Source organism: Rhinolophus sinicus, chromosome 17, assembly GCF_057876585.1.
Source record: "Rhinolophus sinicus isolate RSI-liver-muscle chromosome 17, RSI-T2T, whole genome shotgun sequence".
Lineage (NCBI taxonomy): Eukaryota > Metazoa > Chordata > Mammalia > Chiroptera > Rhinolophidae > Rhinolophus > Rhinolophus sinicus.
The window spans coordinates 163,886,236-164,030,414 of NC_142517.1; the positions used below are offsets into that span (position 1 = coordinate 163,886,236).

At 35.3% G+C, this 144,179-nt stretch overlaps 1 protein-coding gene and 1 pseudogene across 4 annotated transcripts; one reads left to right on the forward strand and one right to left on the reverse strand.

Annotated features, from left to right (window-relative positions):
- Positions 1-23,241: 23,241 nt before the first annotated feature.
- LNPK (lunapark, ER junction formation factor) lies at positions 23,242-101,157 on the reverse strand. 4 transcript variants are annotated; one of them, XM_074338307.2, is made up of 14 exons: positions 92,850-93,007; positions 87,587-87,675; positions 86,001-86,042; positions 85,033-85,220; positions 76,204-76,262; positions 69,001-69,041; positions 63,207-63,290; positions 63,073-63,124; positions 49,314-49,526; positions 33,644-33,749; positions 32,347-32,417; positions 31,299-31,469; positions 29,671-29,753; positions 23,242-24,281 (listed from the first exon to the last, which is right to left on the reverse strand). In XM_074338307.2, exons 2-14 carry the CDS (start codon positions 87,611-87,613, stop codon positions 24,273-24,275), a joined length of 1,146 nt encoding a protein of 381 aa, XP_074194408.1. In that variant the 5' UTR covers positions 87,614-87,675; positions 92,850-93,007; the 3' UTR covers positions 23,242-24,272. The 4 variants fall into 4 exon arrangements, with proteins under 4 accessions (XP_074194408.1, XP_088650617.1, XP_074194402.1 ...); XM_088794491.1 differs by lacking the exons at positions 29,671-29,753; positions 92,850-93,007 and adding an exon at positions 101,045-101,157; XM_074338301.2 differs by lacking the exon at positions 29,671-29,753 and having other exon boundaries at positions 92,850-93,006.
- A 32,258-nt stretch (positions 101,158-133,415) lies between these two features.
- On the forward strand, positions 133,416-134,119 carry LOC109451233 (small ribosomal subunit protein eS4-like; annotated as a pseudogene).
- Positions 134,120-144,179: the final 10,060 nt, after the last annotated feature.

Below are 144,179 nucleotides of genomic sequence, written 5' to 3' on the forward strand. Positions count from 1 at the left end.
GTCAAAAAGGTCCTGACTAACACAAACATAAAGAATTAATGCACAGAAAAATACTCAAAAAACTTTTATAAAACAACCTGCAAGCAAGGGCTGCTGTATCACAAGTTAAAGTAGCACTTAAGTGTACACAGAAAGAGTTTGATCAGGGAATCCTTTCCTGAAGGCAATGATCCACAGCCAGCAACCCAGTTAATGTTGCCAAGTGGTTCAGTTGCAGCCACCGTTCCTGAGACCATCCCGCTTCTCTGATCCCAGAAATTGTAGGGCTAGGTGCTCCTACGGGCTTTAAACCACGGCAGCTCCAACAGTTTCCTGAGTTCTTAAAGAATTTGGAAGAGATGCGTTTCTAAGTCAAAATGGTACACAAGAGCTGACTCCACAGCAAAGCAAATGATTTTTAAACAAATATGCCAGAGTCTAAAGCCAAAATGTGTGCCTTTTCCTTCAAAGCCATCAGCCTAGGACTGTGTACTTGGTCTGTGAGGCTGCCATTTTGGGATGGTTTTCACAGCTTACCACCTATGCCTCTGAATATTCTCAATGGTACCAACCTTTATGACTGGAGACAAGCCTTGACTTTTGGAACAAACCAAAATATTTGGAGCCAAGTTTGTTGATTAAAGTGAGTAATCAAGCTTAGAAAACCACTTGGTGTCAGAAATAACATTTGACTATAAATATGGAGATAGATTTTTCTTTCATTATTTGCAAACTGCCTCTGACAGGTGATTTTGCTCATTTATGTACCGTTATAACTTTATAATATAGTTTACCTGCAAGGTAAACATTTTAAATCTTATTTATATCATTTATCTCATCAGATTCATAAATGAGGAGAAGGAAAACCTCTTCTACTGAAGTCTAAGATCTCAAAATAAGGGCAAGAGATGTGCCACCAAAACTATCTGAATGTATGATGTCAACTTGTTTAAAAAATAAAAAAATTTTTTAAAAGATTACTTTGGATATTACAGAATCTTCCATTCTAACCTCAACAATATTGCATTACCTGGACTATCATCTAGCCCAAGGGGGACATTTATTACATTGAGGAATGAGATGTGACACTATCCAGAAAGTCTTTACTCGAAATGTAATCGTTTTCTCTTTTAAAAACATAGCAGTTAAAAGATAAACAATGTTTTTCATTTTTGTCCTTTTATAAAGTTTTCTTCCTCTATAAGTTATTCTTTCACCCACCCCATGAGGCCAGTGAGTCTAGTGAGGACTCTTTCAGGGCCCAGGAGACAAGTATGTTGGAGGATTCTCTTCACTTTTTCAGAAATGTTACCACTATAGAACACTTCCAAAATTTTCTCTTTTACATATTTTCTGTCAAGTTACAGAACACAAGGGTTACAACGCAATCTCTCACGTTTTCCAGAAAATAAATACATCTAATTTGGAAACTCTTACCTCAGCAAGATTGTGCAAATATTATGTGTACCCATTATTTCTTAAAGAAAGAAAGAAAACCCCAGAAAATCTTTTTAAAATGTCATTTCAAATGATACAAATAGAAATGTGACATGCCTGGCATGTGCCTGTCCGTTTTACTTGTACTGTTTCACTGTTTCATATTCTGAGCAAACAGAGAGGCTATTTTCCCCCAAGGGTTCAGGAGGGCATACAATTTCATTTCTTCAGAAAATTGTTTCTCAAGATTTCAATCTTCTTAGCTGAAGATGACAAAACATAATATCAGAAACACTTATGCTTTTTATCTACTATATTTTCAAAGCATAAATAAAAGCTCAGTATGCATTTAAGACAGGTAGATCCAAACTTAGGGGGAAATCACATACATATTGCAAAATAGTTTTATAATGTAAAAACATTTTAATTTTAAATGCTTAAAAGAAGATCAATATATAAAGGAAGGCCTTTAAAAATATTTTGCATTGTCACTCTTATTATACTAGGTAGCATTCAATTTTCTGAATCTTGGGGTTAATGAGACAAATAATAAAAAATTAAATTGGATTTTTAGAAAAAGGGATTCAAATGGGCAGCACTCAGCTAAAGCTTCTTTTTTCTATTTCTCCGCACAGTGGTGAGCACTATTTTGGTTTTCAACCTCATTACACATCTATTCATAAAGCATGGTATGAAAACTTTAAACCTCAAATGTTTTAAGAATAAAACAAATCGTGCATCTATGAAAAGATCAGCATAATGGCTTTTCTGTAGCCTGCCTAGCGCACGTCTCAACTGGTCTCACACAGCATTAGCTGAGCAATTCCTATTAGCATTAAGATGCTCTTAAGTTTCTACTGTCCTATCATTTAAGCAATAATTTGAGGATCAATTTAATTTCATGGGAATTTCACTATTCCAGTCTGGCTTTGTGGCTTTGTGACATAGAGAAATTTAGTTGTCGAGACATTTAAGGTTTCAAGGTCTTTTGTGGAGTAATTAAACACATACGCAAATGTACACACCCACCATACACACGTCATTAAACTAATGTCCTGGATAAAACCAGGTACAAAATAATGTCGCTTCTGAGGTACGGCTACTCATCAGCCTTCCATCCTCCTTCTCTCAGTTTCCAGCTTCTTTGCAGACACCACAGCAAATAGGTCATCCAGCAAAATATCAGGGTTGGTCCCTTAAGAGATTTAAGAGACACTTAAAGAATACTTGAGTCCCTGTGCCATTCTGGTTGCTGTCTTAGGTTAAGGCATTGCTTCTAGAAGGTCTCTGGTAAGACACTGATTTCTGATCTGGGAGAGTTAACAGAAACTCATTAGCAGAGTTCCTTACATGTAGTAGGTGTTCAATATATGCTTATTGAATTGAAATAGTACCCATGAGATCACATCCACGTAATCTGCCCATTAGTAATGAGCAGCTGCATCAGTGGACAGAACAAGAGTCTTGCGTGCTGGGGGGGGGGGGGGGGGAGGAGAAGGGAGAGAGGGTGCAGAGGAGAAAGGAGCAGAAAATAAAAATCCCACCGGAAAATTCAGAATTCTTATGTAACTGAGAAAGGTTTACAACGAAGCTTCATTGTGTCCTGAGCAAACTATACTCTTGACACCAAGAATGATTTCTAGTGGTTGCACGAATGTTCAGAGAAGTCGCCATTACAAGCTTAGGCCGCATTTTATATGTTCTCACTCCCTGGAATTAGGAGAGGCCTAAGGAATAAGAACGTTATTACACTAAGACTAATAGGTTATTACACTTCTGAACTTTGATGTCAATAAACCTACAACAATCTCAGCAAGTGTCCTGGCTGATCGTGGAACCTCTTAGTATTTTGCTCTTTATAGATAATCCTGCTCCAAGGTTAGTTTAGCTTCCTCGGACAAGCCCTGAAAATGTACAGTTATAACAGCCACATAACATGCATTCAGAAAATGAACCACAGGCTCTTTCTTCTGCTATAAGCGATATATGTGTTTCAAAAAATACTTGCATTCTGCAAAATCACAGCATTTACAGGAAAAATAGAGTTAGAAGCAGATCACCCAAAACTTAAGCAATTTCGTAACAAAAAGAATAATAAAAATAGTCTCACAGGTTTTTTTTTAAGTTAACATCCTGATTAAAATAAAAAAAAACTACTGTAAACACAGGAATTTTTACCTTGAAAAAAAGATGTATATTTTACCATAATAAAAAAGCAGAGAGAGAAACATAGAAGATAGGTTGATGAAAGAGATAAAATGAAGGATTGAGGCTGCTAATTTGTAGAGACAAGAGCGAAACACCCAAAGATGAGAGAGAACCACACTCAAGCACTTCCAAGACAAAGCACATGGCCAAACTGTTCACATTACGGTCTTTTCTTTAACTTAATTCGAGTGTATGTTCTGTGGTCTATGTGCCACAGCTTGCTGCATTCAGCTATTGTTTGGAAATGCAAAGCATTCATGATCTGAGAGAAATCATGTATGACCAACATGACTTCCAAGTCATACTGGCCTCATTCTCCTATTTACCAGTTGCATAAGAGCTAATTCATGTTATGAAAACTTACTAGAGACTTTACTGGAAAAGTTATTGCCCAAATATTGACGTGGTATTTTTGAGAAAATAGAAGACATCTGAGTATCCTATGTGTATTACTCCTTTCACAATTTAGAGGCAGAAACCTGAACAAAATAACCTCCACAATCCATCTAGCTCTTCCATTTTAGGAATATTCAATTCTGGGGGCTCAAGAGCAATTTAATTTTTTAATGATTTGTAAATGACAATAGCTGTAGATGATATAGATATAGATAGCAATGAACATTGGTACTAACAGGTGGTAGACCATTGCCCAGTACCTCACATAGAAGAGGAAGTTTTCATAAAGAGGCAATGATTTTGAAATTCTAACAGTCAAACAAGAGGACAGCTAATCAAGTCATCCATCAGGGGATACCATGCCTTTGGGAAACAAGTGCCCAAGGTCTATCAGGGTTTGTGATCCAGGAAGAATCTCTTCCTTTACAGCCCTTTGAAGACATACTCATAGTAGTTAACATTTTCCACCCTTTGGGAGTGTCCAATTAATGAATGGCCAAGAGGCTGTGTTTACCCTATTGCTTTTCACCAAAAGAATTTATTCAGGCCTCTTTCTTTTAAGCCCTTCTTGATGCTAAGCAGCTGGCCCTTTTAATCTGTTAGATTCAGCACAAAATATGAAACACAAAATAAAGTCAGTGGTTGACTTCCATAACTGCCTTTTGTTTTACCTTGTCGGCCCCCTCGTGCCCTATTTGAATAGCACTGTATCTCCTTCACATTCCATTCTTAATGAGGTTATTTACCTTGCATACCCAATGAGACTGTACCTTATAAAATAAATTCTTTTCTCTGATATATGTCTGAGAGGGCAGCCTATTCAACTATTAAAAGGATTAACCTTTTAACTGAGAGTGGTCTTAAAGCTGGACACAATTTTCATGCTGAGCTTTCAATTACTTAAAGATGTCACCATAGCATACAGAGGTGTTTACATTTACATATACTAGTACATCAGCCTTGATAGCTACTCACTAACTTTGTAAAAATGGCTAAGTAAAGAAAGCTTATTTGTTACTACATGTGTATTGCTCTTGCTTATGTATGTTAATGAAATACAGGTGTGCTAATAATGCAACCTGGGAAGTAAATAATATCATTTTTAATGCATTAGTATTGCTAACAATTATGTGTGCTAACGAAATATATGGAGGTACAATCCATACAGACCCTTCAAATGTCATTTTTGCCAATAATTGTTCTTTTCTCCAATGTTTTACCATAAGTGATAACACTAACGACTTTAATTGCATCTTCTTATATTGTCATCCCAGGTGGGAAATAGCAACAAACAGAGAAAGGGCCAAAAGTCTAGACACAGAAAATGGATGAGGAAGAAGCAAATGGCATGGACAATCTACCATTTGGTCAATAAATTTGGCTTTACCTCATCAATGAGGTGGTGATGGAGCTGAGGGGGAAGGTGGCTGGTGGGTGGAGGTTAGGGAAAATAGGAAACTTTTTTTTCATGTACTTATTTAGGCTTCTATAGGTCAAATGCTTATATTGTATTTGAAGGTAATATGAAAAAGAATTTTCATAAATCTTTTTTCTTCCAAACTCCAGTTGACTTTTGTATTATGGCACATCTCACTCTTAGATTCTCAGGCACATTATTACCTAGTCTGCTTGATTAAATGTTGCACTGACCTAAAAAGGATCTGTTTATAGTGGTATCCAAGGCACTGGAGAGCAGCTCTCTTAAGTCAAAACAATTTGGTCTCTATGCTCAGGAGAGGAGTAACTGAAAAGAGAATCTCCTCTTGGACACAAACCATCTTGTCCATCTCCTTTGCAGAAATCCCGGGAAAATTTAGCCTATTTACTAATGTTCCAGGCTCACAGATTATTTCTAGAGAATTCAAATATTTATTGACAACCTGCCAACTGCTAGGTAATGGGAATACGGCGAGGAGCACAACATTCAGAAATTCCTGGCAACATGGATTACTTTCTACTAGAGGCAGGGGTGCAATAAACAAAGATGCAAATATATACAGTATGCTAGATGGTAATAACATTGCTATTGAATGTTGGTGATAATAGAGAAGCTTTAGACAATTTTAATGGAGGACAAAAAGCAGGACAGAAAAGTGGAGGGATATTTTAAGGAGGGTGTTGTTAGGACAAGAAAGCAACTTGATATTTGAATAAAGAACTGTTGAAGCGACTGGAAGCAATAGGCTAGTCCACTTCCTCATCACTCTCCTGGGAGGGCCTGATCTCAGAGCCCTAAACTACTTCCTTACCTGCCTTACCAAACATCTGGCAATAATGTTTGACAGCAAAACGTGTTAGTCGAAGTTTATAGAAAGCATACTCTTTGTGAATAGAACCATCACAACACTGAGTTACATACAATAAATGGGAGTCATGAAAACTACACGGAAAAGCCATAAGGACTAAGGAAAAGGTTGATGTCCACCCCACGTTCAATGGGATGACATGCAAAGTACTGGTCATGTCTGGGTGATGCAAATGCTGGGTGAGCACAAGATGACCACAGAGGAAGGATGTGAGAGGACGGGAGGAGAGAAGGGCCAGACTAGGTAGCTGACTGGTATGGGATCCTCTGACTGAGGGTAAGTAGAGAAAGGCAGCTGGTCACCCATGCCTGAACCTCTAGGTAAAGCCTAAGGAGACTGGAGTGGTAGACAGCGGCATTCCATACCCTTCCCAGCCTGGCATCAATAGAAAACCTAGAGGCACAAGGAAAACCCAAACGGAGCTTGCTTTATTCCATTCAAGAATCTCAAATTTCAGAGAAGATAAGCATCTATATCAGGGGCACAGTATCCTGCTAAGAAACAATTCAATTCTGCAAACATGGAGAACGTACTGTTTGCCACGCACTGTTCTAAGTGGAGAGGTGAGGGTATCTGGGACAGTCCCTCAGTGAATGCACAGTCCAGGGAGAAGTCTGTATCTTTCATATAAACCAGACTAACAAGTGTTCAGAAAAATATTTTGATAGACAAGAAATATTCATTACTTTTCAGCGCTTTCACTGAAAATCTCATTGGAAAGACAATTTTTAAAATGGCACAGAGTGAAAGAATTTAGAAGGTGATTCTAGAAATTCACTCAACATCAAGAATAGAAGTATAATTTATGTGATGTTTTCACAAATCAACTCAACTCTGCATGGTATCCCAGAAGAGACATCGCCAACAGTGGAAGTGGAAAGAATGCACACTGCTCCTTCTGAGTCAGAGGAGAAGCAAGCAAGCGGTATGATATTCTTTTTCAGCTTCTAAAATAATAGTTAGCATATCCAATAGTGTTTCACAACATTAGGGCAACCTAAGGAATAGTCGTCTTACTAAAGGGATTCTTCAAAATATTCTTCAGAATATTGAACAAAAACATTACAATGGAACATTTTTATGGACATTTTACTCATTTAAAGTATATAAGGTAAAGAGAGTGTGGCTAGTAAAGAGCCAGCTTTAGCAAACGGGTAAGATTGGAGGCGGTGTGGTACAGGGAACCATGTATGGATCGACCTAGGTTCAAGTCCTGCCTTTGTCACTTACCAGCTGTGTGGTCTTAGATAAGTTAGTGAATTTATATGAACTTCAGATTCCTCGTCTAGAGGATGGAGATGAAAATTATCGATTTCAAAGAATCCTTCTAAGGATCAAATGACACTGTGCGTATGAGATCTCTTAGAGCAGGTCGGCTATATGCTAAGCATTCGGTTAATCATGATTCCCTGGTAGGAACCCAGTCCACCAGAGTGGCCCCTGGCACTGCAGTACAAAATTAAACATTTAAAATAACTACCCCAAAAGCAAATATTTCTATAAAATCTTACATATACTATAAATGTACCTATTTAATCTTCTAACTCATGAAATTCCTTTTCCTCTCTATTATCACAAATTATCAGTTTGGGAAGCTTGAATCAGATTTTTCTATAATTGCTATCACAAGACAATTGTGGACCACATTACACTCTGATGCATCACTGTATGCTGTATTGTGATTATTTCTTATCAGAAATAATTGTGATTAAATGCTTATCAGAAGCCAGATTTAAGAAATTAGTTGAACATCAAACAAGAAGCAGTCTCAATCTGAACTTAGTTGTGAGATTTCCAAAGAAATATATTAAGGGAAGATCAAAGATTATGGTGCCATTTTGTGTATAACAAAGCAACTACTTATTAGAAGACAAAACCTTTGATTCATTCTTCTTAAAGGAATTAATGAACTGTGTATGTCTGTATATGTGCTTATAAAGGGCAGCAGAGAACATATATAAATGTGTGGGGGGACTTTCATACCATTCTACAAGACGAGAGCACTTTATTTAAGCTGCAGAAAGAAAAAAACTAAGCTTCTCACATTCCTTCCTAAGTTTTAAGTTCATATCATTCATAAAGCATTCATTTTTCTTCTTTATTCCACAGTAGGAGAGGTCTCTATGTTTTTACTGCTCAGATACTCACTTTTTCCTCTTCATTTTGAAGTTGAACTTAGTCAACTTTTCCCAAGACTTTGCAAATGTGAAAATATTTTGAATTTGGGAATAACTGAAGTAGTAACTTGAATTTAGAAATATTTATGTAATATGGTGATTTGTTATAGATCATTATTCTACATTTTAAATTTTTTCCTTTAAAAATGAGTATTGCTACAAGTAAAACACAATCTTGACATTCAAATTTGGAAAATATAGGGTAAGAGGTAAAGAAAAAAAGTAACCCATATTCTACAACCCAAATATAATTAGTTAAAGTTTGCTGTATTTCTTTTGTTTTTTAATCTAATTGGCCTTATTAAGCAATTCACGAATCAGACAGCAACCCATCTAGCAAGCTTTTGCTTGACCAGAAAATTCCACACTGGTTGATTGAGATTACATTTCTGGGAGAGGTTAAAATAGCAATCAGGTCAGGTATTAATTCTAGGTTTGGTATTGTGGGCTTTAGCACAAGTGACACCATTTGGGGCCTGTGGTTTCCTCTTTAACACTACCACTCTCTGTCTGTCCCAGCCCTGCAGACCTTCTTTCAGTTGTGAAAACCCCCAGGGCCCTAAGCACAGGGAGTCCCTTCTATCTGGACCATCCAGCCCCTCCACCTTTGCTATTTGGCTCATTCATTCATCCATGATTTAATCATTCAACAAATACTTATTGAGTGCATACTGTGTGCCAGGCACTGCTTAAATTAGCACTAAATAAAGTTAAATTCCTGTTCTCATGGAGCTTGCATTTTAGTGGAGAAAACAGAAAAAATAACTGAACAAGTAAGTAACTAAAAACACAATGTCAGGAGTTGAAATTGCTATGACAACAAATAAAGCAGGGTAAAGGACTTGTGAGAGAAGAGGGCACGATTGGAAGAGTGCCCAAAGAAGCTCACTCTGGAGAGGTTGATACCTGAGCAGAGCACTAAAGTGAGTGAATGCGCCATGCAGGTAAACGGTGAAGAACATCCCAGGGAGACAGAGCAGCAAGTGAAATACATTGAAGAAACCTACAGGGGTTGCTTGAGGCCCTGCCAGGAAGCCAGTGTGACTGAAATGGAGTGGGTAAAGGGAGGCGTGACAGAAAATGAGAGCAGAGAGGTAGCCGGGGCAGGTCATGTAGGGCTTTACAGACTGTGGTAAGGAATCTGGTTTTAATTTACGTGTGATGTGGAAGCATAGAAGGGTTTTGAGCAACAGGAAAATGACCCATTGTGAAAGGATTCCTCTGGCTGCTGCTGGAGAAGAGGGTATAAAAGAGAGAATGAAAACAGGTCAGTTAGGAGGCGGCTGCAGTGGTCCAGGCAAGAGACAGTTGGTGACCTGGGCTACAGCAGCTGTGTTGGAGGTCAAGGGATTGGAGATATGTCGTCAGAAGGTACAGTCAGCAGGATTCGCTGATGGATTGCATGTGTGAGAGACAAGAGTAGGACGACAGCTTTTGCCCTGATGGACCTGACTTCTCAGCTCTAAGACTCTTCCTTATGGAAGGCCTTCTCTGTCATCCAGACTAGGTGAGGTCTCCTGTAGAGAGGGGGGGTGTTACCTGTCCTACATTTTCATAATAGAAAACTGTATCCTGTACATTCCTGTCTTTGTTAGCACTGCGTTTTTGTGAGCCACACAAGTACTGTTTGGGGTATGGTAACAGAATCTGCCAGGATCCAGAGACTCTAGTCCGCTCTGGTCTATTTTTTTCCCACATAAACGAATACTCACACATGGCCAAAAAGCACACCAGGAAGATGCTATTATTAGCTCCATTTGACTCATGAGGAAACTGAGGCTCAAAAAAGGTTAAATAACCTGTCGAAGGTCACAGCGCTAGAAGAGAAGGAGCTGGGATTCAAACACTAAGAGACAGAGCGCTCAGAGGTGAGGAGTCAGTTAAAGGATAAATAGGAGGAGAGGATAGGACAAGTTCCTAAGTACACCACTCTAGCTATTCTTTTTTTTTTTAATTTAGGCATAAATTTGTAATTTGTTTTGTTGTTGGTTTACAATAGAGGAATTTCCTTAAGGAGCAGGTGAACTAGGACAGCACAACTCAGGTAATTTCAAAACCAGAACAAGCAAAGCAATCCTGAGAAACCATTTTTTAGCTAATAAAGTAGTAAAATTGAGAACGGAACTCCCAAAACCACCACTAGCGCTGCTGAAATGGTTGGAAAACTATTTTCTGCCTCTTGGCTAGAGGCCAGTATTTTCAATTCACACAATTGGCCAGTTTGTAATTATACTCTTGTGATGATCTGATTAACGTCACTCCTCTACTAGACGGGCAGCGATATGAGGGCAGAGTCTGTGTCCATTTTGCTCATATTATGCCTCTAGAGCCCAGCTCACAGCCTAGCACCAGCAGATACTCAGTTTGTAACTGTTGCATAAGTGGATGTTGCTGTTGCCATGATTAACTTTTTGGAAAGCAATGAGGCAATAAATAGTAAGACCTATAAAATATAAGATTATTTGAATAGTAATCTCCTGTGGGAAAATATACAACAAAAGAAAAAAAGGAAGACATGAAGATACCCATGTCCACATTATCTGTGAAGGTAAACAAATAGCTAGTCAATGGATTCTACGCATATGGATGGTAATCGTCAAAACAAAACAAAAAAGCATGTTCTCAAATTCAGTCATGTGAGTAGGCAGAAAGGAAACTGACATTTTTTGTTGGTGAGACTAAACCCTAGAACTGGTACTCATTAGCAGATTCTGGGCTCTGGGCCCTCCCTTGACTACACCAGAAGTTGGAGCCTATTCTGGGCTTCTGCCCTACAGCTTGTTGTCGGTGGTCAGCCCAGAAATGCTCAGCAAACACCCACCGAACAGGATGTCACTTTTATGTTCTTCCAATCTTCAGTGATTGGTCTCCAGTACTTACCATTTTCATTTACTATCCAATCAGTTAGGAGGTCCTATCAACAGAACATTGTTTCATCCATCCAATAAACATTTGGTCAGGGCCTACTGTGTGCCAGGTATTCTGCTAAATGCTGGGTAAGAGAAATGAACTAAACAGACAGTCTTCTGTCCTATAAGTTATGTGTTAGTAGAAGAGACAAGACTGCTAACAAATAAATAATGTCAGGTCACCCTGCCTGTCACCCTACTGCAAAAGTCTTCAGATTTCTTCCTTGTCCAACCCAGCCTGGCTGCTAGTTGTATTTTAAAATGCAAATCAGAGCTCACGTGTCCTGAATACTACACTGACTAGGCTACTCAGGACATTGTTTAAATGTCTTACTATGTGCACGAAGCCTTCAGGATGGCCCTCACTTACCTCTCCAGCGTCATCTCCAGGCACCCACACCCCCTGCACACAGAGACCTTTTCATGACTTCCACCTTTCTTCCACCCGAATGTTCCCCATCCACAAACACCTGATGAAAAATGTGAAAGGATTAAGAGCACAAATTGGCAGTTACAAAATAGTCACAGGGATGTAAAATAGAGCATAGGGAATTATAATCAACTATATTGTAATAACTGTGTATGGTGTCAGGTGGGTACTAGACTTATAGAGGGATCACTTCATCAGTTACATAAATGTCTAACCACTATGCTGTACACCTGAAACTAATATAATATTGAATATCAAATCTAATTGAAAAAAAATTTTAAATAAATAAAAACAAAACAGAAAAATATTAGTTAAAAACAAACAAACAAACAAAACACTTGAGTGCCTACATGGCCCACCACGGCCAGGCTCAGGGCCATCAGGACAGCTTTCTACTATCCGGTAGCCACCTCCAGCTCCTAGAAGGTACAGCAGCCCTTTATGTAGACAGGGACGATCGCTCCTTCATCTCTCTGCCAAAGGCCGCACATCCAAGAAACATTTGTGGAGTGAATGTTAAGAGTTACGACAGGCATTCTGAAAAGGACGCTAAGAACCTGGGAGGTCTGCACTTCCGGTCAGCACCTCGGTTGGCACCCAGAGGAAGAGAGAATTGGTGCCTCCTCCTGCGGCCGCTCTAGGAAGAGGGCTCTATGGCCCGGAGGACCTGGAGAGATGCGAGCACAAATTTGTTGTATTTCTTTCCAGTCTCTCTATATACATACATATACACGGTTGTGTCCTTGCATGTGAGACCAGACATAAATATACTATATAACCTTATATCCACTTGTCTCTTATTAATCCATGAGAATTTTCTCACATTATTAAAAATACTTTTAAAACATTTAAATGCATCATTTAAACACTCCAACATTCCTAAAAATCTGGATCACCTATTTTTTTTTCACTATCATAAATAATTACGGGATGAAGTTCATTTTACAGTACAACAGGTTTAGACCTACAAAGCAAGTGTAAAAACTCAATCTGAAGATATATTATGAAAGAGAAATGGAAGAGGAGATATTAGGGAAAGGAGTGAGACCAGGCACCCAAGCCCTCAGCACGCATTTGCCTGAGTATGAGGGGGAACTCATTACCACTTGACAGCTGCTCCGTGGTCTGTAAACAGTTAAGGGTTCAAACCTCTTCCCAGTGACCAGATGTTCATGGCTTCAGGTGGTACAGAGCAGTTAGTAATTGACTCACCAGTTTGACAACAACAGTTCGTGTGAGAGAAGCTACAGGAGGCAAGCAGGACCCCACACAGCGCACCTCCCTCAGACACAGTTTGGTTTAGGAATACAACTGTGTAAGTATCCATTGATAAAATATATAAGCCCAAAGAAATAAAGACTTAAAGAAAACCTAAAATAAAATTAATGCATTACCGTGATAGAATGCAGTGAAACAGCTTTTAAGTTTTTTTCTCTTATCGAGGTGCTTTAGATTTCTTATACTAAAAACCAAGAGAGAGAAACATAGGAAGGTGTTAATGAAAAAAAACAACACGAATTTTATGACATCACTGCATGAGCAGGAGGTTAATGGGGGTGATAGGGACAATTACAAAACAAACAGGGAGTGGTGGTGGAATGTAATATTTATAATATCAAAATTCAGTAAAATACCTTGTAATTCCTTATAATACAACCATCTTATTTTTAAAATTCAGCTTCACTAACTTGACAAGTTTTAAGCAATTCTCATGTGTAAAAGTGATCATTGATAAACCTATCAGCAGCTAAAAACACGCAAGACCCACATACTGAACTATAGTTTCATTTTTATACTAATTTTGCCACTGGGGTAGCATTGCTGCTTTGTGCCTGGCATATAGCTTCTGCCCATGGGGATAATTTGAAGGGTTCTTTAATGCCACAGAAAAGGTACTTGAGATTCAATTGATTTTTTTTTACATCATTAATCCAAATATTACAGTAATGTTAAGTAATATCTTTGGTAGCTATTCTCCTAGAAGAGAGCTACAGCATTCCTGCTCTACTGACTCATGGTCCCTTTGAAAATTAGATGACAGCTATGTATTCTCTTCCTGGAAAAATGTGCAGGCACACATACAAAATTCTGCCCGAAATTTCCAGAGGCCTTTGGACTCCCTAAATCCCTGTTAATAACCTCTATACCAGAAAAAGGAGAATTGATAGAGAAATAGTAAACTGGCTGACTGCGAGGTGTAGAGGGAGATAAAGGAAAGCTGAAAAGTAGAAAAGGAAGTTTCACGTTCTGGGCCAGACTTGGCCTAGACTCGCCCCATTCTTTTTTTTTTTTTTTTTTTTTTTTTTTTTATCTTTATTAAATTTATTGGGGTGACATTGGATAAATTATGTAGTTTTTAAGTGTACAATTCTCTAATACATCATCTATATATTTCATTGTGTGTTCTTCACCCAGAGTCCGGTTTCCCTCCATCACCATATATTTGCCCCCTTTTACCCTCAGCTACCGCCCTCCCCCTTACCCTCTGGTAACCACTAAACCACTATGTCTATGAGTTTTTGTTTTGTTCATTTGTTGCTTTTAGTTTTATATACCACATATCTTCAATAGATGATTGGATAAAGATGTGGTACATATATACAGTGGAATATTACTCGGCCATAAGAAAAGATAGTATACTGCCATTTGCAACAACATGGATGGATCTTGAGATTATCAAGCTAAGTGAAATAAGTTAGACAGAAAAAGTCAAGAACCATATGACTCTCCCTATTCTTTACTTTTCATAAAAGCTCAGTGCACTACAGACTATTTTTCTATACTCAGGAAACTAAGGTTCAGAGAGGTTATGGAACTTTTCCACAAGGTCATACTGCTGGAAAGTGGCAGAGTCAAAATGCAAACCTGGTCTCCTGACTTTGTAAGTCCAATGCACATTTCAGTTAGCACTTACTACGTCAGCTTACTACTTTTTCACCTTGGGACTTTTCAAGATTGACTGAACTATTAGACTAAATGCATCTACTAGACTATGAATTCCCTGAGAGTGGGGTCCATGTCTCATTCATTTTATAGCCTGGCACATAGAAGGTACTGATTAAAGGAGAGGTGAATGTATGAATGAACACACTGGCTCAGCACTCCCATAGACAGTGGCAGAAACTATGTGCAGCTGTGCATTGCCACAATATAAAGATCCTGTCATCACTAAACATTCCTTTAGATGACCACTGGGTAAACACTTCAATAGATTTTAAAACACTTTTTGTACAGAAACAGTATTTAATCCTTTTGAAAAATAACCTATTCCTAAAACACGAAGTAGTTTTATAACAATCTGCCTAATAATACCAGGTCAACAACTAACATCTGTCGGTGGTGAACTACTGGAGCTCATGAAAACGAAACTCATGTTGAAAATAATTGCATAAATTAGGACTTTTTCTAAAGATGCTTAATTTTACAAATTTCATAATAAGAACTTAAACACATTTTTTTGGTTTTTGTAATAATTGCTTTGAAGATGAAAACTAAAGCACCCTTTCAATGTAGTAAAGGTAATTGCTGCATTTACTGCTCATGTCATGTTGATGTATGACTACGTATCAAAGGTCATCCTTCTGCACTCATACATTATCAAATTTGAAAGCACAATATTTGATTCTCACCAACCTTTAAACTGCCCACAATGTGTGTGAAAAATAGATAGAGTTCTACCTTAGGTTAAAAAAATGAATGAACCCGTGTTTCGGAAGCAGAAGGGTCAAGAAGCCAGTGGCAAGGTTAGATGTCAGCACTATGAATCTCATACTGTCATCGCTTATCAACGAGGTCTAGTACAATGATCACAAGGTAAAATTGCTGTACTAATGAAGACAAAGGTCTAAAAAATTAGATAGCACAGCCCCTCTGACAGAGGGCAGTACCTTGTGGACAATAATGCAGAAATAAGGGCATAAATCACTCTTTAGAGACAATAAAACCTATAATGCACAAATTGAATTGTTTACATGTCTATTGGTGGCACTGTTAAAAACAGAAGTGTCCACGGCCATATCTCTTGTTACTCATCTGGAATGCAGCCCCAAAGTCAGCCGCGTTATTAGAAAGCAAGTTGTCTGCCTCCCACCTCTCCTCTTCCAACTCCAAAGCACACAGCACTCCTGTCCTGACACACAATTTAGTCATCTCATGCCATCCTGACCTAAAAGAAGTGCTGGACATTCAGGCTTGCTTCAAACTATTGCGTACAATTGTTTTCTGGGGGAATAAATTGGTCTTATCAGAATCTACTAAAACCTGAACAGAAGCTGCTCTAGGCTGGGGATCGGGGGCAGGTGGGCAGACGGGAGGACAGCAGGAAAGAGAAAATCCCCACTCTTCAGTAATGAGTGTTGTCCTTAAATAAAATACCATTTAATGTCATTAAGCCCAATTATAGGAGAATGTTTTAATGAAGAGAAACATGAAAAAAGAATCCAGGGCTTCAAAATCCCAAAGAATATATGTGCTGAAAACAATCCACCCAAAGCATGTTTCAAGCATATAAATTTTATTTGATTGTACTCATTTTAAATTATTTTTTTAAATCACACCATCCTATTCTGAAAATTCATGTATTCTTTGGCTATGTGAACACTCATAATTGAGAATACAAGTTCATTCTAAAATATGATTCCTTTTTGTTCCTAGGAAAAAGATTTTTTTTACAAAGCATACTACTATAATTCAACAAAATGTGTCAACTCTTGGCAGGTAGGCAAAGCCTTTAGAATTCTTGTTATAGATAGTAAGGCACAAGTAGCATGTTTCATTTTTAGGGAAAAAAAGATTAAGTGACTACAATTCATAAAATATACCACACCAGTGCAAGTTTTAATTATACTTGCCATGTACAGTATATATTGCCTTTTAATGGTTTCTTGAGGCAAGTACTCAACTTTAAGATCTGAATTCCTATGGTCTGTATACTGAAAGAAGACATATTGTTAAATTATATTGTGTGTGTGTGTGTGTGTGTGTGTGTGTGTGTGTGTATCCAGTCTTCACCAGACACAGTGTCAAAAAAGCAACTTCATCCAGAAAAGTCCTAACTTATCAGTTATAACATTAAATAAGTCAGAAATGAGATAATGAATAAAAATAAACATAAAAACAAAAAGGTATTTTTAAATATCCCATTCCATAGGTACGTAAAATATGGGATCGGGGGTGGGGGAGATAGGGGTCTTCAATATCCCTATCTTGAAGGAGTTTGTTAAACAGACTCAAATTACTTTATATACGATTTAGAAACCTCACCCAAATAATGGATTCATGTGAATTAGGGAAGAGCTCCTCCCCTGTAATCCCATCCTAGTACATTTGCTCTTAGGTAATCTCTAGTTCAGTTCATAGTTATTGAGGATGTATGTCAGGCACTAAGAACACAAAAACAAAGGACTCCTCCCTACCCTCAACGTGCTCACCGTTCCCCTATTCTCGTATCTTGAGCTAGTTCTTCTCACTTTCTACTTTATTTGTAGGAGTTTCAGATAGAACCAGCACACCAACCACCTGTTGATGCTAACCAAGACAGGTCTAACAATTACATGAATCCACTCTCTAAACATACATGTAGCAGACACCATGCCAGGTTTTAATTTCGCTCTAATTTATGTTGTTTTGTTTGAGGAGAGCAAGAGAGAGAAAATAAAAATTAAGAAACATGGTCTGTCTTCTGTGTTTTCCATCAAATGAAGGAGGCTGACAATAAACAGGTCAGGAGACTACAAGTCACATGTAGTGTGTAAAGTATAAAGGGGTCAAAAAGCAAGTAACCGCTTAGGAAAGCTGAGAAAGATGTCACTCAGAAGACTACATACAAAGCTGGGTCTTAAAGAAATGAGTTTTACAAGAGTAGCATCATATATGATCAGAGCAGGGCATCTCTTAGAAATATGTAATACTCATCTGTGGATAGAGCACACGGGAGAGTGGTGGGAGAGAAGTCTGGAAAAGTAATTTAAATTTTAAAGAGCATACTTACAAACCACCTAAGGAGTCGGCCATACACAAATGAGCCTTAGAATATTTTTTAAATTTTGTGTTTGAGAAAGCTCCAACAGCAATGTGGATAATAGATAATAAAATAAACAAAAAGACAAAGGAATCCATTGGAATTTGCCTAAATTACAAGGTACAAGTTATCTAGCCCTTTCCCTACTAAATAATTCAAGTAATTAGATAATTTGCAAAATTCCCCACACTATAAAATCTGCACTAAGACTACAGCAATTTTTCCCATTCTGTGTGTGTGCACGTGCGTGTATACTACCTATTCAACAGATAATTTATTGTGTCTTCAATATGTCAGACACCAGGAATGTAATAATGAACAAACACAGATATGGCCCTGCCTTCAAGGAGTTCATAATCTGGTGTGGAAGATAATATTATGACAGAATTCCAAGGGGACCGTGTGTGAGTGGAGAGTCTGACAAGTGTTAGGCTAAGGGAAGACTGCCCTGATGAAGTAACACTTGAGTTATCACAAAAATAATGAGAAACTCAAAAGAGCAGTAGTCTATTTCTTTCAGCTACCAAAAGAGAGGGCTCACAGCAAAAAAGACAAAGACTTAAAGATTCCATTTACAAGATCCATAAATTAAGTGGTCTTGAGGAATTCATTTAATCCCTGCTTGATAGGATTCCATCTCTTCACACAGTTGTGAGAACTGTTAAGAGAATGTATGCAAAAAGTCCCTAGAGCACAGTGCTTGACCAAGAGTAGGTATTCAAAAAATGTTCATTTAATTCCTCACTTTCTTCACCCTTCAAAATCAGACTAAGAGAGAAATATTTATTTTCACAAAAATAAATTATTTCTCCCAGTTTTCCTAATCAAGTGCCAGGGATCTGGTAAAAGTCTTTGGCAGCTAAAAATTTGGCCTATTCTCATATAATCCTGGAATAAGAACTTAAAACAACTAATTTATGAGGGAGATTTTGGAGAACACTTTTTAATCTTCTCAGAGTGCTTCCAACATCTATCAATTTTGCTGCCAAAGAAAAAAGGAAGGTATAAATATTTTTTTTAAAAAAAGAAAAAAACCTGGAGAAAAATGCATAAAGCGGAAAATCTAGTTTTTAAAAATGTCATATAGAACTATATAATGTAGTTCTATATAATACACAACTATAAAAGTGGATAGTGTTTTCTTCTCCTAAAGCCCATGAGTAGGATAAATTAAACCACATATAACAAGACCTCTGAAGAGACAGAATGGAAAAATTAAATGGCATCTTAATTTCACACAAAGGCAAACTGATAAAGGGCAATTGCAAGGACACTTACTATCCAGTAAATGCAACAATTTCTAAAAAGCATTTTTAAATAGTATTAAAGAATAAAATGTAGATCAGTTTCTGAAGAGGAGAAAAATTAGGCTGAGACAATAGTTTATAGATTGATACAATCTAACAAGGTTTTAATTCTATAATCATTTTTTGTTTATATTCTAATAAATGTACTTTTCTATATTTATGTGACTAAATTCAGAGCCTGAATATATTTACTTACTAACTAAGTAAATATATTTAGATCTAATAATTTTGAAACTACTCAAATTACAAACTATAAGATTTGGCAGATCGATTCACAACCATATCTATCTTACTTCATCTTTACATAATTACTTGCATTATTTTTAAGAGCTCTTTGGAACTTCATGAAGTATATCTAAATCTCTTCTATAAATTTTATAATGAAAGTTATACTAGATAATAACTTATTGTATTATTTTCTTCCATTTTTGCAAAGCAACTGTTCTCCATGATTGTTTCCTTAAATTATCCCCTTTCTTTGACCCTTCAACTAACTGATTTGCCCACAATCCAACGGGTAATATTGTTAAGTAATATGATAAGAAAAAAGTTTTTAGGAGAGTAAGTAGTTGGTATCAACCAGAAATAGAAGAAAATGTGTTACATTTTTAAAGTAATCTTAAACTCTAACACCAATATTGATTAGCAGTGTAAAATTGATGGTGCGAAATAAAGCATCCTGCATTAAGAGTTGAGGTCTGAGTTCTGGTTTAGCTGAGATGCTGGCTATCCCTATGACCTTGTGTAAGTCATTTAGCTTTTCTGACACTCTGCATACAATATTTAATGAAAATCATTACATAATTAAAATCTCTCTCTCTTTCATGAAGCTATAGCTCTCCAGATTCAATTATGTTCTCCACAACAATTGTGATTGTGTCTAAAGCATAAAATGAAAACGACCAATTTTAAGAATAAGAGGCATAACTCAACTAGCAAAATTTCCAAACCTGGGTTCTAGCTGGAACTATTTCAATTCAATAACTATTTATTGAGTGTCCCTGTGTCTATGTGAGTAGGAAGATATCGCAGGCAGAGAAGAACACGAGGCAGTTGTGGGGTTAGGAAAAACTTTGCACATGCCAAGCACAGAAAACATTATAGCTGCATTAAAAATGTGTGTGGAGGGCAGGGTAGGTGACACTGGCAGTAGTTGTGGTGAGAAATGCCAGAGGTAACTAGTAGCAAAATTACACAGGCTTTGTAGGCCTTATCAGTAAATTGAGACCTTATCCCAAGAACAATGAGGAATCATTAAAGTATTTAAGCAGTGGTGTGGCATAATTTGATTTCCAATTTTGAAAACTCATTCATGGTACAGTGCACAGAACAGGTAGTAAGGGGCGAGACTGCAGAAGGGGAACCAGTTAGATGGTTGAGGTGGCGCGGGCCTGAAGTAGAGGGCAGTACAACAGTAAGAGCAGACTTCTGAAGTCATTTGCCTGCCTTCAAATCCCAGAATTTCTACTTACCAAGTTGCTTACTCTCACTATACCTCAGTTTTCTCTTCTATAATCCAGAGATAAAAATCCTCACAGGATTGTTGCCAAAGAACAAATGCTACACATACAACAGATAGCAAGCTGCCTGACACAGAGTACGAATGCAAGCGTTTATTATCATTATTACCGTAATGTTAATGGGATGAAGAAATGAGACAACTGGAAGACAAAAAAAAGAAGACAGAAATTGAGTTAAGAGATAGGAAAAAGGGGAAGGGATGAGCGGACAGACTTTAGTTTCTGGCTTGAATAATGGCGCTATTTGATGAGATGAGAAACACAGGTGGTTTGAAAGAACAATAGAGTTCATTTTTTAATGTATTGATTAAGAGATACATTCTAGCAGGCAGGTGAATATATTGCTCTGAAGTGAAGGAAACAGATCAAGGTTGGAGATGTAAGAATCGGAGAGACATGATAATTAAATCCATAGAGGTTTGATGAGAGTCTCTAGAGAAGGGATATGTAGAGTGAAGAAATGCTGACACTAGGTAGAAGCTATGGAACAGCAACATTTAAAGGATGGAGGGGAGAAGCCTGCAAAGCACACTGAGAGAAAGGGGAGCCAGAGAAGTACTAAGAGAACAATAGTGAGAGAACTCAAAATCCAAAAGAAAAAAAAAGGTATTTCAAACAGAAGGGAGCTTACCAATGTCAACACTGCCAAGCAGTGAAGGAAGTTAAGGACTTAGAGCTCTCACAGGATTTGTAAGAAATTATTCATTCACATAATAAATATGTGTCAAGGGTCCTGGAGACACAGTGGTAAATAAGACAAGCAAGAGCCTTGCACACACAGACTTAATGTGGTGAAGATAGACAGTAAACTGGTAAACAAATAAAATACTTCTTTTATTTGAAATAGCAGAGATAAAGTGACATGAAAGAGAATAAAAGGCAGAGGCCAGCTTAGACAGTGATTTTGAGAGGGCATCTCTCTGAGAAGGGAAGATTTAAACGGAGACCTAAAACAGGAAGGGGCTTAGCATGGTCAGAGAATGAAAGAGGCCATGAGGCTCCAGCGTAACAGCGGAGGAGCGATGGAGAGAGAGGCCAGACCCTGTCTGTAGATGATGCTGAGGGCATAGTGAGAAAAGCTGAGATGATGACTTGTTGAGCCATGTGAGTAGGGAAGTTAAGATCACTCGAGATAACAGCACTTAGTAGTTTGCTTTTCCTCATTTCTACTAATCAGAAAGAGGACACTGTACCACTCCTTCAACCATTAACTGTTTATTACAATAATATCGGAATAAATCTTTCCTATTTTAAAAGGCACTATATGATGACAGCATGTTTCCCGTTACATTAATTTTACTAATCCCCGTTTGGCCTTCTTCCACATTTCTTTCAAAGAAAGTCCTCATAATCTCTGCTTGATTCTGTAATTAAATTATATTTCTCTGAGGTCTTTTCAAGCAACGTACATCAGAATTTGAATGTTTTATAACAAGAAGATTCAGCACGGTGCTACTAAAACATGATGGAATTCTCAAAAAAAGATGATATTCCATAGTGCTTATATTCCAGTTTCAGGTTCCTATTTCCTTGATATATGTGTGTGTGTGTGTGTGTGTGTGTGTGTATACATATATATGCACATGACAGGTAAAAGTTGATATAAAAAACATTGGCTTGATTCTGCACAGCTGAATCATATGTTCATATTATTTTTTCATTTCCTTATCTGCAAGAGGAAGAGTTTATTGCCCTTTCATATTTCATAAGGATATCAACAATACATAATGCCACCATTCACTTAAAATATATTAATTATCAGGCAGTAAGCTAGGAACATTACAAAAATTATTTTTAGTCATCCCCATGCCCCAAAGGGTAGGTGTTACTCTTCCCATTTTACAGATGAAGAAGCACTCTTAGAGCAAGCAGGCAACTTGCCCTAGACTGCAGAGCCAGAATTTAAGCCCAGTTCTGCAATTTCGAAAACTCTGGTCACTATACCATGATGCTTCAGACTATTAACAAATTGTCTGATAGCAGATATAAGATATTAAATCATAAAGGTGAATTTAAAATAACTATTACTTCATTAAATTTTTAATAAACTTTATACAACTTAGGAATATTTGCCATATACACCATTCCTATATATTCATTCTTTTGGAATAATAACTTAATTTCAAGTATTTTTTAATAATGGAGAAGAGAGAGAAAAGGAAGGTAGAAAAGATAACCAGACTGTATTTAAGGTCCAAGAATTACCATTCTGCGTCAAATTTTTTCCCCAGTTAATCTTTAATACACATATTAAATTCAATGAACTACCAGTAACTAACTGCTTATTCTTACAAAACTTATATGTCTCTCAAAATTAAATTACAAATGGCCTAGTTTTTCTGAATCAGAAAAACCGAATCTCTGATTGGAGCCTCTAAATGTCACTACTCCTCTGAATTCAAAAGGTAACAAGTCTCAAGAAAAGCATCATAATTTGCTCTCAGCCTATCTATAGATTTATTGTATTGTGAGCTCTTCCTACTAAGATTTTTCAGGTAGCCAAGTCATCTACCAAGACTTTGTCTGAAGAAGTCTAGATATTTAACAAAAGGAAACTGCTGCCAAATCATCTTTATTTTCCTTAACAAAATACACACAAGAGCACAAAATTCACTTACAATATCATCATTATTTTACAAGTATAAATAATGCTCAGAATTCAAGTACAGTCAAGTGCAGAAATATTCCCTATATGTTAATATGTAAACATAAGCTAATTATATACATCATGTGCCTTTGGCCCAGCTGCAAAATAAGAGACATCAAAAAGAAACACTGCACTTGACTGTTCAATTGCATTCTTACTGAGACTTCACACCAATGCCTATATAGTTACAGTTAAAACTTTCATACCGCTTAATGTAAATACCTAAGTAGACATTTAGCCCCACGGCAAATATCTCAAGAGTAAAACTTCTATCCATTTTTAATGATGAAGTATTAAAATCTTAATTGAGTTTCATTCCTTAAAATAAACACTATTAGAACTTATTCCTATCCAAAGTTCTTCCTATGTCAAAATGGATATTATTTATAGGTCACATATATAGAAAACAAGAATGCTATCATGTTTGTTTACTTTTAGAATGGAAAATAAATTTCTAAAATCTATCTAAACAGTATGGGTCTTTGTACATTCAAAAGGATCTTACTTTACTGATATCACTTGATTTTAGTTTTAATATCCAGTAGATGTATAACTTTGACATACTGAAATAGCTAAGCAATCTTAATTCAAATGACATCAAGCGTACCCTTAGAGAAAAAAACAACAGAAAGCACCACCTAAAAAGCAATTACTGACATCAACAAGACTACAAATATCCAGTTGAAGGCACATGGAAACATTTACTACATTGTCATCAAAGAGTCTCCACCTAGTTCAGGATTAGTAGAATCAGCTGTGGGAACTGTTGGTTTGGCTTCATTCATTGAGGTTTCCTCATTCTCGTTCTCAGTCTCCTCTTGCTTCTCCTGTGGTTCCTCCGTACCAGATACTTTTTGAATCACTTGGTCTGTCTGCTCTGTATCTGATATTTTGTCCTCTGTCTGTTCTGTACTGTTATCAAGAACATCTTGTTCTTCTAAAGATTCTGAAAAGATAAAGAGTCAAGACTTTAGGAATACCCAAATGTTAAAATTGCTATAGATAAGCACACATGTACTTGATCTAAAAAACAGTAGAATGATCCGACATTATCCTTAAAATATTTTAAAACATGTACTTAACTCCCTACAGCATACCTACATAAATTGGTATGAATGAAGAGGAAAAAAATTGGGGAGAAACAAATGCATAGATACACTTTTATCTAAAGCTTCATATGTTCATAAAATTTAGGAACTTTCATCATAACATTTAGGAGTTTTCCTAACGATGCATTTGAATGTTGAAGGTCCAAATATATCAAATAAAGCCCCAACAGAGCTACGTGCTATAACAGCCCAGCAAGTAAAGCAAATGCATTAACTCCCAGAGTATGTTTCCTGCAGGAAATGTCTCCCTTGCGCCCAGCCAACTCTATGAACAACGTGTAAACGTGTGTCTCTGCATTGTGTGCACGCATGCACATGTGTGTAGACATGCTATTTCCCACACTAATTTACATCTCTACTAGCCAAGGATGGAGAGGTCTGGATCCACCTTTTCCAAAGGCATGACAAGTCTCCCCTGGTCCCTCTGCAAGACAAAGCCTCAGGGTTTACACCTCTGGATCAGAATATGCTACATACCTAGTGTGTCAGGGGGAGAAGGGGAAGGAAAGGCCTTTTGTCCCTGTCTTGGTAACATAAACTAAGTAAATGTCTTGGTCCCTACCTGAAAATTTACTCCCTCTAAACTCTCTTTTGAGTTTCAGTGAGTTCAAATATCTTAATAATAATTTAATAATAACAATTTTATTAAATAAAGTCCCTATAATTCTTTAAAGTTTAAAGAATGGTTGGGGGAGGGAAAGACAGGAAAACAGAGCTTTGGGCCACCCAATTTCCAAGTCAAAGATAAAACTCTGGCTTTGAGATGCTTCTTTGTTTTTACAATAAATAGCAACTAGCAATTACTATTCTTACTAGGACAGATATAGTTAAACCACTAATACGCTAAATAAATAAGCAGATTTTCCTACCCTCAAAGAAGAACCCTGTAACATAGTACAAATGTTATTGATTCCAAAAATCTGGAGGACAGGCCAGTCTACATTAGCAAAACGTTCTAGTTTAGTTCCATGTATAGTACAGACCTGAGTTTTGCTAAATAAATTGACAGTTTTGCAAAGAAACTATGTGCTACATATGCACGCATGCTAATGTGGAGGTCTTACAAATTCATGATTTTACCATATCAGTTCTAATAAACACAAATTATTTGTATCTCACACACTCTATGCCAAGACTTTAAAAACATTTTTAAAAATTAATTCTTTAAACAGATACCTTGGACTCAAGTTTACAGAATTAATTACAACCTCTTTCCCTCTTTTTATATCTAGAATGAAAGGCCAAAATTTCACAGTTAGAGACATCCAAGTTAATGAGATGTCCCTAACTTGTATGAAAATTTCACATGAGATAACAATAAGTAGAGAGTAGTGGTTCTCAAATCACATTTGTACCAAATATCACAAAAATGCTATTTTTATCTTAAAAGGAATGGCATTGCTGCACCACTGTGACTCTTATAAAAACCAAAAGTAAAAAGCAGGTTATTTGAATTTTGTTATTTTAATGTTCCAGTACACAAAGGAAAAACAGAAAGTGCAAACGAAATTCTATGGACATGTACAGATCACATCTACTACATGGGCAAGCAAGTTCTTCAGTAGAAATGTCAGGAGTCACCAACCATTTGCAATTCTACAGAATTCACAAAATTTATCCAGGGTAGAATTTTAAGTTACGATTTTCCACAAATCTCTGGCCACAGAGCAATACCTACTTGCTAAGAACTTTAAAATGTGTTATAATACAATAAGCTGTCTGAAACAAACCAATAAAGCCACACAAAATGAAAAAAACAAAAAGCTCAGAATCCAGGACTCAACTCACCAATAAAGGTGTTTAAGTAAACATAGCCCCACATAGCTTGGCATATTCTGTCTGACAGACTACCTCAACACTGAACAGGAGAGGTATCCAAGTTCATGGGCTATCATATTAAAGCTTTGTGATGTAACTATTTTCAGAAACACATCACTAGTCAAATCCAATTTAACTGTAAAATTCTGGGGTCTTAAAAAAGCAGTTAATACAAAGAGGAGAGCTTTACTACTTAAAATTTTAAATATCTGTAAAGGTGAATTCTGAGAAATACCATGTGCTGTCATAATTACAAAACAACATCATACAAAGCTTGATCATTAATATTATATGGTATTTCAGAGAATATATGGAAGACTAAAAATTAGTGAAATGATAGGGAGTGCTTGAAAACAATCAAAAAACTTATTAATGGCTACTTTTCTTCTCCCAGGTTAATTTACAGAAAAGTAATTTTAACAGCAGTAACACTACAAAAAACTGGCATGTGTCCTGAAGCCTATAATGCAGACATCAGCTGGTCTACATGACACAGATATTCGATGTTTGGATGCCAATGCTATTTTGTGAGCAGTCATCCAAACAAGATTTAAGTGATATGCAAGACTAACAGAGAATTACGTATCAGTTTAATAAACAAACCACAGAGCTTTATGTAAGATTATTGAATGTACTCCAAAAGTATTTTATTTCTATGGGACAGTATCATTTGCCTATTCTAATAAAAACAGTGTTTTTTCTGTGAAGTTGTGTTTTAAAATAACTTGGTGGTATAAAATACATTACAGAAGATATCAACATTTGGGCATAAAATATTAAAAAAGAAACCAGCTTTTCTGTTCACACCAGTTTAGACTAAAATTGAAACAAAGTCACCTGAATTACCTAATTCCATCTGTAAGAAAATTTTTAAAATCAACTTTGGCATCTGTAATGCCAGAAAACAATGTATCTCAATGTGGTAAAACAAAAATGACCCATGGAATTTGTTCCTTTCCCCAGTCCTGCCCCATGCCCTGCTCCCACCCCAATATTTGTGAGAGAGAAGGATTTTCTACCAAATTGTAACAATTGGCTTCCAGTTGTTTGGAAAAGCCTCAACTCAACTAGACAACTCAAACTCATAAAACTGAGTGTAATTGTATAGCAAATACCACTGTCTTACCTATAAACCACACACAAGCAAAAACGTGTAAGATCAACTTACCTTTAGGTTTTTAGCTCTTGAAAGAATGATTTTCTAAGAAAATTAAAGAATTGGCTAGCAAAACAATTTCATATATTTCCACAGGAAATATATAATTTCCACAGAAAAATACATAATTCTAGTTAGATTATGCCTTTGAAAACCCCTTGTATTTGGGTGAATTCATTTAGTCTTACTCTTTATTCCTTTTTACAATAACAAAAAACTTTTTTGCATTGTAAACACATCAATACCCACTACATACATAAACTATAAAATTTACCCAAAAGAAATCTGTTAAATTAAAATAGATCATTTGTCTTTGAACTCAGGTTTTAAACAAAACAGTTTTTACAAGAATTTCTGCCTAAGGAAAATAGCCTACTTATTTTAAGGAACAAAGACATGAATTTCATCCCAAAACTCAACCCAATGAAATGACTCAATGAATAAAATTCAATTAAATAATAACCTCCTAAGAAAAAAATAGCTCATATTCAATACACACAATCCTGTTTATTTACCATTGGTGAGCAAATCTATCAGATGAGTAAGAATGTCATTATTAAGCAATGATGTAAAGCTATCAGGTGAAGGTGTTGTAGAAAAGGGAATCAGAAGGCCAAAACATCTCTATGTCTAAAGAAAACATGCAAAAAGCCTACAGTTAAGTTTACATCTTGAGTAAAGTGTACATAATTAAAAATAAAGGTATAAATTTTTGTATCTGATAAACACACAGAATTCAACAAAATTTACATTATCAAATAGTTCAATATCCTAGAGCATCACAACAAACAATACTAGAAACAGAATTTTCTCTACTTCAACATAACCTAATGGTAAGAGTATATTGCTTAAAAGAAAAGAAGAACAAAAATCAGATTTCCAAGATAAATTTTACTTTATATAAATTTTACTTGCTGTTTTAGATAGTATTAATTAGATGCCATGAGTTTTATTATTAGCAAGTTATTTACAGTTGAATAAAAGCTATTTTTTACTAATACAATTGCATAAGATGTAGATAAGTACAATTGAGCAATGAAAACAAACATTAACATTTTTCAAACATGCTAGCCTAAAATAACTACTAGCAATACTAACAGAAATCTCATGCTCTTTTACTATGTCTAACAAAAGAAAATGCAATTTATCAGGTATTATGGAATGCATATTTTTTTTTTTAGAAAGCAAAACTAATAAACCACTTTAATGCAGCCTAGCAGAGATTCAAGTATTACTGTACTTCTCATTTAACCATAAAAGAAACTGAGGAACCTAAAAGCAGTTCACTACTTTGGCATACCATATCTAGTATGCTCTTAGATAAAAACGTAATCCATAGTCCTAATTTCTTGTGTTCCTCTAATACTCGGTAACCAAAGCATTTGATACACCATTCTAGAAAAAATTCTAGGAATTCAAAGGAGCATTTAATGGGAGAAATTTCTTCTAGGTCTTCTTCTTTGATGAAACCTTTCCAAGATTTCATATGTTGTTCTAAAGAGTCATCCAAAAATTTCAAAAGCCTTGTGCCTCATCCTAAATGCAAAATCTTCCAGTAGTAGAATCAAGACAAAACTTAATTTCAAAGTACCATATCATAGACTGGGAAAAAAAGGTTTCTTCCATTAATGCTAGATTATTTGTATAAATCGTTTTAGAATATTTGTTGAAAGAAAAATTCAAACGAAAGAAAGTTACCTTTTCATTCCATTTCTAAATTCAATAATCTAATCATTGCTATCAAGGAGCTATTTCAATTCTTTAAAAAAATATAAAAATTATAGCAGGGAAGTCTTTTTTCAGACTTCAAGTTTCTTACAAGAATACAGAAATCAGAAATCTAAGCTCTCAATTACAATGGCCGTCAGCACAGAGAGTAGATGATCGAGATGATATGGTCTTACGTAGTTCAATTTAATCATAAAGGTATGCCACTTGCGTTCAAAACAAATGCAGCTTCATTTGTTCAGCAGAAATATTTCCAGTCGTACTACAGGAATCCAACTTGGAATTGATAGCTCTATATCAGTGTTGAGATAGGAGTCTTGGAGGAGAAAAGTTTCAGTCTTCTAGAAAGCCAATGAAGTAAAAGGTGCTCACAGCCATTGTGATGAATCCAAAGAGAAGTATGAAAAAGTTACTAGATACTATCTTAACCAAGAGGAATTGTTGCTTCAGTTTCTAGCACTACGAAGTTAGCAGACGAAGTTAGAAGGTCTGCCTCAAGGTTTGTCCTCACCTATTAACATTACCTTATTAGGGTTGAATTTGAGCCAGTAAGACTTCATTCCGGAGATTTCAGACAGAATGTGAGACATCTGGGGCATTGTTCCTCCTAGATTAGATGAGAAGGAAAGGTATAGCTGGGTGTGGTTTGCTATCTATCTATCTTGACCTTAGCAGAAGATATAAAGAATTGGACTCATTATCAAAAGTTTTATTTTGTTGGCTGTTTTTTCTTATTTTTTCTGTCCCAACTATTGGCCTTCAAATATTCACTTTAGTTTTCATAAGCAAGGTTACTCATGGAAAGGACTTCAATTTTTCCTCTAGGCATCTTCAGTATGAAATTCTTTCATTTTCATTTCCAAGAGGCTGCAATGGCAAGGCAGATGATTTGCATGTGACAACATGCAGCTCAGAGCACGACTTACGCAAAAGAAAAAATTTGACATGTGTTTGGAGTCGATGTTGCAGACTTGAAGAAGAGGAATGCATTGATTCAGTGTTGGACATACATATGCATGGCCTCTTGCCATGGCTATCTGTATTCAAATTCATTTTGGTATTTGTTAGTAAGCCAAAAGCCAAACCCAAGTCAACACACGTATTTTAGGTTCACTCTTCAAAGTTAAAAAGAGAGAGAGATACTCCATTTTCATACTAAACTTCCGATATCTGAAAATTCACTGCCTCATATTATTCTCAGTTAAAGCAATTTTTCCCTACTCAATGTTTTTATAAAGAAATAAGATATATATAAATGATAATCCCTAGAAATTAAAAGGATGAATACTGACTGCTAAATAAACTATGTGAACTAAACTTCTATTATGGATTTTTTTTTCTATACCAGGCATAGCACCACATATCATGGACTATGTCGTACTTTGCACAATCTTCACAATTGAGAGCTCTTAACAAATAGCTCCTCACCTAATTTTAATAGCAAGATTAGTCAGCTCTTCTAACTCATCTCTTCCATTTTTTCAACAAACTTCAAGAATTCCTAAAACACAATTACAAGATGAGGGCTAAGACCCAATGAATTCTGATAAATTCTGTTTCTCTAAAATAAGGTTGTGTCCTCAAAGGCATGCATCAGCAATGCTAGTCTCGTGGAGCAAGACAAAATGTTTGTTTCAAAGGAACACTAGTCCTATCCACATAGTCATCCAAAGAACGCAAGGATGATTTTCCAATTCCAAAATTTCCTGCTTTCGGATAACTTCTACCAATTCAAGTAATAAGCGCAAACCTATTTTATCAATGTTAATTAAAAATCTTATAAGAATTTTACCCTTGTAAGTAGTTGTTTCATAATTCTCATAATCTGCTTCATTTACATAAATATAAAAATTGATTCCATAAAAACATTACCAGTCAAATCTCCCAACAGTTATGAGGTCATTCCATAAACAATGTTTACCTAGCTGCTGTTAGATGCTGCTTAACACGATACACTTGACATAACCTGCATTTTAAAACTGAAACACATCATACCAATTAAATAGGAGGCTATAGTATCAGAGCAATAGCTGATATACACATGCTGCAAAATCTGATAAATTAATCCATTCTTATCCAAAAGCATTATGCTTTTATTGTGAAATAGCAAACATTATTAAGAGAGAAAACTTTTTAATTAACATATTCATACCTTCACTGATCTGGTTCTCTGATACAATCACACTTCCTGAGGGCAAGGGACCAACTGAACTTGAGCCTTCCACAGTCTGCCTCTTCTCAAAACTAAACTCTGGAAGTCTTGGAGCCTGAGGTCTGGTTTTTCTTGCAGGATTCAAGAAAAAACAGTAGGCACATCGAAAAGCTGCAGAGAATTTTTAAAAAATAAAACCAAAAATCAAAGAAAACTCAAGGATTAATCAGGTAACTCTCAAGATTACTTTTGCAAATAATCAAAGAACCCTTCAAAAGTTATTTATCCCTTATGAAATTACACATGTTTTCAGTAATATTATGGCAGTGTTCTAACTAAAGCTAATTTTAAAGCATACTTTTGTTTTGTTTTTTAAGGATACAGCTCACAATGGCCCATGAGGGGATCGAACCGGCAACCTTGGTGTTATCAGCACCACGCTCCAATCAACTGAGCTAGTCGGCCATCCCAAAGCACACTTTCTAATAATTATTAGAATATTAATTTTAAAGAAGAAAAATTAAGTCACATAGCACATTAACTAATATCAAAACAATATTAATAACGATCTAAATGTATTAAACTACATTTCTAGTCACCAGAAACATTCCGTATTTTTAAATCCAGAACCTTGCTCATTTGCCAAGAAAATATAGTATGTCATACTTGAAAAGCATAATTAATCTAGCACAGTATTTTTCAATAGTGGCTATACATGAGAATCATCTGAGGAGCTTTAAAAAATGCTGATGCCTGGACCCCCACCCCAGATCAATTAAAGCAGACTCATTGTGAGTGGGCCCTGGACATCATAATTTTTAAAAGCTCTTCAGGTGATTCTGATGCACAGTGAAGTCTAAGAACAGCTGGCCTAGAGGTTGTACATTGTATGAGGAAAATCTGAGTTGTCTATCTTGTTTTGGTCTGTGTTTTAAAATAAGAACAATATGCCTGAACAATATATACAAAGACAATACCTAAAATAAAATGACATTACACGGGAATTGGCACAGAAATATTTGAGAGTTAACTGCCCAATAATTCTTACCAATGTATTCAAATTCTTCTTTCAAAGCCATGCCATTATGAGAAAAACACTGCTGACATATCAAGGCATACCTACACCAAAAGGCAAAACAGATTAGTTACAAATGCAAACAAAGCCCAGGAGAAGCTATGTTAGCTATCACAGCTAATTTATATTTTAACATAGCTAAATATGTCATAACAGATTAGATGCTACTTAGTAAACAAAAAAACAATATTCTTTAAACATAACAACAGCCAAAATTTCAATCATTTTAAAATATAACTTATACAACAAATTAAAAGTAAACTAAGAAACAGTCAAATGAATCCTTACTAAATTAGCAGAAACATATTTGGTACAGAACACTTAAATTTAGTTTTTCCTAAAGTATATTCCTGGGAATGAAATACCCCAAATCTGTGGTCAGATAAGATCAGAAAAAAAATGGAACCTCTCAGAGACTCACAATGAGAAATCTTATAGTAAAGAAATAAATTTAATTTTGTTTACTTCGGTCCAAAGGTTAAAATCTGTGCATCATAATTCCTGTATCTCTCCCAGTTACACTTACACATCCTCCTCGTTTTCTATTTATATATTCTGTTCTCTGTGTATATACTTTTTTTTTTTTTCTGTGTATGTACTTAACAAATGCTTGGCCGTATCAAACAACATTCTGTATTGAATAACATGAAATTTACTATATTAACTTTAAATTCTAGCCTCTTTATTAAAATGATAATATCAACCAATACCTTTGTCAAATATTTAACTCTGGTAACCTAAGAATTTTTTATAAGTCTACGCTATGATATTGCTCTGCTCACATCATACCTATCTCCCCAGATTTATTGTAAGGATCAAGTAAGATAATTAGAAAAGCATTTGGAGAACTATATGTGCCAAATGTAAATTGTCTTCACTGCTATTAAAATTATTACCATCATCAAGGTCCAGTACATCTATAAAACTCCATTTCTTACAACCTGCCAGTTTTCACTATTTATGTGCTCCTTAGGTTTAAGAGTTTCAGTGAAGTGAATCCATTTCTCTAAGAGTGGGGTTATAATAGTTACAATATTGTTTTTTGGGTTTTTTTTCTAGATTATATCTAAATACTTGATCCCAACTCCTACTGAAAAACAACTGAATATGTACTCTCTTCAGGGCTATAAAATACTCCATTATGTTCTAAAATAAGGAAACAGGAGCCACAAAACTAGAGAACATCTAGCATATGTGCACACAACACACACACCATGACCAACAAACTTTTCCTTTACTTTCATCTATCTACCACTCTAGTAAACATTACCTGTTTTGTGGACCATCACCAACTAAATATTCAACAATTCTGTCTAGAGCACCTCGTTCTCGGGGGAGAATGGGTCTTGCTAAAGGTGGACCAGGAGGATGAAGACCTAGTAAATAAATACAAATGACAACAATAATAAACATAAAATAATAAATAACAAAACAAAAATATATTCTTATAAATCTCTGTAGAGCATTCAAACTTTCACTAAAAATGCTAAACTACAAAAAAAATGTGTTTAAGTATGTGCTATTTCACTTAATAGATTATACCAATGTAATCTATTAAGAAATGAAACTATGTTGGGTTCTGCACAAACCAATTTTAAGAATGCCCAGAATATTAAAAGCTTATGTAATAATAAACTAGGGATTTATTCTCTGAACCACAGAGTCCAGGGGTCATATTTACCTTCCCATCTAAAACTACTAAAACACTGTGCAAAAGACATTGGGTATCAGACAATGTAGGATAAAGATCTCTGACAGACAAAAATCAAATAACATAAGCCCTACAATTGCCCCAGTTTGTTGCCTGGAGAGACTTTCCAGGCAGCAGCTAAGGGAGGATACACCCAGGTGAAGTGACTCAGTCTCCCTGAGATGACAAAATAAAGCTGGAATGGGGAAGCCAAAGCAGCTTGAGTTCACAGGAAAGAGTAGGAGAGAATGCACAGATCAGGAGCACCAAAGATCTGCAGAGGATCCCCAAGACTCTCCAGAAGAGTACTGGCTGGTGTATTCATGTGAGACTACCTGAAGACAGAGAAAAGAACTGCCCCCAAATATTAAAGGTAACAGTGCTCACAAGAGGCCAAAATGTTGCATATTTTCACCAACCACAGGGGAAAACTTCGTAACTCACAGGTCACTGGTACATAATCATAGGAGTTTTGTACAAGAATATAAAAATATCTAGCATCCAATAAGGCATGACTCACTTCTGGCATCAGATCAAAAATTATTAGACATCCAAATAAGCAGGAAAACATGACCCATAATGAGAAAAATCAATCATAAGTGACCCAGAAATGACAGAGATAATAGAATCAGTAGACGAATATATTAAAACACTTATGACTATATTCCACATGTTTGAGAATCTAGAGGAAAGATTCAATGTTAAGTAAAGACATAGAAAAAATTTTAAAAACTCAAACTGAACAGATGAAAATTACCATGTCTAGGATGAAAAATCTGCAGACAGGATGAATGGCTAGCCGTTTGGACATTACAGGAAAAGTATTAGTACACAAAGATATAACAATAGAAATCATATAAAATGAAACACAGAGAAGTGACTAAAATTATTTTTAAATGAAAAAAACATCAGTGCGCTGTGGAACAACCTCAATTAGTCTAACATACATATAGTTGGAGTCCAGAAGATGAGGAGGGAGAAGAAGAAAATAATATTTGAAGAAATAATGCACAACATTTTTTCCAAATTTGATGAAAGTTATAAACCCACAGATCTAAAAATATCAATAAACTTAAGCACAAGAAACATAATTTGCAACAAGACACAGCATATTGAAATTGCTTAAAACTAGTAATAAAATCTTAAAAGCAGTCGGAAAAAGATACATTACACACAGAGAAACAGAGATAAGAATGATGACAGAGCTCTCATCAGAAAATAAGTAAGCCAGAAGAAAATGAAACAATGTTTGAAGTTCTGAAAGAAAAACTATCAAATTAGAATTCCATATTTGTCGCGTCCAGAGCAACACAGGCAGTGAGAGAACGAGAAGGGACGGTGAAGGGTTAAGAAAGAAACAGAAATCAAGAAAGTTATGAAACAGGGGGCCAAGGGTCTCCCAGCCTCAAAGGACTGAGAGCCCCGAATCGGGCCGCCTTCTGGCTTTTATTGATAAACACACAAGGAAGTAGTATTTTCTCCATGGTCTGTGAGTCTCATACATCATACCAGAAAACTGATTCAAATCAATCACCCCTGCCTGCAAACAGCCGGAATAGAAAGTCCCATGATGTCTTAACAATTATGATATGTGCCTCCCCAGGGACAAATCTTTTATGCTAAAACTTATTGTTAAGAATGGAAGGAGAACTGATGTTATCACATCATTGACTCACTTCCCAAGCAGGTTGTGGGAAGGAATATAGCCACATAGGCAGAAGCTCTCATTAGCTAGGGGAAGGTGGGGAGCTGTGCCCACCTCTATTGACCCCGTGAGTTCTCCTGGTGGTCCCCACGTGGTTCCGCCTGGCTTGCATTGTTCTTCCCGTGAGGAATCTTACCCGTCATTGGCTGACCAACCATCTTTTGTGGGCCAAACAGAGAGAGATGAAGTGTAAGCACAAAGGTGAAGCAAAGTCCCTGAAAGGAACAGTCACAAACTCTTCTTTCTTTAGGGATAGGCACGACGGTATACATGGTTAGGGTGCTGTGTGACAACACATATTAATGAAAACATCTCTTAAAAACAAAGGCAAAAATGAAAACTTTTTCAAACCTACAAAACTGAAGGACCTTATCACTAGTAGAATTGCACTACACTAAATGTTAAAAGAAGTCCTTCAAGCAGAAGGAAAATGACACCAGATGGGAAGCTGGATCTACACAAAGGAAAGGGGAGTACCAGAAAGGAGTTACTATGTGGGTAAATATACAAAATTTTTATTATTTAAATCTTTTTAAAGTTAAAAGGAAGAATAATTCGTTCTAAATTTTATAACATACATAGAAGCAAAATGTATGACAACAATAGCAGAAAGGTCAGGAAGAGAGAAAAGGAAGAATACTGTTGTTAGATTCTTAAACTAGGTGATGTCATAAAAATGGCGGCGTGAGGTGAGCCTCTTGAAATCTCCCCTGGAATTTACAACAAATTGAACAACTATAAATCCACAAAGGACTCCCTGCACAGCAGACCGGCAAGACGAAGAGTCTCAGGATGGAATTCACCTAAAGGTGGGCAAATTGCGTGCGCAGGGGAGGAGGGAAGGGAGAAGTACAAAGATGGGGTCCCGCAGGCGCAGGACGCAGACCTAGCTCAGTGCTCCGAGCTCTCTGCATCCCGGAACTACCGCAGCTGCGGGAGAGGGAAGAACTCAGACTGTTAGGGCTCTGTTTATGGGCCACAGGGCTGAGGGGATAGCATATAACACAGCTGAACCCAACGCTCACGGCAGAGACTGCGGAGCAAAGACTGAGGGAAGAAGGCTGAAAACGGTGGTTTAAGCCCTCACTGCCGAGCAGAGAACAGAAGCCTTAGGCACTGAGACTAGCTGTCCCCTCCTTACCCTCCCAGAGCTCGCCCGCCCCACCTGCCCAGTGCTAGAAGCGGAACAGTAGCAGTGTCAGATCAAAAGAACAGAATATTTGCAATTCTGAGATCTGTGGTCCACAGAAACGGACTCGCAGCCCAACTAGTTCCGGCAAAGGGGAGGGAGCTATGGAAGCAGGACTGGCTGTGGTGGTGTTCCCCGCCATTGCTCTGGGTCACCTCTCACAACCCACCCCGCCCCTGTCCCCACCTATCTGGGCGGATCCCTGCAGGAGTAAACAGAACTGCTGAAACAAATGGGCTCTGAATCTGGTGCAGGAAGAACTTGGAACTTCAGAAGCTCTCCACATCCCTACACGGAGGCAGTGCCCTATGACCCAGGCGAACTGTTCACAGAGGAGAAGCCCATCTTCCAAGGAATCCCCCTATTGTGTGAGAAGCCAGAATAATGCAGAGAAAATATAACACTACAGTGTGAGAAAGAACAAAAGGCTGCAGTCGGAGAGAAAATAAAACATTCTACCAACAAGTACTGGAAAACAAAAGAAAGACCTCTTACTATCAACCTGTTGCAGAAGCCACTCCTGTAGATGTCTAGGAAGAGAAATAATAAATCAGTAATTGCCATGAATAACCAAGGCAACAAGACAGCTCAGAAAGAAAGTGAAAAGTCTCCAGAAAAAGAACTTAAAGATATGGAAATATGTAATTTAAATGACAGAGAATTCAAGATTGCAGTTCTGAAAAAACTCAATGAGATGCAAGAAAACACAGAAAGGCAGTTTAATGAACTCAAACACAATCAAAGAATAACATGAGCATTTTATGAAAGAGATTGAAATTTTAAAAAAGAACCAAATAGAACTTCTGGAGATTAAGAACTCAATAGAAGAAATCAAGAATGAAATAACCAGCTTAGGTAGTAGAGTTGACCAGATGGAGGAAAGAATCAGTGACATCGAAGATAGAAACATGGAAATTACACAGATGGAAGAAGAAAGAGACTTGAGACTTAAAAGAAATGAAAGAACTCTACAAGAACTTTCTGACTCCATCAGAAAGAGCAATATAAGAATAATGGGCATACCAGAAGGAGAAGAAACAGAGAATATATTCAAACAAATTGTCGATGAGAACTTCCCAAATTTGTGGACAGAACTGGATCCTCGAATCCAAGAAGCAAATAGAACACCTAATTACCTCAATCCCAACAGGCCTTCTCCAAGGCACATTGTATTGAAGCTGTCTAAAATCAACGACAAAGAAAGAATCCTCAAGGCAGCCAGGGAAAAGAAGACGGTAACCTACAAAGGAAAACCCATTAGATTATCATCAGATTTTTTCAGCAGAAACTCTACAAGCCAGGAGGGAGTGGAATCAAATATTCAAACTATTGAAAGAGAGAAATTATGAGCCAAGAATAATATACCAGCAAAGATATCCTTTAGATATGAAGGAGAAATAAAGACCTTTCCAGACATACAGAAGCTGAGGGAATTTTCTAATACATGACCTGCACTACAAGAAATACTGAAGGAGGCTATTCGACCAGCATAAATAGGGATAATTTGTGACAACCAAAACATAAAAGGAGGGAGAGTAAAGGCCTGAACTGGAATATGGGAATGGAGAATGTACGCATGCTGAAGAAAATGGAATACTCTATATGAAACTTTCTTTTACATAAACTTAATGGTAACCACTCAAAAAAAAAAAAATCCAGAACTGAAATATGTACTGTAATAAAAGAAGAAACAGAGGGAAAAATCATAGAATACCACCACATAGAAATAACAGACAACAACAAAAAGGCAAAGAAACAATGGAGACACCGTCTTACCAGAAAACCAAAGACAGAATGACAGGAAATCCTCACGTATCAATAATCACCCTAAATGTAAATGGACTGAATTCACCAATAAAAAGGCACAGAGTAGCAGATTGGATTAAAAAAACAAAACACAACCATACGCTGCCTCCAAGAGACACATCACAGCTATAAGGACAAACATAGACTCAAAGTGAAAGGGTGGAAATTGAATAAAAAAAGTAACAAGAGACAAAGATGGACATTTCATAATAAAAAAGGGGACTATACAACAAGAAGACATAACAGTCATCAATATTTATGCCCTCAATCAGGGAGCACCGAAATATACAAGCAACTACTAACAGAACTAAAGGGAGAAATTGACCAAAACACAATTATACTAGGGGACCTAAATACATCATTGACAGCTATGGATAGATCATCCAAACAGAAAATAAAGAAATAGCAGCCCTAAATGATACATTAGATGAAATGGACATAACTGACATTTATAGAGCACTTCACCCTATAACATCAGACTGTACATTTTTTTCCTAGTGTACATGGAACACACTCAAGGATAGACCATATATTGGGACACAAAACTAGCCTCAGCAAATTTAAGATTGAAATCATACCAAGCATATTCTCTGATCACAAGGCTTTGAAATTGGATATCAACTGCAAAGAGAAAGCAGGAAAAACTACAATATGTGGAGATTAAACAACATACTTTTAAAGAACAACCAGGTCAAAGAAGAAACAAACGGAGAGGTCAAAAGATACATAGAAACAAATGAGAATGAAAATACATCCTTCCAAAATTTTGGGGATGCAACGAAAGCGGTTTTAAGAGGGAAATTTATATCATTACAGGCCTATCTCAAGACACAAGAAAAATCGCAGATAAATAACCACACATTACACCTTAAAGAACTAGAGAAAGAAGAACAAATGAAACCCAAAGTCAGCAGAAGAAAAGAAATAATAAAAATCAGAGCAGAACTAAATGAAATAGAGAACAAAAAGACAATAGAAAAAATTAATATGACAAAGAGCTGGTTCTTTGAAAAGATTAACAAAATTGACAAACCCTTGGCTAGACTCACTAAGATAAAAAGAGAGAAGACACTAATTAACAAAATCAGAAATGAAAAAGGGGAAGTTATGAGGGGAAGAGAGGCCTATATGCCACAGAAATATGAAGGATTATCCAAGAATACTATGAAGGACTATATGACACCAAATTCAATAACCTAGAAGAAATGGACAAGTTCTTAGAAACATAAAGCCTTCCTAGGCTGAATCACAAAGAACTGGAAAATCAAAATAGACTGATCACCAGTAAGGAAATTGAATCAGTCATCTGAAACCTTCCCAAAACCAAAATTCCGGGACCAAATGGCTTCACTAGTGAATTCTGCCAAACCTTCAAAGAGGATCTAATGCCAATCCTCCTCAAACTCTTCCAAAAAATTGAAGAAGAGACAGTACTCCCTAACTCATTTTATGAGGCCAACATTACCCTAATACCAAAACCTGGTAAGGACAGCACAAAAAAAGAAAACTACAGACCAATATCTCTGAAGAATACAAAATCCTAAACAAAATTCTAGCAAATCAAATGCAACAATGCATTAAAAAATTATTCATCATGACCAAGTGAGGTTCAACCCAGGGGTACAAGAATGGTTCAACATTCACAAATCCATCAATGTGATACATCACATAAACAAAATACAGGACAAAAATCATGATTATCTCAATTGATGCAGAAAAAGTGTTTGACAAGATACAACGTCCATTTATGATTAAAACACTTAATAAAATAGGTATAGAAGGAAAACATCTTAACATAATAAAGGACATATATGACAAACCCTCAGTTAATATCATAATTAATGGTGAAAAATTGAAGCCCTTTGCTCTACGTTCAGGAATACGACAGGGCTGTCCGCTATCACGTCTGCTTTTCAACATAGTGTTGGAAGTCCTCGCCAGAGCAATTAGGCAAGAGAAATTCCTTTTGCAATTGCAACAAAAAGAATAAAATACCTAGGAATAAACTTTACCAAGTATGTGAAAGACCTATATGCTGAAAACTATAAGACATTGAATTTAAAAGAAATTGAAGAAGACACAAAGAAATGGGAAGACATTCCATGCTCATGGATTAGAAGAATCAACATAGTTAAAATGGCCATATTACCCAAAGCAACACACAGATTTAATGCAATACCCATCAAAATCCCAATGGCATTTTTTAAAGAAATAGAACAAAAAAATCATCAGATTTGTATGGAATCACAAAAGACACCGAATAGCCAAAGTAATCCTAAAAAAAAAGAACAATGCTGGAGGTATCACACTCCCTGACTTCAGCTTGTACTACAGGGCAACAATAATCAAAACAGCATGGTATTGGCAGAGAAACAGACACATAGACCAATGGAATAGAATTGAGAACCCAGAGATAAATCCATATAAATATGGACAGATAATTTTTGATAAAGAAGCTAAAAACATACAATGGAGAAAAGACAGCCTCTTCAAGAAATGGGGCTGGGAGAATTGGAAAGCCACGTGCAAAAAAATGAAACTGTACTGCTATCTGTCACCATGTACCAAAATTAATTCAAAATGGAATCAAAGACCTAAGCATAAGACCTAAAACAATAAACTGCAAAGAAGAAAACACCGGTATTAAACTTATGGACCTTGGGTTCAAAGAACATTTTATGAATTTGACTCCAAAGGCAAGGGAAGTAAAAGCTAAAGTAAATGAATGGGACTATATCAAACTTAAAAGCTTCTGCACAGCAAAAAAAACCATCGACAAAATAAGGAAGCAACCAACTGAATGGGAGAAGATTTTTGCAAACAGTGCCTCCGATAAGGGGCTAATATCCAAAATATACAAGGAACTCATGAAACTCAACAACAGGAAACAAACAACCTAATTGAAAAATGGGCAGAGGACCTGAAGAGACTTTTCTCCAAAGACGACATACAAATGGCAAATAGACATGAAAAAAATGTTCAACATCACTAATCATCACAGAAATGCAAATAAAAACCACTATGAGATATCACCTCACCCCAGTTAGAATGGCTATCATCAACAAGACAAATAGTAACAAGTGTTGGAGAGGCTGTGGAGAAAAAGAAATCCTCAGACACTGTTGGTGGGAATGCAGACTCACGCAGCCACTATGGAAGGCAGTGTGGAGGTTCCTCAAAAAATTACGAATAGAATTACCATATGACTCAGCAATGCCTCTCCTGGGTATCTACCCAAAAAAATATGAAAACATTTATCCATAAAGTTTTCAGGAACATTGAATGCTCCAATGTTCATTGCAGCTTTATTTACAGTGGCCAAGACATGGAAACAACCAAAGTGTCCTCTGATAGATGAATGGATAAAGAAGTTGTGGTATATATACACAATGGAATACTATTCGGCGGTAAGAAAAGATGAAATAGGACCATTTGTGACAATGTGGATGGCTCCTGAGATTATAATGCTAAGCAAAATAAGTCAGACAGAAAAAGCAGAGAACCATACAATTTCACTGATATGTGGTATATAAAACTGAAAACAACAAAAGAACAAGACAAACAAATGAAGGAACAAAAACTCATAGACACAGACAATAGTTTAGTGGTTACCAAAGGGTAAGGGGGAGGGGGTGGTAGATGAGGGGGTGGTAGATGAGGGTGAGGGGGATCAAATACATGGTGGTGGAAGGAGAACTGACTCTGGGTGGTGAACACACATGGGATTTATAGATGATGTAATACAGAATTGTACACCTGAAATCTATGTAACTTTACTAACAATTTTCACCCCAATAAAACTTTAATTAAAGAAAAAAAAATATTCTTAAGCTATATGTGAACTGGTATCACTTGCAGATAAACTGCGATAAATTAAAGATCTATACTATAAATCCCAAAGTACTCACTAAAATCACATGAAAAAGTAATACAGCCAGTAAGGCAACAAAAAAGATAAAAATGGAATCATAAAAGATACTCAGTCCAAAAGGCAGAACATGAGAAGAAAGGCAACAGAACAGATGGGACAAATAGAAAAAAATATATATAGTACAATAGAAGATTCTAACTCAAACCTAAACATATCAACCATTACATTAAATGTACGTAGCCTGAATGATCATCCTCATTACGAGGCAAAGATTGTCAGAATGAATAAAAAAGCAATATCCAACATACGCTGCTTACAAAAAAAATAAATTTAAATATAAAGACCAAATAGATTTAAAGTAAATGATAGAAAAAACATATATAAATATGCTAACACTAATCAAAAGAAATCTGTAATAGCTTATTAACATCAAGTAGATTTTAGAGCAAAGAATATCCTCAGAGATAAAAAGTAATTTCATAATGACAAAGGAGTCAATTCATCAAGAGGGCATAACAATCCTAAACTGTATGAAGCAAAAACTAGTAGAACCACAAAAAGAAACAGACAAAGAACACAGTTATAGTTGGAGATTTCAACAGCCTTCTCTCAATAGTTGACAGAATAAACAGACAGCGAATCAGGAATGATACAGTGTTGATACAGAACAACACTACAACCAACTGGACCTAACTGACAGTTGTAACCACTCTACCCAACAGGAACAGCATACAGTCATGAATTACTTAACGATGGGGATACATGCTGGAAAACGTATCGTTAGGCAATTTCATCATTGTGCGAACATCACAGAATGTACTTACACAAACCTAGATGGCACAGCCTACTACACACCTAGGCTGTGTGGTACAGCCTATTATTCCTAGGCTACAAACCGGTACAGCATGTTACTATGCTGAATACTGTAGGTAATTATAACACAATGGTAAGTATTTGTGTACCTAAACATACCTAAATAGGAAGCTACAGTAAAAATATCGTATAAAAGATAAACAATAGTCCGCCTGTATAGACCACTTACCATGAATGGAGCGTGCAGGACTGGAAGTTGCTCTGGGTGAGTGAGTGAGTGAGTGAGTGAGGAGTAAAGATGAAGGCACAGGACATGACTGTCCACTACTGTAGACTATGTAACCGCTGTCCCACAGGCCCACTCCCTGCTTCCTTCCACTGGGGTCAGAAATAGACCACCAAAGCTGTCAATGCTACTCCATGAACAGAAATGTGGACTGGACTGATTGGAAATATCGAGGACAAATTGGCTGGGTAAGGCATAGATCACCACAATTGTAGTGACTCTCAGGAGGGAGTGAAAGACAGCCTGAGGCTCAGTAGGAAGAAGAAATCAAGATGAGATAAAAGAACATGAAGGACTGTTGTGGAGACATAGTTTTGGCTATTGCACGTTGGAGCAGTGGTCTGATTAAAGAACTTTGTGGTATTCATAAAAATGAAAAAAGGAGACTATTTAACATGGAGAGGATATAGAATTGAAGACTCAATATTTCTACTTTGGAAATTTGTTTTTGTTTCCATTGACCCTGTTTGGTGCAAAGGGCTCTCTCTGGCATTGAATTGATGGAATAAATAAAACTTATCTATGCTTTACATCATTACAAATCTAAAAATATTTCCAAAGTTCAGGGACAGGCTAGCTCCACACTAGCACAGAAAGCTTTTACTAAAGTGGCAGTGGCACTTAATATTTGTCTAGGTAGCGCCTGTGGACCTGTGTCCTTGTACAGGATCTTAGGTCATCAACAAACGCTTTACAGCAGTGTGTTCTGAAGACTATCAAGCTAGATCTGGGAGGGCTGGATGCTCTCTGAATACTTAGCACTGCAGGGACAGGCTCCTTTGTGCTGAAACAATCAGTGGCTGACTGATGGGGATGTAACCTGTGCACTCAAAACTGAGGTCCTGTGAGTGAGAGGGAATCTACTGCCAAGCCCCACAGACATTGCTCCCATTAAAAAATATATAAATTCCTTCTGAACCACATGTCCTCCATTTCTTACAGCAAATTCATCGCTATTATAATCTTACGGGATCATCATCATACATGCGACCCATAGTTAACCGAAACATCATTTTGTGGTACATGATTACATACATTCTTTTCAAGTGAACATAAAACATTTATCAAAACAGATGATATTCTGAGAAATAAAACAAGTCTGAATACATCTTAGAAGATTCAAATAATACAAAGTATGTTTTCTGACTACATTAGAATTGAATTAAAAATCAGCAACAAAAAGACATCAGAAAAATCTCCAAATATTTAGAGACTAAATCACATACATCTGAAAAATTTAGAGCCAAAGGAAAAAAATTAAAAGGGAAATTAGAAAGTATTTTAAATTGAGTAAAAATTTTAAAAACATCAAATTTATGATATGCAGCTAAAGCAGCACTTGGAAGAAAATTTGTAACACTAAACACCTACAAAAGAAGATAGGTCTACAATCCATGAATTTGTCTTCTACCTTAGGAAACTAAAAGCAAAAAGCAAATGAAGGTAAAAAGAACAAAAGACATATTAAAGATAAATAATAATAAAGGTAAATAATAAATATTTAAAAAGAGAAAAGTAATAAAATAGAAAATACAAATATAATATAAAAAAAGCTGGTTCTTTGTGAAGATCAATAAAATTGGTAAACCTCTAGCCAGACTTATCAGAAAAAGAGAGGGAAGATACAAAATACTGTTATCAGGAATGAGAGAAATAGCATAAATCCAGATTGTAAGGATAATAAAAGTATACTATGGATAACTCTATGCCAAATAATTCTATAAGTTAGGTGAAATAGACAAATTCCTTGAAAGACTACAAAACTACCACAGCTCACTCAACAAGAAATAGATAACCATTCAATATGCTAAATTTTGTTAAGAATTTTTGCCTCTGTGTTCATGAGGGATATTAATCTGTTGTTTTTCTTTTAAAGGTTTAATTTTTAGTTTTAGAGAAAACCTCTCCTACAAGTAAAATACCAGGTCAAAATGTTTCAACCTATAATTTCTACCTAACATTTAAGAAAGAAATAATATCAATTCTACACAAACTTATCTATAAAATTGAAGATAAGGGACTACTTCTCATACTAAATATAAGGCCAGCATTACACAGATACGAAAATCAAAGACATTACAAAAAAATAGAGAGATATAGATATATAGATATATATATTACAGACCAATATCCCTCAGGAAAATTGATGTAAATATTTTTACAAAATTTTAGCAAATTGAACTCAACAATATCTATAAAAAATAAAACATCATGACAAAGTGAGATCTAACCCAGGAAAGCAAGGTGGTTTAACATTTAAAAATCAATCAATGTATTTCACATACGAATAGATGTTGAAACAAAAAAAATAAACTAAAACCCCATGAGCATCTCAATAGATGCAGAAAAGCATTTGACAAACTCCATAATCTATTACTAATAAAAACTTTCAGCTCATTAGGAATAGAAGGGTACTTCTCCAACCTGAAAAAGCTATCTATATTAAAAAAAAAAAAAAAGAAAAGAAAGAAATACCACCAACCTTCAGCTAACATCATGCTGACTGGTAAAAAAGTAATCACTTTTCTCAGATTAGCAATAAGGCAAAGATGTCTGCTCTCACCACGTCTATTCAACATTGTACTAAAGGTTCTAGCTAGTATAATAAAGCAAGAAAAAAAATAAAAAGAATCAAGATTAAAAAGGAAGAAGTAGAACTGTCTTTATTCACAAACAATGTGATAGTCTATGCAGAAAATACTATGAAACCTATTTAAAAAGCTATTAGAATAAGTGAATTTAGCAAGATTATAGGCTATAAGGTCAATATACAAAAATCAACTGTATTGCTATAGATATTAACAATGAACAATTGGAAACAGTTTTTTAAAAAACCACTTACAATTTGATCAAAAATATAAAATTAGATGTACATTTAACAAAAAAATGTGCAAAACCTATATACTGAACACTGTGAAACACTGCTGAGAGAAACTTAAGATCTAAATAAATGGAGAGATATACTGAGTTCGTGTAATAAATTATGCAATATCAGAAGAGAGGAATAAAGAGTGTGGGGTAAAAGAATAACCTAGAATTTAGTTAATGATTTACATCATATAAAAACAGTAACAACAAGAATAGAGTTACACATTTAAACTTTATGAATTGTAACTCCACAATCTTGAAAAGTAAAAGAGAACTGTTTGCAGGAGATAACTCTGAACTGAGACCCAACACAGAAGAAGGCACTGAGAAGAAGGTGGGAGAATAAAATAAGTAAGATTTGACGCTTGCCTTTGTAAAACAAGGCAGGATGAACATAAGAGTAAGATGGGTAGCAATGGAGATTTACATGGAGACCTCCCAGAAGACTTTGAAACAAAATGAGACCTTGTTGGAACAAGTCTTTCAATACAAAGATACAAGGTTTTCAAAAAGACTAACAAAAACTTTAAAGCATTCAAGAATGACTTTAGGATAGAAATATTATATAAATATTTTAAAGAATACGAGATTTGCTTTACAAATAATCACAAACCTAAAGGCTGTTACCATCTTAAAAAAAAGGTCAAATGATGTTAAAATTGTAGCTATCAGTAAATAAAATTTAAGTTCTAGAATAAGCTCTGAGTATTAAAAACCAAGTACAATTTTTAGATTTTATCAGATAAGTTATTTGTTTACTTGTATTAACAACATTCAATCATTACCATCAAAAAATAAACTTTAATGCAGACATTGTCATCCCTCATCAAATTTTCAACTTGAATAAGCATGCCAAATTAGATTTTGAAAGCATTTAAGTCAAGTTAACTTATGCTGGAATATTTTACTTCTGCATGTTTAAAATTAAAATGTCCATAAAGGACTCTGTATACATAAAACAACAGATTTCACAAAAATATCTTAAACCCCTCACATACTTAATAACTTTTAAATAATGCATCTTTGCATTCATACTGTTAAGGATAACAGTTATTAATACAAACATCAAGAGCAATCATTGTAGGAATACTGGTCATTTTTACACAGCTTGGCAAATTATCAAGTACCTGCTGGTTATTAATTTTCAAACATATGGGAGCCCTGTGGTAATACACATTAAATTGATTCTCTTCCACAAATATGGCATAATGAAAAAATGAATTATTAATCTTCTCTATAAGAAATCACTTAACTCATTCATATTTTTGGCAATGTTCAACTTAAATACAAACAGTCTTTTACAGATAAACTACTTAAAAACTTTAGTAAAATATGTTATATTTACATGATCACAAAATGTAGGCCATTATTCCTTCTATAATCCTATTCTTACATGTGTGATACAGTTTTTATTTATATAACTTGCTAAACTTCTGTTTCTTTGAAACTAGATACACAAATGTATAAAATATATGCATTTTCACAAAAATGTTTATTTCATTAAACAACAAAGAATTTTATAAATCGTGTGTATCTCAAATCAGTCAGATAACAACAGGAAAATGAATAATTTTCTATTTAATTTTTCTCAATTTCACAAAATATATGGCTGCCTTAAGAGACATCATTATACGTAAAATTTTAAAGTTTTTTTCAACTATTTTTAAAATTATGACTTGTATACATTTCATTTGTAGCCAGACTTCTTAATTTGTTTATAAATTAATAGTTTTCTTGTTTTCTAAAATCTTTGGCTGCTGTTTTTGAAGGAAGAGCAGGGAAAAAATCTACTGTAATAGTAACATTTAGATTACTTATTGATATTACATACACGTTAAGTGAACTGAATACCTGATATGAACTACTGACTAGCCTCAAAGTCATTATAAATTATGTTAATAATTAGTCATAAAATACCAAAGTAATCTAAATTAGAATTAAATACCCTAAAAGAAAATAATTTACTATCATATTCAAGTATCTGACATGGGAATCTACATAAAATGATGTGATCTGCTAAAGCAGTGGATTTCTAAGTCCCAATCACATCCAAAAAGAAAGTTACAGGGTAATATAATCTATTATGCTCCAAAAATGCAATATTCTAGTGATCTACCACGCTAAAAAAAGAGAATCCAAAGAAATGAAATAGAGTAAAGGCAGTTAATTTAATAGGACTTTATGCTTTAAAGCATCTGTCAGTAAATACTAATTGTCTGGGTTAAAGAAAGAACAATTTACCAGCACATATTAACAATAGTAGTACTGTATACCACAATGAAGGAATATTCTTCCTGAAATATCTTAAGTAATTGTCATGTTTAAAAATATATGTGAAGGGTTTAGCAAAAAGCATGAATATATTCCAAAAGTGTTCTCTTCTATCCCCATTTTATATAAATCTGGAGCCACTCTAAAGCTGAATATAAAAAGATATGCTATACTGTTGACTATAGAATACTACAAAGTTTTATTGCCATTTAAACAAAGAAGCCATAACAGTTAAATGAGCTCAAGAAATAGGTTTCAGTATCACAAGGTGCCAGCTGTAAAGAGTTATGGCTAATTGAATATGGAACTCCTGCTTAATCAGATAACTGCTTTGCAATTTCCAAATGAAATGCCATTTCCATACTGTCTGAAAATGGCCCGTTTTATTGGTAACCAGAGAAAACAATATAAACTGTAAATAACATTAAGTGCTCTGTTTACCCATTCCAGGCACTGAAGTAGCAGGGGATCCGAGACGTCTTGGTAACACATTTGACGATAGGCCTGGAGTAAGCGTTCTTTCTGGGGGTCCACCAGGGGCTGAAGTGTCCTTTGGTGGTCCAGGAGATACTGGAACTTGTTGGGGAGGACCCTGGCTAGAGCTTGCTGGTTTTGGAGAAAGGTTTCTTTGAGCTGCAGTTCGCTGACGAATCTCTGACAATAAGAATAAAAAGTATATATTAAATATCCAATATACCACATTAGCCAATACCACAAGTCTTACTTAAACTAATAAAGTGTTGTGCCACCAGAAGGCATCTGTAGGGCCAAACCTGCTTGTAATAAGAACAATGTAACATTGAAAATTGACTATAACAGAGTTCTCCAGTTCTGATCCCAGAAGTCAACTGCATATAGGTATTTACACAACAAGCTTTGATCTCAGTCTATCTACTGATATTACTCTTCAGAATAAATTCAAATGAAATAAAATCATCACCTAATTGAGTGTCATGTCTTTTACAGCAATCCTTCCTAATTTATGATAAAGAAAGTTTATCAGAATTAGTAAAAGTTACAGATTTGTTTTTCAAGATAAAAATAATGATAACTCTAAGAAATGAGTGAATAAGTATATTCTGGAATTATCAAATAATTTATGAAGTAATTACTCTAAGTAGTCAGAGAAATCCTGAAAAAGTATTCTTTAGTATTAAGTACCATGCCCAATCTCCTTAACACTATTGCTACCTTTTTAGTAAGTGTTTTTGGCAATACATTCAATAAAGGAAAACTTCCACTTGGCATAAATAATATATCACCATAAATAAATCTTATCTTGAGTGGCAGAAATAACAAGACTTTCTGTAACAAGGGTTGGCAAATGTGCCAAATCCAGGCTACCGTCTCTTTTTGTAGCTTTACTGAAATACAATCATGCTCTTTTGTTTATATATTGTCTATGGCTGTTTTAAAAGAGTTGAGTAGTTGCAACAGAGACCATATAGCTCTCAAAGCCATTTATTATATTTATTATCTGGCCCTTTACAGAAAGTTTCATGATCTCCTAACTCAATAACATAAAATTCAATTCTATCATTCCCAATTCCCACTAACACTTTACTTGAATGTTGATGGTAAGATCTCAAGAAACACAGCTTTTTAATTCTACACATCACATTAAATTACCACAAATCTTGAAATAGTAGGCTGAAACTACGTAAGTTAAATTTTAATAGGCATGACTGGTAAAAATGCATAATTCCAAAAGTAAAATACTTTAGATTTGGACTCTATTTCACAGTTAAAGATTTTCGTGAAAAGTTCATTGCAATAAAAAATACAGCTTCAGCATCAGATTTCAGTTTACCACAATCTAGTCTACTAGTTAAGAACCTGGGCCCTGTGGTCAGAAAAGTGTGGTTAGAATCCTGGCTGTTGCTACATTTCCTTAAATGGATTAACTTCACTAAGCCTGTTTCTTTATCTATAAAATTAGGGTAATACTATTCTTAACTCATAGAATTGTTATGAGGATTAAATAAGATAATATCTATAAATTGATAGCTCACATTTATTGAATACCTATTTCAGAGGACAGTGTTTTCACACAACTAAGTATTTTCAAATGACTAGTTAATTATAATGACTGGGACGAACTAACTTTCCACTGATTCTTACTGTAGTCTCTAATCTAACCACTGCAATAATTACAAGCATGTCATCACATATAAATGCATAAATGAAACTGTCTATATTTGGCTATTTTCCATGCAGTTTATATAGAAAATTTCTGATTTTACCTGGACTAATTATACCCTAATATCTCCTACAAATTAGCGGGTCACTTAATGATCACAAGGGACACCTTAAAAAGTAGTTACACATTAAGAAAGCCATTAAATGCTTCAAAAGGTACTAAGATCAGTGAAATCATTAAGATTAGGTCATTAAAACTAATTTAAAAAACAAGGCATTAAATATTGTAAATCATTTTTTGCAGATTTTCAGGTAAAACGTAACTCAAAAAAATGACATTTTCTTCCAGATAAATGAAAGTTTTTTCCATAAACTAGTAACATAGTTGTTTATTACAGATAAATGAAATGTTTAACCTTTATTAGATATGTAAATGAAAGTTTAACCTTTATTAGAGTACATTAAAAGTAGCTATTATCCTTCTACTTCTTGAACAAAGACGAGACTGCTTCTTCTGAATGTGCATATACTCTGTGAAAATTAACCAAAGCACACTTTTACCACTCTTCATGTGCTACTGAAAGGTGAGGTCTACGAATAACTAGTAAGCAAGGAACATGAGGTCTGGCATTCCATAAGAGAGACTTGGCTTAATAACGTCTAAGTTGCAATTTAGGCAGACAGAGGGGGAGAAATATTAGAGTCAGTAAAGGGAAAAATACAGTTCCATCGTTTTCAAAGGAAAAGCAAGTAACAAAGAGTTACAATATCAATAGTTAAAAATAGCTAATGATACAGTCTAAATCTATATTTGCTAAAGTGTTACGAAATATGAGTATTTTGTTAATCTCAATTTAAAATATCTAAGATTTCTCAACTTTAAGTCAGCTTGCCATTCACAAATGCCTTGTACTATAATTACTCCAAAAAGTTTCTAGTACTCAACAAAGTAGTCATATTGGTTATATTCAACATTTCCTACACTTAAATGTAAAATAGCACCCCCCAAAAAAGATTTACCCACATCAATCTGGTAAAGTATCATAAGGAATGTTCCATAAGGTCAATTCTTGACCTGAGGATGTTCTAACATACTTATCAATGACCAGTCAATGATTTGATAAAAATCACTCTCACTGAATATGAGGACATGTCTATATTTTCAAATTCAAAATTAAGCAAATAAAATCAAAATAAGATTAAAAACTACAATACCACGATAAACAAAAGGTAGAAAAGTTTAAATAATGATAAAACAGGATGATTGCTAAAGCAAAGACTCTGGGATTAAAGTGTCTTAATTTAAATTTTAGCTCCATCCTGTTTATTAGATGTGCATATAGCCTTTTCCAAGTTAATAACATCTCTAAGTTCAGGCTCCTTAAAATGTGAATATTTACCTCTTATGGTAAGATTAAATGAGACCATCAGTGCAAAGAGATTAGCCAGAACACAGAAAAAGTACTTAATGAGCAATAACCAATATAAGTAGTATACATCTAAAGGTTGCAGAGATTATAATAAATCAAAAACCAAGCAACCTAGAATTTCTAAATCAATTAAAATAAAATAGATATGAATTTACAAGTTAAATGTTTTCCTAAAGTTATTTGTAAACTTGTTTAAATGTGTAACTTCACAATTTATGTAAAACTTTAAATCTATAACTCTAACTTGTTATTAAATAATTCTTGAGATGAATGTGCTATAATACCAATAATTATCTCTTAATTTATCAGATTTTAAATACTGTTTCTTTACATACTGGTGGAAGGTTTTGTCTTTGCTTTGGTATTAAGCTGTAGTAGGAAGAACACCATACAATAGTTAGCAGGCCTGCATTTTCATCCTAGCTGATACCACCTGTTCTTATGAGAACTTAAAAGTCTTTTATTCATTCTAGGTTTCAAATTTCTTTAAAAAGTGTTGGCAGTACTACAAACACAATCCTCATATTTTCCCTAACACTAGTCAAAGACTTTCAGAACTATTGTGTCCAGTTCTAAGCCTCATAAGAAAAACTTTCAATAAATTTTAGTAATGAGGAAAAAAAAAAATCTTTAAGCCTATGAATGACTCACATATGCAGATGTGAAAACTTAAATTTAGGGTGAATTTGGCTCTTTAGAAGTATGATTATAAGATGCAGTTACGTCAGATGTGGTAATACATCTTCAGGAGAGTTTCTATTTTTCAATTTACTTATATTCCGGTCTCTATTATTTAAATTTATACAAATATAATTCCTTTAAATAACCAAAATAAGAAAGATCACACATCTGATGTCTCTTACTTTCAAATATTCTAAACTCTACATTCACCATAACATCTTCACATCCTCTTCACACTAACCTCTTTTAAATACAGCTTCTGCCATACTTCTCTACTAAAATTGTTTTCTCAATAAGTTGGTGGCTTTCTATTAACAGAAATGATTCCATAACATCTTCCTTCAAATAGAGGCAAAGATTTTTGAAAAAAGAAAAACTTCCCCAACATTTCACTTCTTAACACAGCACAATCTGGTTTTGGTCCTTCTTTGCTACCACAGTAACCCCCACCACTGGAAAGTACCACTGCTTTGGTTACACCACCATTATTGTTATTAGCATAGCTGCTCTTCTAGGCGCTTTATGTGAGTTTACTAATTTCATCAATATTTAGATCTTTGAGATAACTCCTATCCCCAGTTTTCAAAAGGAAAAACAAAAGCTCAGAAGCTAAGTAACTTACCAAAAGTCTCACAGTGAAATAAGATGGAGCCAGGATTCAAATCCCAGTTTTTATGACACTACCACCCTCATCTGTTACGCAACCTGTCAGATGCAATGGTCTCATCTGTCTTCTACTTACCTGACCCTTTGCAGACTATAGCAGTGGGTGCCAGCTCTACTACACTTCAACTTTTTTAGATGCCAGTTTAATTCTGTTGTTAACGCTGATCATTCCTTCTGTCTTTTTCCTGGGCTCCTCTTTCTCCACCTACCCTTACAGGGTTTTGCCATAGCTCCTCTTACTGTTTTCTCTCCCTGGGCAATTACACTCAATTCCATAGTTTCAGTAACTGTCACCCATACTTCCCAATGATTCCTAATCTGTATCTACAGTCTCAATCTTCTTCCTGAGCTCCGTAAGAAATAATCAACTGCCTATAAGCCGCACCACCTGGATGTAATTCCTACACAACAGTTCCAAAAGCAAATGCATTACGTATCTTCTACACAATTACTCCAATTCTCATGTTCCTTATCTTGCTTAAAACACTAACATCTAACCAGTAACCCAAACCAAAAGTAACCTAAGTGATATGTTGACTCCTCCTCCCACTCCCCTATTTCCAAATCTGATTGCCATCAAGTCTTGTCAATCTACTCTTAAATCTGAATTCTCTTAAATCTCTTTTTCAACTCCTTTGCCACAACTTTAGTGCAGGCCTTTATTGCTTACCTACGAATATATTGGATGATAACCGTGTTTCCCCAAAAATAAGACCTAGCCGGACAATCAGCTTTAATGCGCCTTTTGGAGCAAAAATTAATATAAGATCCAGTCTTATTTTACTATAATATAAGACCAAGTCTTATCTAAAATAATATAAGACTAGGTCTTATATTAATTTTTGCTCCAAAAGATGCATTAGAGCTGATTATCCGGCTAGGTCTTATTTTCAGGGAAACACAGTATCCTAACTGATTTCCATGTCTGCAGCCTTGCTCTCTCCAATCCATCCTCCATGTTAAAAAAAAAAAAGGACAAAAATCATATGATTATATCAATTGATGCAGAAAAAGCGTTTGACAAGATACAACATCCATTTATGATTAAAACACTTAATAAAATAGGTATAGAAGGAAAATACCTTAACATAATAAAGGCCATATATGACAAGCCCTCAGCTAATCTCATAATTAATGGTGAAAAACTGAAGCCCTTTGCTCTACATTCAGGAACACGACAGGGCTGTCCCCTATCACCTCTGCTTTTCAACATAGTGTTGGAAGTCCTTGCCAGAGCAATCAGGCAAGAGAAAGAAATAAAAGGCATCCAAATTGGGAATGAAGAAGTTAAATTATCACTCTTTGCAGATGACATGATGCTATATATAGAAAACCCTAAAGACTCCACCAAAAAGCTATTAGAAACAATCAACAAATACAGTAAAGTTGCTGGCTTCAAAATCAACGTACAAAAGTCCATTGCATTCCTATATACTAATAATGAAATCTCAGAAAAAGAAATACAAAAAACAATTCCTTTTGCAATTGCAGCAAAAGGAATAAAATACCTAGGAATAAACTTAACCAAGGATGTGAAGGAACTATATGCTGAAAACTATAAGACATTTTTGAAAGAAATTGAAGAAGACACAAACAAATGGAAAGACATTCCATGCTCATGGATTGGAAGAATCAACATAGTTAAAATGGCCATACTACCCAAAGCAATATACAGATTTAATGCAATCCCCATCAAAATCCCAATGGCATTTTTTAAAGAAATAGAACAAAAAAATCATCAGATTTGTTTGGAACCACAAAAGACCCCGAATAGCCAAAGCAATCTTAAGAAAAAAGAACAATACTGGAGGTATCACACTTCCTGACTTTGGCCTGTACTACAGGGCTACAATAATCAAAACAGCATGGTATTGGCAGAAAAACAGACACATAGACCAATGGAATAAAATTGAGAACCCAGAAATAAAACCACATAAATATGGACAGATAATTTTTGACAAAGAAGCTAAAAACATACAATGGAGGAAAGACAGCCTCTTCATGAAATGGGGCTGGGAGAATTGGATAGCCACGTGCAAAAGAATGAAACTGGACTGCTGTCACCATGTACCAAAATTAATTCAAAGTGGATCAAAGACTTAAGCATAAGACCTGACACAATAAACTGCATAGAAGAAAACATAGGTACTAAACTTATGGACCTTGGGTTCAAAGAGCATTTTATGAATTTGACTTCAAAGGCAATTGAAGTAAAAGCTAAAATAAACGAATGGGACTACATGAAACTTAAAAGCTTCTGCACAGAAAAAGAAACCATCGACAAAATAAAGAGGCAACCAACTGAATGGGAGAAGATTTTTGCAAACAGTGCCTCCGATAAAGGGCTAATATCCAAAATATACAAGGAACTCATACAACTCAAAACAAAAAAACAAACAACCCAATTGAAAAATGGGCAGAGGACCTGCAGAGACATTTCTCCAAAGAGGACATACAAATGGCAAATAGACATATGAAAAAATGCTCAACATCACTAATCATCAGAGAAATGCAAATAAAAACCACAATGAGATATCACCTCACCCCAGTCAGAATGGCTATCATCAATAAGACAAATAGTAACAAGTGTTGGAGAGGCTGTGGAGAAAAAGGAACCCTCATACACTTGGTGGTAATGCAGACTGGTGCGGCCGTTATGGAAAGCAGTGTGGAGGTTCCTCAAAAAATTACGAATAGAATTACCTTATGACCCAGCAATCCCTCTCCTGGGTATCTACCTCAAAAATCTGAAAACATTTATACATAAAGACACGTGTGCTCCAATGTTCATTGCAGCTTTGTTTACTGTGTCCAAGACATGGAAACAACCAAAATGTCCTTTGATAGATGAATGGATAAAGAAGTTGTGGTATATATACACAATGGAATACTATTCGGCACTAAGAAAACCATCCCATTTGCTATCAAGATCAAAAGAGATTAATGATTTCTACTTTAATCTTCAATATATCCCACGGAACACAAGTGAGTAAACTCTAAAAACCTACTTAAATAAGAAGTTAAAATCCATTTGCTAGAGCCATTAATTTTTTCTGCAATACTTATTGATTTCAAATTTAGCTGTGGCAGGATACAATTGACTTTTCTTTTGCTAATTTTATCAGTAGAGACGTAGTGTTATGTACAAAGGTAAAAGAGAATGTATAGGTAGCTTCCTTTTAAAACAAATATAGAAGGGTCTGTTAAGAATTTATTTTAGCTATCGGATGTCATCATCTCATAATCTTATCAGCCCCCCTACTTCAGCCATTCACTCCTATGGTCCTATCTAGTCCTATATCCTTGCCATTAAGGATAAGTACATCCCTCTCAAGTTCAAGTATCCCACTCTCAAAGAACACTTACCTTTCCAGCTTATTTCCTCTATTATTCTTTCAACTCCAAGGGGATCTATGATCCATTAATTATTAGTTATTAAAGGGGTCAGCAAATATTTTTCATAAAGCGTCATACATTAATATTTTAGACTTTGTCGACCACATACAATTTCTGTTGCATATTCTCATTCTTCTTTGTTATTTCTTAGAACACTGTAAAAATGTAAAACCAACAGCCATAATAATTTCAACAGCCATGTAAAAGAGCTGTTGGCCCAGATTTGCAGGCTGCAGTTTGCAGACCCCTATATTAATACTGCCAATACCTTTTGACCATTTATCAGCCCCCTCTCATGTCCTTATTTACCTCATGATCATCTTAGATTCCATAATACATTGTTATAATCACTTCCTTGTTATACAACTGCACCTCCCTGCCCCTTTATCACTTTATCAAACCCATTAGGCAAAACCCCAGCTCTGGTTAAAACCAACTCTCGGCCTACTCCATGCCTGTTCCCATACAGCTAAACACAACTGGAAAACACACACAACCATGCTTTAAATTCATGACCATTAACTCTAAGTGGATGTTAGTGTCCCCTGGCCTTCCTACATTTTCCTAATCTACTTACTCTCTCTCCTAGAGAATTATTTTATACCTTCTCTTCAGAACCCCAACATCTTCCCCATCCTCACTCTCACTGGGAAAAAAGATAAAACCAGAAGAAAATTCCCACCACCTTCCCATATCTCTGTCTTCCCTCCTTACTATAGTTATCAAAAGCCAACTCTTCCATTTGTACCCGAAACCCCACCCCTTCATGCCTCCTCACGGACAGTTCTCCATCAATTGTCCCCACTCTCTCCTCCATCATCAATTATTCTGTGTCTTCTATGCCATTCCCAGTAGCACACAAACATGCTATCATTTTTTTCATACAGAAAATGCTTCCCCCCTCTAGCTTTTTAATCAAAAGAATTGTCTCTCGTTATTGTCTCCAACATCTCTATCCCCATACTTTCTTAAATTCACTTATCAGATTTTTGTCCCCATTCTTCCACCAAAACTTTTCTTTTCAAGATCACCAAGGACCTCAACATTGCTAAAATCAGTGTTGAATTCTCAACCCTCAACTTACTTGGCATTAATTTTTGTCACTACTTTGAAATACTCTCTTCAATTAGCATCCCAGACTCCACACTCTTCTGGGCTTCATATCTCAGTGACCACTACTCAGTTTCTTTTTCTGGTTCCTCTTCATTACTCTCAGTATCTTAATTTTCGAGTGCCCTAGGGTGGCCTTGGTCCTTTTCTTTCCCCACACTTACATCCTTGGTGACCATTTCCAGTCTTGTGGTTTTAATACCACCCACATACTGATGACACCCAAAATTTATATCTTCAACCCAGATAATTCCTGTTTGCCAGACTCATACTCAAATCTTCCTTAAAATCTCCACTTGGATGTCTATCTAGTAGGCATCTCAGATATACATGTCAAATCCTGCTCTTCACCACCTCACCTCAACCCCCTCCAAAAAGTGTTCCACTTGCAATATCTACCATCTCAATAAATGGCAACTCTATCTTCCCAGTTATTCAGGTAAAAATACTGGAGATCATCTCTTACTCCTTATTCTCTGACCCTATATTCAACCCATCAGGAAATCTTCCACCTTCAAAATATGCAGGCTCTTACTACTTCTTACACCACCTCCAGTGTGACTAACTCAAGGTCCAAGTCACCCTCAGTGCTTTCCTAGATTATAGCAACAGCTTCTTAGGTCGTCTCCCTGCTTCCACCTTTGTTTCCTTTGCAGCCTCAACACAGTAAGCTGCCTTTTAAAACATAATTTAGATCATGTAAATTCTCTGTTCAAAACAAAAAAGTAAAACATTTTTTTTAAATCATTGAAAAATGAAGTTCTTATGGTCTACATTCTACATACAAGGCTCTCTACGATCCTTTGTTGCCTCTCTTACTGCTTCTCCTATTCCTCTCCACATGCTTCAATCCAGTCCAGCCATACTGGCGTCCTTTCTATTTCTAGAGCAGTCTGGGCATGCTCTCTACTTCGTCTTTACACTTATTGATTCCTCTGTCTGGAATGTTCTTTCCTCAGATATCAGTAGGGCTCATTCTCTCACTTATTTCATGTCTTTGATCAAATACTTATAAATGTGGCCTTCCTTGACAACCCTATTTAAAACTTCAACCCATCCTCACTCAAGCCACTCCCTATTCATCAATTCATCAGCATGTCTTTATTTTCACAGATAAATTTATATATATACACACATACAAAAAGAGAGAGATTTTTGTTTGTTTGTTTTGTTCACTACCATGTTTCCCCAAAAATAAGACCTAGCCAGACAATCAGCTCTAATGCGTCTTTTGGAGCAAAAATTAATATAAGACCCAGTCTTATTTTACTGTAAGACCAGGTATAATATAATATATAATATAATATAATATAATATAATATAATATAATATAATATAATATAATATAATATAATACAATATAATACTGGATATCATACCAGGACTTATATTAATTTTTGCTCCAAAAGATGCATTAGAGTTGACTGTCCGGCTAGGTCTTATTTTCAGGGAAACAGGGTACTATGTCCCCGGGGCCTAAAACAATGCCTGGCAGATACCACAAACTCATTAAACATTATTGAGGAAAAAAAACAACCCTAAATAAATCAGAAGTTAGAACACGGAAGTCAAATTTAATCCTATACACCATATTTCCCCGAAAATAAGACAGGGTCTTATATTAATTTTTGCTCCAAAAGATGCATTACAGTGTATTTTCAGGGGATGTCTTATTTTTTCATGTACAACAATCTACATTTATTCAAATACAGTCATGTCATCTTTTTCTGGAACATCGTCAAAACGTACTAAAAGCGTCTGTCTGGCTGATGATCTCAACTGAGGCTCATTTTCAGGGTAGGTCTTATTTTCAGGGAAACATGGTACCAACTAAACCTTGAACAAAAATTTAGTTTTTTTACCATCCCCAAATAACTAGATTTATTCTCCTATAGAAGCTATTCAGGAATTTACACTGTGACAAATTCCATTTTTCATTAAATCCAAACTTTATTGCTTTTTAATCCAGAAAGGACATAAAATCTTTCCATCTCTCAGTCCATGATTTCTACAGAACTAGAATAAGTGCTAAGCATCCAAGCACCATATCATTCTATTTAATGATATATGTATATTTGTACATATATCTACTTTTTATGTTCATTTATTCCTTCACATCAAATGATGACACTGATTTTCTGGCACAGCCAAAAGAAGCCTAAGAATACATGACAACTAAATGTAATGTGGTATCCTGGATAGGATTCTGAAACAGAAAAAGGACATTAGGTAAAAACTAAGGAAATGTGAATAAACTGTGGATTTTAAGTTAATAATAGTGAGTCAATATTCATTAATGTTAACAAATGTATTCTGTTAATGTAAGATGTTAATAGTAGGTGAAGCTTTGTACACGGGTATATAGGAACTCTTTGTACTAGCTTTGCAATTTTTCTGTAAATCTAAAAATGTTCTAAAAGACGAAATCTATTTAAAAAGGGAGAGGTAGTTGGGTTAATATCATGCCCAGTAAATATTATACTCCTTTTAGTACTAAATCTAAGCAAATCAAAGAATACTATTCTCAAAATCTATAATTAATCTCAGTGTAATATATTTCATTAACAAGTAGGTAATAAAAAATAACAGAATGATACCTACTACACATAAATCAAAGTTCTGTTTTCAGCAATCATGCAAGAGAACTAGTAAAATAAGGACACCACAATTAGATTTATAGTTAGATTTGGAGAGTAAATCTATTCAAGTGCCACATATATGTACATACGTACATCTTCAGTACTTTTTTCTCCTTTCTATTATTTAAGTTCAGAAACAGGTGAAAGAAAAGGAAAGGGAGGGAAAGGGGAAGGAAACAGGAGGCAGAGGGAACGGGGGAGGAAGGGAGGGAGAAAGGAAGGTTGGTTCAAGCAAAGTAAAAAGACTTAACTTTAAACACACAGAAACAGAACTTAAATATAAATAAAACGTATGACAAAGTCATCTGTAAAAATAATGGGAACCTAAAAGAGATATGACAGGATTAATTTAAACAACAAAACTAAATTATAATTCTCAAAAAGTAGGATAAAGTTGAAATAGTTTAGAATTTTTTTAAATAAGGAAAAAATCCAAACAGCAATTAATTACAATAGACCTGGAAGAGCTGGGATTACTACAATAGCACAGTCCAGAAAAAATATTTAAAAAAAAAAATGGTTATAAGCTTCTTATAGTCAAAAACCATTTTTTAATAATTTGTTTATTCCGCATGGTGCCTGTACATTCTTTTAAATAAACAATTCATTTATATATAGCTAAATGTTAATTTTCCAGAAAAGAATATCTAAAAGCAGTACCACAGGAATCCAAAACAGAAAGACCAGCAATGGTTTTTCTATAATTATGATATGACATTAGAAGGAAAAAATGTATTTGGATTTCAAAGTTTCTAAGGAAAGTTAAGTTTAGCTCTTGAAGTAACTTATGCTGCTTAAATATTAATAAATACTTAAAAATGTCAGTAAAGGGGATCATACATCTGACCTTTAGTAAGAGAGAAAAGAACAGAATTTTTCAAAAGTAACAGCAACAGATTTCTGCAAATTATCACATTTTAAAAACATATTCACTAAGGTTATTCAGGAAGTATTTTTGAAAAGTTAGTACCAGTTATACAAAATACTGCAAAAATTACAGAAACCTAGCCTATAGGCCAAAAACTTTTTTTTTTTATAATTACTAGAAAGAAGTATAAATTGTGCAAAAATTTAGACTGATTATTAAAGTAGGAGTTTCATTGCAAGTACCTATGCCTAGTTTATTTTAATAATATGTAAACTTTTACAGTTATCTAAAGAGCAGGCTAATATTTCTAAAACCCAAAATCCTACTTAGGCAATATGGGAGAGGGTGGGGTTCTTCCCACATAGCTCTGCCAATTAGAAAACCTAAAACTATTATGGCTTACTTAGTACCCATCGTCTTTGTGGATATTTATAAAAGAATTGACTTCTCAAAGTTCTAAATGTCATCCTATCTTTATAAACCAGCCTAAATTCTGATGATTTAAAAGGATAGATGTTAAATTTTTCACAATATTATCTTCTATATTTGCTACAAAAGCATTACAAACTGTAGTATTATATTCTAGAGAAGAGAACAAAGAGGGAAGCCAACGTAAACTCAAAAATACTTTTTCACATGCCAGTCTTGGGGATACTCTGTGTAACCAGTCAAAATAATGATTTTTTAAATTTTACATACTATTTAATGACAAAATAAGTCATGGTTTCACTAATAATCTGGGAATATTACCTCAAAAAGAAAGACTTAATGTTATATAGGAGTAATTCAATTTTTTCCTCATTTCTAAATTATTTTATTCTCTTCCTAAATAAAAGTGTTATTTTAGAAGAAACTTCAAATTTGACAAAAATCTTCATTAAATTCACCTCAAAAGTAAATCATAAAAATGTAAGAATTTTCATAACAAAATATTTCATAACAAGATATTTCATAACAAGAATTTTCATAACAAGATCCTTATTTAAAGCGGGGAAAAAACTTACAAAATATTGGTGAAATTACTTAGATTTCAAAGGATTAAAACTAATTATATATTAAAGCTCAACAGATACTTTATCATCATAATCCTATAAAATCAAAATGAAATAAACCTACTGCCATCACTCCAAGTCATATCCCAAATTACCAAATAAAAATTAACATAAAAGCACTCTACATAAATTTTTACACACCTCTATCACACTTTTGAACTCACTTGGATAAATATGGATCTTTCCAACAGCAGCAGCAGTTTGTACAAAGTTATTTACCTTGTCCAGGTCTTGCAGCTACAGCTGCTCCAGCAGATGGCGGCTCAAACTCCTGTCAATTACAATAATGTTATTTCAGTGACCTATTACAATGTGCAATTTGTAATAAAATAGTAGTGATATCACAGACTTACCTTTGCTTTCTTTGAGTCTGGATCAAATCTTTCAAGAATTAATTTAGCTGTTTTATACGTTTCTTTTTCCATGACTTCTTCAAGCTGCGAACAAAAATTTCCATAAATTGTTACATTTTAAAACACACATATTACTTATTTTATAAGTGCTAGTCAAAAAGTGCTCAAATACAAGGCTTAAAATAAACAGCACATAATACATCCAGATAGCATGAAAGACTTCCTACATTCAAATAATGAAAATCCAGATTTTAAAATGACTTCTGACCTCTAATGTTACTTGTATTTAACAGTTTTACTGCAAGGAAATACCAAATATTGCTAATTGTTTACATATAATGAGGAGAATAATTACATGCACCAACTTCAATAATGGAATGTGCAAAAATCTATCAGCCATCATTATTGGAAGTTATTAGACATGACAAGCAAATGACAGGCAATTCCTCAGATTTATTTCCTCACAGCACTTAATGCTATTAATTTAAAGAAGGTCGTTAGCCAAGAGCTTTACAAAATAAAATCTCTGTGCCAATTAACTGCTGTCAGCATCGATTTTAGATTATTTATTAGCAGAAGCAATTAGCTTGCTGCAAATGCAGTGAAAACTCACTAACTGGGAGAACAGCCATGGAATTTGCTCAAATGACTTTAAAAGCTGAAGCTCCCCCTTTTTTATTTAGATTCAAACAACTTTAGAGGGGAAAAACTGAACATAGTAAGAATTTAAGTAAAATTTTTACTGAGTTCTATGCTCACATGAGGGACTGTAATTAAAACATTTCATTATTATAGCATTTTATTTACAATGCACTCAAGTCACTTTACGGCTTAGTACATGGGTTTAATTTTAAAAGTAATCACTAGTAAAGTATCATTTTAGCAGTTATGGCCCAATATCAGAAAAAATTAACTTTAGTGTTAGATAGTCAAAGTTATGACAAATAGCTAATATATAAAATATAATGCTTTTACAAAAATGGAACAGAATCTTTTCCTTCTCAGTGACCACTGATAGGCACTTAGATTCATTAAGTGTCATTTTACAAAGGGCATTTATTTTAAAATGCAATACAGAACACATTTAACAAATTAAAAATACAGTTAAAACTATGCTGCCACAATAGTAGTTAATAGACTCCTCATTAAAAACTCAATTTAACATTTAAAAAGCTAAGTACTTAGATGAATGATTTATCAACCTTGGTTTAGTGAAACTAAAACATTTTTCTAATTATTGCAAAATTATAATAAATTCTCAAAACAAGAAAGTTTAATTTTCTGATGTAAAGGAAATGTTTGTAATATCATTTGAGTTGGAGAAAAACTGGGAATAAGTGTAGAGAGAGGGCATGATAGTATATACACCAAAATTACATAGACTATCAAAGAGCTGAATCCCTGATCTCTACAAATTAATTTTTGACTTTTTAGACCAATGCTGCAGCAATAAAACTTTATATAATGATGGAAATGGTTTATATCTGCAGAATATAGTAGCCACCAAGCCATGTGATAAATGAGCACCTAAAATGTTGCTCATGCAAATGAGGAACTGAATTGTAATTTTATTCTATTTTAAGTAATGAAAATTTAAAAAGCTACATGGGGCTACATAATAGCTTAATTAATACATTTATCCATACAACATTTTAAGTGAATAACTTGTTTTAAATAGACATTCTGATCAGCAGAAAGAACATAAACTTGAAGCTCTGAAGTCAGAAAAGATCTGGGTTCAAAGCACATCTCTTCTTAATCAGCTAGAAAGACTTCAACCAAGTCTGTTAGCCTCAGTTCCCCCTTTTGTAAAGCAGATACATTAAGATCGTATTCATAGTACTGTTGTCCAATTTAAATATGTAGGAGAGAAAGAGTCTATAAAAGTACCTAACACAATAACACATAATCTTCAATGATATCCCAATTATCCAGAATGGCTCTGAAACAAACAAGTGTTTTGAAACAAGTTGGTTTCCAGATATCCAACATATTAATCCCAGAATTTAGGAGTGAGAAACTGGATTCTCAGAATTCCCTAAATTATAAGTTTCTCTGTATTTTTCATAATATTTTATATATTTCAAATAATAATGAATGACATAACAAAGAGTGAATTGTTTTGCTGTGATATGGTTATACTAAAATTTCAGAGTTTTTTATTTAAAAATGAGAATAAAATACATGGTTACTTATTTATTAGGAATCAACATTATTTTGGCAAGATTTTATATTTTAATAACATATAACAATTATTTCTACCTGGTATAGACATTTCATCATAGAGAATACAAAAAAGGAATACTAACACAAAATAAATGTCAAGATTTCTTTTAATTTTGAAAAATTGCACAAAAGTTTAATATTTAAATTATTATTCTTGAAATAAAATTTTAAAACACAAAGCATTAACTGCCCTATCCAATATTCTTGATTTTTGTTTCATGACAAATATTCCAGACACAGAAAAATTTCTTTCATTTTGCACTGACTTTGGTCAAATTATTAATATGCCAAAAAGAATCTTAAATTCAGAGCATTAAGGTACATGTTGCATCATTTAAACTCATGATTTTACAACAATGAAAATATTGTCTGCTTACCCTCATATTGTTTTTGCTGTTGAAATCAATATTGTTTTTACTAATTCAGATTTTATATTATTTTCTGATTTCATATAGGAGTATTTCACAATAACAGTCACATCTTTTCTCTCTGCATTTCTTCTGTTAAAGCATTTACAAAGATCTGTAGCCTATGGTGAATATTCAAACACTGGAAAATGCCAGCAAACATTATTGGGTAATACAAAAATGTAACATTTGAAACGCTAGTGAGGTTATTTAACAGCCCTACACAGAATCACATGCTGAAATTGCCAATTTAAGGACATCCTTTGCTTCCAAAATTTATTTCACGGAATATCATTCACAGGATTTTATAAAAAGTATATTGTGTATATAATTTACTTGTAAGAACAGCTCACCATTAATAACAGGCAGGCACATAAAACATACTTATAACGTGACCACAAAAGCAAGACTGACTAATTAGATTGTGCCACTTCCCTTCTACATGCTTTTGTCCTAGTCCCAGAAATGTCCACATTAACCTACAGCTCAACATGTTAGAATTTTATTCTTGCTTTCAACTGACATTAGTGGACTCCTTTGAACCAGTAACATTTGTAGTTGACTGTTAAGCTTTAATTCTCAGAAAATTATAACACTTCTTCCCATGTTCCCCCTTTCTCAACTGATTTTTCTCAGGATTTGGAAAAACTTAAATTTCCAGGAAAATGCCAGAAAGGAACTACCACATAGAAATACTAATTTGGAAAAAGCACGGCATTTTCATGAAGCCACTTAAAGAGATCATTTTGACTCGTGTTTTAGATGTTGTCTTTCAACTGTTTTGATGGGATGGTCATGGAGGCAGAGGGATTACCTATTGAACAGTGATTTTTAAAAAAAAAAACAAAACTAAAAGTGTTTTTTGAAGACCAACCACAAGTTATGTGGAAAAATAGACACATTCAGACTTGGAAGTTTTTTAGATAAATAAAGATTAATTCCTAGCTTTTAGTAAGTACTTACATTAAGTTCATAGATTTAAAACATTGTTAAGATGTTACTCTCTTTCCTTTCTAAGTAATTTAACTTTTTAATCAGTTGATAATTCATGTTCATTGTTACAAATTAAACTTTTACAAATTAAAAATTACATTACAAATCTATTCAGATTAAAGAGATATATCCTTAAGGAAACTACCTTTAATAAAATGTCAAGTAGTAAATATAAACTTGTATTAATTTTGTTAGTAAGAGAAGGTATAGGAGTTGAATAATTTTAGACTAAAAGTTATTTTTCCTGCAGGCATTTCAACAATAAAAGTATTTTTTAAGGCTATAAGTGTAGAGTTTAGACTTAAACATCAATGGACGAGATCAGTTTTGATTACATTTAGCTTTTGCCCAAAGTAATGTCCCTTCTTTCTCCTCTCATTGCCAGCACAATCATTAGCTAGCACTGTGCTATTTACTAATACACCCTTAACACCTATTGTTCTAAACAAAGTGTAAAGCTACTCAAACAAAGCAGCTTTGTAAAGGGCTTGAGCAATAAAGTCCAGGAACTAGTTCCTAGTAGCAACAGTATTATAATCAGCATTGGTCAAGTCAATGTAAATTGTGTTCCCTAATTAATAAAATGAGTTAGAGCAGCCAACATATTTTCCTTTAATCATACTGCAAGAGAAACGCCATAGTGAACTATTTAACATGATGCTTCATGAACCATTTAGATATACACAACTATTGAATCCTGAACTGAATTTCCCAACTGTCAGGCCTAGATGAAGCATCTTTTATGTTGTGATTCCTTCAAGGGCTATTAAAGAAGAAGTAAATAACTTGGCTAGCCCTTTCACAGAATTTTCCAAGTCTGCTCTGTTACTCTATTGAGAAGTTTTTCCCCAATTATATGTTCTCCAAGATTGTGTTTTCTGGTGATGTGATGCCACTGACATTGGAATAGCTTCTCATCACTCAGAAATTTTTATTTTCTTCTGCTTTTTTCTTTTATCTTCCTCTGTGTCTTTTCTACCTTAATCAATATTTCTCCATTTTGGTACAAGTAGGGCTTAACTCTAACCATTACTACCAGCTCTTCTTTTTATCACATCAGCAAACAAAACCAAGCATGTCACAACTTCTATATGACAGAGAACCATCAGTATTTCTTCACTTTGAATTCTGGCTGCTCTATAATATACAGTATGTCAAAAATATAACAATATAATGGGAATATTTCTGTGTTTCAATTTAGGACCATCAAAAATGTTAATGCAATTTTGATAAACATCTCACAGAACATTGAAGGAGCATGAAACAAAATAGCTAAGGAATCTTTTCATAATTAAAGTTCCTTTATTTTTCAGGTATTTAAAACCCTTAAGACCAGTGTCTTTTATTATCAATTCACAGAACAATTTTTAACATTAATCTTATTAGTTTCAAAATAATTGTTACATATTACATGTTAGATTAAAATACATTGATCATTTTTATCTGATTAAATAAGTTTCCATATAACACGATAATGCTATCAATTATCATTTACATACTTCAAAAATAATTACATAAAAAACATATGTAAATTCAAGTCAAAAACCAAGTTCAATTCACTTATTAGAAACTATTATATATTAACCTCCAAATATGTAGGGCCCTTCCTTTCTTACTCTTGACCCTCTCTCCAATGCATCGGAAGGATGCATTTTACTGGCCCCACAATCAATACCCATGTAATCAGAGTTGCTGATAGAAAATGGAAGAAACCAAAGAAAAAAATTCTCTCTCGCTCCCTTTTTCTTCATCCTTTTCATGTTAAATTTGTCGTTTACAACCAATCTTCTTGATTCCCTCTCTCTTTGCCTTATCTTGTCAAGAAAACCTGAGAACTGACATAGGTGGATATTTAGTCCTTTTTTGGCCTTAATCAATAATCAATCTGGACACCCACCTTTTTAATCCCTTGGCCTCACTTAGTCTTCCAATATGATTCATTTACTTACTTCTCAGCTTCCAAATGACACTTCCTCAGAATCTCAAAAGTCCATCTAACTACTTTTTCCTGTCAATCATTATTAACTAGCAAAAATATTCATAACTTAGCTTCATCATTAAAATGCTACCTAAAAGCATACTTGTTTCTTAGAAAGTCATTACTTATAACATATAAACATTAATTATTCAATTCTTAATTAGTTTTATATAAGTTAAATTTAACTTACTATTTTTTTCTTCTGTGATTTTAAATCATCCAATGCTTCATCTAGAAAACAAGATTTAAATCAAAGCTAAATCAGATTAAGATACCTAGATATAAGAAAAAATCATGCCAAATGATATATATATTAAGCAACAGCAAGAAAAATTGCTCATTTTAGGATTTCTCACTGATGTGTACAGATAAAAATTATCACAATCTTTACCCATATATATTTCGTATTTTTGCCTATATTATATATTATAAACAAAGTAGGGGAAAAATGGACTTTACATAGAATACAAGTATAAAAAGATATATAAAGTATTTCAGAAACATTACTAATTACTTCTTCCTTTCAATATCCCACCCAAATTTACAAAATTAATGCCAAATCTCTTTTTATGCATTGGTAATAAAAATGTTCTCTTTGTTTACAATAAGTGCATAATATACTTTATTAAGTTATTCAACCTTCAAGACACTGAGCAGTAATAAAGAAAATCTTTTGAAAATCTCCAGTACTATACATGCAGAGGTTTTGGAAGAGGATACTAATTACTTTTCAAAATTAAACTTTTCTAAGATTTCCCTGCTTATTTAGGTTAGTATGGTGTAACATGAAGAATCATTTCAAAAAATATCACTTATGGGGCCAGCCAAGTGGTTCAGGTGGTTGGAACTCCATGCTCCTAACGCCGAAGGCTGCCGGTTCGATTCCCACATGGGCCAGTGGGCTCTCAACCACAAGGTTGCCAGTTCGACTCCTCGACTCCCACAAGGGATGGTGGGCTCCAACCCCTGCAACTAAGATTGAACATGGCACCTTGAGCTGAGCTGCAGCTGAGCTCCCGGATGGCTCAGTTGGTTGGAGCATGTCCTCTCAACCACAAGGTTGCCCGTTCGACTCACACCAAGGAATGGTAGGCTGCACCCCCTGCAACTAACAACGGCAACTGGACCTGGAGCTGAGCTGCGCCCTCCACAACTAAGACTGAAAGGACAACCTGACTTGGAAAAAATCCTGCAAGTACATACTGTTCCCCAATAAAGTCCTGTTCCCCTTCCCCAATAAAATCTTTTTTTAAAAAAAATCACTTATGAATGTCAATATCTGCTTTGCAAATTTGTTTTAGGTTTCTAGTTTTTATCTAAAAATATTTAACTAGTACAAATAGGAATACTATTCCAACTGGCAAGATGAATAAGTTATAACTTGATTTAAATATTTTATCAAATAAAATTAAATGATTGTTCTTAATTTTTAATTAAATTTATAAATAAAATTATCTCTTTAAAGTTCTGGGGTAGCAAACACCTGAATATCCAATTAAAAGTATATTATTTATATAAAAATAAAAAAAATACAAATTTATAGAGAAGATGACTTCCCTATAAAACATTTTTTCAAAAATTTTTTTTTCAAACTACATTAAGTAGTCTTTAATAGGCTAGCAGACTTATTGCTAAAGGGAGAAAATAATTTGCTGACATCTCTGAAGGAAATAGTCATCTTTAGTTAGATGAGACCAAGCCAAATACCTATCGTTTAATCCAGAGGTCAGCAAGCTTTTTCTGTAAAGGACCAAACAATAAATATTTTAGGCTTTACTGACCAAAACACAAAATCAAGTTCGTAATTTTAAAGCAAAAGAGAAATTCCACAAACCTTTTATTGACAAAATTCAAATATAATAATAATAATGAGTTCAAGTTTCTATAACACAGGTTTGGCAATGAAAATAATGGAATTATTTTCTTTTTGTGTGAGGGGATAATACTGCACTTAACTGAGGTTCAAAGTTAGTGTTCCCGTATCATCAAATTGATTGCAAATTTTAATCTGTTAATGTTGATATGTAATGAGATTTTACACATTGGATTTTTGAAAATGTTTTCTTTGTATGTGTGTATGTGTGTGTGAAAAAACATTTTCAAAAATCCAATGTGTACAGCTAATAGTACACAAAAATCCAATAAGTACTGCTAAATACTGAAGTCAGTCCACAAGCACATGATTTTAACTGAGAATATTTACTGTCTGGAAGGCATTCATAGAATTCTTCAGATTTTTTCTTGAAATATGCCTTTTATCATGTTATTACATGGCAAATTAATCACTTCCAATTGAATATTAGTGGAAGCGCCTCAATTGTACAGTTAAATGGATTTTGAAATATGGAAATTTCCTTACACTTGCATGAGCTCTGAAAACAACTGCTAAAACTGTAGTTTGAGCTCGGATTATGGATCTGCTGCAAATCTGTGTGGAATGGAGATCTTGCTTGCTTAACTTTTCATAGCATTTTTAAAATTACTTTTTGTCATTATAATGTTATTTTCTAAATGACTTTATGGCATGAAGTTTTCACATATGGGACTGTTTGGTCTTGCAATCTTAGGTTAAACTCATTAAGAACCATTATAAAATCTGCAGCAAAAGCTAATTTCCAAAGCCAGTCAGCATTCATTCAGTGTTTGAAGATGGTTCTTCTCACTCCAAAACTTTCCATCTGGGCTCTGAGCTCAAAATATCACAATAAGACTTTACCACTACTAAGCCATCAAACTGCTATGTGGTACGGCAGGTCTAGATATTCAGCTTCTACTTCTAATAAAAGATCACATAACTGACGATAGTTAAGTCCATAACAACAAATAAAATTCCCCATTAACATTACTATTAGTTTAATAACACATGATAAGCTCGAATATGCTCTGCAAATTACGTGCTATTGAATAACACAGTGAATAACCATATAATTTAAACACCTTACAGTTTAACGAGCTTTGTAAATTAATCCAACTGAGCCTTTTTCTGCTTGACACATATTTTTACTACTAATAGTTATAATACATCTTAGCAGATTCCACTTCAGGTTGTACTGAATTAGTGTTTTTTTCAACTTCAAAAATATTCTCTCCTGGAACTGGTCTACACAGATTTTTCATAGAGGCTAACTCTTCAGTCACTTCAAGCTCAGTATTGAATCCTCAAATAAACTACAATTAAGTTCAGTATCAGTAATACTTGTCAACTCATCAAAAGCCAAGAAAGATGAATTCACTTGAATTCATTTGCCTTGTTTTTAAATTGACTATGTTGCTTCCAATGTTCTCACTTCTTCGAGCAATTGTTGTTGCTTGCCAAAGACTCCTAGCCAAACAAGTATATTTTCTCTGAACACATTTCTTCAGCTGCTTCAAACAAACACAATTTAATTAACTCACCATTGGTACATGGCTTTCTTTGCTTTGCAAATAAGCCACTCAGAAACTCACTTTGAAGTTCCATTTTCACTTTTTATTTGTATAAAGAATTTCTGCTATGATATTACATTTTAAATGTTCTGATTTTTCTGACCATTGCTTAGCTGTGAGTTGGGAATATGATGAGTACTTAGTATGGTACTCATTACTCAATGAGTACTTAGTATGGTATTAGTTATTGTATATTTTATTCTTTTAGCACAGCTATAATGTCACTGCACAATAAACACAATGCTTTGTGATTTGATAGCAAAAGTCTACATTCCATTGTATCCTTAAAGGAGGACAACATTCAGAGTCCAATTTTCTTTTCTTGTTTTTACTTAATGAGTTTGCCCTCATAACAAAAAATAAAATTGTCACAATACAGCAATACAGGTAGCACTTGAAATGCTGTCAAGTTAAAACTATGTCACTGTGATTTGTTGTGCATCCTGAAACAGTCTGAAGTATTAAGAGCACCACATACAATCTGCCACAACTACTCAACTCTGCTATTATAGAATGAAAGCACCTATAGACAACCCATAAATGAATGGGCATGGCTGTGTTCCAATAAAAACAGAAATTTGAATTCCATGTAATTTAACATTTCACAAAATATCATTCTTTAGAATTTTTTCAATGATTTAAAAATGTAAAAACCATTCTTAGATCATCAGCTCTGTACAAGATGATGGGCAGGACTTAACCCACAGGCTTAATTTGCCATCTCTTAATTTAATCTATACTAGGTCTGACTTGTAAAATAAAGGAAGTAAAACTAATAGAGAACAACAATCAAGAACACAACCAATGGCTTCAGGCATTTTATATATATATATATATATATATATATATATATATATATATATATATATATATATATATATATAAAATACACATTTTAAGAAAGGAAAAACCTGTATTAAAATTATGCTGATGGCAATTACTTTGAGCACCTCTTGTAATTACAGAAGTCAAATGTGACTTGTATTCATCTTCTGTTATCGGTATATATTGAGTATTACAATTTTAATACAGGAGTTTTTTCCTTTCTTAAAATGTGTCTACATTTTTTTGGCACCCTCTGTATATATATCCTGACATTATGCTTTAACAACATGTGTAAAACTACAAGACAATCTTTTATGAGTCTATTTAAATGTACATGCAATACTTATTCAAATGAATTAGCAAATTTTCTTAAATGAAAGGATCCTTAAAATAAACTTTTAAAGCAAAAATTATTTTATATAATTACCACATCCTGATGTGCCTATTTGTAAGTCAAAATATTGAAACATTTGATTTCCTAGAGAAGTATTTCCAAGGACTTTTTAAAAATAAGATTTCTTATATTTTTCACTATTTTGTTCCTTCCACGAAGTCAGAGAGCATGTTTGTTTTAATCTTCTTCCTATCCTCCCAGCAGCCACTATGCTACTAAATATCACTGGAAACAATACCAAAAGCTTACTTCCTTTAATCTAATAAAAAATATCAGTATTTTTAAAAACCATACCAAACATCATACTTAATGGTTTACTCAGGAACTAGACAAGGGTACCTGCTATGCCCACTTCAATTTAATATTACACTGGGTACTAACTCATTAAGGCAACAAAAATTTTAAAGGCAAGAATAATTTTAAAAGAATAAGAATTGATAAAGAAAAATTAGTACCATCAGCCCACATGTGTATTATTACACTCTGCAGCGTTTATATGCTTTCACATATAGTTTTAATACTTGCAAACAAATACTTGTTTCCATTTTATAAATAAGAAAACTGAGGTTCAAATAATTTAAAATTATTTGTAGAACAAAAGATGTCTAGTGTGGTTAAAGCAAAAGTGAAAAAAGGTGAGTGGAAGGAGGTGAAGTTAGAGAAATAGGCCGTAGGCCAGAGACTTGGGTAAGAATTCAGATTTAACTCTGGTTACAAAGGGAAACCATTAAAGAATTTTAAGCAAAAGAGCCACAAGATCTGATTTGTACTTTAAAAATAGACCAGTTAGGAAGCCACTGCGGTAGTGCAAGCAAGAAATGATGACCTGAGTTAGAACTGCAATAGTAGTAAAGAAGGTTCAAAGTGGTCAGATTCAAGATAATTTTGACATGAGAGGACTTTGAAGGGGAGAGAAATGTATGCTAGATTCAAGGGAATATGGAGTCAGCACAGGGTTTTTTCCCACCAGATGACTGTATTGAGGCAGGATTATATGCCAATAGGGACAATCCAATAGACACAGATGATGCAAAGGAGAGGATAAGTCCAGGAAGGGATAACTGCAAGAGCAACGTTCTTGAGATGGCCAGAGTATCCAGAATCCAGAGCAGAAATGGGAGCTTAACCAGAGATGGGATCAAAGTCAGTCTCTCAGAATACCATGAAGATGACAACATACTGAGTAACAGGTGGAGCTAACTTGATACATTTGGTGGCAAGGGAGCTCCCATCTACCTACATCTATTTTCTCCTTAAAGTGAGACATCAGGTGAGAGTGGCTGGGTAGAAGTGTTAAGTATATGCGCACATTTGGTATTTGCAATCATAGATATTTTTAAGTAAGTCTGGTCAACATATTGTATGATTGATTTTCCTCTAACAAATTTACCTTTTCTGCTACAGGCATTGATTAACCATATAAATGTTTTTAACCTGGGTAGGGTCTTGCCAGTCATAGATTAAGCATATAATTGTATTTGAACAGGGTATGGTTTACAAGGTACGATTTACCAGACAAATAGGCTGGGAAAGAGGGCAAAGGAGTCAAGGAAGTCTACCAGGAATGGTCAGATGAGCACGGAGAACAGTTTGAAATCATGTATCTGTATGATCCTTATTTGGATCCTGAGTCAAACACACAAAATATTTTTAAAGCAAATGATACTTATGAGATAATTAGAAATTTAATGTTTATATTTAATATTTTATGATATTAAGACTTCTCTTATAAGAAACAAATTAACAAACAAAACAAAAACAAACTCATAGACACAAACAACAGACTGGTGGTTACCAGAAGGAAAGAGGAGTTGGGGAAGGGCAAAATGGGTAAAGGGGACCAAACGTATGCTCACTAGATTATTGGTAGTGAGCACGCTATAGCATATACAGAGGTTATCTAATTACAATTTGGACACCTGAAACTTACACAAGTTACTAACCAGTGTTTCTTGGGACTTCTTTTAAAATTCTTTTTTAGGTATTATAATGTATTGTGTTAATTTTTTTAGTCTGCTATGGATAGATATATTTGGAATATATTATACTCCAGAGTCACATAGGACGTGGGGGAAGTGGGGGTAAAAATGAAAGCTTGACCATGAGTTGATGATTGTTTAGATTGTGTGATAGGTATGCAAGGGTTCATTATACTATTCAGTCTACTTTTGTATATATTTGAAATTTTCTATAATGAAAAGTTAAAACAAGAAAAAGTATGTCACATATAAAGTTCATTTCAAATGAAATTTGCATAGGTTTGGTTAATTACAGTTCAGAGTTTTAAGACCTGAAAATCTTTAAAATCTGTACATACACAGAACAAGTACAGAAGATTTTATCATAATTTCCATACTTCGATTAAAAACAAAAGCCTATGGTCTGTGAGGTTAAAGAGAATGGTGTAATTAATAAAATAAATTAATTACCATATTTTACTCAATAAGTTTTCTATAGATTAATTTAACAAATATAATTTCTCTTGATTTAAAGAAATGAATTCATTTAGTGTAAATAAAAATTCTAAATGAACAAGACAGAAATAACACAACAGAACCATCTTGATCATTCATAACCTTTCTTACGCTTTACAGTAAACCTCTTCAATATTTACCACGATGTCATTTCAATACAGCATTTCATAACCTACCATTCAATTACAAACCAATGCACTATAAGACGGATTTTTTAATGCACTATAAAATGGATTTTGTAATGCATTTATAAGAACTTAGAAAATCAACTTACTATTTCTTTCTGTTCTCTTGGAGAAGAAGAAAATAAGCACTGTTCTTATGCTCCAGATGCTACAGAGGAAACAAAATTCAGAAACAAAAAGACCATCATTAGAATAAGTAAATTAGAAGCCATATAAAATGAAAACAAATACACATTTCCAGTGAGAGTTAGGTAGATTGTTTCATTTTATATGTTGACAATCAAAAAGTACTCGTTTGTTTCAGGGACCATCAGAAGTCTATCTGTGCTTTCAAAGGAGGAGTTCTCAATCTAAAATCCATGGACGTTCTAAGAGTCCCCTGAATTGCAAAATTGCCTTTGAGTGCATAAATGCATTTCTCTGGAGAGACCACTGCTTCCATCATTCTCAAAGGGGTCTATTAACCCCACAAAAGATTAAGAACAAATTATATAATCCCTTCTTACTAAGTAAGCATCAACTCCAAAAATTTGTCTATTCCCATGCATTAAGGGAAAAGTATGTTGTACAAATCCAGAGCATTATACAAATGTAAGTGCCACTCTCTTCCTATTATTTAACATTGGAGGGATCTTCTCTACTAAATAGAATAAGCTATCTAGAGGGGAAAAATCTTACCTTAATATAAATACTTGATACGTAAATTTAGCTATACACCTCCTTCCAAAGATTTTATGAGGATAATTGTTTAAGCATTGCATTAATAAGACATCAAATGAAATTAAAAGAATTAAAAAAAGATCAAAAAATGATCCTAATCACAAACTTATCAAGGTCAGCTTTTAAATTCAAAGTAAATATAGCAAAATACCTCTTTCTCCATAGAACATGGCAGACTATACAAACATTATTCATCATTTTATAAAAGAAATAAATTATATCTGAATATAAATTCAGATAATAAGCATGAAAATTAGTTCATGACTCTAAACTATCATTGCTATTCTTGGTGGTCAGCCTGCAAGGTAGTCACCAGTGAACGCGTTCTTCTGGTATTGACACCACTGTCCAGTCTTCTCTCACAAGTGTCGGTCTGTGTGACCAATAGCATATGGCAGAAGTGATAATATGTCACATCAAAATTAGGTTATAAAAGACTACAGCTCCCATCTTGGGTCTTCTCTTCCACTCACTATCTTTCTATCTCTTAGATTACTCATTCTGAGAGAAGCCAGCTGCTGTGACATGAGGACATTCAGGAAATTCTATAGAAAGGCCCATGTGGTGAGGAACAGAGGTCTCTGAAAACAGCCAGTGATCAGGAGCTGAGACCTGCCAATAACTACATGTGTGAGCTTAAATGTAAATTCTCCAGCCTTAGTTAAGCCTTGAGATGACTACAGCCCCAGCCAACAGCTTAACTGCAATTTATACATGAATAAAAGACCCTGAGCCAGAACCACCCAACTAAGCTGTCCCCACATTCCTGCCCCTCACAAACTATGAGAGGTAATAAACGTTTATTTAAGCTACTAAATTCTAGGGCAATTTGTTACACAGCAATAGATAACTAATACAAGCTTTTTTACATTGCTGTAATTTATTTTTATGATATGAAAACACCAAACAACCAGCACCAGATTCCTACATGGCACCTGCACAATGACTTAAGACTAAAAAAGACACTGAGCACTGTCCTATCAAGGGAAAGAAAATGAGAGAAGGTTAAATAAACACACTGTTCATCACCCTCAAAGATTCTACAACAACAGAAAAGTCCTATATTATTTATCCACTGCAAAGCCACTGAAACAGTGGCAAGCCGAGAGAGATAATGTAGAAAAAAGTACAAGGAAAGAAAACAGAAAAGATAAAAGAAGGAACTGAAAAGAAAGTGACTGGAATTCTGTAGGAAATCAGTAAATTTTCTTAAATGAGTAGATACTTTTTTTAAAGCATATATAGTTTTCAAAGAGTAAAAACTACAAGAATTGAAATAGACTCCCTTACTTCAAAATAAAACTCACTAACCCCCCAGGGTGAACAATAAATTCTCCATTTGGTTTTTATCAGAACTACTGCAGGAGAAAATGAGCTATCAAGTAATACAAAATTTCCACGCATCAAGTCTTCAAAACTTGAAAAGGTACAACATCCAAGTTAGCTATTCTTTAAGGCTAAATTAAATGGAATTCTTTTGTATTTTTAAAATAAAATTTAGAAAAAGAATTAAAGTGCTTCAGGAATCTACGTTTCAGTTATCCTGACAAAGTTTTGCTCTCCCAATAATTACATATAATTTGTGAAAATGTGGCAACATTTTGTGAAGCTATTAAAGACACTATTAATGACTCCTACTTGAGAATAGTGGCATAATCTTCTTTCCCCACTCCTTTTCTTAGAAATCACCCAAACAAGGAAAACAAAAACAAAACTGCAAATTTCTTTTTTGATACAGCTAAAGCCCAATCCTCAAAATATGTGGAAGGGCTCCCAAAGCAATGGAGATCATTCAGGGACTCAGAAGAACAGAACCAGAGAAGGAAAACTTTATCTCACAAAGAGGTAGCAAGATAAACTTCTCAAAGTGTAAAGCCTAAAATCCACGTTTAGAATAATGAAAATAAGATACACATGCTACAGGCAGAAACTCCTGTTTGGTTTCAACAATGACACAGACAGGCATAGCTTAAAGAGAAATCATGCATCCTTTCTGCTCAACTTAAATACTCTCATTGCAACAACCCCATAAGCCCTCTCCAATGTATTGAAATGTTTCTAGATGAGATTTAAATATTACCTAAAGCTAAAACCGAAAAGATATACAGGTCTCAATATGTATAACTATGTTAACTATGTTGTCCATTTATTGAATCAAAGGGTTTAGCAAGAATAACCTTTACATTCAGACAAACTAATAACAATGATTTATTGTGGTATAAAAAACATGGTAGGAATCAAGACTTACTTTTTTACTTTACTTTATTTATCTATCTAGCTATTTATTTGTTTGTTTTTGGATATAACACCACCATTTTTCCCCTTTGATTTGAAGTGTCAGCTCTATCAAACATAAAAACCATAGAAAAATTCCTTTTGGGAATTCTCATGTCTCATTCTTTGGTCTGTGTCTCTATTTACACACTGTACCAAACTTTTAATTAATGAAGCTTTATAATGCATTTGATGCCTGGTAGACCTCTGCATTCCTCTTTTTTTAGAATTTTCAAGATATTCTTATGTGATTATTTTTCCATTAAAAATTATAGAATAACTGTGTCAAAATTTTTAACGTATCATTGGTATTTTTATTGTGATCATATTTTTATATGAATTTAGGGAGAACTAATCTCATTACAATATTGTGTCTTCCCATCCAAGAGTAGAATATTTCTCTTAATTATGTCTCAGGTACATAATTCTTTAAATACAAAATTCTATCAAGTAGAATTTTTCAAGTAGATATTCAATATTTGAATATCATTATTCAAATATTTATCAATATTATGAAAGGAATGCTTTTGTAGGTGAGATGATTTTCTTACCTACAAGAGTAAATACAGTTGACCCTTGAACACAGGTTTGAACGGTGCACGTCCACTGATACGTAGATTTTTTTCAATAAATATATTTTGTCTTCTTTATGATTTTCTTAATAACATTTTCCTTTCTCTAGCTTATTTTATTGTAAAAATACAATATATAATATATAAAATATACAAAATAAGTGTTAATCAGCTGTTTATATTACCAGTAGGGCTTCTGGTCAACAGTAGGCTATTGGTAGTTAAGATTCTGGGGAGTCAAAAGCTATATGAGGATTTTTTACTATTCTAGGGATTGTTGCCCCTAACCCACCCCCTAACCCCACCCCCTACCCCCACTCCCACCTCCACATTGTTCAAGGGTCAACTGTGTTCTCCTTGAGTAAATATTAGGAAATGTTTATAGATACCTTCTCCTTTAAGCGCCAACTATAGTTGAGAGATACTTTCTATTCTGATTAGAGTGCATACAACAAATGTTTAACTTTCTTCAAAAGGCTGGAGGAGGAGTGTGATGAAGGCATAAAAATTGGTAAGATCAAAGTTCTATCCTCAAATGGCTTCAATTTAGTAGAAAAACAAGAAAACTTGAGAAACAGGAGCAGTGCCACTTTCCTCAGTTCTTCTGCTTAAAAATTTCCCCCAGAACCCCATTTAAGCAGCAAAAAGGAATTTAAAAAAAAAAAAAAAAAACAGAAAAACTATGGCTAAATCCTCTGGGAAGGTGAACATTTTACGCTAATTGATCTCTGAAATGATCTTACAGGGAATGGAATTTCTAGAAAGTTATCATCTGTAAGAATAAGGTAATCAGGAGTAAAAGTCTATAAGATTACCCTTAGATTTCGTTAAGGCAAAGCTTATAGTTAATGAACCAACTCTCGAGGTAAAGCATATCAGCCAGCATAATGCAGAAATAGAAAATTTTGACTATGACCCAAACCTTCCCTCAGTATGGAGTATAGTCTTTATGATTCTTAAGAAATAAATTCAGCATTTAGATTATAATTTCAGTTTCAATAAGAATTGAAAAGATCAAAGATGTATTATTCGACCTGAAAGGCAGAAAACACCAAGTTCCTCCATATTACATCCTGAAAGATATAATAAAATCTCAAAACATCTTATATAGAGTACTGATAGGCTACCATAAAAGATAACTTTAGAATAGTTATGATTTGCAATATATGCTTATGTCCAGTAAAAGCATTTGGGAAACGGGCTGCAGAGACAGCAGTCACCTTTTGCAGTTATCAGGTGGATTTCTAAGTTTTGCAATCAATGCACATAGTAATGAGTAAAGCAATACATTTTAATGCTCCTCTGCCTCCATTTCTTTAAAGGAAACCCTGGTCCAGATCTCAAAACTTTTGTTTCCAAAGGAAAAAAGTCCAGGGCTAAAGCTTGGGCAATAGCTCACATTTCACAGTAAAGAAAACGCCCTGTGGTAAGTCTGCCTTCTGTCTACCACAACATCCACTTTCACGTTGTTGTGTTTTATTTCATGCTTTTTTGATTGTCATCAATCAGGAGGACAATTCTATTCTTTGTTGGATAACTGGTCTATGCTTCCAAAAGTGAAAAGCTCACTGAAATAGAAGCTGCAGCAGTTGAGAATCAGGTCACAGACGTGAATGAGACAAAGTGAGAAATGGCTCTGAAGCTTAACAAGCCAAGAAATACTAGATGCAGGTGATGCAGAACAGGCAGAAGGACACAGTAAGGACAACAAAGCTTCATACTCAAAATAGTAGAATGATCAAACTGAAGAAAAACCAAACATTTTGAAAGAAATGAAGTTTTCTACTTTTAAAAACAATTAGTATATGATTTACTTGCCAAAAACAAAAATGTCTTCTGAATCGTAATAGCAAATCCAGTAGACAACAATTTGTGGGTAGCCATTAAAATCAGCACAGCGGTCAGACATTCTTTTGCAACTAGACAGATATCTTTTATAATCAGAAAATCAATTTTTATATGGAAATGGGTTTTTTAAAAGTTTTTAAAAATGCTTAAGTCAACTAAACATCTCACACATATGCCCTTTCTAAATTTCTTTTCTCCTCTCTTTTTATGAAAAAATAAAAGGGAAAGAAAGGAAAGGGGCTCAGCATCATAAAATTCACTACGGTACCTGAAAGAAGAAGCATGTCATAAGATTTCAAAAGAGAAGGAAAATTTTGACACGGCAGAGCCAGTTATTCTGTAATATGCATGCACTCAATTTTTGGCTCTTCTATCTACATACAAAGCTAAAATTGTATGAGCTCCAAAAGTTCCAACTTGAAATCGTGCCCTGCACAAAGACTAAACAAACAAAACAATTTTACTACAGTGGTCCCAAAGAAAAAGATCCTACCCCCTCCCTCATGTCAAACCAAAAAACCTAAGTATCACCCTGATTCCTCCTTTTCCCTTACCTCCCATTTCCTCTCAACTTGTCTCAGTTTTACTCCCAAAACATTTACAAGTCGTCTATTAACCTCCACTGCCATTGGGCAGTTTAACCCATATTCATCTTTTGATTAAACTTCTATAACAGCCTAGTTGAGCTCCCCATTTCTACTCGTCCTCCTCTTATTCAATCTCTAAAGCAGCACATATTGATCCTAAGTCTCACCAGGCCATTCTTCCACCAAAACGTTTGTAAGCGCTCCATTTCACCCAAAATGAAATTCAAATCTCTCTATGACCCGCCATGATCTAGATCCTACCTGATTCTGCAGCCCCCTTTGTACCACTCTTTCTCTCCATCACACATTCCAGATATACCTATCTTTTGGACCCTCAAATAAGTTATGCTTTCTCCTACTTCACAGCCTTTGCATTTTTTTGTTCTCTCTTTTTGGAAACATCTTTTCTCAACTCTTTAATTTTGGTTTTGTAAGAAATTAAAAAAGCATAAGAAAAAAATCACTCCTTAAAATTCTACCACCTAGAGAGAATTATCATTAATAATTAGAGAATAATCATTTCCTACCTCTCTCTATGGATATATATGCTATTATATACTGTATATACAAATAATATTCCATAAATTCCAACTATTTCCATGCTGGTCCTTTTTCATACTTTAGCTCTCAACTCAAATTTCATACTTCACCTACTCAAGAGACCTTCCAGGACCAACCTAAAGTAGCTTATTCCTCACTATCACACTGTTTTCTTCATTGTACTTATCTCTCTCTAAATTAACTATGTTTGTTTGTTTACTTGTCTCTCATTTTTTGTCTGTCCAACTCCAATAGAATGTAAGCTCCATGAGGACACAGATCTTGTCATTACTTTCTCAATCACTAGAGACTAGCCCAATCCACCTGCAACACATTGCAGGTGCTCAATATTTACGAATAGATGATGGCTTTGATTGACATTTATAAGCTGCCAAATCCTAAATTTACATCACCTATTCAAATTTATCTCCCGCGCTTCATACTCATACTTAATCATTCTACTTGGTAGCTCTCTGAATAGAAACACAGGTATTTTAGTCTCAGTGGTCACCAAACCTGGTCCTCCTAATGTTGTTCCCTATTTAGATGACACTACCATCAACCAAATTTCCCAAGCCATAAACTTGGATTTCGTCATTGATGTAAATTTTTCCCCTCAACCCACATCCAACTAACCACTAAGAACCTATCCATACTGCCTCGGTTCTACCTCCTAAATCTCTTCAAACCATCCACTGTGCTTCTCTTCCCTGCTACCATGACTCAAGTGCAAATCACCATCAATCCCTTCTCCCCTAGACAATGTAATAACTTTCTAACTTGCTGCTCCAGGTGCCTTTTTATTCCTCTCTAATTCATTTTCCATACTGTAGCCTCAATGGTATTTTAAAAATAACAATATGATCATGTCATATTGTTTCTTAAAAATCTTCACTGGCTTTCTAGAACTCTTAGAGTAAAGCCTAAAATCCTTATCATGAACTAAAAGGCCACAAGAAATATCCTTTGCCTAACTATCCAGACTCCTCTATCATCCAGTCTTTGGCCTCTTTCAATTCTTGAAACCTACCATGCTCTATCCCAATGCTCCCCCCGCCTTAGGGCTTTCAGGTACGCTGTTCCTCCTGCCTAAAACACGACCCACCATGCACACCACAAGCCCTTGATACACATACTCATCCCTTTGATCTTAAACTCAAACATCACTTCCTCAGGAAGGCTGTGGTAAGCAGACTCCTGAAGATATCCTTCTCCTTCCCCAAGACTTCCACCTTCTGGTTATATAATCAAATAGTAATCTAAGTGCTGCTGTGAAGGAACTTTGCAGATCTAATTAAGTATTATTCAGTTGATTTTAAAATAGGGAGATTATCCTGGATTATCCTGCTGGGTCCCATATAATCTGTTAAACCCTTAAAAGCAGAGCTTTCTCAGCCAAGGGCCGAACAGGAAGTCGGAGAGATGCAGAGGTTGGCCAATAACCTGATTGAGCCTGCAAGAAGATTTGTCCCCCAGAGACTCCCAATAAGACCCCAGACCAGCTGACAAGCTTGATTTAGATCTTTAAGACCCTAACAAGAGAACCCAACCAAGGTTCTTCTGACTACACAGGTGTGACATAATAAATGTGTGTTGCTTTAAGCTGCTAAACTTGTGGCAGCAATAATGAATACAAAGGCCTTTACCTGACCCTACCTCCACCCGAGACTATGCAAGGGCCCCTGTTAAATGCTCTCATAGCATTAGGTACTTCTCGTTCATGATATTCATCATGCTTATTACTTAATTTAATGTATGCAGCCTAACAGCTACAGTCACAAATTTTGTATTTTTTGTGTACCATACAACATTATAACCCAATGTCTACACAATTGGTACCCACAAATGTTGATTGAATGGACACATTTTTTTATTCAATTGTCTCTCAAAATTCTCAATTACAACACAACTTCTGTAATGTGCTATGTTATAAAATATTTCTATAAGGGTCAAATGCTTTATAGCAGTAACTAAAACGAGGAGAAGAGCGATGGGATAGATGGAATATATTCCAATCATTGGGGCAGTTGTTCCTTTTGTTTTACAAACCCTCTGTTACTTGCCACTACCCACAATCTGAAATGCCCTCTCCATGCCCTGTACCCCTAGGGAAGCATGACCATCTATTAGAGTGTCATAAAAGACTGTCATGTAGAGCCATTAATACTAATGTCACTGGGTCATATTCCTCAGGTACTGTAAAGAAAGGTTTAAAACAACTGTTCTATTTTTTGAAGAAGTATGTTTTAAACTGAAAAATAAAAAACAAATTTATTAAATCTGAGACACTGCTATTTCCTAATGAAAAAAAGACTAAATACATTTAAACTACCTGGTCAGAAAGAGCAAAGGTCAACAAAAAGAACAATTTACTTACATCAGTGGGAAAGCAAAAAATGGGAGTGTCATGACAAGTCTTGCTGAAAATTCATCGGGAAGATACCACAAGTATACAATTAAACATGTAAGCAGATAAAGAATTGAGGAGTAAAGAATTAATCTTCCAACCCATAATTTTTGTAGTCTCTGATTTTTTTCCCTAAATTCTTCCAATGTTTGAATTTCCTATTAAGAGAAAATTATTTTACATTAATCTCAAATTTCATAAATATATTAAAATATTAACAAAATTTTTAACATGAGAGGTTATAAAGAACTCTTAAAGTACAATGAAATATAATACCTTAATATTTTAAAAGGAACACGAAAAAGAAAACTAAAAATGAAGATTAAAATAAATTTAAAAATGCCTGCTCTGACAAATTACTTTTTTAAATGCAAAATTCAGATACTATTTTTAACCTATCAAATTAGCAAAGATCAGAGGTATGAAACTGGCATCAATAAATAGTATTTGTTAAACCAAACAAGTAATAATTCTTCCTGGATAACACCTACAAAAAATCTGGCTATAAAAAGAAAGAATATAAATTGAAACAGTGACCCATCCTATATTCTTTCAATCTATTCATCCCTCTCAGTATTCCCAAGGAATAGCCATTTTTTATAATGACAGAAGGCATAACAAGCTGTGAAGTTTGCAAACTTATTTAATAAAAATTGTTGCAGACCATTTTAAAATCTACTTTATACTATCTGTAACATTGATTTACACCAGGCTGTAGATCTAATTTCATTCAAACAGAATTTCATTCTCTATTACTCGACACAGTCTTCTTAAGTCACTTATAGACTTTGAATTTTTTTGAGATCATGTAACATTAAAGTTCTCATGCTTGCTCTACGTCATCTTTAAATTTCCATACCAGATCCAGGCTCCAAAATAATATATACTAAAATATTTACATAAAATGAATTAAAATGCCCCAGAGCCATTGAACATACCTTATCTATATTTTCCAGAACTTCTACAGTTGAAGGTTTTGTCTGTTATAGAAATAAAAATAAGACACAGCATTAAAACTTGTTACTGCAAACTTAGAAACACCTTGATTTAATCATAAAAGAACGTATTTATCCAAAATTGTTTTTTTCAAATGTTGTCGGGCACTATGTATTCCTCTTTATTTATAAATAAGATTTAAATTCAAATAAAAATTATAATTGTAAACAGAACTATATAAGATTAAATAAGCATTTTCATACTTCTTTTTAGTCCTAGAAGTACTTTTCAACTCTGATAGCTCAATTTTTACCATTCTTAATCCCAACAAAACACACTTTTATACAAACAAATTTTCCTTCAAGAAAAATATTCTTAGCTATGATTATTCAAAAAAAAATTATGTATTAAAAAATTCAAGACTAAAGATGGCCTGATTTACTATTGCTAAAAGTTCACTTAGGACTCTGGAGGTCAAAATCAATAGGCTACCTTCATTGTGAATTCCTTAAGTACTTTTTTGAAGGTCAGATTTTAAAAGGGCATCTAAGAATACTTCATTAGAGCTGAGCTTACTTGTTAAAGATTTTTTTTATACCACCTAGAATAAAAACCAGCCTAAATGACTCATACAACACTTGAGAAAATATTTACCAATTATATACTCAACAATCTAAGAGTGTAATGAATATCAATTCATTGTAGTTCCCACAAGCGTTGTTAACATTAGGTTGAACCACATGAAATTGCTATTTATGTAAGTCAAAGCTGTTGAATATTGGCAATTTCATATGGTTTAACCTAACAAGAAAGACAAAGGAAGAACAGATAAATTTGATCCTTAGGCAGAACTGTTAAAAAGTTTTTGGGGGGGTGAGGGGGTCAATATAATGCCAATCCAAAATAAAACAGTTCTAGCAATAGCTCAAAACAAAACTGTGTACCAAGTATTGCTAGACTCCATTATTAAAAAGGAGTCCAAAAATTATAAGCAAACTAATTTGTCCTAGACTACGTTATCTCCTCTTATATTAGAGAAGAGCATTTATAAATATATTTTAATTTTATAGCTCTAAATTTGAGATACTTCCTCTAAAGTCTTAACCAATAAAATCAAACTGCATTTTTAATTTTGCTTAACCTATAATTCCTAAAAGTATATTTAGTGTGACTTCAGTAAATATTTGTGACAAGCTTTAAGCAAAAGGATATAGCTTGTAAAAACATAAGTATTGTATACCATACTTAATTTCAACTCTCTTTCAAATGACATTGAAATTTAGGTACAATGAGAAGAAAACAAGAAAAGATACCATTTGTACATGAATGCATAAATAGAGAAATAAAAGCAATTCATAGGTCAGAGTGAAATAATTCATTAAACAGAGACATTAGATACTATATAGTAAGTAAAACTACTAAAGTCCAAATAAAAAACTAATTCATAAGACAGATAAAAAATTAAACAGAGTAAGGGATAATATCAAACTACCACTCAATTCTACACCACAAAGGAGACTTTTACAAATAGCTTTATTTGACACTTTTATATTAGACTACAAACTGGCTATAAAGAAAAGTAACTTACCCTCCATCGAGAAAATAATCCACCCATCTTTTACTTGTAGAAACTGAGCACAATGATAAATATCATCAATTGTCCGAAGGAATTCACAACTAGAAATAAAGCAAGTATTTTTTAAAAATTTAAGTTATAACACACAGTATACCTACTATAAAATTTAGATGTAATACTGCCTAAAAATATTATAAAAGATTAATTTCTTTGGACTCCACTTATGTGGAATTTTAAGTTAGACAGTCTTGAGGTAAAGTCCACCTTCTAAAAAAAATCCTTTCTTCCAAACCAGTACATATTTAAAAGTACAAAAATCTGGAAAGGCTTAACAGCAAGGCATTTTAGAAGTGTATATTCATACCGCTTTGCAATTTTCTGTTCTTTAAAGTGTTGTTCTTTGTAAAAAAAGTTTTACTATATTACTTTCATTCTATATCCTTAAATACAACTATTTCTATCATTCTGCTGTCTCCCAACTAAACTAGTTATTTGGAATTAGGGGTGTTTTACAATGTTTAGAATAACATGACCTTACAAGTAATAATAGAAAGCCAACTGAATTTTCAATAAAAAATATAAGGATTACAAGGCTACCTGTGACCTTGAGTGAATCAATGTTTCTGAGCCTTAGTTCTTTTCTGAGAGTTAGAGTTAATAATACTACCACTTTTCACACGACAGCCTTCATTATTACCATTTTACAGATAAGGACATTAAGTGAAAAGAGGTTTAGGGATTTGTCCAATAGCTCAGAAAAACACATGGCCCAAAGCCACTCTATCTTCAGACTTCTCATCTATTCACTGCTGTTCAACACTCAAATAAACATTTCTCTCTGAAATTGTGTCTAAGTTCCCCTCAAGTTAGTTGACCCTCATGTCAGCTAGTTGTATAATATATCCCCTTCTTTTAGTTGTTTTTCTATTACTCTAAAATTTATTATAATAGTACCATATGTATGAAAATGTATCAGCAATATTACATTTTAAAATAATTTATCAGTCAATAATTATATAAATTTTTATTCTTCTAAGTTGAAATAGTAAAAGTATACTTCCAAACTTACATATTTTTACCAAACTACAGTATATACTACCAATGTATAAAACTACTTCATTTCCATCAAAAAAAAGTTAGGCCATGATTCTACTTTTTTTTTTTAACCATGTATGTAATCACAAAACAATGCCAGTACCAAGTTAGCACATTCACTCTGCAACAGTATTTATAGGTTGGAATTAGCATAAACCATATCTGTCTTGGACTTCCTTGGTTAGAGAAGTAACGAAGAGCCTAATTATGAAATACTTTCACTTACAAGTAAGTTCTAGGGACAGAAATACCTATAATCTGCCCTGAAATTTTTTGATGTTTATAAATATAGTGAACGTTATAAACCACACTTAAGTTGCAGTCAAAATATTATTAATCTTTCAATGTTAATTCAGTATTCAAATTTCTAAAATGCAGTTGTAGGAACTCCATGAACTTTAATGAATAAAAGTATAAATTTCTGCAGTAAGACATTAAATAGATCTTAAAACTGTCTCAAGATGCTAAAAACAATCACCAAGAAAGGTGACTGGGGAGGGAAGCTTTAGATGAACCACTTTAACATGGTATTTTCAAAGTATACATCATCCCACTATTTTGGAACTAACGTATGGTGTCTAGCACAGTGCTTTATACACAATTGACTTACACATTTTGGTTTGTAACAGAGTAACATGCCTCAAAGTTAAGTTTGTAGCCATCACAAATCAGAATTTTTAATATTTAAAAGTAATAACAACAATGATAGAATCAGTTAAATACTTGGTAAGCACGTATTTTCTAGCAGGGCCTACAACAAATGCTTTACATGAATTTTATCATTTAGATACTACTATTCCTCCATTTTACAAGCGAGGAAACTCAGGCTAGGGAAATGAAATAACTTGCTAAGGCCCCAAAGATATTAAGTAACAGAGCCAGACACCGGCATTTTAGTTTTGATTTTTTTTAAAAGTAACCAGTTATTCTCAATAATGCAAAATCAGACATAAAGTCTGCTGCATATAGATTAGATTGGAATATTTATATATAAAATACATGAAAGCACCTCTGACATTCTCAGATAGCTGGTAAACAGAGCTACTGAAGTGGGAAGTGAGTTATAAACACAAGAGACTGCTACTACAGTGTATCGTGTAGCCTAATTCCTTCATATGAATGCCTAAATCTGCGTGGAAGAGAAGCTAAAAATGTTTTGCCAAAATCATGCAGCTCTGGCTAGTGGCAGAACTGGCACCAGAAGTCTACCAGCACTGCCTTTACTTGTTTACTGTATATCACTTTTAAAATAAGTGTAATATGAAATATATGCATAAAATTGCAATTAATACCAACTTTGACATTAATTATTTGCTTGGAGAATTGTTTTAGTGTTAATAAAACAAACTTTGGCTCAACTTTCAAGATCCCTGAAGCGGAGGATTGTGCTTTTCAATTTGTCCTCTCCAACAGTAGGGCAATAGTCATTAAATGCCATATCCACACTTTCAGGTTTGTAATCAAAGAACCAGTCAACCTCATTGTTCCAGCAGTTTTCCTACCAAATTCTAGTATTTGTTAAAGAAGCTGATTTACTATAATGCACAACTAATGGTGGTACTTCCCAAAATATATGAAAGCATAACAAAATTAAATAAATTAACTATTTTTCTATAATTTTCATACCTCTTCTATTTTCAAACTCTTTTTCCCTCCTTGCCACCCAAACATCTTAACTCCAATTGCTGTGGCCCATTGCTTACTATGAAACCTTGGGCAAATAAGTTACCTCAGTTACTCAATATCTTCATCTGCAAAGTACGGATAGTTAAGGACCCTCTTAAATATTGAAAGGCTTAAATGATATAATGCATTCTAAAGTATTTACAGCAGTGCCTAACACATTCTAATTTCTCAATTCAAATTGTTGTTTTAACGGTTGTGGTCGTGGCTGTTTTCTAGTTCATTTCTGCTTCAACACATGGAAAATACATGGGAACCAAATAACTAGCATTTCTTTCTGAAGCATAAATCAATTTGCTTGCCCTTGAGTGGACAGATGGCTCAATCTCAAGTGGCTTGTCCCCAAGAACTCTTCCATGAACATGTACAGAGAGTCTCTCTCCACTCTATCACAATGGAACCTGACATGACCTTAAAAGCTAGGTGCATCTAACGTGTTTTTCAATGAATAACAATGTCCACCATATTATTTGGGTGTTTTCTATTAACTACAACTCACACTCAGGCTTGGATGTCAGAATTTAAAATCTTGGGGCATGCTATTCTTAAATTTTCAGCTCACTTCAAGTCACATTAAAATAATGGAGTAAAAAAAAGGTCTAGTTTCAAAAAAATGGCTCAACCACATACTGTCTATGTGATCTTGGGTAGATTAAACTCTCTAAGCCTGTTTCCACATTTGTAAAGTGGTGAAAATACCTATACTTCACAGAATTGTTGTATGAATTAAATGAAATAATGTATCATTTGGCACAGTCTACAACAAATTTTAAGTGCATAATAAATTGTAGCCATTGTTATTACTGTTGCCAGAAAACACATGTAGTAGACAATACTTCTAATATGGAACGCATTTCTTTTTAACTTCCTACAACAGAAAGACTTATTTCATAATTTTAAAATTGCAGTTTGTATTTTAACTGAAATTGTACTGCTTTCATTTTCTCTAGTACAAAAAATAAAGCAAAATACTGTGCAGACCCTTCCATTAAAATAACCTGTAGGCCTTTAAGAGCAAATGAAGTTTAGTTTTATGTTTATCAAGTTTCAAACTTAAGTAGAAACTACTCATGCAATCACTATCAACAATACCTCTAACAATATATTGTACTATTCAATATTAAAAGAGATTTGTTTTAGAACTCTAACTTTCAAAAATATCTTATTTGAAAAGGCAATTCTGAAATATCTCAAACTGCTACATTTATTGCTCAAACAATAAAATTACTGAAAAGAAGTACAGCTCTAAAAGCACTTTTAACTATAGGATGATTAAGTTCTGGTCTTCAGGGTAAGTCAGTGTTCATTCTGAACTAAATACTACCAAAAATGATTATTTGATTAGAAAGATTTCTATATGAAATCACACTTGTTTGATAGCCAATAACTTCTTCCTTTTCTTATAGTCTTTTTTGATTTAACAATATAGAAACACAACATAAGTGTATTAATAGCATTGGGCTGATCTCAGTAGATGACAGAGAGACTTAAATTTCTAATTTTCAATGCATCACTCCTTTTAAAAAACGAGTTCAAAATCAAATTGGTCCTCCTAAAACCAAAGTATGGGGACACTGAGGACAAGCGATTAGCATTCCCTGCCAGTTTGAACATATGCCTGAAACCAGCTTACCACCACACAAACCGCTGTGGAATAGGGGCAGCTTTGTCAATAGTGACACCCAGGCCACGGAGAAAGGAGAAAACAGTCGCCACTAGGCCCCACAAACCAGAAGCCAAGTGGGAAAAGCAGAAGGTGGAAAACGCAGTGAGTCACAGGTTTTACTTAGTACTGTCAGGGAACCATCAGCAAAATTGAGTTCACCAATCCCAACTCTCTTCTTAGTCCGCATGCACAATATTCAGGAATTAAAACGATTGATGTAGTTTAGATTTGCTCTTCTTCTGCCACGCTTACGACACCTAAGCAACCTCGCGCACCCCTTACACCGCCCACCATCCCTCAGACAAGGACAATCGTAGAGGCTTCTCCAAGTAGCACATAATCCACGCCCACACGCCTGGGCCGAGCAGCATGACACTGACAGTTTTCGGTCCCTCCCGATCTTTCCAACTCCTGGCGCCTCCGCACAACTCAGAAAGAGAAGCTGGGTAGAGCCCTCCACGCGATACCTTAGCGTAGGACCTCATGGCCCTTCGCCCAGACAGAGGTGGGCCGAGGAGCTGATGCTCAGCTCAACTCTGTCAAACCCCCGGAATCGATGAGAACAGGGCTAAGGAACCACCTCCCCTTGGGGGCCCGAAAGGGGTCTCCAGCACTCCAGAGCCACCCCTGCCATTGTGTGGGGCAATCAAAGGGACCCGGCGAGCGGGTTTGACTCGCCGCCGCCGCCGCAGAGCGCTTAGGCCACTCGGCGTGGGGCGGGGGCGCCGGGAGAGGCAAGCGGGGGAACCGGCAGCGTGTTTCCCAGGGAGAAGCTCAGCGCGCCTCCCCTCTGCCGAGCCCTCCGAACTGCCCTCCGTTTGAGCACTCTACCTTCAAGAAGCGGGCAAAGCCCGGCGCTGGCTTCCACCTCTGCCAGCTTGGGCCGCCACCGCGCAGCCTGCCTCCGGAGCAGGCAGCAGCCGCCACTGACAGAGCCGAGGGCCCTGCCAACTCCTTCCCATCAAACCCCGCGCTCCCGCCGCGGGCCAATCCGGGCCGCGGCCGGCGCGCGCCGCTCGGGGTCACGTGACTGTGACCTGGGCGAGCAGTTAGGGCGAGTGGGGAGGGTGAGTCGGGCGTTTGGCCCGGGGACGCCTGTCGGTGTGGCTTCGCGGCCAAACTGGGTGCTCGTCGTCGCGTCTCAGAGGTGTAATGCCACTTATTGTGACTCTTACCAATACAGTTGCTTCTAACTCTCCCTTATCCTTTCTTTTAAAGCCCGTTCTACCAACTCTCTATGGAGAAAGAAAACCCCGATGCCCCTAGACCACCGAGAGGAGGTGGGAGCTTCTGGAAGGGAGTTCTCCCTGAAGAGTCGCGGGTCAGCTATCAATCCCGCGGGCAGCGGAGCAAGTTAGTACTACACGTATTAGAAGACACCGGTTTCCAAAGAAGCCATTGGGGGAAAAATAAAACTCAGCCTAGACGTCAGGCTTTTATCACTAGAGGACGTCAAAAAGGGTCATTTGATGAGTAGAGGCTTACCTCAGCGATGTGTGGTAAACTTAAAATGCCAAATGATGTTGATTTCAAACTGTGGATCACAGCATAAGCTGAGTTTTCTTAAAACGATCGCCTCCAGAACACTCCCTTCACGGGCCCACAAATAAACCACCCAGGTTACATTTGCCTCAGATTTGAAACATTGGCTAAAGAGCATTAAATGTCCTAGTCAAATGGGAATGACAAGTCTCAATAACAAATGAACCACACAAGGCAACGTGGAGAAGGGTAGAGAAACTTCAGCAAAAACTTTTGTCGTGTTTCACCCCTGTGTGCAAACATTTTTCATGGGATTTTTCTGTTTTAGTTAGTTACATACACATTTTAAAATAATAAAATGTTTCCACGAATTTTAGAGTATAATCATTTTAATACGCTGCTTAAACTTGGACAGCACAAACAGGTAAAGTAAGGAAAGAAACTGAATGTAGTGTCTATATGGTAAGAATAATTTATCCTGGAAGCTACCAGATAATTCATTGTGGAGTTGCTTGTCCTAGCTGCTAAAATCTTTAGTAACAATTTTGTAAACTTCAAGGATGAAGGGAAAGGAACCAAAGTTTACTTCTTGTGTACTCTGAGTCAGGCACTTTACAAATCCAGAAATTTACAAAATAATATATATTTTACCTATTTTGATACGGAAATTTAACCATTTTGTTTTCCAACCTTTGCTATTTTAAACTATTAAAAAAAATGGCCTGTGCAGTTATGCTATTACTACATCTCATCTCAGGAAGATCTCTTTTCCCAAGAGAATAGGGAAGAAATGTTTTCCACTTGCTAAAGATTTGTTCTCTAGTTTTAACTGAGCCATCAAGGTCTATTGTAAAGGGGGAAAAACTGGAGGAGGGAGACAGAGAAGAACTATGGGAGTGCAAGAGATCCCAAAAACCTAATCCTGTGACAAAATTCTCTAGGTTCTGTGTTGCCCGGAAAATAAGACCTAGCGGGACAATCAGCTGTAATGTGTCTTTTGGAGCAAAAATTAATATAAACCTCAGTCTTATTTTACTATAAGACCGGACATAATGTAATGTAATATAATATAATATAATATAATATAATATAATATAATATAATATAATATAATATAATATAATATATAATACCGGGTATAATATAATATAACATAATATAATATAATACCAGATCTTACATTAATTTTTGCTCCAAAAGACGCAATAGAGTTGATTGTCTGGCTAGGTCTTATTTTCGGGGAAAACACTGTAAGTGCTACCAGAGCTTACAAAAGGGTCATCCATTCATCTGGTCAGAAAGGTTAGGGAAGTCTTCCTTGAGGAAGTCACAGTAGAATGGAGAGCTGAAGGACGAAAAACTGAAGAAAGGAGAAAAGGAAACATCTTATGTAAAGGCCTTTTGTCAACAGGGAACATTACAAGCCTGAGAGACTGAAAGGAGGCCATTGTAGCTAGGGCATAGGTTTCAGAGAGAGAGTGCTACAGTATGAAGCTGAAGACCAGACTAAGCAGGACCTCACTGGCCGTACTGAGAACCTTTATTTTTTTTCTTGAGAGCGAAGTGGGGAGGGGATTTGACCTGATCAGATCTGTGTTTGAAAAGATCATTCCAGCTGCAGCATGAGAATATGAACACGGCCAGCATTGTACCAATTAGGATTTATGGGTGGTACTTAGTATTGGAAGTAGTTCAAGTATATTTGGGTGGGAACAAGGAAATAGAGACAAGTGGGGAAAATGGAACAATTTAGAAAATAAAATGGGAGACCTTGGTGATGGGTTTAGATTCCATGGGGCAGAATGGGGACTGACGAAGAGGGAGGAGTAAGAGATGACAGGATTTCTGTGTGGCCCAGTGGATGGATAGTAATGCTATCACTAAGATGTGAGGAACACTGAAAAAGAATCTGGTTTGGGCGAAGATGTTGATTTTAATTTAAACACGTTGAGTTTAAGATGTTTTGTGGGGGTGGCTGATTAGCTCAGTTGTTTAGAGTGTGGTGCTGACCCCCAACACCAAGGTTGGGGTCCCCATATGGGGTTTAATCCCCACATGGGCCACTGTGAGCTGCACCCTCCTTAAAAAAAGATGTTTTTGTGACTTCAAGGAAAGACGTCATGTAAACAGATCTATGGATCTGCAGCACTGAGAAGTCTGGGCTGAGGAAAAAAATCTTACAGTTTGTAATCCGTCCTTTTCCACAAGGTACTTAGTTTTTCAAAATGCAAATATCTTTACTTATTGTAAATGTTTTGTTTTTAAATATATTGCAGAGAAAGCAGAAAATAAAAAGTTAAAGGCTCTAGGGCAGTTTCCCAGACTTCCTTATGAATCGCTGGGGGCCTTTGTTAAAAAAACAAATTCTTAGGCCTTCTCCAGAGATTCTGCTTCTTCTCCAGAGATTCTGATTCTACGTGTCTGATATAGGGCCCAGAAATTGGGATTTTTAACAAGTGCAACTGGTGATTCTTTTTACCAGGCAGTTTCCCTGGGCAATGGTACTCCAGTACCAGAGGCACCTACATGAGAATTACCCAAGGTCCTTTTAAAATATAGATTCTTGGGTGCAGAATAAAACCTCTAGGAGTGTAAGGGATGGGAAGAATGGAGAGAGAAAGAAGGCACAGCACCAGGTAGTCCAAGACTTCACCCTCCATCTCTGACACAGGTGTCCTAGGCTGGACACCTGGTGTCCTTTGCTGGATGATGCATAGCAGGCAGCCCTCGTAGGCTGCTCTGATAACAGCTTTCCTGGCTTCTAGCACAGGCCTCATGCCCGGTCCACTGTAATGGTGCTCAGCCCACTCGGATGCTCTTTTGCCACCACTCCCATAAAACCTCATCCTTCCCTTGCTGGTCTCCCAGTCTTCTTCAGTGTTCTTCTCCCAGTCTTCTTCAGTTCCCTTGAATTCCTCCCAGTTCCCTGGTTTTTTAGCTAATCTGGCCAAGGCTGGGAGAGAAATAGGGTCAAATGCTATGCGTTACTCTCAGCAAAGCTTTTTTTAGTCTTGAGACCCTACTTTGGGAGTATTTTTGTTTTGAAAGACTGAATTGTTTGTTCAGTCTTTGTAGTCTTTCTACAACAACTCTTAAGTCTCTGTGAGGCACTGTAGATGCTACTGAAGAGGAAGAATCAGGAAGAATGGGGGTGGGAGAAGATTAAAATAAACTTTTTGTGATGGGAAATATAACAAATACACAGAAAAGTTCATAAAACTGAAGTGTACTATTTAAAGACTATAACTCAAACTCTCATGTAACTAACTCCACTGCATCAAAAAGTAGACCATTGCCAACACCCCAAAAGCCTCCAATGTGCCCCTTCCTTTATAATCCCCGAGTGCCTAGAGATAACCACTATCATGATTATCAACATTTCTTGCTTTTCTTTCTTGTTTTACTGCCTAATTAATCATTCTTAAACAATATAACATGCCAATTTTTGAACTCTATGTAAATGGAATCATACAGTAAGATTTTTTTACATCTTAAATTTTTTTGATCAATGCTATCTGTCTTTGAGATTCATCCACAAGTTGTGGCTGTAGTTTATTCATTTTCATTGCTTAGGTTACCATATTGCATGGCTATACTATAATTTATCTAGTCTACTATTGATGGACATACGACCTATTTCAAGCTTTGCCCTATTACAAGCAATGCTGTTCTGAAAGTGTGTGTGTGTGTGTGTGTGTGTGTGTGTGTGTGTGTCGTAGAGCACATAAACATAGATTTCTATAGAAGCTTTATCTTGGAATGGAATTCCTGCTTCATAGGGCATGTTTACCTTCAGCTCCACAAGAACATGCCAAAATTTTTCAAAATGATTGTACCAATTTATATAACCAACAATAACATAGAAAAGTTCCTGTTGGGGCACATCCTCACCAATATTTGAATTGTCTGACATTTAAATTTTTGCCAACCTAATAGGTGTGTAATGCCAACTCACTGTGGCACTATTTTGCATTTCTCTGATTATTAATCATTTTCATATGAGCATTGAGCATCATATGAGCATCAGGTATTTTCACATTATTATATAGGTTGTTTGTCTTTTTCTTATCGATTTGTATTAATTGATCATATAATATGGAAATATGTATTTGGTCGATTATAGGTACTACAGATATTTTTTTCCACTCTGTGGCTTGCCTTTTCACTCTCTTAGTAATGTCTTTTGATGAAAAGAAATTCTTAATATAGTTAAATGTACCACTCTTTCCCTTTACGATCAGTGGAATCTGTATCCTGTTTAAAAGACTTTTCCTACCCTGAAGTCATTAACGTAGTCTTCTATATTGTCTTCTAAAAGTTTATTGTTTTGTTTTTCAAATTTAGTTCAAAACAGACCTTAAGTTAACTTTTTTATGTAAGTAAGGCATCTGTAGTCCTCACACCCTTTCCCTTCCTCCCAATGTGGACATTTAAACCAGCACCATTTATTGACAGATGGTCCTCTCCACCCTACCTGCAATGCTGTCTTGGTCATAAACCAAGTAGTCACATATGTATGGATTTGTTTCTGACCTTGATATTCTGTCCTATTGGTCTTTTTCTTTTTTATATATTGCTAGATTCAATATGCTAATATTTAGTTTAAGATCTGGGAGGGCGTCTTTCATGAATGAGATTGACCTGTAATTTTTCTTTCTGGTAATGTCCTTCTTTGGATTTGGCATCAAAGTTATATAGCTAGCCTCATGAAATGGATTGGGGAATATACCTTCTCTTTCCTGCTCTAATGTCATTATTTTTACCCATTTTATTCTTCTTGTCTTTACAATAAAATTGTAAAGAACACCCCCGAAAAACCACTTAGATTTTTATTAACAGTTCTTTAATTGTGTATATTAATTTCAGGGAGAATAATATTCTTCCATATGAGCCTTCCCTTTCTAGAATATGGTATGACTCCATGTGTATTCAAGTGCCTTCATACATTCTCTGAAAAAAATTTATCATTTTATCATGCAGGTCTCAGACCTACCTTATAGTAGGCAGAATTCTAAAGATGTCCCTCTAAGATTCCCACCCCTTGGTTAGTCAATAAAACACTAGTCTAGGTACTACTGTGAAAGACAGTTACAGATGTAATTAAAGTTATGGATTATCCTAAATTATATAGGTGGACCCAATCTAACCACTTGAGTCCTTCCAAAGAGGAATTTTTTCACTGGAGTGAGAAATATGTGGCAGAAACAGGAAGCAGAAGAGGAGGTGAGAGAGATTCAAAGCATAAGAAGGACTCAAACCATTGTTGCTGACATTGAAAATGGAGGGAAAGGACCATAAGCCGAGGAATGCAGGCAAGCTCTACAAGCGGGGAATGCCTCCTGGTTGACAGCTAGCAAGCAAATGGAGAACTCAGTTCTGTAACTGCATGGAATTAAATTCTGTCAACAACCTGAACGAACCGAGAAACAGATTCTCCCTTGGAGTCTCCAGAAAGGTATACACCTACTACTGCTTTGATTTCAGCCTTGTGAAACCCAGAGCAGAGAACCAGCTGAGCCACCATGTGCCTGGATTTCTGACCTACAGAACTATGAGATGAGTTGTTGTTTTAAGATGCTAAAGTTATGGTAATGTGTTATGGCAGGTAAAGAAAACTAATACATACACAACTTCCTTATTAAGCAAAAAATTTGGTGGCTCATCAAGTAAGCCTTTAATCTAAGTAGAACGATACCAGGAAGGTCACACTACTCAAATCCTGTGGCTGAGATTTTTTTCAGCTTTTAGAATCCAGACTAAAAATGCTCATATATCTAAGGGAGGTGGCACTTGAAGCTACTCTCAGCTACCTCCTGAAGGTGGGTTTGGTAGACAAGACAGATAATTCTTGAGCGAAAAGGGACAAGTTGGGGAAAGGACAGTCCCAAAGCCAAGAAGAGCTCAGAGTGCAGCACAATGAGCATTTCGCTTCCTCAACCTCAGTTTGCTCACTTCTGATGTAAACTCATCACCACACTGTCCTGAAACAAATGTGTGCTAAAAAAGTAGGAAATAAAGTCTAGATTGCTGTGAAATAACTTTGAAAATATCAATGTATTTTGATATTGACATTCGTCAAATCTAACATTAAAGATTCCTATTATCATAAATAATGCGTAATTCCAGAGACAATTTGTGTCTGAAAGGCATGATTTAAACTAGAACACAAGGTATTCTGGCATGTAGACAATTCCATGTGAGCTCAATCTAGTTATTGAAAAAGAGAGGAACATTTTCTTCTTACAATGAAAAAACAAAACTTTGCTTGTTCTGGAAAATATATATATAAATTAAGCAGGTTAAAATAAATTATAGGCCTGGTGCCCAGTAATTTCAAAAGGTAGCATTCTAGTGCTACCTTAAAAATAGTGATACATTTGACAAATCAGGTAGCTGGTATAACTTGAATCTTTTCTTGTATGCATGTAAAGCTTATACATAAAACAAGGAAGATGTAGCTTTAGCTAAGTCACACTGAGATTTAGTGTTACTAGAAGTCATAAGAGTCTATGACATTTTACAAAGCATAAAATACGGAAGACAAAATTTTCTGCCCTGAGGAGTTTAGTAAAACATGTGTAGACCATAACAAACAGGAAAAATATTAAGTCATGATGATTCACAAAGTGATCAGCAATGAAAGACTGAGTATTTAAAAAGATGTCCTATAAAAAGAGAGAATTGGAAAATGCCAAGGACTTGAAAAAAAGTGATTGTGAAAGCTTGGAGGAAGAATGAAAAAGAGATGAGAGAAATGAAAGAAAGTTCCAAGAAATGAAAGAAGAATATAAAATAGAGAAAAAGACTTGGTGCTGTGACATATGAACCAATATATGAGAAAGAATGTAGGATTGGTTTGCTTGACAAACCTCTGAAATTAGACAACTGGAAATCCTAACTATACAACTCATTACTTATAAAACTCAAGAGCTAGTTTTCCCAAACAGTCAACATTAAACCAGACCTCTTGTTCAAGCCAGATTATTTCATCTATAACATATGTGTATATAAATAAAATTCCGTATAGATATGTGCATAGCTGAATTGTAAACAATAAAAAATTTAAGGATATTTTTAAGCTGTGGTATAATAGGAACTTTACTTTAGAAGATATACTCAAAAGCACTAGTTTTCTTTATATACAGAGGGTGCCAAAAAAAATATATACACATTTTAAGAAAGAAAAAAACTATTAAAATTACGCTGATGGTAACCTCGTTGAGCATCTCTTGTAATTGCAAAAGTCAAATGTGACTAGTATTCATCTTTTGTCATCGGTATATATTATTACAATTTTAATACAGTTTTTTCCTTTCTCAAAATGTGTATACAATTTTTTGGCACCTTCTGTATACATGTATTGTAGAAAAGTCCCAATGCTAAAGCAATACTGAAATTAGACCCAATATTTCCCTACAAGATAAGGACCAACTTTCTGTGCAATGTATGCAGAGCCCATACCATCTCCTGGTGCTACCTCTGTGGACACAGCAGCTATACAGACTTCTCTTTATTAATGTGATATGTCATACTCAGGGAATTACCTGTTTCAAAAAATTTGTCAGATGCTTTTCTTCATCTATTGAGATGATCATATGGTTTTCCTTTTACTGAGTTGATACGATGAATGATACTGATTTTCAGATCTTGAAACCTGTAATAAACTGTAGCCAGGAGTGTAATAGCTCTCATTGAGTTTTGTGAGCGTCCTTTCAGTGAATTATCAAACCTGAATGTGGTTTTGAAAACCCCTCGGAACTTACATTTGGTGTCAGAAGTCTTAAGTGGACATGGCAGTCTGGAGATCTATACCCTCTACCTGTAGGAAGCATGCAATCAATCTATTTAGGCTCAAACACAAGTTTCATCTCTCCTTCTACAGGTGAAGGCTCCAATGTTAGTTCAGGGGTTGTTTTGTTTTGTTTTGATTAGTTGATTGATTCTCTAGGCTGGTGGTATTTATCTCATGTTCCATGTAAAGGTTAGTCTGAGTTTTGAGATTTGTAATTTCATTCTCAAAGCCTTGGCTATGTATTATAACTTTGGGTCTCCACCTGTGGTAAAATAAAACATACATATTTGGTCTTTGTCCCCCAGTTCCTGGCACAGAACTCCTAAAACCCTTGGAATCTCCTATATAAGAGTGTTTTTGGCATGCTAATGAGATGACTCTTGCCTGAGGGGCTCCTAGATAGTTTCAGGATACGAGTTAGTCACTAGAAAGACCAAACCTTGATGAGAAGCTTAGAACTTTGAACCCTATCCCCCAACCTCCAAGGAGGGGACAAGGGCTGGTGATTAACAATGGCCAGTGATTTAATCAAGCTTGCCTACACAATGAAACTTCCATAAAAACCCCTAAACTACAGGGTTCAGGGAGCTTCAGGATTGGTGAACACATTGAGATGCTGGGAAGGTGGTGAGCTCTGTGCTATTTCCTTTCCCCTATACCTTGCCCTAAGCATCTCTCCCTTTTGGCCTTTATAATACACAAGAAATAATAAGCAAACTGTTTTCCTTTGTTCTATGAGCTGTTTGCACAAATTATTGCACCTGAGGGAGGAGGATTGTGGAAACCCCTGATTTGTAACTAAGTCAGACAGAAGTGTGAGTAACCTAGGGACTCCATACTTATCACTGGCATCTGAAGTGATGGCAGTCTTGTGGGACTGAGCCCTCAGATCTGTGAAGTCTGATGCTAACTCCAGGTAGTTGGTGTCAGAATTGAATTGAATTGAAAGATACCCAGTTGACGTGCAGAGAGTTAGAAAATTGGTTGGTATGAGGGAAAAACCCACACATTTGGTGTCAGAGGTGTTGTGTATAAAAGCAGCTCAACCATACTTGCGCAACTCAATTGTAAGCCTGACATTATGCTGTCTTATCACATAATTTGAGGATCATCTTCTCCAAGTCTCTCCCTTCCAGGATTTGTCCCACACTCACCAGCCCACCGGGGTCCTTTCTCCTGATCATTTGGCCAGAAAGATGGGATTCCTCTGAATTCCTGGATGCCCGTGCCACTGCACAGTTCTTACAACTGGGGCCACCTCATGGGGTAAGGCAGAGAGAAAGAAAAGAAAAATTAAAAAAAAAAAAAAAAAAAAAAAAAAAAAAAACAGGAATTCTCCTTACCTTGTCTAGCCCTCGGGTCCCTTTTCTCGACTCCTCTGGACAGACAGGAAACCCACGGCTTCAGCTTTACCATAAGCCAGCCCTCTGTAAGCCATAAACAAGGGAAAAAGGTGTATAAAAAAGGTATTATTCCCACACTCTGGCCCACAGCATCCCCCTCCCTGGTCTTGTGGACAGAAAGATGTAGGATTTCTCTGAGCTTTAGCTGTCGGCCGTATGGATGCCCCAGCTCTGCCCAGGGGCCCACTCTTGGCTTAAGACCATGAGCAAATAGAGGAAACTCACCTCTCCAGGTTTTAACTCCTTTCTCCAATCTGCCTGCTTTTCTTTACTTTTCAAAGTCCTCATGTAGTTGCTTTTTGTATTTTGTCTAGAGTTTTTAGTTGTAATCAGCAGAGAAATAGGCTTTAGTGAACTTATTCTATCTTGGCCACATCAGAAGTTCAATCTGCATGCTTTTTAATTGCCTCTCCTTGTGACAATGATTTTGTAATATTTTCTGTAAAGAGGAGAAAGATAATTCAGTCTCTTGGTTGATTAATTTTTTTTTTTACATTATTGACAGTTTATGGAAATATTTCAGTTTGTGTTAATAGGCATATTTTTAGAATGGTTGTCAAATGTGGGAAAAGTACTACCAGGTTGTTAGTATTTTTCATATATATGTACTGTAAGATGTCAGGGCTATTCAAGTTTCCTTGTGCAATAATTAATTTGAAATATTCTTTGAATCAATGACAATTATAACCCATCTGTGATATCTTTGTTATAATGGCATATTATGAGTTTTATATTACTTTTTTCAAAATAATCATTTTATGTCAAATCAACAAGTACTTCGTGTCTTTTTCCAATGTGTTTATATGATTCCCTCCTCTCATTAACTGGATTAGCAAACAATCCAAGAGCATATTCATTACTTCTATTTGAAAATGTATCTCTTCTGTCTAGTGACTTCTTGATTTTGGTGATGATTTTAAATCTTTTTGTTACAAATACTTCTTGATGTCAGAATAATTTCTGTCGATTCAATCGCTTACCTTTTCCACTCATTTCATATTCCATTAATTTTTATCTGAATTTTTTCTCAGTTCTTTACAAATAGATTTGAAGATGACAAAAGATGATCCCTATCATTAATTCAAATAAGGTGACTGCAATTTCTTAAATGTCTTATAGAAACATTTCAATGTATCTTTCTGAATTGTAGTGAAAATATTGTATTTGACTTTTATTATATTTTTTAATAAGCTTTTCGCTTTTTTTTGTGTTGGGGCTTTTCTTCCAAATCTTTGAAAAATATATTTTAGAGCCCACAAAATGTCCTTGACTCATATTGTAAGACTTGAGTAGCTTAAAGTGGACAACGCATTATATTACATGTAGACTTTTTTTTTAATCCAAGTTAATATGTGTATGTAAAATACTCCATTTATGAGAGGAACCTGAAAGGAAAATAACTGTCATAAAATGCCGACATGGTTAACAACTGTGGAGGCAGCCTTTTCTCTTACCAGATTAAAGAAATGAGCTGCACATGGTGTACATCCTGCACACTTATTAATATCTTTAAAGAGTGCTAGGAGCCCTTTTCCTCACCTTTCATAGCAGCCATGTTGTTGGACAACACTCCATGAATGTTTTCAACCACAAATTACTATTGTCCAAAAGTTATTTCACATTGTTGAATAAACCCACAGGCTGGTTTTCAGTCAGTGAAAATGTTTAAAACTATACATAGAGTTTTCAGTCACAGCAGTAGAGCACAATAATGGCCAACTAATCAGTGTCGGACACATCCGGCATAGAATCTACAATAATGGAGCAGTATTTGGTGTCTGGTTTATTTATTTGTTAACCCTTTCATTATGTATGTATTTTCCCGTTATTTCTATTCATTCTGTATAAACTGTTACTTTTTTCATTTTGAGTATTTTCCAAAATTCTTATGCAAAAATGAGTTAAACTTAATAATTATTTATACGCTTCCCATTAAATTTGTTTTTTGAATCATGATTATTATTCTTATCATGACCTCTCAAGGTTAAAATGCAATAACCTCAATTACTCTTTTTTTTAGCACTTCAAAATAATATGAACTGTTCTTTCTTAGCTGTTTTTTGACTTATCTGTACTCTAAGATAAGCTAGTTGTCTTGTGCTCCATAAAATAGTCACAGCTTTCTCAATATATTCATTAAGTCTGAAAATGCATCCAGTGTAAGTAATGTCTGTCTTATTGAAAATAATTTACAAACAAAACAATATTAATGACCTTTATTTTCCCTTGGAATAAACTAGCTAGAATCTAAGCGTATAACTAAAATATTTTTTTCAAAATATCTTTTTGAGAAACATCTCTTTTGCCCACTTTATATTCTGTTCTGTTTGGTTATATATAAATATTATTGAAGTCATAGTTTGAAGAAAAAATTGCTTTAATTAAAGTATTGGATGACATTATTACTTTTTGTAACAGGCCATAATGAAAGACCACGGTCCTCATTAAAGTCAATGAAATCATCAACACAAAGCTGCTGCCAACCCCTGTTGACTATACAAATTGTATTTTGCTTTATTATTTTCTTTTTGTTTTTTCATTTCCCCTTTGGGAGTGTCCTGATTCTTACAACCTTAAACTTTCTGTTACTTTAATCGTCCATCTTTTCTTGGCTCTCATGAATGCTTTCTTCATGATTTTAACATTTTCAGTGTACATTTCAATGTAATGAACTAGTTTTCGATGTTTTGAAGCTTTTGTGAATCTTCAGTTCAAATTTTTGGCTTCCAAAAGGAAGCCAGATATATTTGAATGTTAGAATGATCAATAATCCTGAAAATTTTTTTAAACCTGAATTTAAAACATGCAAAGAAACAATTCAAATGCATTTTTTAATTTGCTGCTATATTGTGATGAGCTGGAAAATTGTGTAACCAAATTACTCATATTACCTACATTGATTCATTGATAAATATATGCAAGAGTCTTGTCACTGGAAATACTTGTCTGCACTGTGTTAGTGGCAACTTTGCACGCCTAGTCCCCTAACCCACCAGACTTTGTCAGGATAAGATGAATCAGTTAGGCTAAGATAACTTATAATACATTAGGATGCAGAAAAATGCACAGAATATCATTTCAGTGTTGCTACAAGTGTGTACCCTACAAACACAGGAATTCTGATAAACTCTATTTTGCACAATTCCCATCAAAAAAGAAAAAACATGTCAGTCATATATAATTACATATGCAGCATTAGCAAGTATATTCCTGATAGGAAAGAACTTTTAATTTCGCTAGATTTTAATGAGAACTCAATCCTCCACATAAATTTTACTCATCTGGTGATAGAATTTTCCACAGACTAGCTTCCAGCTCCATACATTGCAAACCTCATTTCTGCTCCACTAATAACCGATTCCCACTACCCAGATACCACTCATTTTGTGATAGCCTCTGGCCTTGCACCTTCATACTATCACGCCAAATGAGTTGGCACAATAGGCAATTGGAATATGCCTAGAAGTTATTCTTACCCTGAGAAGCCTGGCAATAACCACAGGAGTGAATGGCTGTAAACCATGTAAATATATCCCACTAAATCCAAAATAACCTATTTCCAACTCAAGTACCCCTAAGGTGGATCCCAAAAATGCCTGAGCAATTGCAAAGCAACCTAACACAAGGGAAAATGTGATGGAGGGAAAGCCAAAAGGGAAAGACACAGAAATCTGCACTGATTGGAGTTAAAATATCTTACTTGGGCAAATTTTGCAAAAATATATAATCCTATGAACAAATTATTAGAGATCCTATCAAGTAGCTTTGTAACCATTTCTGCCAAGGAGCCGTGACACATCAACCTCCTTAGCTGCATGGTAAATCTCTCTGGACATTACTTCCAGGCTTTATCCACGATTCTCCCCACTGCCCAGAATGTCATCCCTTCTTCTGCTCCTGGCATATCCCTACTCTTCTTTCAGGGCTTGATTGAAATGTCAATAATTCCCTGAGAAAGAACCTAGTGTATTGGGAAGAACTTGGGCAAAAGATTGATATAGGTTTCAATCTTATTTGGGTCACATGCCATTTGTGTGTCACAATCAAATTACTAACTTCTTTGAGTCTCAAGTTCTTCATCATAAAATATGGATAAGACTATAGACCTTGCTGAGTTATAAGAATTTTTTAAAATTTAATATTTCACCAATTCTGTTTTTTCTTATTTAATATCTCTCTGTACAAAATGGTGCTTAAGAGAGGCTTTATTTATTTCTCTTCTTCTAACATCATTTTGCTGTTTGGGTGATCAACAGAACTGGAACTAGGACGAAGTGAGTAAGGCATTTGCCTCAAGTCCAAAATATAAAGGGGTATCAAAAAATTCATAAAAATAGCACTTTAATTCAACATTGTTAAAAATCTATGATGAACGAAACACCAAAATTTTAAATAAAGACAGGATCAGTATTACTGATATTTATTTTGCCTTCAGCTCTAATATGGCTTACATTAATACTGGTGATGAAAACTTGATGAAAGAATTTGGAATATTATTTCTCTTTATAATTATTTGTAGCAAATTTGAATTATTCTCTTCATATTCAGTTATTTTTACAGATGCCATCTTTCAATACCTGCACTAGTAATATTTCCCATTATTTCTTGGGGTCTAGCATTAAAGCTTGAGCCTTCACAACAGACAACTATGAGGAAATTATTTTTCTTTTATCTTAGAAATATTGTTTGTGCTATTGAAAAGTGCTCACTGGTTTGGAAATCTTTTAATAATTTCTATTAGAGATGACTTCACTCTAGAATGATCTACTCCATTTTTTTACTACGCTGAAGCTATTTAAATCTCACTTTCAACCTTTTGTAAAATGGCTCACTTCAGAGTATTTCAGAGACCTTATGCTTTCTATAGGAACTCTACTTATATATCAGTAAGTTGTTTTTCTTTTCCATCTCAATTATCTAGACAAATTTATTTATGACTATTTCTCTGAGATAGAGTAAGACACTTCAGATATTCTACTTGAGATGTGCTCTGTAAGGTGTACTGTCATACACTATTGGTGGAGGTATAAATTGGTATTTGTTTAAGGTCAATTTGAAAAAAATCTAAATTTGAAATATGCATCACACATACTAGTTTTATAATTAAAATAATAGTTTTTTAAGGAAATCGTTTTTGACAGTGGCTCTTCTCCCCACCTGCCCACTCCCACCACTCTGGAAGTGCACTGTCCTATCCTCTCTCTTTCGAGAAATTCACCATTTTCTCAGCTCATTCAGTGCACCTTTGAATTCTTTCCTGCGGCGTAACCAAGTTCCGCTTTTCTATCACAAAAATCTCTGAAAGAAAAATATCCCAGGATGACACTGAAAAATATGGTATCTGATCACCTTGGGCAATGAGGGGCTCACAACATGTGAGCAGTTTTAAGAAGAAATAAAACTGAAAATAGAGATTTTTTAAAAAGTAGCTTTTTCTCATTCTATCCTTCTAGGTGAAAGAGTGCAGGGTCCTTGGTTTCAAGAACCTCATACTTTAAGGATGAAGGAGAAAAAGAATGATACCTTGTGGTCTTTAAATGGGGAGATATATTTAAATTGCTTTGAGGTGTGCTGTTATATTTTAAATATTAATTATAACCCACAAAGAAAGTGTGACGGAGTCTAAAAAATTTTGGAGTTGCCTTAATGCTACACTTTGAAATTGAAGATAATTTTATATTAAATGTAAATAATATAATAATCCTCAAACTAAGAATAAATGAGTTGTTATACTATTCATAATATTTCTCTTTTGGGGTTACTTTGTAAATTTTTTAAATGGGTAATACATACATATGATACAAAATTGAAAAGCTGCAAAAGAGTATACAGTAAAAATGAAGTCTCTCTCCCACTCTGTCCTCAACAGTCGTAGTTCTCCTCCCTGGAGGCAACCACTGCTGCCAGTCCTTGAGTACCTTTTCAGATATATTTTGTGAATATACAGATCATTCTCTCCCTCCCTTTAAATTATTTTTTAATTTTTACATTTTTGCACAAAGAGTAGTTATTCTAGACACTGTCCTGTATATATCTTAAGAACTAGTTCTCAGTCTTTTTAGTGGCTACATTATGTTCAATTGAAAGAATGTAGCATTCTTCATCTAGTCTTCTAGCCATGGACGTTCAGGTTGTTTCTGATCTTGTACAATTATAAACAACACAGCAATGTGTACACTTGTGCATGTGCCAGTTCTGTGTGTGTCAATATACATCTGTAAGAAAGAATTTCTGGAAGTGGAATTGCTGTGTTAAAGGACACATGCAACTGTAATTTTGATAGATATTGCCAAACTACCCTCCATAAAGGTTGTACTAAATTACAGTTCCACCAAGAATGTGCCTTTTTCCTCATCCTGTACAACAGTGTATGATCACTTTTTTTTTTATTTTTTTTGACAATATAATAGTTTTTAAAAAATAGTATCTCATTGTAGTTTTGTATTTTTCTAATTATGAGAGAGGTTAAACATCTTTTACTTTCAAGATTCATTACATAAAGAATGGTCAATATTTTCCTTCTAATTTGACTAGATTTTTTCCCAATGAAAGAAAAACCTCCTACTGAGTTGTAACTTTATGCATCTGCCATTAAGATAGATAGATAGATAGATAGATAGATAGATAGATAGATAGATAAAGATAGATTGATTAATAGATAAAACACTATAACACCTTAGGATACAATAGCAGGGTTTTTCCACCTTTTCTGGAAGAATTCAAAAGTTCATCTTTAGATTTATAACACATATGTAAAGTTTCACTAAAATTATCTATTAGTAAAATTAAAAATCCCCACAATATATAAATCCTCAATTTTAATTGTTTGTTACAATTCCATACCAAAATGCAAAATACATACATATGTATATACTGTGTTTGCCCAAAAGTAAGACTGGTGTTATATTAATTTTTGCTCCAAAAGATGCATTAGTGCTTATATTCAGGGGATGTCATCCTGAAATATCATGCTAGAGCTTATTTTCCGGTTAGGTCTTATTTTTGGGGAAATAAGGTGTATATATACCAATAAAAAAAAGTTTTCCTCAAAACTGTATCTGTGATAGTATTCAGTACTGAAAAAGCAAACTTTTAAGACATAGAAAATCTTTCTTCTAAATTTCACTTTTATAAAGGGAAAGCTTATCTTTAGGGACTTCTAACATGATTATTGATAAATAATATAAATACAGTATAAATTTTAATGCAGTATCCATAAATAGTATTTTTACCTTGTTGCTAGAGTTGCAACACCAATGTAAATAAATATTATAAATAAATATCAATGGTAATGTTTCTCTCTGTATCATTTCACTGATGACATTAAATCATTATAATTTCATTCCAAACTTAATCTTACTAAATAGAAACTAACACTTGATATGTATCAAAAATCTCAGTACTTTTCCAGTTAGTTTGTATTGATAACATGGAAATTATTTAGCATATTAGAGTTCTAGGTACAAAATATACTTTTTAATATCATTAATTTAGGAAATTAGTCTTTCTATCCCAACTTCCCACCCTACCCCATCAGCCTCACCCAGAGAAATAACTCTCTCTTACAGATAAGAGATGCCAATTAATCAGTCGGCTGGTCACTGGAGTGAAAGATGTCGCCGTCAGGTTCCCTGTTACCCTGCATAGTGGCACAGACTCCTGGAATTGAAAGGGAGGCGGCTCAAGGAGTCATTTAATCCAGACCTCTCTCTTCCTGCAAGGCTCTGCCTGAAATGTCTAAGACAGATGGTTTGTCCTTAAAATTCACTAGGGACAGAGATTCTACAATATTACTCTGGAGCCTTTTCTAATGTTTAATCACTATTACTGTCAGGTCAGTTTAAGCTCTTTCCTGCTAGTTTTTCTTCTGCAGACATGGAAAACAGTTGGTCAGCAACCGCTTTATAATCACCTTTCCAAGACGCAAAAACCAAGGTGTCCTTCAACCTTGTTTTTTCAAGATTATATAATTTATCCTCTAGCTACTCTTAATATATCAATATTTTATCTCATTAATCACTTGGATTACTTTTCATTAAACTCTTTCCATTTGTTCTATATCACTCCTAACTTAGTATTATAATAAGTTATTTCATTGTAATGTGTGTTTTTTTTAATTTTTAGTTATTGTAGGACAAGGTAGCTACACTTTCATTTATTCACTACATAAATACTCATTGGGTATTCTGTGCCAGCAAGAAAGATAGGCAAATCTCCTGCTCTCGTATAATATACATTCTCATAGAAGAAATCAAGAATAAACAATTAAAAGTGGATCTATAACATATAAGGATGTGATGATAAAAAGAACGCGTCTTGAATTAATTAGAAAAAGCCTAGGCTGCTGTGATAGAGACTCAACAATAATGCAGTGGTTTGAAGACGAGCTTTGTTTTTATACCCTGGCAGGTATAATGTGACGGCTCTGGATCACCAAGAAGTTCTCCTTGAACTCAGTCCCAGACCTTCTATCATGTTGTATCATTACACCTTATATTATTGTCATTATCTTTCTAGTATAAACTGGAACTGGGTCACCCCAAGTTCCAGCCAGCAAGGAGGAAAAAGACAGCATAGATGAAGCTATCGTAGGCCCAGAAGTGGCACACAACATCTACACTCCACTTCTTTGAGCAGCAGACACTCACACATGGCAAGGGAGGATGCAGTCATAGTGTATCCATGTGCCTGTGAAGAAGAGGAGAATGGATTTGGGGGGACCAAACAGTATGCTGCAAACACTACTATCAATATTTCTACCGAATATACTCAAATCCCTTTTTACCTCTTTGTATGTTTCTGCTTCCAACAGCAAACACAGGCTGTTTTTCAGAAGATGCTCTGGGATCTCACTTGGCAGATGCTGGAAAGTGCAAGCTAGCTCCCCTACTCTCCGGTCAGGACAATTCTGAGACATAACTTACGTTCCAGGGTTCCCATGCAGGCAAAGATGAAGCTTCCCTCTGTGGGAGCTGGCCTGAGAGTCATCCTTGCTTGTCTGTATTCTGTCCTGTCCTGCTTTCCACAGCCCCTTACTGGTTTCCCCCAGGAGTACTTTCTTAATAAATCACTTGCACATGAATTCTCATCTGATGATCTGCCTCTAGGAAATCTAATCTAAGACACAGATAAAGGGTTAAAGATGCTGGACCACTTTTAGTGGCTTTACACATACGATCATACTTGTCCATATATTTGGACAACTGTGAATGAGTTAGCTTGCAACTATCAGCACTACTATGAAAAAAAAAAAAAAACTAAAATGTATACTTTTATTATTTTGCAAGGGTTACAGTCATATATATAAATTTAACTTTTTTGATGTGGATATCCACAACCTGTTCAAAAAGTGAATACATCTGTATCTTATTCTATATTATCAAATTAAATTTCATAAAAATAATCTAATTGGATCTTTGAAGATAAAAGGAATACAGTTAAGTGAATGGAGTGAATAGGCAACAAAGGTGCTCGGCAATACTGAGACTGGGTAACCCAGTGGGGATTGAGAGCATTTCAGAATACAGGATGTCATGGACTCCAAAGTAACTACAACACTGAAGAGTGACATCTTTCTGTGGGCCACATAGATCGCTTGTAATTGTTTGGAACAAGGGCACTGGCTGCTGAACTTTAAAGAAAAACAATGTGGGATTGAGGGTGGGAGAGAGGATTCCAGAAGGAGCATTTGGCAAAATATTAGCTTAGCTGATTGAAATTTGACTTTACTAATTGTAAACATCTATAATTCTCTTCTGTAGTCCCAATTAATAAATTAACACAGGAGTTTATGTTATGCAGTATTATTTTACAATAATATTGAAGTATGTAAATATTAGACTTATTTGTGTGCTGCAGAACTACTAGGTTTTGGAAGAGTAATTGACTCAATAAGATAGAATTTTTTAAAAATCACTTTCCAATTTAAAGCATCACCTTTAATAAATACAAAAATCTAGACATAGCGGTGCTACTTAAATAAAATTAACTTATGTTGAGATTACTGTTCTACACATTTTACCCTCTCAGAGCCCTGCAGACTTCTGTCAGAGACCCTTGTAGCTCTGATCACGGTTACAATTGTACATTTATTTTTTGTGCTTATTTGATTAATGTCTGTCTCCCACAGTAAACTGTAGATCTATGAGGGCTATTTTTGATTATCATTTTATCCATCACCAGCATCAATACAGTACCTGACGCATGATAGGTATTCTGAAAAATTAATGAATTTACAAATACAGAATAATTTACATGACATTTCAAATAAAAGAATCTTTACCATCTAAAGCACATGGTGCAAATATTATTACTTACCACTCTGGAAATTATAGAGTATGGGTAATACAAGTGGTTCTGTTTCATAGAAATGCAAATAAATTATATCCAGTAGAATGCAGTTGATTATTGCTCAGTGCATAGGTCAGTTTTGCATCTATCTGTAAAGGTATTTTAGCTTTCCATAGTGCCCACATATATGTGGGTCTTTGGGTACTCCTTTGATTTGCTTATAACATTCAACTGGTTCCCTCCTCATTAATTAATGCATTAAATATTTGGTATGTGTTCATTTTATATTCATATGAATTCATATGAGTCATGATTTTACCTTCTTCTGGAAAATATCTTTTAACCTTAATAATACCTTAAAAACATCTTAAATGATGTTAACAGTTTATCTATGTACACAAACATATATTGAGAATGAAATACATGAAGATCACAGTGCTATACCTGAGCATAATAAACAAGTACAGGAACTGAATATCTTCATATCTTCATAACACTTCTTTAAAGAATTTTACTAGTCAAGCTGTGCAGAGATTAGTAAAAGAATTATTAATACATATCTTGCTTTTTTTCATTATTATTAACTCCTATAAGTACTAACACTGTATCTTCAGAATCCTGCTCCAGTTTCCTGGGATTTGCACACTAGGGAAATATTTTTATACGACCATCTATGTGAATATTCAAAATGTTCTGGTTTGCAGTTAAATTCATTCTTTCCTTTTCTGTTTTCTTTGGTTATTGTTATTTCGTTCCATTTTATGTACTTTATACTCAAAATTGGGAAAAAGAGATAGCTGAAGTATTGGAATTTCAACTCCATACATGTTTCAAAGAGTGCAAAAGGTTGTATTTCAGGGGGGTACTAAAATTACATATGATTTTTTTCAAACAAATGCCAAAAACTGTATCTGCTAATAAGTTTTGCCCAGCTTGGAAACAAAACTCAGCCACATAGTATGAGAATGCCAGATATACGACAATAAATATTTTTGGCATAGTTTCAAAGCTACATAATGCCAGACATAGACATGTAAAAGTAATGGCAAGAACTACAAAGATTATAAAAGAAATAAAGTCACAGTTCGTAATTCATATGATTATGTTCAATAGCAGGCTTAGACAGCTTTTCACATAATAAGATCCACATGTAAAAGCATCAGCTTATTTTACTCAGAAAAAAAAGATAACAAATATTAAAACGGCTTTTAAAAGTAAAATTTTGTTGAGAGCTTGTAAATGTATTTTTGCAAGCTGAAGGAAAGTAACTTAAATTGTTTTTTTGTTTCTATTTAGATACCCAACTTTTGCTTACTTTTTTGTCATGCAGAAAAAATTTTTAAAGAAAATGAAATCTCAAAGACTGGACCATCTTTTAAAATATTGCCCTATAATCTGTATATTAAAACTGAAGTTGAGGAAAAACACCAATCCCCTAAAGTTAAATAAATAATGCATTGCATTTAGAGAAAAGATGAAGCAAATGCAATTGTCAGATGACTACTGGGTACAGACGACAAGGCTCAAAGCCAAAGTGAATAAAATAGTCCACAACAATTCCACTGCATCCTCCCTTGCAAGGTGAGTATATCTAAGGCTGGTTTTTAGGCACAGGTATTCTAGCAATATTTTGTGCTACTTAGAATATTTTATTTTAGACCCAGAGTAATCACACTAAACTGAGTTTGTGATGGGTTTGATTTCCAGAGATAAAAGAAGCACACTTTTGTGTTTTCCTTCTGTTTAATTTATGGATTAGAAGTGGTCAGCCATCAGGGTGGGCTAATGAAAAGCAAGACTAAGGGGAAATGCTAGTGAAAGAAGGATGGAAGAAACTGTAGAATCTGAGATAAACTGTCAGTCCCTTAGGCAAGATAAGCCAGAAAACCACAGTGCCAAGAACAACTAGCTCAGGTTTCAGTTCTCAGTCACAAGCAATACTGTGAATTGACATTCATTTGTTAAAAAGGAATTTTGCCAGGATAGAAAATAATAATTTAGTAGGTGAACTGCACATAGTCACATTTTAAGATTTTATATTAAATGCAATAAAATATGTTTGTTAGTGCTATAGATCTAGATTGTATTGAATTTTTATTTCATTGTATAAAATATAAAAAATGGTTTTGTTTCTTTTCAACCCAGTGAAATTTATAATGTAGGATGAATTACGTGGCATCTCTTATCTATCAACTATTATAAAAGAAAAATATAATGTTTTGCAAACACTTATTTTCCTTAGTTCCAAGTTTGCCTGAAATTTTCAAATACCCCTCTAGCAATGCACTGTTTGTGTTGAATCCATGTGTAATGCGTTGGAGATGATATACACTTTTACTTAGATGTGGGTGAAAACGTTTGTTACAAAAAGACACTTTCAGATTGAGTTCTATGCCCATTTACACATGGATCCCTTTAATGGATGTTGAGAGTCTTGATTTAGAACTTTTAACAGGCTCGTTTACATTTTGCAAATCTCTACCTTTGAAATAAAAATGCAGTGATCCACCCATCTGCAGACAATTAAGACCAGCAGCCAAGTATAAAAGGGTGGAGAACTTTTAATGGGTGTTTATAGATTGGAAGCACCGACCCCCTTTTAAATGAAAGAGGCCTAAGAAGAAATAGTAAGTGTTAAGGATAACCATGAAATTCATTTAACCCCCCAAGCAGAAGATCTGTTATCAAAGAATTGGCAGGACTCTATTCCTTCCAACTTAAGGTTCTTAGCTTAAGTACTTAGCAAAAGTACTTAGAAAAGAAATATCTTATTTAGAAGTGTTTTGATTATAATTTTGTAGCTGCTTTAAGGTCAAAACACAAGCCCACAGGAAGACCAACAGTAAGGTATGTGATATAAAAACAAATATTTCCATAAAATCTTTGCCCTAGCAAAAAGAGAAATTCTTAGTAGCTTTAAGGTGGGAATTTAGGGAATAGTATTTTTTTACAGGAAATACTGGTTAGGCGTTTTATATAGAGGGTTCTGCATTTGTGAAGGGATAATTTGCTCTAAAATATGTGGGCAACCAGCCTAAATTCTCTAATTGAGTAGTTTGCTCATAACCCCAGGCCATTAGGTGAATGTAAACTGTTACAGGCTTAGTAAGAAAATAGTCCCATTAGGATTTTTGTATTTGTATGTGGTTGTGGGTTAGAGTAACTGTTTCCAAAATCATGGATTAATGAAAAGCTCTTTTTTCTGAGTTTGCAAATACCAGCTTTGAAATGCTCAGTCAAATTAAGCCAAGGATTCTTTTTTTCGTTGTTGTTTTTTCTTTTTTTTACAGTTAAAAAAAATCTTTACAAGATCAAGTCTCAACTATAAGTTCCATTGTAAGTTATTGAAGGAAAATTAGAGCTATTTAATTGACTGATTGTTAATAATAAAGGAAAATAGCCATATTTTCTTTGATATGCCATTCAGATCTTTTGCTCATGTCCTAAAATTCCCCATTGGCAATTGCCAAGCAACTTGATGCACAGAAAATGGGTATGACTTTTAGAAAATAAAGAGATATACAGAAATTCAAGAAATGCCATGCACATGTATTTCGTTTGGTACACGTGCTGCGTATAAGCTCACATTTCTATTAAGAAGAAAACAACTTTATCCAGTCTTGGGCTCCTCTCTCATTATGGAGCTCTTCACTTAAACAGTCTATTTCCTTTTCTGTTCCCTGATTCCTGTTAAGTCATCACATTGTGTTTCTTACAGAGCATAGTATACTTTTACATCCTGGAGCAGGGCAAGGAAGAAACCTGAAATTGTCTGCATAATATTCCTTCAGATCAATTAACTGTAAGTACAGAAGAAGTTCAGTCAAAAGAGGAACATATCTGACCAAACATATCAGATAAATTTAATAGACATTCAAAATTGAGGTAATTCATGTGTTCTTTTCATGTTTCCACTTCCCCTTTGAAGTTGGCTCTAGTACTAATAAGGTCATGGCTATTATTATCAAATCTTCTTTTAAAAATTGAATTATACAAGAACTTTTCTTAGCAATTAAATATATACCGTGTTTCCCCCAAAATAAGACTGGGTCTTATATTAATTTTTGCTCCAAAAGACGTATTAGGGCTTATATTCAGGGGATGTCATCCTGAAAAATCATGCAAAGACTTACTTTCCGGTTAAGTCTTATTTTCGGGGAAACACGATAAGAAACAAAATCACAATTAAAGCCCAACACCACTCTTTTACTCCACCTGGGGCAGTGCTAGGTGTTTTCATAGGCTGTTTAACTTTTTACTCTGTCAGAATTTCTGTTTTCCATTTTTAAATTTCTTATTTCAAAACATAAGAGTAGAATAATACCATAAATATATATATTTGCCTAAACAATTTAGTTGAATAAATCAGAAAAATGTGATACAGGAGGAAATCACTTTTTAAAGTAAAATTTTAAAAGCACATACTAAAGCAGAATTGTTCTGAAATGATTTCTAACAAGTGGAGAATTAAAGTCACGTACACAGGAGTGTGTGAAGAAAGAAGGGATTTTAAGAGGGCCTTGCTCTACCATGAGGATATATCTAAACTGTAAACCTTGAAAGAATGTACTAAAGATTTCCAAAGAAGTTCCAGAATCGTTTTGAATAGCTTTCTGAAAATCTTTCTAAAAGATACAACAGAGAGAATGTATTTATTGTTTTCTTTGGGTTGAGATTGAAGCTGGAATACTTGAATAATAAGTTTTGGACAAGTTGAGAGGTGAGATTTGCTAAAAGGACTAATGACAAAGGAAATACAAATTGACTCTGGTAATAATCAAATGGAGAAAAAGAATTTATCTTCAAAATTCTTCCTTTAATTTCTCATTTTCAAAAATGATAAAATAATACTGTAGAGAGGAAAGGCAGTGATTCATCAGATTCTTTTACACACCCGTTTACCAATATTTTTAACACCAGCCTAACTGAATTGTGTTAAGGACAAAATGAAAATGGATATTTTCATGGAGAACAAGCCCACTCAGAGTGACCAAAAGACACAGGAAAATGTTAATGATAGCTGAGACCTAACAGAGAAAAAGAAAAATCCATAAAAGTAAGCATAAAATTAGGAACTATGTGCATGTAAAGATGCTTCAAGATGATCCTAGATGGCCTGTCAGAAGAGATATAGGTAGCATTTTAAAAGAATATCCCAGCCCTCTTAGCTCCATCTTACACATACAATACCCTTAATATTTTTTTAAATAAATGGGAAAGAAAAGAGAAAAGCAAGCCTATTATGACCCAATATCTATTTTTTGAGAAAGAAAAGAATATAAGGCTAAGTATTTGCTCTTTCAAATTTACCGTAATATGGTTTAAAATAGGTTCCCGATAGGTAACTGTGGCCGTCAGGTGAGGGGATTTCATTATAGCATTCTCTTTTTTGTATGTGTTTGAAATTTTCCATAATGAACATTTTAAAAAAGAAAAAGTGGATTCCTTGAAGTTTGGAGGATAAAGTGGCATTTGCCAAGTTCATATTTAGTAATCAAAACCTGAAGAATATTGTGGACTTCCTTCTCTAGGAAAGATTTGTTGGAGGAAGGGCTAATGTGGTGTCTGCTCTGTCTGGTGACAGTGAAACCAGAAGGTGGAATGAGGCAGAAAGGGAAGTCAGAAGGGAGGGACAAGGCAGCTGTTTTAAGCTTGGTGGCTATTTTAATATTACAAGACTTTGTTCTTCCGATGCTTCACCACCTCATTAACCTATGTGTCATTTTGAAGTATTTTGCCATGCTCTGATGATTACAGACTTGCTCACTAACAACACAACATTTTAAATGCAAGCACTTCCCTGGAGTCGTGGTGAATTAATTTTCAATTAGTTCTCATTAATGAACTTCATTTTTATGGGTCTAACTGCTGCCCCAGCTTCAGGAAATTCAGCAAGTACTCTGATGGGGGGAAGAGGGGCAGCTACAGGAGTCAGAAATATCCTGGGCCCTTTTCAGAAGACCTTACTTCAACCATTTTCCAAAACAAGAAATCATATCTAATATAAATCAAACGCATTCCCATAGAACCCATGCATCTTTTCTGGGGTCTTCAGAAGTAAGTTTTATTGCTAGCTGCACCTGGTGTTTATCTTATACCCCCCAAAATAGTCTCAAGAATGGAAAAGATCAGATTTAAGTAGAAAAATGCTCTGGGCAAGTCACTCACTCTTTCTGTGCCATACTTAGTTCCCTGTGGTGGAAAATGTTTTAGTCCCAATAGTCTAGATCCAAATAATATGAGTCTATAATCCTTGGCAAATAATTACACAAGAATCTAATGCAGAAAGACAAACTACATATTAATAGTAAAACCAGTGTTATTGGTTTGCTAATGAAGGACCACAAGTCTGAGTAACATGCCCACAAACGAGGGTGATGCTCTTGTGCCAAAACAAGGTTTCTATGCTCTTCCCATTTCCATTTTTCAAAACCTGCAACTGAGAACAGTGAGATACTCACCACCTAAGGTTTTGCCTTTATAAAATGTAATACATATTTTTTCACCTCATGATTTTTCCATGAAAAACTGAGTTTGTTGATATCCTTTGGTGTTTGCTCTTGAGGAGGCACATAATTCAAAGTACACTGTGATTTTAGAATTAGGAAAAGGTATTTCATAAATGAAGCATATTTCTTGGTTTATGGTGTAAAGTCTTCCCTTCACACAGAAATGACTATTTCAGTATTTTCAGTAGGTATTATTGAGTACTGATTTATTCATAATACTGAGATCTTCAGAATGATATCTAAAAACAAATCCAGAAAACTAGAAGATGGGGTTACCGTTCTGGTGAAACTAGAAAGCACTTGAGATGACAAAAGAGGAATGCATGACACTGTAGAACACTGACAAAGCACCAGATGAATAACTACAAAATAATGCAGTAGAAATTATAAGGGGAAATGCTCAGGGCACAGAAAATAGGGTCAATTAAGATGGCCATAACCCATTGCAGGTGTTTTATTGTCTTTATTTACTTCCTTCGTCCAAAGCAGTTTCTCTGCATGGCTAATCATTTTATTTTGAAAGCAAACTCAGATTTTAATTCTTCTGAAGTGCGTGGTTATCTTATAGACAGAAGCATTTCCTGGCACTCAATTGTTTGTCACAGAAAGGTATAAGAATAAAATTGGGTATCTTCTGTGGTGATGTAAAGGACATCAAGATGTGACTGCCACGTGGAACAGCAAGAAACTGGAAATGTGAAATACTTTGTTAGGTCTGTCACTTCTAAAGATCTGGAACACCCCTGTGCAAGTTAGAATCTACTCTCTAAAAAAAAAAAAAAAAAAAAAAGACGAAAGAACAATAGATAATAACACTGAATTAGTAATATACAGGAACAAAATTCAGAAGAAATAGGTGGCCCATTAGTTACTGCAATGAATTAAGGACAATTTGTCAAAACAGTGAGAGATGTTTTAAACTTTAACCCTTTAACAAAATATTGTCTAATTGGTTATGAACTTCAGGTCTGGAGTCTGACGATGGCATAGTAGAAAGAGATCAGATTTTAGAGTCAGACAGACCTGAATCAGTCCCACTTCTGACATTTATGAACAGGCTCTTGGGCAAGTTTGTTAACTTCTCTGAGTCTCAGTTTCATTATTGGTAAACTACAAATAATAATAATGCCTACATTACAAATATTTTGTGAAGATTAAATGGTATAACTCATGTAAATGTTTTGCACATGGTAAGCACTCAATAAAAATGAACTATTGCTATGACATATACTCAGCTAAACATTTGGAAGCAAGCGACACTCTCTAGGAGCTTAAGGAAAGTTATCTGACCAAGTTATCTCATTAGGGAAGTCAATAAAATATTTTTATTAAAAACCACTAGCAAATTTGGAGACATAACCAAATAAGAATTATGTGACTTCCGTTACTTAGGCTGCATAATAGTCAATTCAAAAATTGATGAGATGTCACCAGTTTCCAAATCTCAACTTCTGGCACCAAAATCAAGTATTTAATATTATTTTGCCTCCTTAATTCCACTGAAACACCAGATTATTAGGTCCTACCTTTTGTTCTAAACTATCCTTAGTTAAAAATCAACAGCAATATACATGTTCTGTATCTTCTCATGTATAAGTACATATGTATATATGTGGTTTTATTAGATCAGCTGGAAAAAAACTCCCTTGCAGCCAGGCACCTGTTTTCTACATATTCCAATATGGAAAATGTCAACTACCTTAAAAGAACCACTGTGAAACTGGCCTTTAAGTGCATTATCCTAAAAACATAATAATGATTTTTCTTACATGATACATGTTTTTCCAAAACATTAATGTCCTCAGGATTTCTAATCTTAGTCATAATGTTCTTATAAAATGGATGATTTTTATTACTTTAATCATTTTTTAGACATAGTCATACTATAGTAACTGAAATTCAAATAGTATTACCAGAAAAAAATTGAATATAATTATAATTCTGACTCTGCAAGATACTTTTTAAAATAAGCCATTTTACCTGTGGTAAAGTAATAGAATGCTATTGCCCCATTATAGCCTAATAAAATATCAATGACTTTGTTTTCATTTTTTGAAAACAATAATACATGTATGTAGTTTCAAAAATTGAAAAGTTCAAAAGGATATGCTTCCCTTACTGAGCTCCCAATTAAACTTGGTTCTTAAATTGGAGGCACTATTCAGTCATAGACATTATAAATGTAATTTTACATTGATTTACCTAATACCAGATAGATTAGATAGATGGATAGATAGAAAGATAGATGATAGATAGATAGGTGATAGATAGATGATAGATAGCTAGATACAGACTTTTACTTCTGACATAATATATGTAGTACATATTATTATATTTAATATTATATTAGTTAATAATGTAGTACATTAAATCAGAAGTAAATGAACAAATAGAACATAAGTTATTGCAGGTCTTTTGTGATTTTTAGTTTTGAAGAAAATACCAGCACAAGAAGAGTCTATTGTATTATAAAAAGATCTTTAAGAAAAGTTCTAAAAACCATTTCACTTACAATACTATTTATATGGAGTCAAAAGTACAACTGAAGCAAATAACATAAGCTCCTATCTAGCCAGAGCCAAATAACCAGAATTCTTTGTAGCCATAGACAATAACTTATGCAAGATGCAAGTGTCTTCTGAAGCACAAAGCAGTACAACTGTGTTTGACTGTGTTAATGTTAAAATTGTCTTGTTATATTCTATTTCCTTGAATCGTACGATCAAGAACTAAAAGTTTCATATGTGTGACAATTTTTTTGTTACCCAGAATATTAAATTAATTATAACATTTCATTGTCCTTAATTTTTTTTTTAAAAAAAAGAGGAGTTCCCTTTAAGTTTAACATGGAAATAAGAAGACCTGTGGAGAAAAGGAAAGATGATATTTGCCTATGCAGCATTATGAGTAAGAACTCTGTCCTCATTCTTGAATGCATTAATATTAATACTGTCTTAAAGTACACTAAGCAATTTTATCCTTTTTTTGTATTTTTCCTAATACAGGTAATCAAACACTCAGATGTTCTCTTAATAAGTTTTGATTCCATAAACACAATATCTTAAATGCATATAAACGTATTTCAAATGATTAAAGCACAGCTATTTAGATATCTTATAAAAAGAAAAATATTTTTTAGTAAATACAAGAAATTGTGCTCAGATATCATAAATAGACATTTATGATACTCAGTTTTGTAAGTTAACAATTTAATACCATTTACTGTTGTTTTACATAATTTAAGTAATTTCTTCAGAGATAGGTACCCGTTTTTTACATCCATTTTAATAATTACACATTGTACATGGCTTGAATAACTGCATTAAAATCGCTCTCACTGAATATAATTTGGAAGGTAAATAACAGAGGAAATTGTTTTTAGACATTCTTATTGAAAATTTTAAAAGTATTTTATGTATGCTTTGCTTTGTTTTTTAAAAATGTTTCAAAGATACTAAATTGTTCTATTATTAACAATTTTTTGTATTTATATGCATCAACATTAGAATATTTCTGTTTTGACAGAAACAGAAACCAAAGGAAGCAAGGAAATGCACAATTAAACCAGAAAGATACTGTCATCCAATACTCAGACACTACAGGATATGTTAAGAGAGCCATTAAAATAGCATTCTGTTGTGTTGCAATGACATATGGTAGGCTTCCAAAATTAACAGAGTATTTTGCTGTCTACTGGTTTGTATCATAGTCTTAATAGTTTTGTTTTTCTTTTTTTGTTTTTCTGGAGGGAGGGACTTAAAATATCTTCTTGTTTTGATAAGTACTTTTTAAAATTTATGAAGCATTAATCTCTTTTAGATATGTGATGACATATGGTAGGCTTCTAAAATTAACAGAGTATTTTGCTGTCTACTGGCTTGTATTACAGTCTTAATAGTTTTGTGTTTTGTTTTGTTTTGTTTTTTCCAGAGGGAGGGACTTAAAATATCTTGTTTTGATAAGTACTTTTGAAAGTTTGTGAAGCATTAATGACTTTTAGATATGTGATTCTGGTTAAGGAAATACTCAGAAATCACATTTCTTCTCTTTTCCTTACATTTCTCTCCTCCACTCTATGCCTAGCCTCTTCTTGTTCATTGGGTAGCTTCTCTATTCTCTTCCTCTCAGCCAAACTGCCTTTTTTTTTTTTTAATATTTTTTAAATAGATTAGGGAAGCTATAAATTTGTTCCACTGTGATGTCTTTTTCTCATGCCTACCCTAATGAACCGTGCATTCCCCTTGACCTTTCACACGTGCAGCGGCTTCTCCAATTTTGTTCAAGACTCACAGAGTTAGCTCTGCCCGAACACATCCTGGACACCCACAAGCGGAATGAAGTCACTCTCATTTCACTTCAGCTTTATAAAACATTCAGTTTATGCCCTAGAATGTGTGCACTAGATAAATCAGATTTCAATATGATTCCAAAATATGGAATGTATTTCCAAGCTATAAGGAAGAAAATAGACTCTCATCTCAAATTCCACATAGGTCACTATGTGGCACTGTTCTCAAGATGAAATGAAGGTTTTCAGAGTCTTATAAACTCAACCTCAGTGTCCATGTATACACTTTCTAAATATTAACTAGGATACTCTGCATCTCCGATAAACTATAGTGGGCCCTCCTCCTCCAAACCTCCAACCACTGCCATCTGGTTCTGAAGCATCCATGTGTCATTGGTTCTGCCGTGTGTCAAATTTCTTTTTGGAGGTGTTATATTTAAATTTCTGAAAGAGATGGGAGTAACACTTAGCTCTATACCCCTCACCTACCCCCAAAGGGATCCAAGGGCAATACTTTGACTTAATATTTTCAGGTTAATTACTCTCTCTCTCTCTCTTTGGTTTAGAAGGACTTTAGTAATGCGATCTTCAAGACCACAAAAGGTAAAGGCGTTTACCTGCACCCAAAACTACTGACACCACATGGTGGGAGATGACAACGGTGCCAAATTCCTTCTTCACATGGTATAACAGGCAAAGGATATCTGGAGTGTTAGTTTTCTTTAGCTGACTTTCTTTTCTGGAGCCAAAGGAAGACTCAGACGTAGCATGTTTAAGAACACAGGCACTGAGTTTATCCTGCCTGGGTTCGAATTTCACACATTGCTAGCTGTGTGACTTTGGGGAAATTAATTAAGCTTAACTTTCTCCTCTATAAAATAGTTAATAACCACATGTTCTTTATAGGGCTTCCATGTACGTGGTAATGTACGTATGTAACATGCCTAGCACATGGTAAGCACTCAGTAAGTGCTGGTTTTATTATTTCATTTATTTACTCAACAAGCACTGAAAACCTAGTGCAAAGCATTTTAGGGATGGAGAAACTTAGGCACACAATCTTGTGCAGCTATCCAAAGTTACTGTTGAGATAAAACTGAGACACAGATGTCCTAATGTAGATTTTTATCTCAGCAGGCTAAGCTTGTTTTCTTAACGCGCTATTAAAAACCCTACTTAGATTTAGGAAGTTTCTCAAAAAAAAATGACACATTTTAAAGAAAAGCTAATTTCTTGTTTGGGTTTTGTGAAGGGTGTCTTTCAGATCTGTCTAAAATGTTTTCTTGAGCAGAACAAAATAAGACTGAGATATACATGTGACCCACACGGGAAAAAATGCCAACAAATCCTTAAAACGCACAAAAATCTATCTCACTGCTTTACCTGTGTCACGCACAATCTAAAAATATGTCTTGTAGTCAAATAAAGGCCTAGGGTTTTTATTTCTTTAATTGTACATATTGTCTTTATTTCTTCATAAAATGAGATTATAATAAATTTTAATCAATACAATATATAAGAAATAATCAATAAGGACAATGAGTGAGGGGCAGGAGGAGAAAGCGTCTCTTTCAACTGAAGATTTATTTTCTCAAATGAGTGCTTATTCTCAGAGATTGCCAAACAAAGTCAAGTTATTATACTAAATAGTTTAGCCCACATTCATCCTACCAAATGCTGATTTTAGATCCCCTATTGAACAAATATTACTGAAACCTTTAATTTTCATATTACTACTGAATTGAAATTTTCAAATTCTGTAAGCCCAGAATAACCTAAGGATGAATAAAAGACTATAAGATGAAATCACATTAAATATACATTTCTTCATGTATTCTACCAGGAATCTGAACATATGATACTTGGGTTGTTTTTGCACAACAATGCAAAAATATGTTTATTATAAAAGTGATAAAATATATAACTAGTTATTGTGATCACTAAAATACTTCATTATTTATTCAGGACCTATCCAACCTTGAGACTTTTTGCCATTGAAAGCATAGAAACTAATTACCTTAAGGCTGTCCAAAGAATTTGACCAAATTTAATTAATGTTCTACAGGTAGATTTTCCAAACATCTTTAACCAGAAAGCTGAGGTTTGATGGGGTAAAGTAGACTTATATTTCATGACATGAATATTTCAAAGTATTGAAACCTGATTTTTCCTAAATACCTCTAATTGAAAACTATACCAAAATTAAAATGAAAATAAATTTTGAAATAGCCATGAATCAAAATGTATATTTTGAATGACAGCAGTTCTATGGCTTATAATCATTTCTTTAGCCCACATAAAAACCTCTTTATGATTCCATAATGGTGCGTTTCTGATGCAGATAATTTATTATAAGAAAAGCAAGATAGTCCTGGCCTGTGTAAGTGCATATAAAATTTATTCTGCTGTGAGATATAACCTTGATAAGAAAAGATAGTGGAAATGAATACTATTACAAATGACATAACTTTTTACGCAAAACTGGCACTTGACAGTGTCATTTACAATAACAGTGAGTCTTTTAATCCATGTAATTTCTGGAGTATTTTATCTGTTGTACATGGTACTTACCAGTTTTGGGTCACATTGTGACACAGTTCTGAGCTTAATATTCATTTTTATGTTCCTCCTCCCCTCGTATAATAGCAATTTTGAAGCTGATCAAAGTAAGATTTCTCCTCATTAAGTAGTAGTTGAGATTAATCTATTCATTCATTTCACACTCTTTTGTGGAGTGCCTATTTATTATGTGCCAGCCAGGGACCTGTGCTGAGAAAAATCCATAGTCCCTGCTCTCATATCGCTTAGAGTCTAGTGGGGGAACAAGGCTGTTAACCAATAGTCACACAAAAAAGTATATAATTTAAAGGTGATTAAATGTTATGAAGAAAAATTATAGGGTACCATGAGCTAGAACAGGGAGACTCTAATTTATTTTGGGAGATCAGGGAAAGCCTTTCTGCAAACCTGATAATTAAGGTCAGAACTAAAGAAAGAATGTGAGTTGGCTCGGAAATCCATTGAAGAAATAAAGTAGACTTTGTGATTACCTTCCTCCATATCCTTTCACCCCACATACCTCTTACACACATAGTGTATTAGCCACAGGTTTGGGCTGGTATAAAGTCTGTCCTCATCTCAAGGACTGAACCCCTGATTGGTCCAATCAAATCTCCTTGCCATAGTGATTGGTTCAGAGATGGACTGGCCTAAGCCAATCAGTACATGACAGACTTCAGGTTGAAGTAATTGATTCTTAGTGGACGTGTGACCCAAGTTGGATTAATCAGAATGATAGTCAGGGCTTCTGTTTGAAGGAGGGAGGGAAAGAGCTGTTTTCTCTCCCTGGGTGTGAACAAGGACATGTAGCCTGGGAGCTAGCAGCAGCCATCTCTCCACCAGGAGAAAACCCAGCTTGAAAATAAAACCAACATACAGGAGATGGAAGAACCAGGGTAATTACAGTGAAACAGAGCCCTCATGGTATTATGAATTGAAAGCTAAACCAACCCCTTGTCCATCCGACTTGGGTTTTTTGTTGGCTACCAAAAGAATTCTGTTACAGGCAAAGAGAATTCCTGGCAGAGGAAATAGCCTATGTGAAAAACTCTGAAGCAGGAAAGAGTGTGATACAATGTTAGGTACTTCTTGTTTCCAAAATAGATCCAATCCTTTGCTCCCTGATCAACTCCAAAGCTATGCTACACTGTTCTCTCTTCTCTGGTATGTTTTCCCCCTGCAATCTGCCTATCAAATCCTACCCATCCTTCAAAGTCCTTCCTCCTTCTCCACAAAGTCTTCTCTAATCATTCTCACCCATAACAATACCCCTTATCCATACTGATCCTAACCAACATTTTTCCAATTCCAGTTTCCACATCTACTATATCACTCAAGCTCTCCATCTAACCTGTTCTCAGGGTAATTTTGCACCTGCGTGCCTTTGCCCAGCATATTTTATATTTCCTTCGCCTGGAATGAACTTTCTCTTACACCAGCTATTGAAATCCTACATACCCTTCAAACATCAATAATGCCACCTCTCTTGGAAAGCCTTCTCTAATCCCCTAGTAGGACACGAGCATGTTTGTTTCTCCCACTAGATTGTCCTTTCTTGTGCACAGGGACCATCTTTTATTCAACTTTGAGTTCCCACTGCATTACTACAACAGAGACACTAGAGACAAATGTTTTTGAATAAATAAGTGAATGAATGGATGGGTGGATTAATAGATTGACAGATTTCTCTCTCTCTCTCTCTCTCTCTCTCTCTCTCTCTCTCTCTCTCTCTCTCTCTCTATATATATATATATATATATATATATATATATATATATAGTTCTTAGAAAAAAGAACCACATCTATTTTTTTAAATCCTCTCAGTACATAGCAGAATACACAGGCATATTGTAGGAACTAAATATAAATATTTATTAAATGAGAAAACTTACATATGAAATGCTAGAATTTCAAATAATTAGAAGTATGAGAGTTTAAGCAAATCTGTGGATGATGTTTTCCTTTTGTTTTAAACTGGAAGCTAGAGAATGCCATTTAGCTACTTTACCTTTAATGCCAAGAGTTAAGCACATTCTTTGCTTATGACATAAATCATCAGAACTATTACTAAAGTCTCTGATGTACAAGGATAGGGAGTTAATAGAAACCAGAAGTGTTGTTCGTGCGATTAAATGTTGGTGAACTGCGTTTAAATAGCAAATAGCTTCAGCTATAAATACTGGAGTAAAAGAACTAATGACCAATGTGTATGTCCATCTATGAAATGCTCTTTTGAAATGGCAAATAGATTTTTACATTGAGAATGTCTTCAATGAATCAAACTGGAAACTTAATTGTTTTATTAGAATAAGTAGCCTCAGATTTTTGTTAGGCTAAGATTTTTTGGTGCCACTCGTGCAATGTTTGGAAGGAATATAATTGGTAGAGATGTTTTGAATGACAATTGACATTATCTATCAAAATGTAAAATATGCATAACCTTTGATCCATTGAACACATTTTCAGGAACCCATCCCAAGTGAAAACTCACACTAGAATACAAAAAAATATGTACAAAAAATGTTTGATGTAATATTATTACTGGTTGGAGACAAATACACATCAGTATGGGAATGGTTATATAAACTGAAATATTTCGATACTACAGCATACTATACTGCTGCTAAAAAGAATGACGTGAATCTCTATGTATAGAAATAGAAGAATGTCAATGATAAATTCTTGCAGAAATTGAGTGGTGAGTACTTGTTCTTCTCTCTGCTTCTTGAATGTTTGCAAATTTCCATAATACAAAGGGTTTTTAAAATATAATCCAGAGTTCTACTTCTGCGTGGTATCTAGAAGCTTCTAGAGAGCACAACCCCCACCTGAAGAACAAGAAAAAGCCAGATAATTATGATTTTCTACAAAATCATAATTTTTCTTGAATCCATTAAAGACCTGAGTACACAAGGCAACTAAATGAATGAAATCCCCCAAAGTAGCAAGCTCTTCCGAGAAAAAAAGGGGAACATATGAATTTTCGCCTGTGAATACAGCTTCTTGGCCTGCTGAAAGTAGCTTGATGTAGGAAAAACATGAGCTTTGGTATCTCCCAGGCCTTTGGCTGTGGGACCATACGCAGACTACTGAGCATCAGTTTCTTTATTTGCAGACTAGAACAGGAGGGAGGGGAAAGTAATGCTTACTTTTGTGGTTGCTCATGAGAATTAAATGAGCTCAGTATGAAAACGACTGGTCCTGTACTTGGCACATGAAAGACACACACTACAAATGTTCAGTTCCCTCTCTCCTCACCCACCACTATTCTTTTGCCACATATTTTGTTTTACGGATTTATCCACTGTTCAGAGATCTTGTTGCTATATAACACTCTTAAGAATAATACTTTGGTCCAGAAAACCATATGCCTGGTTCCCTTGCACATGGCTGCCCTGTGAACTGCTTTATCTGTCATCTTCTTGTCCTTCTGCCTCAATACTTGAAGACATTTCTTCAGCCCTCCTTCAGCTCCCATCATAACTGTGTGTGTGTGCATGTGTGTGCTTACTGATGTTATTTTTTAATCCTGTTACAATGATTACAATTAAGCTGAGTTATTTCTCTGTCTCAGTGAATAAACGACACATGGGAATATTTCTAGGCAACAAATGGACCTATACTTAGACATTTTTACATCCTAGTTCTTGACCAATTCATCTTCCCTCTTAAAACAATACTGTGTCCGAGCGACAGGAGAAGTTAGAGAATGTCTAGCCCATCCTCCAAGACAGGCCAGTCAGCCAGTTAATGGCAGAGCCAAGAGTGAAACCCAGGCCTCCTGCTTCACCCTGATATTATAAAGCAAACTGACTAAACGATTTTGAAAAAATCAAGTAACTATGCCCGGCTCTATAGTATAAGTAAGATCTATAAAATGTGTAAAAATGCCAGGGTGAAGGCTTTTATGGGTGAAAACACTTCAAGAAAAGAAGCTATATTAATCCAAAGTTGTAGCAGTATTCATTATTATTATTGCTGTTTTTCAAACAACTGAATTGTTTTAGTTCATTTTAATATTGTATTCTGGAAAAAAAAAATTTTTTTTTTGCTACCCCTCCCGTAGAATCTGGGCTGACCTCAGTGACCTGCATGATCTATAAAACACAGCAGAAGTAAGATCCTGGGACTTCTGAAACTAAGTCATAAGAAATCGTGAAGCTTCCACCTGGGTCTCTTGGAATCCTCTCCCTGAATACCCTGAGCTGTTAGGTAACAAGTCAAATGTACAACTTTGCAACAACAAAGTAACCAAATTTAAAAATGGACAAAGTATTTGAATAAACATTTCTCCAAAGAAGACATACAAATCGCCAAAGCGCATGAAAAGATGCTCAACATCACTAGTCATTAGCAAAATGCATATAAAACCACTTCACACCCATTAGGACACTTATTATCAAAAAACATATAAAATAAAAAACGTTGATAAAGATGTATAGAAATTGGAATACTCATGTATTGCTGGTAGGAATGTAGAATGGTGCAATTGCTATGGAGAACAGTTTGGTGACTCCTCAAAAAGCTAAACATAAAATTGCCATAGGATCCAGCAATTCCACTCCTATGTATATGAAGTTGTGATAATTAAGTTCGCAAACTTGTTGCAATGATGTTAATAACCTTTTTTTATATCAGAGGGATTATTCATTATGAATTTGCACCAACTTGACAAACAGTTAACCAAGTTTACTATTTGGAAGTGCTGAAAAGGCTGCCTGAAAAAGTTAGATGACCTGAACTTTTCACCAACAATTCATGGCTCTTGCATCATGACAATGCACCAGCTCACATAGCACTGTCTATGAGGGATTTTTTTAGCCAGTAAACGAATAACTGTATTGTTTATGCAAATAACCCTCCCTACTCACCTGATCTGGCCCCCAATGACTTCTTTCTTTACCCAAAGATAAAGGAAATATTGAAAGGAAGACATTTTGATGACATTCAAGACATTATGGGTAATACGACGACAGCTCTGATGGCCATTCCAGAAAAAGAGTTCCAAAATTGCTTTGAAGGGTGGACTAGGCGCTGGCGTTGGTGCATAGCTTCCCAAAGGGAGTACTTCAAAGGTGACCATAGTGATATTCAGCAATGAGGCATGTAGCACTTTTTCTAGGATGAGTTCATGAACTTAATTGTCAGACCTCATATATCCAAAGGAATTGAAAGCAAGGACTGAAACAGATATTTGTACACTCATGTTCACAGCAGCATTAGTCACAATAGCCAAAAAGTGGAAACAATCCAAGCATCCATCAACAGATGAACACACAAGCAAAATGTGGTATATATATACAATGGAATATTATCCAGCAATAAAAAGGAATGATGGTCTGCTACATGAGCAAAGCTTGCAGACATGCTAAATGAACTCAACCAGATACAGAAGAATGAATATTGCATGATTTCACTTACGTGAGGTATCTGGAATAGAAAAGTTCATAGAGACAGAGAGTAGAATGGTGGTTACCAAAGTTTAAGGGGAGGGGCTAGTTATTGTTTAATAGGTAGAGTTTCAGTTTGGGATGATGGAAAAGTTCTGGAAATGGACAGTGGTTGTACAACTTTGCAAATGTGCTTAATGACACTAAATTTTACACTTAAAAATGGTTGATATTGTAACTTTTATGTTATGTGTATTTTACCACAGGAAAAAATGGCAAACTATGTCATACGTTTTTTTAAGAGGGAAAAGAAGGAAAGGGGGTGGCGAGAAGAAGGAGGAGAAGGAGATGAAGAAAAATCCTAATTCTAATACCTTGAGACCATCACCGGAGAGACGACATGTAGGTGCTCTGGTTGATCAGCCCAACGATCTGATCAACCTGGATCTGGTTGATCCTGACCTTTGAACCATCCCTGCAGGTGCCAAACATGGGAGTGAAGCTATCTTAGGCCCTCGGGACCTCCAGCTGATTCTCTGAGTGACCTCAAGCAATGTGACTTGGAACTGAGGACTTATCCATCTGAGTCCTGCCCTGCTCCTTAAAAGCATAGACATAATAAAGTAGTTGCTGTTTTAAGCTGCCAGGTTTCTGGATAATCTGTCATCCGGCAACAGAAAACCAGAACACATCCCCTCTACTTTCTGTAAGTGAGTTGACATGATGGTCCCTTAGGTGAAACTAAAAGTGTGCTATTGGTACAAATACCACTCCGTCCAGTTTTAGGAGGTTTGGAGAAATGTTTAGATGGTATATAACACTGGTCCCCCTCACATAGGGCAAAAGCAACAACAATTTACCTTAAACATTGTATCCTAGTTTGCTGGTAAACATCCTTTACAAACACAGGCCAAGTCAGTCATACATTTAAAAGTTTACAGACTGCATTTTGTTTTCATTCAAAATGAGGTTACTTTGATTAAGTCCCATGCAGGGAGTGGAATGTCATCAAAGTAAAATTATTCCCTTTATTAAAATAACAATGAGGAAAGTGGTATTATTTTTCTACACAAAAATATTATTATTTCTTTCTCCACTTGAAAAGCAGAATGATGAAAGTTACTTCTTAATCCTTTGTCTTAAAATTGGAAGGTGAACATGCTTCCCTTTGCCTGTAAACTGGGGGCTGCTCTTCAGTGCCCCAATGGAGAGCGGTAACTCATTTAAGACAAAAATGAATAGTACTACTCATATACTATGAATAGTGGTTATAACAGATGTCGGGAGACCTGAGTTCTCCATTCCTTTTCACCCACCATGTAACATGGGCAAGACATATGACCTCCCTGGAAGTCAGTTTCTTCATCCACATAAAGGGAATACTCTCGTTACCCACTGGAATCAGCAACCTAAGATAGTATAATACTTGACATCTTGATGCCGAGGCTGCACCCCAGACCAATTACATCAGAATTTTTGTAGGTAGGACTCAGTCTTCAGGATTTTTCTAAAATCCCAATGCTTTCCAATACAAAGTCAAGGTTGAGAAACTACTGAACTGGAGGAGTGAGGCACAGAGAAATCTTTGAAATTTCCATCCAGCTCCAAAAATTGCATAACCTAGCTGTTTTCTACACACACCAAACAAAGGGCAGTTCTCTTTTTGCACCTAGCGCAGTCATGGATGGCTCTTAGTCCCAAGAAGCATCTGAAATGTGTTGCATCTCCATAGCATTGGCTGCTGGGTAAACTGATTAGTGTGTTTGCTTCTTGTCCATCAATTGGTTTCCACAAGCTGAGGGAAATGTCTCCCTCTCTTCATTTTCCTAAGGAACAGACTTAAGTATGCCCTAACAGGAGATGAAGTAAAGATCTGCATGAAAGTTCATCAAGAATAATGGCAAGGTTCAAACTAATATACCCTACCTTGCTGGTTTTATGGACGTCATCAGCATTGACAAGAGTGTAGAGAATTTCTGTCTGATCTATGACGTCAGGGGTGGCTTTGCCATTCATCATGTTACACTTAAGGAGGCCAAGCACAAGTTGTGTGAAGTGAGGAAGATCTTTGTGGGCACAAAAGGAATCCCTCATCTAGGGACCCTTGATGCTCACATAATCTGCTTTTCTGAGTTTCTCATCAAGGTGAATGACACCATTCAGATTGATTTGGAAACTGGCAAGATTTCCCAACTTCATCAAGTGTGACACTGGTATGGTGATCCAAAGTGCCAACCTGAGAAGAACTGCTGTGATCACCAACAGAGACATACTGGTTCTTTTGATGTGGTTCATCTGAAAGATGCCAGTGGCAACAGCTTTGCCACCTGGCTTGCCAACATTTTCATTATTGGCAAAGGCAACAAGACATGGATTTCTCTTCCCTGAGAAAAAGATATCCACCTCACCATTGCTGAAGAGAGAGACAAGAGACTGGCAGCCAAATAGAGGGGTGACTGATCTCTGGGTGGGTGACCTGATCTCTAGGTGACCTGATTGGAAGAGTCTTTGCACTTAAAGATAATACAGCATAAATAAATAATTAAATACATACATACATACATGCATACATACATATTGTGTGACATGGTACCCAAAAACATTATCATTCCTTCAATAAATATTTAACACATGCTATGTTCCAGGCATTCTGGTTGACATTAGAGATAGCAAACGGAGTTCAGCATTATAGATAAAGGGGTGGGTGGGGTGTGGAAGGGATATCAAAAAGAAATACAGTATTCACGGGAAGAAATGAAATGGCCAATTCTCCTTGGAGGAGGGAAAAGAGATTCAAAGAAGAAATAACTTAAGCCAAGTCTTCAAAGATAAATTGGCACTTCATAAAGGTAGGGCGCATATAGTGGAGAGAAATAGGACATCTCCAGTTGTCTAGCACTCTGGTGTCTAACATTTACACATAAAGTTATTGGTGGAATTAAGTGGGAACATCTGTTTGGTCAATTCTGTGACATCAGTGTGAACCACTTTTCTAAAAGGTCTTGGCTTATGAAGACAGAAATGGCTCAAAGGGAGTGTGATAATACAACTAATAACAACAGCTACCATGTATGAGGTGGTACCATGAGCCAGCACTGTGCTAGGTGCATGATATTCACAAGTTCAGTGACTTCTGATCACATAAGCAAGATGCCTCAGAATGTTCAAGGACTATAATGTGGCAGCTCATTTGGGTTTGTTCTGTGTGGTCCTGGATTAAAACTAGGATCAATGAGTGGAAGCCATAGAAAAGACAGATTTCAATTCAACCAAAGGAATAGCTACCAAAGAGACTAAACCAAGATTGACCAAATAACATCTGGACAAAAGTAAGTCTTTCACTTTTTAACACTTTAATACTTTCCTTTATAATAAACAGTTTTTACCCCAAACTACTTAGAAACAAATAACAAGAGGCAAAGGCAGAATTTGAAGAATTCTGATTCCTTAACGTTTATTATTCCTCTCACTCACGACTACACCTCTATTTCCTACAGGACCAACAAGCAAAAAAGATAGGGAACTAGAAGGTCTTGACTCATAGGTGAAACACAATCTTAAGCAGCTCAAACACATTTGATTCAACTGGGATTTGTTCAACAATACATACGGGGTTCCTTACAAAACTTTGAGATGAAAGTGGTACTTAGAGCTTCTGCTGTGATGTATGGTTTACTCAAGATTTATAGTCTCTTCGTCTTGTTGTAGAGTTAGACTGGTACCCAGACTGCCAGTTCCAGTGGGCAGCCCCTTGCCTGGGTTCTTCTTGTTCCCTGCCAACCATCTATGGATCTACTTACCCATTTGCTTTTCACTCTGAGCCCCTTGCTTTGACAGATGGTTTTAACTTCAAATTACAAATAATTTTCTCTCTGGCTACTATCTCAGTCTCTAACTTACATTTAACATTTTAGGTAATAGACTGCCATTCATCATCTTAAGCAATTTACAGATTTAAGCCTACATTGTGTGTGCATGTAAATACATATGTGCTGTAGTACAAATAGCTTCCTGCTTCAGTATGGCCACACACAACATTCTGAACCAGAGGAAGGTAGAAATGAGGAAGCCTCCGGTAAGCTGAAGATTCTCCACGACCCTATCACCACTTTACCAAACTTGAAGGACTCCATATCCCTACAACTTACAGAATTGTTGAAGAAGGGCCTCCAAGTGTCAGGTGAATAAGTTACATTACATGGAATTGTTCTCCCAAGTCTAAGAACCTGTGATTCTCTGATCACTAACTTTAGTTGAGATCAGCCTTGAAATGGGACAATTTCCCATCTCTGTCTTTCAGTTACAAGTTGTAAATCATCATGGCTGCCTTATGAGATCAGCAGGGGATGGGGATGGGAGGGTCAAAATACAAATGAATAATTTATTTACTGTTTGGTTGCAGCCAAGATTCCAAAAATTAGTAAGACATGGTCCCATACTCAGAAAGTTCATAGTCGAGTGGGGGAAACAGCCATTCGAGACAATTTTGGAACAATGTGGCAAATAAAGTGATTTTTAAAAAATGTGTACAAAGTATCATGGGACCGCAGAGGAGGGGCCCCCAGCCTACCTTGGGTAGGTGCAGAATTTGGAAATCATCTGGAGGAAGCGATTACTAAAACAGTTTTTAAAATAAAAGTAGATTGGAGGGACAATCAAGATGGCGCAGTAGGTAACTACTGCGTTTACCTTCTCTCACAACCACATCAAAATTACAACTAATCTACAAAACAACCATTATTAAGAATCACCTAAAATCAAGCCAAACTGAAGCCTTTCAACTAAGGATGTGCAGAAGAAGCCACCTCCGGACTGGTAGGAAGGTCCGAAACACGGAACAGGAGAGTCCCACCCCTGTGTGTGACCATTAAAGATCGGGAGGGCTATTTCAGCTGTGGGGGTCCCTCCATCCTCTAAAGGAGCGAGAGATACCAGCCTCATCCCAGCCCAGGGTTCCAGTGCCAGGGAGAAAGTCCCCATAAATTTTGGTTGCGAAAAACAGCGGAGATTGTGACTGAGTGAGACAGTGCAGCTGCACTCACAGGTGCTCCTCTTAAAGGGACTGTACATGGACTTACCCACCAGTGGAATCACTCACTCTGAGCTCCAGCACTGGGGCAGCAGCTAGAAAGGCGACAAGAACAAATGGTGGGGAATTGAGTTGTCTGGCTTGGGACAGGGGCTGGAGAGGCGGCTTTCTCCTGGATTGGGGAGCTGGCAGACGCCATTGTTTCTTTGCTGAGCCGTCCACCTTCCTAGTGCATGAACACAGGTGGCTGCCATTTCTGAGTTTCCGCTCTTCGTTGGCCCTGCCCTGACGATTTGAGACTTGGCCCCGCTCTACTTTGGGGCACACCCAGCCTGCTTTCAGTGTCTTTCTCATGCAAACTGCCTGCCTTGGCTCAAGCTGCACTTTCCTAGGGTCTCTCAAAGGTTCAGAGAACCCAGACAAGCAGCATCTGGCTTGAGCATGTCCTATACCTCTGGCTGAGCAGTCCTAAGCCGTCACTAGTGGCAGCCGGCATTGGTTTGTGGTTTGGCCTCTCAAAGATGCTTCCAAGCACAGCACAGGTAGCAGACATCTGCAGATTTCTTTCTGGCTCCTGCTAGGTGGCCCCGGGTGGGGCACGGGCTATGGCTGAAGTAGACCTACAGAGGATCCCCTCCAAGGTAGTCCTGGGGCTGGCACCCCTAGTGGCCAGCTTCAAAACGAGCTTGAGCATCACCTAACCATCTCCAAGTATGACACACCCAAGAGATGGATAGGGCAGGCGCCAGAATCCTGCTGAGGCAGATCCTGCTCTGTAGGATTAGCCCCTGCACAACAATCCTTCCACTGTAGTCAAGACCAGCCCTTACAACAAGTGAGCCAAAGGATCAGTCCCTCACATTGATGTGCATTTATCAACCAAGGCTCAACTGCAAGAAGAGGGCACGCACAACCCACACAAGGGACACACCTGGAGCGTGTGGCTCAGGTGACCAGAAAGACTGCACTACTGAACCCTACAGCACACATACTATGTAAGGCCGCTTTACAAAGACTGGAAGACATAGCAGCCCTACCTAATACATAGAAACAAACACAGGGAGGCAGCCAAAATTGGGAGACAAAGAAACATGTCCCAAATGAAAGAACAGAACAAAGCTCCAGAAAAAGAACTAAGCAAAATGGAGATAAGTAATCTATCAGATGCAGAGTTCCAAACACTAGTTATAAGAATGCTCCATGATCTCATAAAAATTGAGATGTTAACCATGAAAAAGAACCAGTCAGAAATAAATGATACAATAATGGAAATGAAGAATATATTACAGGGAACCAGTAGTAGATTAGATGAAACAGAGGATCCAACCAGCAATATAGAAGATAAGGTAGCAGAAAACACCCAACCAGATCAGCAAAAAGAAAAAAGAATCCAAAAACTTGAGGAAAGTTTAAGGGGCCTTCAGGACAATATGAAGTTACCAACATTTGCATTATAGGGGTACCAGAAGGAGAAGAGAGAGCAAGGAACTGAAAATCTATTTGAAGAAATAATGACAGAAAACTTCCCTAACCTGGTGAAGGAAATGGACATACAAGCCCAGGAAGCACAGAGAGTCCCAAACAAGATAAACCCAAAGGGGCCCAGACCAAGACATAACATCATAATTAAAATGCCAAAGATTAAATACAAAGAGAAAATCTTAAAAGAAGCAAGAGAAAAGCAGTTAGTTACCTACAAGGGAGCCCCCATAAGACTGTCAGCTGATTTCTCAACAGAAACTTTGCAGGCAAGAAGGGAGTGGCAAGAAATATTCCAAGTGATGAAAAGCAACAACATATAACCAAGATTGCTTTTCCCAGCAAGGTTGTCATTTAGAATTGAAGGACATATAAGGAGCTTCCCAGACAAGAAAAATCTGAAAGAGTTCATCACCACCAAACCAGTATTACAAGGACTCTTAGAGGGACTTCTTTAAGATGGGCGGGGGGCTAAGGACAGGTGAAAGAGGAAGGGATTAAGAAGAACAAACTGGGTGTTACACAGTAGTCATGGGGATGTAGGGTAGAGCATAAGGAATAGAGTCAATAACATTGTAATAACTAGGTAAGGTGCCAGGTAGGTACTAGATCTATCAGGGTGACAGATGGGAATGGGGTTGGGGGCAGGGTGAAAAAGGTGAGGGCATTAAGAAATACAAATTGATAGTTAATGTAGTATGGGGAATAGAATAAAAAATGTTGTAAAGATCATGTAAGGTGCCCGATGGCACTGGACTTATCAGGGGGACCATGTCATAGACGGTGTAGATGCCTGACCAATGCACTATACACCTGAAGAGCCGAAGTAGAATAATATTGAATGTCAACTATAGCTAAATATATACGTATATATAGTCACGGGATGTAGAGTACAACATAGGGAAGTTAGTCAGTGGTATTGTAACAGCTGTATAAGATGTCAGAGGGGTACTAGCTTGGGGGGGGTTATCACTTTATGAGGTGTTTAAATGTCTAACTATGATGTTGCTTTGTACACCTGAAACTAATAAAAAACACTAATTAATTAATTAATTTTTTACAAAGTAGATTTATACTGGCACGTAAAGGGAGATAGCAGCATCCTGGTGTTGTATTGTGTATGGAGGGGGAAATTCTACTTTGGGACAGAGATGTCAAGGCTGGTGTGAGTGAGACTTGGAAGTCAGCAGGGGCCAGACCACAGGAGGCTTAAATCCCTCATTAGGGCATCTGGGCTTTACCTTGTTGGAAGGAGGGAGCCATTGTTGAGTCTTAAGCAAGAGAATGACATGGTCAGATAACTCTCTCTGGCATGGTTTTGTAGAAAACTAACTTGGGGAGACAAGAGAGGAGACAGGGAGTAGTTAGGAGACTGTTATAGTAATCCAGAGAGGAGGTGATTAGGGTGACACCTGAATCTGGGTGTCAGTAATTAGGGGAGAAAATTAAGTTGAGAAATATTACGTGGTGAATTTGGAAGACGGTTGGTCATGGGGGTGTCAAAGAGTGGGGATCAGGGACAACTTCCAGGTATCTACCTAGAGTGTCACTTCCCCAGTGAGACATTTCTTGGCCACTTTATTAAAACTAGAACATCATCCTTGCCAGCATTTTCTATCCCCTTCCCCCCTACGTCTTTCTCTATTGCTCCTATAACATTTTATGTCATTCCATTACCATCTGTCTCTCCCCACTAGACTATATGTGCTTCTTCAGGGCAGAGATTTTGTCTCTTTTGTTCACTGCTGCATCACCAGTACCAGGAGCAGTGCCTGGAACCTCCTATGTGCTCAATAACTATCTGCTGAATGAATGAATGAATGAATGAATGAATGAATGAATGAATGAATGATGGTGGTGCTGAGAAACTGAGAAGAACACAGGAAGAGGAAGAGGTCTAGAGAGAAAGATGTTGAATTCAGGTTAGGACTTTCTGGACCACTCCAGGGAAGGCTCTGTAGGAAAGATAAAGCTATGCAGAATCTCAGAATGTTAGATCTGACAGATGCCCCAGACACTGTGCGGTATAGAGTTCCTTCATTTGGGAAAGAAAAAAACACCTCAACTCCCAGGCCTCCTGTTTCCAGCTCCATGCCTTTAATGTTTATGCCTTACATTATCTGGTTTCTGCTGATCTAAGAGATGGCTAAAAAAACATTTGCCTTCGACCTTCAGCTAGAACTTAACTAAGCTGTTAAATCATTGTTTTCTCAGGGCCCACTTGACCAATTAGTCCAGGAAAGAAAACATTTGAGCCTGAACCAAATACAGAAAATCTAATCATGGAGGACCCTTCTCCCCAGGGATCTTACCAACCGAGGCTGTCTTAGCAGCTATGCTAGAACAATAGACATATCGGACTGTATGCCTCACACAAGGCAAGAGGTTGCCTGAACCACTCATAATTTCATCTTTATTTGCTATTTTCAAACAGAGATATAATTTACACATAGTGAAATGTACAGACGTTAAGTGCACAGGTCAATGAATTTTGACAAACATACACCTATGTAACCACCACACCAAAAAAGATCTCTCCTGCCCTTCTCAGTGAAAGGGCCCTCCCAGAGGTGACACAGTTCTGATTTCTATCACCATTGATTAGTTTTATTAGTTAGATCAATTCTTAAAAAAGAAAAAGCGTAGTATAGATTCTTCTGTGTCTCTCTCCTTTTGCTCATGTCTTTTAGCATCATGTCTGTGAGATTCAGCTATGTTGTTGCTTTTATCAGTAGTTTTATTCCTTCGTATTGCTAAGTAGTATTCCATTGTACACTACATTTGTGTATCTATTCTTCTATTAACAGATATTTGGGTTATTTCCCACTTCTGGCTATTGTGAATAAAGCTGCTATAAATAGTCTTGTTTAAATCTACTTATAGATATATGTTTTCATTTCTCTTGGGTAAATACCTACAAATGGGTCATAGGATAGTTACATGTTTCATTTTATAAAGAACTGCCAAATAGTTTTCCAAAGTGGTTTTATGATATTACTCTCCCACCAGCAATGTAGATGATTTCATTTCCAATTGCTTCAGATCCTCACCAATAAAAATGTGGTCAAGCCTTTACATTTTAGCCACAACTCATTTTTTGGTATCTGCTAATACTTTGGAACATTCTATTATCATGGAGAATTTCATATATTTACTAAAACATTAGATATACCCATCACTCCAGTACTTATCAACTCATGACCAATCTGTTTTTATCTCCATACCCATCTATATCATCCTCCCATACTATTTTGAAGCAAATCTCAGATGTCAGATCATTCATTGATATTTCTGTATGTATCTCTAAAACATAAGGATTCTTTTTAAACCTAACTAAAATGCCATTAGATTTATTTTAAAAATAGTAATGCCTTACTATCATTAAATATTCAGTCAATATACAAATTTCCAATTGTCTCAATGTCATAAATTTTTTGTGCAGTTTGCTCAAATCAGTAAACAAATAAGTATGCACATTATAATTGGTTGATATGTCTTACAAGCATCTTTTAATTCAAAGGTTCTTTCTCATTTTATTTTATTCTTTGCAATGGTTTTATTAAATAAACTGGATTACTTGTCCTCTAAAGTTCCGAACAGATTGGATTTTGCTAATGCATTATTTAACACATTCCTCTGTCATCTGTATTGTTCGTAAATTTTTATTTGGATCTAGGAGCTTAATCATATTCACGTTCAAATTTTTTAGCAAAACTACCTCATACTTCATATTGTGTTCTTCCATCAGGAAGCACATAATGTCTGCTGTCTCTCTTTTATGTCAACACTGTTCGTGTTTAATGTCTAGTTCATTAATTCATTTTGGTTTGCAAATGGTGATATTCCAATGCTATTCTGTCTCCATTTGTGTGTTGAAATACTTCTGCAAAGAGAAACTTTCTTCATTCATCTACTAATTGGTTACCCCATGGTATAGTTCACATAAGAAAGGCAGAACAAATTCTTAATTCTTTTCCTTCATTTACCAATTTCTTTTTTTTAAATAATGAGTCCTCTAGCATTCTCCAATAATGACCAATTCGTTTGGTGTTTTGGGAGGCATCATTAGGATGATAAAATTACATATTTAAACATATTTGATGTGTTTTAATCCATTGCAGTTATTATCGTTTTTTATGATAATTTCTTTCTGTGAATCAAAGTGTACTTAGTCCACTGACAAACAGCTTTAAAAAGCTTTACTATGCTTTGAATGGTTTTTATTTTCAATTTCATATGTGACTGTTTTTTTTAATTTAAGTAATTATGTAATATAGGGCAGTCCTAAGAAGAAGCAAGATCTTCCCAACAGCATCACTATTACCAGCAACATCAAAGAACACCTACTCTGTCCTGGCCTCTTGTGTAAGCTTGTCAGCAAGAAGAGTTCTCTGCAATGGACTTAGCTTGTACTATTCTATAATACCTCAGGGCCACCAAGAAGGCAACTTGGGCAGCATAGCACACTACTTATTTACCAGAGCCCTGAACCTAGCACTTGGGTTCAAATCCTGGCCCTAACCTGACAAGCTTGGTGAAGTTATTTTAACCTCTTCCTGCTTCATTTTCCCCACCTCAAAGAGTGGGGTAGTAACAGAGAGTAGTAACAGTACCTCAAAGAGATGTTATGATGAGAAATGAGCTAATACATGCAAAGTACCATTTGACTGGCCTATGGTAGCACTCAAAAATGTGCACACTTATTACTACTCTCATCATTTGAGCTGAACTTGGATTTTCTTTAGGACTCCCAGCCTACCCATGAATGGAGGTTTGAGACCTCAGATGCGTGCTGGAGTCTTCAACCTCCAGTCTCTACTAAGAAGAAAAACACATCCAGTAAATACATGAATAAGAGGCAGTTGAAACATGACATGCATTAACTTTCATAAGACACAAGAGTTTTCAGAAAAGAAAGCTGTGGTTCTCCCTGGACATTGCTTATTTGTTTTATCATTTTTAACTCATTTTTCCTGGGGGCTTCTTATGTGCCAGGTGGGAATATCTATTTTGATAAAGACTTTAAACTTTGGAAAGCATTTTTGCCCACATTATCTCACTTGATCCACATGATATTCCTGAATAGAGACAGGTTTTATTATCCCCATTTGACAAACAAGGGAGCTGACAGTGACTTGCCCAAGGTCACAAAGTCAATTAGAGGCACAGCAGGAACCAATAGCCAGGTCTCCTGGTTCTTTTACCGCAGTTTTCTGCTTTCACCAGCGTGACCTCATCTTCTCATCCCTTGATTTATTCATTCAATAACTATTTATTGAGCATCTATTGATTTGTCAGGCACTGTTCTAGGACTTGCACATTGTTGATATACCAGTGGATATTGCAGGGGTGGTGGGGAACCACACAAACGAAAATCCCTGCCTTCATGGATTTTACATCCTTGTGGGAGACCAAAAACAAACAAATAAAAACATATAGCATGTCAGATACCAGTCAGTGCAATGGAAAAACATAAAGTAAATAAAGATAATAGGGAGTGTAATGGGGTAATAGGAAGGGGTTACAGCTTTAATTGACTGGTCAGGGAAGGCCTTACTGAGAAGATGACATTTAAATGTCATCTGACGCAGTGGCCTGTTGGCTCAGTTGGTTAGAGCTCAGTGCTCATAACACCAAGGTCACAACTAGATTGAAAACAATGACTAGACTCGGAGCTGATGGGTCCTGGAAAAACACACTGTTGTCCAATATTCCCCAATTAAAAAAATTTTTTTAATAAAAATAAATGTCATTTGACATTTAAAGTGACATTTCAAGTCACTCGACTTAAGTCAGGTGAAAGAGATGAGGGAGGGACCTTCCAAATATTTGGTGGTGCAGCTACCAGGCAGAGAGAAGTGGCAAGGGCAAAGGCCCTAAGGGGGTAACAGGCCTAGTAGGTTCTAAGAATAGTATGGAGGTTACTACAGCTACAGTGGA

Bases quoted from the DNA above. Each gene is read 5' to 3' on its own strand.
- LNPK (XM_088794491.1), bottom strand. From the start codon at position 87,613: ATGGGTGGATTATTTTCTCGATGGAGG. The intron at 85,221-86,000 runs GTATGTTCAATG...TTCTCTTAATAG, and splicing joins TTCTGGAAAATATAGATAAG to GAAATTCAAACATTGGAAGA. The intron at 63,291-69,000 runs GTAAGTTAAATT...TTTTGTTCGCAG, and splicing joins AATCACAGAAGAAAAAAATA to CTTGAAGAAGTCATGGAAAA.